The sequence below is a fragment of the Polypterus senegalus genome, chromosome 8, assembly GCF_016835505.1.
Source record: "Polypterus senegalus isolate Bchr_013 chromosome 8, ASM1683550v1, whole genome shotgun sequence".
Classification (NCBI taxonomy): Eukaryota; Metazoa; Chordata; class Cladistia; order Polypteriformes; family Polypteridae; genus Polypterus; species Polypterus senegalus.
This window is the reverse complement of record NC_053161.1, coordinates 116,608,370-116,752,548: the sequence shown is the minus strand read 5'-3', so window position 1 is coordinate 116,752,548 and position 144,179 is coordinate 116,608,370. Positions and strand designations below refer to the sequence as shown.

Here is a 144,179-nt window from a genome sequence, read left to right as displayed (position 1 = left end):
AGTAAAATATGGTGGTGGTTCCATCATGCTGTGGGGCTGTGTGGCCAGTGCAGGGACTGGGAATCTTGTCAAAGTTGAGGGACGCATGGATTCCACTCAGTATCAGCAGATTCTGGAGACCAATGTCCAGGAATCAGTGACAAAGCTGAAGCTGCGCTGGGGCTGGATCTTTCAACAAGACAACGACCCGAAACACTGCTCAAAATCCACTAAGGCATTCATGCAGAGGAACAAGTACAACGTTCTGGAATGGCCATCTCAGTCCCCAGACCTGAATATAATTGAAAATCTGTGGTGTGAGTTAAAGAGAGCTGTCCATGCTCGGAAGCCATCAAACCTGAATGAACTAGAGATGTTTTGTAAAGAGGAATGGTCCAAAATACCTTCAACCACAATCCAGACTCTCATTGGAACCTACAGGAAGCGTTTAGAGGCTGTAATTTCTGCAAAAGGCGGATCTACTAAATATTGATTTCATTTCTTTTTTGTGGTGCCCAAATTTATGCACCTGCCTGATTTTGTTTGAACAATTATTGCACACTTTCTTTAAATTCAATAAACTTCATTTCACTTCTCAAATATCACTGTGTGTGTCTCCTATATGATATATTTAAATGACATTTTTTATCGTAACAACCAACGATTTATACAGGAAAATAATGACTATTAACAAGGTTGCCCAAACTTTTGCATCCCACTCTATCTATCTATCTATCTATCTATCTATCTATCTATCTATCTATCTATCTATCTATCTATCTATCTATCTATCTATCTATCTATCATTTTGTCACTATAAAACCTCAGAATGTAACCTTGACCAATGCCACCCAGTACTAGAGGAAGAAAAGTCAAAAGTCCAGTTGTAATTTATTTATTTCCATTGCACACTAGATGCCCCCCTCCCACCATCACCACCACTACCCCACATTCACACACCCTGATTAAATCAAACTTTAAAACATCAGAGGATGGAATACCTGATGGCCTTTGTGATTGCTTTTTGTTTAATAGACTGTACTCTGTGACTTTTAATCTTTGCACTGTACATACTGTACTGACTGTCTTCTACTTGCTGCTTCTAGGATGTGTGATCATGTATAAAAGACTACTCTCTTTCTCACTGTCTTACATATTCCCTTTCAGGGTGAATACTGTCACTGAGTGCTAAGTGTGAATTGTACCTACAGAAGATCACAGAGGCGTTAAGAAAGATGTGATTGCATTTTATTCCAGATTTCTGCCCATGGATTTGCCAATGCAGGATGACACCTAAAGACTTTTTCCAAATATATGTTGCTTCTCTCACATTGGAAATCAAGCTAAATGGCATCTTTCAAAAATATTGCAGGATGAGTGTCTCAAATACAGGGAAAACTGAAAACTGAGTGAGACAAAGTAATGCTTTAAATAAATGGGCAGCATGTGAGTACACTGCTGCCTCCCAGATCAAATATCCTGCCTCTTCTTGCTTTGTGTGGAGAGTCTGAAGAGTCTCCTTGTGTTTCTGTTATTTTTCTTTGCTATAAGAACTTCACTTTTCCACCCACACCTCAAAGACATATATTTTGGGTAACTGGCGATCCTCAACTGTCCTTGTGTGGGCACCCTGGAAACTCGAACTGGATTAAGTGGGTTTTTATGCATTAAACAGTCAAAGGAAGATAAAACAAGACATATAACATTTACTAAACTCAATTAGAGCAGCGCATAGAACTAAAGCAGAACAAAACATTCTATGACACGTTGCAGCCGCACAGTGTAAAAACTGAAAAGGAGCGCTTGCTACCTCTAAAGACGAAGCAGTTGCCATTTAACAACAAAAATAAAAAAATTAAATCAATCTGCCATTTATTATTTTATATGAAAACAAAAAAAAACATATTCCACAAAAAGCTGTATTTCTGAAAACCAAACTTATCAACTAAGCTTTAATTCATGCCTTTATATAACCAAGTGATTTTCACTCTGTTATTCCCTATCACCCAGCTTACTTTGGACAATGGCCAAGTTCTAATTATCCTTTAATAGCCTAATTCTGTTTTTTACAGCTATTTCACTGTGCCTTTTAAAACCTTTTCCTTCTTCACAAAATGCCCTGCTGTTGCCTACCTCTTCAGCGCCAGTCCTCACGCTCAGCTTACTTTTGCTGTCCTCAGAGAAGATGTCGCCTTTCTCCCTGTAATTATTTTGTGTTATTTTTGTAGAAATTCACTTCAGCCTCTGAATGTAATCCGTTTTCAACTGTCTTGTATGTCCTGGGTCAAACAGTAGAAGAAAGAGGCCACTGGTTAATTATTAAACAAAACTATCATTTCCATAATGAGATTGGAAAATTTGGCAACACCTCCAGATTTTGTCAGAAGGGCACGACAAAGACCTCGGCATTTCACAAGCCGCCATGATACTGACAAATTGTTAGATTTAACTAATCAAACACTGTGTTGGCGCCATTCCATTTGGAGTTTATTAAACAAAACTGTGGTGCCTGACTGTCTTTAACACTGGCATTATCCAGACTTTTCAGTGCCTTTGGTTTATTTTCAGTGTGTTATCCCTCAGCATTCAAGCAATTTGCTAATCAGTCCTCATTCTATGTAGTCCCATTAAGATGCTGTGTAGAGCTAACAAGATTACAATACAGTATTCATTCACACATATTTTATAGTCAACATTCCACTACTCAGCAGTCTGTTGCTCTCCTTTCTTAAGGAGTGTCCACAGGGAAACCCAAAAATCTGATTCAACAATTGCCTGGTTCTGCCCCTATCCAGATGTTTGTTTATGTGCCAGCCTGTTGTTGGCTACAGCAGGACTCCTGTCCACCTGCCCATAGCATGCTGCTTTACTGTTGCATGGAACAAGATCCAAAGTCATGCTCATTGACACTAAGGCTCAACTTAAGAACACAACCTTCTTTTCAATCATTCTTAGTGATGTTGTCATCAGACCTTCTTCCTCTTCTGCACGGAAACTTGGAATCATTTTTGATTTCTTCCTTTCTTATCCCACCCACATAAATCATATTAAAAAACTGTATTACCTCCCCCTTTGTAATTTATCCTGTGTTCTGTCATTCCTCTCCTATTGTAATCCGGACATGTTTTCATTGCATCCCACAAAGACTACTTGAACTCCACACTGGCAATCTGTTATCACCGCTCCAGTTGGTTCAGAACTCTGCTGTGAGAATCCTTACGCAGACCCACAACAGCGAACACACAACAAAACAAAATCCTGTTCCACCTTCACTGGCTCCCTGTGTCTGGAAAAAATATAAAATTCTATTACTGACCTATAGTACTAGGGTGTTTTACCGTTTTAGCCATTATGAATGTACAGTAATCCCTCGCTATATCGCGCTTCGACTTTCGCGGCTTCACTCTATCGCGGATTTTAAATGTAAGCACATCTAAATATATATCACAGATTTTTCGCTGGTTCGCCGCTTTCTGCAGACAATGGGTCTTTTAATTTAGGTTACATGCTTCCTCAGTTTGATTGCCCAGTTGATTTCATACAAGGGATGCTATTGGCGGTTGGCTTAGAAGCTACCCAATCAGAGCATGTATTACATATTAACTAAAACTCCTCAATGCTATAAGATATGCTTCCCGCGTGGCGCTTGTTTGCTTCTCTCTATCTTTGTCACTCTCTCTGCCTGACGGAGGGAGTGTGAGCAGAGGGGCTGTTTGCAAAGAGGACACAGACACTCCTCTACAAAATGCCGCTTTATCGCGGTGCTTCTGTATACTTAAAAGCACATATTGATTTTTTGATTGTTTGCTTTTCTTTGCGAGCGCTGCTCCTTTGAAGATAAGATATGTTTGCATTCTTTTAATTGTGAGAAAGAACTGCCATCTCTGTCTTGTAATGGAGCACAGTTTAAACGTTTGACTAAAGGGTGTTATTTCATGTCTAGAGGGCTCTAATAATGTTAACAGGGTGGGAGAGTTTATAAGGGCTTAAAATATATAAAAATAACCACACAAACATATGGTTTCTACTTCGCGGATTTTCACCTTTCGAGGAGGGATTACTGTAGTGAGAAGTCAAGCAAAATGACACCTTCTTTTGGCTAAACTAAAAAGATTACAATATGCCAGCTTTCGAGGCAACTCTGGCAAGAAGAAGGTGTCATTTTGCTTGACTTCTCACTACTATTACTGACCTGTAAAGAATTAAAAGGGCCTTGCACTGGACTACATCAGTAACCTCCTTCATCACTACAGTGTATGCTCTTCTTGTCCACTAAGGTCTACCGATTTTGGCAAACTCATCATGCCCAAAACTAACCTGCACTCTATAGGTGACGGGGCCTTCAGTTTTACAGCACCCAGACTTTGGAATGACCTCCCAAAATTAATTAGATCAGCCGACTCCTCTTGTAAAACTCACTTGCTCAGGAAGGCAATTAACTTACCTTGACATTCTGGGCCTTGTTTCAGTTGATGCTCTCTGTCCAGGTGCTCAGAATGACTTGCTTGTATCACAAATTATTAAATTTGTTCAGGGTTTTCTTGTAGTGTTTTCTATTTTATTGTCTCTTATTCTAATTCACAGGTTTGTGTTTCCTGTGTTTATCTTAATTTAGTGTTTTATGTGGATATTATTTTGTATTTCCGTGTTGGTCATTTTGAATTTATGTGAAGCTCTTTGAGCATGAGAATGGTGCTATGCAAATAAAACATAATATGATTATTATTATTATTATGATGATGATATGCTCTCTGCAGTGTTACTTTCTCTCTATCAACTGTGACACAATTGTTACGGCTGCTTCCTCACAGTAATAGAAGACAAGTTCAAATTTTGCATTCCTATATTTTAGATATTTTATCACCAGACACCTTTCATCATAAACTCAGATCATTAAACACTGGCTTGCTCCATATTCTGATTTACAATTAGCAACAGAAATACTTCAGACTACTGCTACTGAACATTTTAAACAGTTAAACAGAAAATAAAACTTTTTAATCTGGCCTTTTCATAATTTGTAATACATCTATTATTGTGGATTATTAAAAAAAGCTTGCTTATTCATATATTCTAAGTTTTATCATTGTTGTAAAAGGTGTGTGTGGCTGTCTTTATAGAATACACCTGTTTACAGTTCTTTTGGTTCATATTTAAAACTAGCAAAATACCCGCGCTTCGCAGTGGAGAAGTAGTGTGTTAAAGAAGTAATGAAAAATTAAAGGAAACATTTTGAAAATACGTAACATGATTGTCAATGTACAGTAATTGTTTTGTCACTGTTATGAGTGTTGCTGTCATATATATATATATATATATATATATATATATCTATATATATATCTATATCTATATCTCTCTCTATATATATATATACACATACATACTGTACATACATACACACACACACACACATTATATCTATATCTATATATATATAGCAAAATACCCATGCTTCGCAGTGGCGAAGTACTGCCTTAAAATTTTTATTAAGAAGAAAATTAAACCTTTTTAAACTGAGGGAAAATATACCAATAATTATTTGTTAAGGATCTCTTTGTATACCACATTGTGAGTTCGGCCCTCCGGTTGTAATATGACCAAGCTGTGCACTGAGCTTACTTTTGAGCATGCAACGTACAGTTGGCCATGTGATCAGAAATCTTGTTTCAAATCTCACAGCTTGGATTGCTGCTGTCATAATCGGTTTGAGTTTCATGGTTTGGTTTCAATTACGACAGTATTTGCAGGACTTGTGTTAAAGTGACATTCGGCATCTGTCAAGCGTTGTAAGTATACAACCGGTTTCATCTATAACTTCACATCCAGCTTTTGAGAGTTTAAACATTCATAATCATCAAAGTGTCCACTACTGAAATCGTCACCTGTGAATCTAAGATGTTTAAGAGGCATTGGCGGTTGTCCAAAGGTGTAAAATATTTGGCCATTTCGGTACATTTGAAAGCGACAACTGAACAATTCAGCCGCAGCCATCAACTCACATGCAGATCCATAGGTGAAGGGCTTAAGTATTTCACTCTTCTAGTGCTCCTGTGTAGTATAATTATCTCCTGTACCGTCATCAGTCCACACCTTGAACCTGTCCTAGTCATTCAATATATAAGACACAATGTTTCTCCAGATATCAAGAGTGAGCCTGATATGGCCGTGCAATACGTAACAAAGAGAATGGAAAAGGTAGGTGCCATCTCCGGGCATGGAAACCACTCAGTAAGTGACAGATCTTTGATCGAAGGTGATCACCTCAATAGACATGTTAATGCGGGTACGGTTGGAATGATAAAGGAAATGGGTATCTGAACAATGTAAAGTAAGTCTAAAATACCTACACAATAACTATAATCGTAATAAATGAACAATAAAACAGCGGAGAAGCCGTGGATTAAATAAAAAGGCTGTAGTTATCAGCAGGGAGACGTGAATCCCATGGCGAAGCAAGGAAGGGAATGAAGAGACCGGAGCGACGGACGGCCTTATATAGGCAGGCAGCCAACAACGTGGGAGGCGTTGGGATGGGGACCCAACGCCGCCTCACACGGTGATTGAGCTGCAGGCTATGGACATATATATGTACGTAAGTAGGATTCAGTTAGCATTGGGAACCCGCGTACCAAATTTCTTGAAGATGGGCCCATAAGTAACAAAGACTGTTGAAAAGTTACAATATGGCGGCCGACAGTGGCATCATACCACCGAAATAAGTACCAAATTTCAGCCTTCTACCTACACGGGAATTTGGAGAATTAGTGACGTTGGAAAGTTCAGTATGGCGGCTGACAGTGGCGTCATACCACCGAAATAAGTACGTACATTGGTTTCGGTTAGCGCAGGGAAGCCGCCTACCAAATTTCGTGAAGATGGGGCCATGAATAAGAAAGTTCAACATGGCGGACGTTGTTGACCGTTATGACCGTTATGCTTAGAATTTCGAAATTAAACCTCCTTAACTTTTGTAAGTAAGCCGTAAGGAATGAGCCTTCCAAATTTCAGCCTTCTACCTACACGGGAAGTTGGAGAATTAGTGGTGAGTGAGTGAGTCAGTCAGTCAGTCAGTCAGTCAGTCAGTCAGTGACGGCTTTGCCTTTTATTAGTATAGATTTTCCAGTACTTATTATTATTTTTGCTTTTTCTTTATGGCATCCTTTTGTAACACTTTGTGTCACCTCCACCTGGCCTAAGTGCTCTGTAAATGCCTTTGATGATGCTAGAAGGTACTGTATGTAGAAGATCCTGCTAGGACGAAACTTGAAGAACTACTGTATATCCTCCACACCAAGTGCTTATGCATGCACACACAAAACTGGGATAAGGTAAGTAAGCAGGCCAAAAAAATGGTTTCCTATGGAATTCTCCTTCGGTAAAACTCAACAACAATAGTCAGTCATTGTCCAACCTGCTATATCCTAACACAGGGTCACAGGAGCCAATCCCAGCCAGTACAGGGCACAAGGCAGGGACAAACCCCAGGCAGGGTGCCAGCCCACTGCAGGACACACACACCAAGGACAATATAGTACCACCAATGCACCTAACCTGCATGTCTTGGGACTGTGGGAGGAAACCCATGCAGACATGGGGAGAACATGCAGACTCCATGCAGGGAGGACCCGGGAAGCGAACCCAGGTCTCCTTGGCAGCCACACTACCCTGTTCCCCTAGTTCATACATTTCCCCGGTTACCGCTCAGTAAAATTGGATCCTCAGGCACCACAAAACCTTTTGACATGAGTTAGTTTCTTCAAATTGATGTTGTACCTTAAGAAATTACAATCACCTGATTTATGCCATATATGCTATGATTTTGACCTTTGCTTCTGTAACTTGAGGTATTTTCTGCTTGCTATTTCCTACTCTTTTCTGAGTTGGTGTAAAAGATTATCAAAACATAGTGTAAAGAGAGTGGCTGGTAGTGGATATAATTATCTTACTGCTTTTCTAGTCTAACTTTCCCTAGAGAGATATCTATTGATTTTAATTTTACTTGTTTTGCTTTCATTGCAACACTTAATCCGTAAGGTCATTTGCTGTAGATATTCCATAATCTTCAAGGTTTCCTATATGTATTCATGATCTAAAGCAGGGGTCTCCAAACTAAGGCCCTCTCATCCAGCCCGTGGAGACTTTTTTATCTATAGAAAAAAATGATGAAAATTTACGTGTATCCTGCCAAGATCAGCCGCCGCTTACGTGGACGTTATGTTTTTACCGAATTAAAATAGAGGCGCGCAGTAGTGTGTTATGTTTTTCAACCAATCACTGCATTGCAAAACCTTATTCGCTGCTTACTTTTTCTACTTCTGTTCACAGTCAATGAGATGATATAATGCCATCTAGTGGCAGAGTTTTTAAATGGTATACTGCTTGTTCAAGACTTGATTATTTTGATCACAGTTTGCCAGTTGCGGTTGACTGCTGCAATGAGGAGGTGTTGGTGTCAGTTAGCGTCTAATTGCGAAACATGTTGCACTCTATTTTATTTAGTGATAATTTCCTTCACGTAATTACTTACCAGTGTGTATAAAGTATTGGAAATGTCGTTAGTTTAACAAGAATTTTCTGAATATTCTGAAGAGGAAACATTAAAAGCAACAATCTCTCTACCATAAGTGGATATATTTGCAGACTATATTCAGGTAAGTTTAACTTAAGAAATCATAAGAATTTTTAAAAATTGTTTTGAGTCATTTGCAGCTATAATTGCGACGAAATTAGTTCACATAATCAGGTTTTTTGAGCGATATTGTGTGCAAGATACTTTCAGTTTCACTATTTATTCATGTTTAAGTCAGTTTATTTTAGTGCCCAACGATGGCTGAGAAAAGGAAAAGAAAAATAGACGATGAGTGTCGGCAATTTCAAGAAGAATGGAGTTTGAAATACTTCTTCATCAAATCCGGTGAGAAAGCATTGTGTGTGATTTGCAACGAAACCGTTGCTGTGATGAAAGAATACAACTTGCGCCGTCTTCATCGAAGCAAACATCAGGAGAAATATGCACAGTTGGAGGATAAAGTTTGTACCAAAAAATTTTCTAAATTACAAAATCAACTCACATCTCAGAGGACATTGTTCAGTAAATCCTCCAATGAAAATGAATCCTTAACTAAGGCCAGTTATAAAGTTGCCATTGTCCTGGCTAAAAGTGGCAAACCGTTTACAGATGGTGAAGTAGCGAAGGAATGTTTGTTGGAGGTGGCTAAGGAACTTTGCCCAGAAAAGTTGAAACAATTTAAAAATGTAGCTTTGGGTGCAAATACCATTGCCCGCCGTGTTGCAGACATGGATGAGAACATTGTGACTCAAATAGCGAATAATGCAAGCAAGTTTCGCCATTTTTCAATTGCAATGGATGAATCACTGGACAGCTCTTCCGCCTCTCAACTGCTTGTGTTCATTAGAGATGTGGATGAAGACATGAACATAACACAAGAGCTGGCTTCCCTACATAGCATGTATGGCACTGTTACCGGAGAGGATATATTCAATGAATTGAAAAAAAACATTTGCTGATTATAACTTGGACTTGACTAACCTCAGTTACCTGACTGTTGATGGAGGAAAGAACATGAGTGGCATAAAGAAAGGCTTGGTTGGACAAGTGAAGCAGATGTGTAAGGAGAAAAATATTCCACAACCAATATTCCTGCACTGTATTATTCACCAGCAAGCTTTGTGTGCTAAATATGTGGACATTAGCAGTGTACTGAATCCTGTGGTGAAGATGGTGAATTTAATAAGATCACATGGGCTCAACCATAGACAGTTCAGAGACATGTTGAAAGATACTGACACAGAATCGCAGGATTTACCATATTACACAGCAGTAAGATGGCTAAGTTGTGAGAAAGTTATGAGCAGAGTATTTGAATTAAGAAAGGAAATAGGTGACTTCCTGGAAAGTAAAGGCAAGCCACAGCCATTACTTTCTGATGAAGAGTGGGTATGGAAATTGGCCTTTGCTGCAGACATAACTAGTCATTTAAATTTTCTGAACCTTAAAAACTACAAGGAGAGAAAAATCTAGTTTCTGATCTATACACCCACCTAAAGGCCTTCAGATCTAAACTTGCCTTGTTTATGGAACAAGTACAGGCCAACAACTTGACGCATTTTCAGCAGTGCAAGGTCTTCATGGCTGAAGCAACAGCTGAGTTCCCCACGTCATTTGCATACGAGATCAACAAAGACCTCCAGCTGCAGTTTCAGGAGAGGTTTTCTGACTTGGATTCAAAGGCAGAAGAAGTGAGACTGTTTCAAAACCCATTTGAGCGCAGATGTGGCCAGTTGCCCAGATGAACTGCAGCTGGAGTTCATTGAGTTGCAAGCAAATGACTTCCTTAGGGACAAGTTCAAAGAAGGACTGGTGGGTTTTTACCAGTTTTTGCCCAAGGAAGACTTTCCTAATGTCAAAACTTTTGCATCAAGGAACCTTTCAATCTTTGGAACAACATTCTTGTGTGAACAAACATTTTCAAAGATGAAATACGTGAAGAACAATTTGAGAACAAACTTGTCTGATGATAATCTCAGGTCACTGTTGATGTTAGGGACATCAAATCTAAAGCCAGAAATGTCTGCTATTTTGGCATCCAGGAAACAATTTCATCATTCCCACTAATACAGGTGTTCATGTGTAGTGTATCAATGTGTTATTAAATAATAACTGAATAAAATAATATTAAATAAATAAAAACATTTATGTTTTGATTCTTTTTTATTTGGACCTCGAGTGTGTAGTCGGCCCCCAAACTGCTGTTTGATAGTTAATGCGGCCCTCGGGCTGAAACGTTTGGAGAACCCTGATTTAAGGCATTCCAAACCTAGATTTAAAATTACAATTGGAATCTGTCTATCTTCTGCATATTCTATCAGCTCTCTTAGCACTATTAGTTTACTCACTATTTTCTTTCCTGGCATTGTACAAGATTGATCTTTTTTATTATTCTTTATTTTTTACTGTCCACCCTGGTCAACAGAACTTATCATCGGATTGTCATTTAGTGACTTAAAAAAACAATTCTATATTTAAGGACTCACTTAATAGTACATCTATCTTATGTAAGTGTGCATTTTTAATATTTATATACTACTAGCCATCCCCGCGGCTTTGGCCGGATATTAGTGAAACAGGACAGTAAGGAGGGCCCCACCCAGCTCTCTATTCCTGATGTCACTCTTACTCCTCCCCTTGGCCCGCAGCCTCTGTCTCGGATTAGCGCGAATATATTGCTCCTGCAAGTGAATGATGAAGTCGCAAAATCAATCGGAATGTTCAAGGAAATTATAGAATAAAAAGATCTAAATCTAAATCCGTTAAGTAGTTCTCTCGTTCACTAACTAAGCGGAGTTAAGGTTATTCCCTGAGGCAGACGCATGAGTGAGGAGGGCCCCGCCCCTCTCCCCACAGCCCGATGAGTCCCTCTCGGATTCGCACTAATAAATCGATACTGCAAGCGAACTATAATACTTAACGCAATGAGAAAGTCGCAAAATCAACGGAATGTTCAAGTAAATTATAGAAAAAAACCCATTAAGTAGTTCTCTCATGAAAAGCGGACAGACATACAAACGGATCTAAAAAACTATAACAAATTTCGCACTTGGACTATGAAATTTTTTAAACCTTTTCTTAGCGAGCACCTATGGGCCAAGGGTAACCTACATTCCAAATTTCAAGTCCCAAGTCCTCATGGTTCAGGTGATTTTGTGATGAGTGAGTCAGTGGTATTTGGCTTTTGTATATATAGATTTATACATTATTATTCTTATCTAATTTTAAGTTGTTTTTGTTTTCATGCAGTTACTTATTTGACATCTAATAAAATACTTTGAGCTACATCACATATATGAAAATGTGGTAATAAAATAAATGTTGTTTTCATACTCTCCAACTTCTCCCTAATTCTGCTTGCTGGTAACATATGCCATATGTTTTAATCGGTGCACAATAAGGTAATAGGTCTCCAGTTTTTCACTTCTTGTAAACAACCCTTTGTAGAAATTTGTCTTACTACCCCTCTCTTCCATGTATCTGGAATGTTGCCTTCTATGCTCACTTCTATATAAACATTCATAAAGTCTTTATTGTGCTTATATTCTATCTGAAATGTAAGTAGACCCCAACTAGAAGACCCTGGCTTCCTGAGGATGCGTCTTTTTGATTTTTTTAAATGTTTTTTCAACCCTTTCATTGAGCTACCTCTCTCCTTAATTCTTTTATTTTAATACCTTTTTATTTTCTCTTCACAATCTTCCAAAATGCCACTGTTCCTGTACTCTGTTTAGGGATTTGATTTTTTCTTTTCTTTTTTCCAGTAAATACTCAATTTATTTTGTAACCAAATTTAGCTCTTTTTCTTTTCTTTTTTTTTTGCTTTTTGCTCACATACCTGTTCTGCACTTTTCTTCCTTCAATAAATCCACTTTTAATAGATGGAGTTCCTTCCAATAGTGTCTTTGTCTTCTCTACTTGTCCTTTTATACTTCTAATATTTTTTCCAGCCTCTTCTCTATCTATTCCATTTCCCCATTATTTTGCCATTACTTTGTTCCTTTAAGGCTTTTGTTGTTTTTTCCCTGTATTGTATTTGGCATACTACCTTTGTGTCTATTTACAAAAAATGTCATACTCATTTCTACATCATTGTTATCTTTATTCATTGATAGCTTTTCATCTTTTACTTACATTTGAAAAGGACTTTGAATAGTTTTGTAAGGTGTGTGACGTAGCTTTGCATGGATTACAAATGCCCTCTTTCTAACAGTGTTTGGCTGTATGCCATATAATTTTATTCTCAAATTCTGAATTTTTCTGTTTTGTGTTTGGTGGCCTTGAAGGCTCACATTTTCTGCACACTTTAGGTGGTCTTACATAAATATTAGCCCCCTTCCCACTTTTTCTACTCAACTTGCCTCAGAATAAATCCAAGAGTTCCAAAAAGAATTTCAGAATTTTTGTTCATCAGTATTACTCCTTATAAAATGCTATACTTATTGCAAAGAAAGAAAGAAAGAAAGAAAGAAAGAAAGAGCCTGCAGGACCTCCAAAAACCTAAGCATCTATAAGAACGGAATAGAGCCAGGAGGCATTGCTTATGCCTGACAAGTGATAACGGAATCTCCCCAGCTGACAAAAAAAAGACAAATTCTCACTAACATTTAATAGTAATTACCGGTACCTTCCATCATCTTAAATCTTTGCTGTTCTTGTAGTCCAGCTTAAAAATTGACAGGTGAGTGGCATCTCATCCATACCTAGAACTGTAAGACTTCCTGTGCCCTTTCACTTGACGACTATATCCATCACTAAATGATTACAGACCAGTGTGGTATACCATCTTATTAAACACTAAATATAAAAACAAAGACTACATAGACAAAATTATAATAAATTAAGTAATACGCTGCATGCCAGTTTCTTAGAGACTTAAAGGTAATTATTGAACATACCCAACATGAAAAAACACTAAGACCAGGAGATGAAAAGTAATAATTGGGAGAGAGGACACTATATTTTCAGAGTACAGGTATAGATCAGAAAATTGGGAGTAAGTCAGATAAACTGATTGTCAAAATATGAAAAATCGGCAATCAAAATCAAAGACCAACATGATGCCAGAAAAGAGTAAACAGGTTAAAGGTAAAAAAAAAATAGCATCCGAGGTTGTTTGATAAAAATACACTCCTAAGCTAGGAATGTACGACTGCAATGACCCAATCTTAACTACAGGAGTGGTGGTGACATCACACATAGCAACATGATTCATGTGACCAGGCAATGAGCTGCGTCAAAATTCCCAAAATGGTGACACCCACGAAAAAACATAATGACATCATCATGCAATGATATCACATTGTCATCACCATAATAAATGTTAATGTTAAGCATGTGATAAAACTAAAGCAACACTTGGAAAATTTAGAGTAAACTTGACCAACATAAAAAAATGTAGATTCCAGACACTCCCCTCTAGGAGGCATTTCAGAATAACTGTGAGTACTTCTGTAAATTTTTCTGGTTCTTCTTTCAATTTGTGCTGTCTTGCATTTTAATAGTTAACGTCAATGGTGTTAAAGTGGTGCCTGTGTGACTCCTGACATCTCTTCTTTTGAAACTACCGCCCGTGTCCACACTGGATAGATAACAGCAGGCACAGAAATGTAAACATAACTATTACGTAATACTGGCATTTAATCCACAAATAATAACAACAGAAAATAATAAATAATAATACATTTTATTTATGTAGAGCCTTTCCCATGCTCAAGGCACTTCACAGAATTTAAGAAAGAAAGTATATAGCATTGTACAAATCAGATAAATAAATTAAGGAGATTAAGACAGTAAATTCAGAGAAAAAGCCTAACAGACAACATAATGGATGGTCTAGCACACACACAGGTTACATGAGCATCTTGACAGAGAGGTAAACTGAAAGAAGGGGAATGAAGTCAAGTAGAGCTAAAAGCCTTCCTGAACAGATGAGTTTTGAGTTGTTTTTTAAAAGAATTCATGGAGTCTGCTGATCTGATTAATTTTGGTAGGTCATTCCAGAGTCTGGGCGCTATACAGCTGAAGGCCCTGTCACCCATGGAGTGTAGATTAGTGTGGGGCACAACAAGATTGCCAGAATCAGAGGACCTTAGTGGGCGGACAGGCACATAGTGATGGAGAAGGTCACTGATGTAGTTTGGCACAAGGTCGTTTAAGGCTTTGTAGGTTATTAGTAGGATTTTATATTCGATTCTGTAAGACACAGGGAGCCAGTGAAGACGAAGCAGGATGGGTGTTCTGTGCTCGCTGCTGCTGGTCAGTGTAAGGACTCTTTCAACCGAGTTTTGAATAAGCTGGAGCTGTGATATAAGATTAGAAGGGGCACCTGCCAGGAGCGAGTTACAATAATTGATGCAGGATGTGATAAAAGCATGGACAAGTTTCTCAGCGTTAGAAAAGGAGAGGAAGGAGCGAACACGTGATATGTTATGAAGGTGAAAGTAAGAAAGTGTCTTAATGTGATTTATGTAGGTGGAATACGAAGCTTCTTTGCAGCAGAGGCAGGTCTGATGAGATCACTGCCAAGATTGACTGGGAAGGCGTTCATTTTATTAAGTTGCACTTTAGTCCTAATTTGCAGGAGTTCAATTTTGTTGCAATTTAATTTTAAAGAGTTCTGCTCCATCCAGGTTTTAATTTCACTGAGGCAGGCTGTGAGCCAAGAAAGCTCTGATGAAGTTGCATTTTTAACATTGAAGTAAAGTTGAGCATTGTCTGCATATAAATAATAACCCAGTTCGAAGCTACGAATAATATGGCCAAGGGGAAGCATATAAATACAGAAGAGGAGAGGGCTGAGGACAGAGCCCTGAGGAACTACTTGTGTGACTGGCGCTGAGCTGGATCTGCTGTTGCCAAGACTAACAAACACTTTCCTATCAGTCAGATAGGACTTGAACCTCTGGAGGGCAGTGCCAGAGATACCCAGCATGTTCTCCATTCTGGACAGTAGAATGTCATGTCTGACAGTGTCAAATGCTGCACTGAGGTCTAATAGAATTAATATGCTGGTTTTTCCAGAGTCTGCTGCCATAAGATAACACAGAAGAGCAGCTCGGTAGTCTGGTATGATGCTGATAGAGTGTGTCCTGATTCCGTCTGTGTTCCTACCTCTGATCATAAGTGGATGCATTTCTTGCAGGCTTGACATTGGGCTGTATTATTATTATTATTATTATTATTAATATTCAGGGAGTACAGCTGGCGAAGGTGGATGAGTTTAAATACTTGGGATCAGCAGTTATCAGCAAGAGTGAAAGGGAAGGTCTACAGGGCGGTAGTGAGACCAGCTATGTTATATGGGTTGGAGACGGTGGCACTGACCAGAAAGAAGGAGACAGAGCTGGAGGTGGCAGAGTTAAAGATGCTAAGATTTGCTCTGGGAGTGACGAGGATGGACAGGATTAGAAATGAGTACATTAGAGGGTCATCTCAAGTTGGACAGTTGGGAGACAAAGTCAGAGAGGCGAGATTGCATTGGTTTGGACATGTGCAGAGGAGAGATGCTGGGTATATTGGGAGAAGGATGTTAAGGCTAGAGCTGTCAGGGAAAGAGGAAGGCCTAATTGAAGATTTATGGATGTGGTGTGAGAGGACATGCAGGTGATGGGTGTGACAGAACAAGATACAGAGGACAAGAAGAGATTGAACAAGATGATCTGCTGTGGTGACCCCTAACAGGAGCAGCCGAAAGAAGAAGAATAAGACTCTGCAGGTTCCATTCCAATTTTTCTTAATAGCCATATGACATTCAAGTGATGATAAGGCATTTATTACACACCATAAAACAGTGCTACTGTAACATTTCAACCCTTAGACAGCAAATTGCTTCTTTTATGACATTGCTTTGACTGCACAATATGATTTTACGGCTTCTGTAATTGCTCACTGCATTTTTTCACATTTTACATGGCATTTTCCCTGAGCAATTGCTGCCTTTCATTTTGATTTAAGTCCTTTCTCATCAGAGCTCCATTATGTTTCTCATAATAAAGCCATCCTTCTGACTGGCAGAGCAGGTCTTGTAGTTAACACTAGAATTACCAGAGCCAACGAAACAACTCATAAATCAAGCCACCTTAAATCCCTTCGCACCTCTACGTCAGCCTATTTTGTCTTATAAATGTGTCGATAAGCCAAAGCAGCAAGCAGCCTACTATACCATCCACCCACCACCTCAGAACATGCACAAAGTTCTCCCAGTTCCTGCCTTGATTGATTATGTAGGATAATTCTAAGGGGAAATAATTTGATGTGTGTTTTGTGTCTACAACAATCATTGTAAGCACATCCTTAAAACAGAAATGTTTTTGTGTTTTAGTAATAAATGACAAAATCGTAGACATGAACTGTATAATGTGTGAGGGCTGATTGCCAAATATCAAATAAACACTTTCACAAAAGATGCAAGGACAATACACCAGCTTCTGTGGTGCAGCGGTTAGAACTGCCAACTTACAGTATAATCCAGAGGTTGTGAGTCTGAAACCAGCTCCCCGGCCAATTTGCCATTTTGAGTAGTGAGCAAAATCAACCAGAATGTTCAAGCAAATAATAGAAAATTACCTGATCTAAATCCATTCAGTAGTTCTCGCGTGAAAAGCAGACATTAGATTTTATATCTTATATAATACGCTACTGTGTCTGTTTGTTTGTCTGTCCAGGATTTTAAATCACCTGTAGCTCGCAAACTGTTTGACCGATTGACCTGAAATGTGGTACACATATACTACGTGACATCTACTATCCGCTTTCAGGGTGTTGATTGACCTCCAAGGTTATTCCTCTTTTTATTTTTATTTTATATTATTGTAGAATCAACTCTCGGCAGCGCGCAGCAGGGTGGCCGTGCGCCACATGCGTACAGGCACTGTTTTCATTGCTACCACCTTCGCCGTTACTTCCGTTACTTCCGTTACCTCTTCATATCTTAAATCATTTTTGAGGACTTAAGTGCTAGCTTGTGAAAAATTAAAGAAAACGTACTAAGTAATTGCAACACAAAAACTAACTTAATCAATTTTAACGCGAAAAGATGCCGACGAAAGAAGAGAAGCAGCGGCCCGCTAGGGTGGAGAAAAGAAGAGCTGCTCAGGATGCAGCAAACGCATCAACCTCTGAGCAAACTAATGCTAAATGTACAGAGAAAGAGTATGAAAACTATAAGTCAAGTGTATTCACTGCACGTTATCGTGCAAAATGCCGTTACTGGTATTATATATTAGTAAACCTTCAAAATAATGTGCAGTTAAAGTCTCAACAGCATTCTCAGCATTTCTGGAGTTTAGTACAGTCAGATAACTATAAGAATCTTCACCAAGCAGCTCTGAAAATATCTGCTTTGTTTAGGTCTACATACCTCTGCCTTTTCTGACATGAATGTCATGTAATTAAAGTTCAGAATAAGACTGACCGATGAACATTTAAATGACTCCATAAGAGTGAACCTACAAGTGGCTACACTTCACCATCCACCGCTGTTGTTGACTCCATGCAGTGCCAGTCATCTAACTAAAAAACACATCACACATGCAACTGGACATGTGAATACTCTTGTGAAGTGAAACAGTGACATGTAACAAAATGACAAATGAATAAGTAATATCTGTGTATTTGTAATTGCATTGTTTTGTTTTGACAGCATTCATGTTTTAATTCAATAGTGTGAAAATGCATACAGACATACAAAATGCACTTGCAAGTGCAACTAAATATTTTTTGTGATGTTTTAATGCAAAATGTGAGTTGTGCACACAAACATTTTGTAAATGTTTAGGCAATACAAGCTTATTCAGTTTGTTTGGGTTGAAATAAGCTTAAGAAAATGTGAGTAGCTCTCGGCCATTTTCATTTTGTAAAAGTAGCTCTCAGGGGAAAAAAGGTTGGAGACCCCTTCTCTAGGCTGATCCCAATTAGGACACCCGCAAGGTTGCATGGAAAGTGAAGTGTGGAAATGCAGCCTTGTCAGGGTCCTTGGGTGCTGCCAGTGGATCACAACACTGGTTTCCACATGCTCCTGACGTGCAGTGTAGTGACACCGCTAGCATTCTTCAGCCTGACTTGAAAAGGAGCCCACTGCCTCACATCAGGGAGTTAAAGTTGGGGCAAAATTTACCAGTAGGAGTGGAAGGAGAGGATGACGTTTATTTAGTGATACTGTGGTATTTGTGGTTGTGTGCACTGGAAAAGAGGTTGATGAAAATAAAAGTCTATTACAGTGGAACCTCGGTTTGCGAGCATAATTCATTCCAGAAACGTGCTCGCAGTCCAAAGCACTCGTATATCAAAGTGAATTTCCCCATAAGAAATAATGGAAACTCAGATGATTCGTTCCACAACCCAAAATTATTCATATAAAAATGATTAATACAAAATATAAAGTAAAAATACATGAAACAAATTAACCTGCACTTTACCTTTAAAAAGAATCATGGCTGGTGTGAGTGAGTTTCTAAACTCTTGTGGGATTCCACCCAACGGGACGACACGCGAAGAGTGTCCCAAAGCAATCGCAGTCTCCCAGCGCTGTAGCAGTTCGCCATATAAGCGTATCCAAAAAGATCGCGGACATGCTATAAGCGCCTCCCAGCGATGGGTGATACAAGGAACATTATAAAGATCCCGCTACAATAAATAACAGCACTATTGCCGTTTCAGGCTGAATAAAGCTGGTGTTGTTAAAGTACTGAGACTCAGCTTCAGATGCGCGCGAGCGAGCATGATAAGGAGAGAGAGAGAGAGACGCGTGCGCAAGCGAGCGTGATAAGGAGAGAGAGACTCGCACGCGAGAGAGAAGAACCATCAGCTCAGTCGTGATCACATGGTGCTCAGCAGACAAAGTGTATCGATACTACTCGTATTGCAAGACATCGCTCGTTTATCAAGTCAAAATTTATTAAAAGATTTAGTTTGTCTTGCAAAACACTCATAAACCAAGTTACTCGCAAACCGAGGTTCCACTGTACTTTAAACTTGTGTTGGGGGATAATGTGTCTGAGGTTTGGGGGGGGTCAATGGCACCCCCTTGTGGTTACACTAAAATTGTAAGAAATCATTTTTGCTCCTCCCACAGTCCAAACACATACAGGTTAGGTGCATTGGCGATTCTAAATTGACCCTAGTGTGTGCTTGGTGTGTGGGTGTGTGTGTGTGCCCTGCGGTGGGCTGGCACCCTGCCCGGGGTTTATTTCCTGCCTTGCGCTCTGTGTTGGCTGGGATTGGCTCCAGCAGACCCTCGTGACCCTGTAGTTAGGATATAGTGGGTTGGATAATGGATGAATGGAATATTTTTTGCATAATACAGATTGTAATGCCTCGGCATACTGTAAGCCTTCAAAATCAAAACAGCTGTAAATAACATGCAGAAACACAGAAAGAGTTGGGGCATCCACAAGCAAACCCTATATATTATGAAGTAAAAAAATAATAAAACATGAGTTAACGTGTCATGAGTATAACGTCTTTCCAGATGCAAGTCTCTGATTATACTAGAGAAAGATGGCGGTGGTGCCGGTTATAAAGGTGGTGAAGCAGAAGAGGCAGGAACAGGAGCCCCAAAACCAGAAGTGAGGTCACTTTCCCTCAATTTGTTGCTTTCCATATCTGCAGAGGGAAGGTGAGGTAAAGCGTTATAAGGTAGCACCCATTCTTGACTCGGGTTAGAAATACAAGTTGACAAGCCCTGAAGTTGTCTCCTTGGCACGTGTATGTGACATGGCACATATGCATTTCAAAGCTGTTGCTGTTCATTTTTCTGATTTTCCAAATCACCTCAGGCTCCATCTGACTTCGGGGTGAAAGGGGTTTGGGGAATCCTGGATCAATGCTAGATGATAAAAATGACTTGAAAAGTCCATACTGGCTGTGCCTAACTCTAAAGACTATTGAGGCTCCATTCATACATTAAGACGGCAGTTAAATGTAGCTTGGTTCTGTTTGTCAAGTGATCCTAACTTGTTATGACTGTGTACTGATAACTATCTTGAATCTGCAAAATCAATACAAACAAACAGATAGGACCACATAAATAAAAAAGAATATCAGCTACATGATGACTACAGATTATTTTTGTGCTGGGCATCTGGGAATTAGTTGGTGCACAATGGCAAGTCCTCAAAATGCTTTGAGTAGAATCTTCTCTGCTGAATGTGCCTGCAAGACTCTCTCAGGAACATATAAGTTTAAAGCGTTACATAGTCAAAAAAATGTGGACTATACTGGCAGGCTTTGTTTCTTCTTTTTGCATTTCACATTTTTGTAAAAACATCAAATCTGTTTCACATTAGTGAAAAATAAGGTATCTTTGAGTGGCAGTTGTGGTGATGCGAGTAAGGGGTCCGTGGCAGTGTGTGTTTGTTTTTAAAAAAACAGTGTGGTGCACAGGCAGTGAAGTGGTCAGAGGAAGCTCTGTGAAGGAAGTCGAGTGAGAGGTACTCTTGGGGTGGACCTGCTGAACAGGAGCCGTCATGGACTTTGAGAAGTCCTGCAAAAGCCAGCGGAGGCAGCAGGATTTGGGTATGTTTTCTTTTTTTTATTTAATGTGTTTATATTTTTCTTGAATTTCTGCAACTAAGCATTCACTACAATGTGCACTATGTGTATAATTGTATATGATTAAGAAAATTTGATTTGATTTGACATAGTATACAGTCAGTCATATATCCTAACACAGGGGTCTGCTGGAGCCAATCCCAGCCAACACTGGGCACAAGGCAGGAACAAATCCTGGGCAGGGAACTAGCCCACCACAGGGACAATTTTAGGATAGCCAATGCACTTAAACTGCATGTCTTTGGAAGGACACCAGAGCAACCGAAGGAAACCCATGCAGATACGGGGAGAACATGCAAACTCCATGCAGGGAGGACCCGGGAAGCGAACCTGGGTCTCCTTACTGCGATGCAGCAGCACTACCACTGCGCCACCCTACATAGTATACAGCAAAGTCCATAATGTAAAAAACAGTGCAGTGTGTTTTTCGTTTCCATTAATTATAGACGTTTCCACTATGGATTCCCAGAATATCCAGATTTCTGAAGAAATGACAACAAAAACTGAATACAAATATTCAGGTATAAGTGACTGCAAACTAGGAAAACAGAAGAAGAGCACATTTTATAATATAATTATATTCCCAAGTAGCCATGATTTAATGAAAAACATCGCCTCCTTCCTTTCTAGTAATAAAAGTTCAAAAGCACCCGTCATTAATCATTAACCACTTGTTGCCTCAGAGCTTTGTAGCATACTGAGAAGCTCCAAAAAGTCAACAGACATCAGGTTGAAATAAACAAAACCTTTGCTACTTGGTGCTGCTTCACTTTTGCTGGATCTCTGTCAAGCCTGGACTGTTGAATCAACACCTCAGAGTCATGTCAACATTTGTCATTGGGCAGTGAAGCAAATAAGCCGAGGCTTTACACAGTTTGTGTCTTAATGTACAGTAAACCACATTTTCAAGGAGCCCATGAGGAATGTTTTACATATTGAACACCTTAAATGGGAACCCATTGATAAATAAACAAAGCAAGATATAGAAGAAAAAAGTAACTTCAAAAAATGGATTTCATGTTGGTTAATGCCAGAAGACAAAGAGTACAGATCAACATGAGGTGAAGTCATCAGTAGAGCCCCCTCAGAAGTCTGCTTTTGGTTCGCTATAATTAATATTAATAACATGGATTATAGTTATTAAACTTTTGAAATTTGCAGATAAAAAAATTGAAGGAATAGCAGATGCTGAGGAGACAAAATAATAATATAATAAAAAAATAATAATAATAATAATACGACTTGGATGAGCTTCACAACTGGAAAACACTTGTAAAATGAAGTTAAATGTAGAAAAGTGCAAGACATGTAGGCAAAAAGAATCTACTCTACGTATATAAAATGGTAAGCCTAAAACTGCAACGATTTTGTGCAACGATTTTATGTGACTTTTTATGTCACGCTTGAAATCGGGTTTATTTTAAAACCTACATATATATGTTTAGTATCATTCTTTTCAGAATTTATCTAACTTTAATGTAATGTTGTTAAATTTTCAGATTCTTATTCCGTTTTAAAATTATAAACTAAAAAATATCAGGAACTCATGTTTCACGAGACGAGACTTTGTGCCAAGAGATTTAACCACACCCTGGGCCAGAAATGAAAGACACAGAGTAGGACAGCTGCTGTACAGGCTTTTAAATGTTCGAAGCTCCATCCGAGATGCAGATCACGTGGCACGTCAGCAGCAGCATCCTAGCAGCTGATCGAGCAAAGGGAAGGCAAAAAAACACTGTATTTGTTTCCCATTTTATCACCGTTTAACAGGGGGTTTCGGAGGAGCGACTGCATCTTCTTGGGGTGCGTTCAGCCCCCCTCTTCACAATGGGAGCGGCAGTGATGTGAAGTGGCTGGTGCGTAGCGCAGGTCGGTGGGTTGGTGAGCAGAGTGAGCAGGGGGGAACCCCCTAGTATTAATTATAAATGAAAGATGGGAGACACTGTCTTATTGGAAGCAACATCTGAAAAAGATTTGGGGGTTTATGGTTTTATTGCAAAAGAGCTGACTACACACATACACTCACACTATATGGTCACCACATCTGGTTTGACTGAAGAATTAAGGTGAAGGTTAAAGGTAAGGACTTTAAGACAGTGTAAGACCGGCAATGACATATGGAGCTGAGACATGAATAGTAAAGGAAAAGCAGGAGAAGACGTTAGATGTGTCAGAAATAAGAATGTTGAGATGAATGTGTGGACTTAGAAAAAAGGACAGAATAAGAAGGTACAACAAAAGTGGGAGAGAAATCTAAGAATGCACATGAAAGTAAGTTGAAGTGGTATGGACATGAATATGTGGAGAAAAAAGAGTGATGGGAATGAAAGTACAGAGGAAGAGAAACTGAGGGAAGCCAAAGAGGAGGTGGATGGATAAAGTAAAAGAAGATCTGCAGGAAAAGGATAGAAGAAAAGACTGGGGAAGAGATGCAGGACCGAGCTGTTTGGAGAAGATTGATCAAGCACATTGACCTCACATAGAAGTGGAAAAAGATCAAGAGGACGATGCAGAAGAAAATACTTTGACCACATCGTGAGTATTATTTGCAGTTCTGATCACCACACTACAAAGGTAAGTAGGTAGGTAGACAGACCTCACTATCCTAAAGGGAAATTTGTTTGCAGCAAGATAGTAAAAAAATATAAGACATTGGTTCACAGATAGAAGCAGATAAGCCAAGACACAACAACTAACAACCAGTGTTTTCATAAATACACACCCTCAAGATTAGCACAAAGATGAATAATTACTTTAATAGTACACAAAATAATCAACCTTAATAAAAGGATAAGTGCTTCTGTGTTCATCCGGTTACTATGTCTCTGTCGTTCTAAAAGATAGCATGTCACAAACATTTGAAAAATAAAATGCACTGCATTTTTCATTCCAACAGACAGCGCATCACAGACATTAACACTGCTTTTATGAATCCCATAACAAATATGCATTGCATAGTCTACTGTAAACATTACAATGAGGTTGATTGGTTAGATTTCAGCCCATATTAGGTGGCAGGCACGGCTAATAATTCAGAATTTAGCATTTGGCAGCATCCCTACAAGTAACAGAATTCAAAATGCTTTTAATTCTGGGAACAAAAGAGATCTTATACCTGTTACTGTTTAACCACAGAAACAGAAATCTGCGGCCTGATAGCAACAACTGAAATTTACAGAAAATAGGATGACAACCGTCTGACAAAATCAAGTTGCCTTTATTTCTAACTTGTCTGTAATATATTTCAGTGACAGAGATCTGAGGGGATCAATAATTTTAATGTTTACAAAGTGGTTATATTCTTAATGCTGCGGTTGCCAAACTGGCATTTAAAAGCAAACGCAACATGAGATTCAATAAAGGACATGTAAAACTGTGTCGTCATGGTTTTGTCAACTTTAAACAGCCGAGTTTCCTAGGACAAAGAAGTCATGTCTATAAGTTTGTTCTTTGTTTAGATCATAGTTTAGGCTGTCATCAGTGATTGTGCCCAGATATTTGTATGGCAGTTAATTAAAGTTGAGGCAGTGGAAGGAGGGGTGCACCTGAGATCTACAACCATATCTTTTATCTTAGAAATATTTAGCTGTAAAAAAGGAATGATCATAGCATAGTACAAACTCTTTGACAGTAGGTCCACGGCTGTCCTCTTTATCTTGTAAAAGACTCACAACATCAGAGTCGTCTTTGAACTTCAAGATATGTCTGTCCTTTTGTGAACTCCTGCAGTCTTTGTATTTAAGGGAAACAAAAGAGGTAATAAACATCAACCTTGGGGGGATTGAGAGATATACTTAGGACAGACCTGTAGTTTAATTATATTGGAAACACTTCTGCTATACAAATTATGGACATTAGAGGTCCACAAAACCCAATACAAACCTACTGGGAACAGGGCTCTCTTATCAGTTTTATAGGCTCCCAGGCCTAGTTGAGCTCTGGGACCTCACATACATATCAGAAACATTGTGAGCCCCTATGGTGTTGGGGGCCCCGGCCAGTGCCCATTGTGCCCATACATTAAGGCAGCCCTAAATTTGGAAAAAGATATAAAACATGAGATATAGATAGATAGATAGATAGATACTTTATTAATCCCAAGGGGAAATTCACATACTCCAGCAGCAGCATACTGATAAAAACAATATTAAATTAAAGAGTAATAAAAATGAAGGTATTTTATTATAAAATATTATATTTTATTATAATTATAATTTATAATTATATTTTATTATAAAAAATGTTAAATTATAAAGTGCAACCAAAATGAAAAGCCTGTGCAAATATGGAGTCATCCTTGGTCTACTTACTCACAAGTATTCCAGTAAGTAGTCCACACTAAAACACTTCTTCTCCACATCTTGTTCTTTCTTCCATTCACAACTGGCAATCTCTCAGCCTCTGATGTCCAAGCTAAATTGCTGAATAACCAGAGGGCACTTTTAATCCTCGGCCCAAGTTACTGGTAGGTGTACCATGAACGTTAATTGCAGGGTCTTGGATACCACGTAGAACTGAAATAGCATACTGTATACCTTAAAAGTCCCACTAGTGCACTTAAATGCCATAACAGCCCCAGAAGGGGAATAGTGAGTCCTAGGCTGTCCTCTCTATTGTCTGCATGCATTGTACACAAAACACACATTGTATTGCTCTGTACTGCCTTATGAGAGATTCCAACTGTCCTTTATTAATAAAGACCTTGAATGGCCCTCAATATGCCCTTTGGCACTCCCTAGAGGTTACTGCTCATATCACCATACGGGTTCTAGTCACACCATATAGGAACATTTTGCTGCATTCACCTGCTTAGCTAGATTAATTCAATTCTGTTCATTTTTGAATGGCACGCGTCACTTATGTGCAGGTGCACATCGCTGTGACAAGTTAGATGCAAACACAAATGTTGCAAATTACTGATCATATAAAGAGTGCACACAAAAGAAGATTTGTTTAGACAGACTAGGGCTTGAAACTGAACAACATAAATGGAACCCATGAATATTTGTTGTCACAAACTTGAACAAGAGCCATAGCAAGGTTTGGGGCAGCCATCCGTATATTGTGTATCCTGTCTCCAAAATTGAAAAAACAAGTGATAGCACTGGTGTGCACAGATCGGAGTCCAAAACAGAACTGAGGTAATGGGGAAAAGACGGAGGTTTTTAAAGGTCAGTATAGTAAGTGACGTCAAAGGGGCCAGGACCAGAAGGGTCTTCATCCATTGGTTCTGTCCCAGAAGTGATGTCAACAGGGCCAGGCAGAATTTCCCGTGAACGGTCTGCAGGAGTGCAAGAAAAAGAATCAGTGCATTCTGCCACATCCCGGTCTGATTCGGAGTTGCCCTCATCCAGCCCTTTAGCTGCCTCCCATGCGCACGTGTGTGAAACTGTCCACCATTTAATTGCATTAGGGAGCATGAAAGATAAAATCACTGTAACCCAAATGATAACATGCTGACAAGCTTGTGTTGATTATGCTTCAGATGTTCTATCATTCCTTCACTCATTCATTTTCACATTCACATCTGCACATATTATTATTATTATTGCTAATAGCCTTGCATACCTAAACGGCCACACACAGAGTCTTGCCTTCATGTCATGGCTCAGAGTTCAGTTTCTGAAATTTAAGGATGTAGGACTGTTTTCTTTTGACTAATTTGTTGTTATGATCATGCAAATGCTTCTTAAAGATAATCAAAAGGAAGTTTATACAAATCTGGTGGGAAATGACACTTCTGCCTGAACAATCTAACCACATATACAAAACAGCCTTGTTAAGGGTGCTTCTGGTTAAAACTGCATGTTTTGCAATAAGAGTAATGACTTCCTCTCTGTACCACTTAAGTGCTTAATACATTTTTGCCTTACACAGTAAGTTTCAAACAAAGTCATTATAAACAATGAACTATGGCAATCTGTTTTTATGACACATGAACAGAAGATTGGGCTTCTGTTATCAAGAAGTGTGCAATTAATCACATTTAGTTAGAGCCGAGCCTTGAAACTGAGAGGACCTTCTATGTAATTTAACTATATTGTCATTTTCACATGCGCTGTGCTTTTTTTAACATCCCAGCACTATACTGGTATCCCATATCACCACACATCTCCATTATCTCCTGTCTTTATTTCAGCCATATTACCTTTTAACCCATTTTCTTTTCATGCGTCTTTGCCTTCTTTGTTTCATTCCATCTTCTTGCACATTTTTCATCCCCATGGGAAAATTTTCTTTGATGGCTCATGATACTTAAAATGGAGATTCTCATTTATTTTTCATTTAAGAATAAAATTTGCCACAGATGTTTTTCCTAAAATTCCATAAGAGAAAAAGCTTTAGACAGAAAGGCGCAACTGAAGTAAAAAGACTCAAAATCAAGAATTTGGTTGGAAAAGCATATTCTATGTTGTGAGATCTCTTTCAAGACTTTGTAATTTTTTTTGTGCCCTCCCCCACCATAACCCATCGTCTATGGGGGAAAGGAGCGAAAGCTTTAGATTTGTCAAAAACTTTGGTTTCCGATTTTCCACAGATCTTGCCATTTTAGGGTCCCCTGATACCGAAAACATCATGTCTCAGTGAGAGGTGTGAGTCAGAGTTTCTTGAGAACGGTCTAGAGCTAAAACGACTCGACAGAAAAATATCAAACTCGAAATTTAAGCCTGTTATGAGATGATCGATGTGCTAATTAGTTTTTGAGCCAAATCGTGCAAGAGAAAGAGGCACTCTAGAGCAACTGTCAAATACAGTAATTCTGTAATTAATTATGGATTGTACTCGTCAATTGCTATCGTAATAACCTATTTAATGATTAGAAAGATTAGAATTAGAGCGGTAAATAATTGCTGAAATGTTATAGAATAGTTTGGGTAATTTGATTCCTAGGGCACAAAGCCTACTGATTTTTTTACTTATTAATAGACTGATGCCTTTATCCAAGGAGACGTACAACATTTGAGATATAATTGGTTACATTTATTTTTCCAATTAGAGTTGAGGCAGATGAAGTGACTTGTTTGTGGTCACGCACTGTCAACAGTGGGATTTGAACCCACAACCCCTCAGAATTTGCAGTCCAAAGTTTTAACCACCATGTCAGACTAAGTATGATCTAACTGGAGCACAGCACTATAAATTACAGCAATTAATAGTATTAGTCAGAAGCAAGGACTACAGTTTTTATTACCACAAACAACTGTCCATACATTTCACCTTATATTATGAAGCACACAATGCAAAAAATGTTAAAACGCTACTCTAGGGTGGTCCAGATCTAATTATACAATTTTCATTACGCTATAACTTATTAAGTTTATTACATAGTGTGGGATATGGCCGGCCTTTCATCCTGGCCAATACCATCAGGCCGCCAGGTGGAGCCCTGCATGCAACATAGAGGTGCCCCGAGTTCCAGCAGGGCATCATGGACAGTGGAGTTTTTCATCACAGTCCTGCTGGATACCATGGGGACCTCCAGGGGATGCTGCAGGAAGACACAGAGCTGTTTGTTTCACCTATAACCCAGAAGTTTGTCTTAGTCAAGGTGACAGAGGGAATGACGTACTTCCGGGATGAAGAAGAAGACTTTTTATCTGACCCAGAAGTGATAGGAGGTCACATGGACTGAAAGATTGAAACACTTCCGGGTCAGGGACTATAAAAGACTCTGAGAAACACCAGAGCGTGGAGCAGAGCTTGGTGGAAGGGTGGCAACGCGTCTGGGAGTGGTGGATTGGTATTGTGATTGATTATTGATTATTTAATGAGTAATGTGGAGTGGATGGTGCTTTATGCACTGTTTATTAATAATAAAGTCGATTCTTGGACTTTTATCTGGTGCCTGGCGTATAGTCTGAGGGTTCAAGAGGACATCACAATAGAAAATCAGCTGAAAAATCCCGGACCATCGAGAAGTATGCGAATTGACGACATGAAGAATCATCTTCGCGCTGAACCGGAATCTTCCCCGCATAAATCAAAGTCATCCAAACAATCTGGATCTGCATAATTAGGTCTGGACCATCCTGCAGTTCCAAGTCTGACTTTGCTGAGATCTCTGCTGAAACTCAAGAGGAGACCCCCTGTGAGACACCAGGAGGAAAAAAAATCAGGAGAAACATCTGACAAGCATGATTCAAAGGAAAATGTCTCCATTTTATTTATTTCTAATCTCATTGTTGTTTAGCAGAAACCAGAAAGATACTAAGGAGATCTCTCTTTTGATTTTACTTTCCTATGGGTCAGTTTGTTTCTTCAAAGACTGACCAATCCACCACTGTTTTTTCTTACCAAAAACATGTCTTCACTGGCAAATTGTGATACTTCTTTCGTTGTCTTCTGTTCACAATTGCATTTGCTGTGCTTCTTACTTTAGACAACTGCCCTTGTTTCTGCTTCCATCTCTGGCTTACAACTGCTCAGATCAGCCTTTGGAAATCTTTGGTGCGTAATTTGGAAGGAAAATAAATGGAAAGTAAACTTTCTGAATTTTGAATGATCTATAAGAAAAGGTATCTTCTGAAAGTACAACCATGTGAATGTGTAGTCTGTGGGTGCTTCTTGTCCGTGTGTGCCTTAAACTCATTGACACTTCGATTGGCTCTGGCCCTGATTTTGAATTTTGATTGTTAAAGGTGTTTGGTTTAAAAATATTTACTTGATTTTCCTGCCTTGTGCCCTGTGTTGGCTGGGATTGGCTCCAGCAGACCCCCGTGACCCTGTGTTCGGATTCAGCGGGTGGGAAAATGGATGGATGGATGGAATTTGGATTTCAGTTTTGTCCTGCTTCTTGGTCCTGTCAATCAGAATAAACTAATGATGTATTATTCAGTGAAAATAAATTGTTTAACAATGAAAACCAGTTGACAAAGTACATTGCAAAACTTACAAAGAGTAATGTAGAGCACGTAAAAAACTCTCCAGACCTTTTTTTTTTTAAAACACATAAATTGGCTCTTGCACCTTCTCTGTAGTGGACCATCAGAAGAGTTTCACTGAGAAATGTTAGTAAAAAACTAAGAAAATCTACATTGAAATTATTTTGAGTCAGAGAGATAAAGGTGCCTAAGCAAACTCAAGGCCAAGAGCAGTCAGAGATCAGAACCGACAGATTAACATAGCCAGTGAGCAAAGTGTGTAAGGGCAAGAGAGAAAGTCAAGTGGAAAGGCAAAACTCAGAAATCAAGCTAACAAAGGAAAAGATCCAAAATAAAAAATGTAACTGCAGGCAAAGTAAAATTTTGTTATATGAATATACAATTAGGATAGCATGTGTTGCCAACCTAAATTGCCACCATATACTTCAATGCCAATAACATCACAATAACTGGCATAATGACAGGTAAACAACAGAACTGTAAACTTCAAGAAAAGCCACAAAATGGTGTCATGAATCTCACAAAATGATAAAAATAGGTACATAATTTCATAATTAATTAACTACAAAAGCAACATACAGAACCTGTAAAATAAACAAAAACAGTAAGATTAATAAAACGTGTTGTATGAGAGAAATGTGTGCAAAAAGAATCATATCTTGAAAAACATCTGACAAAAATTACACTTATAGAATGGATTTGGAAGTTACAGTATGGTTTACTGATTTTCTTATTTATCCTCAGTAAGGAACATCAAATTAAAGAAAGACCATGACCCAGCCTCCAGATCCTCTCCTTCTGATATGTCTGTCTTTAAAGTCCACAGCAACAGAAAACAAATTCACTCAGAATAAGATGAAGGATTTTTGGAATGAAGTATGTAATTACTGGACTCAAGCAATCCAGGGCTCAGGTGCTAGAAGGGGATGTGGCCAAAGCTCATGCCCTGAACTGATTTTTTGATAGATTTTCCATCCCACTGCCACCTTCTTCAAATAACCAGTCTTCAAACACCATTCTTACTACATCAACAATGCCTACCAAATGAACTGGAACAGCCAGTGGCAAGTCCACCTCCAACAATCAGTGTGGACTATCCATAACTGAAGATCAAGTATTGGGACAACTGAGGAAGCTACACACAGGAAACGTTGTGAGACCAGAAGGAGTTAGTCCTCAAGTTCTTAAGGCCTCTGTGCTGTCCTCTGTCACCTGTTCAGTCTGTCCCTTAGACCTAAGAAAGTGGCACTGGTATGGAAAACATCCTGTCGTAGCTGTTCCAAAGAAGGCAGGCGCCTCTTCACCTAATGACTACAAACCACTGGTAATTATGTTTCACATCATGAAGCCCTTTGAGAGACTAGTCCTAGACTATATGAGTCCTCTTGCAGTAGACCACCGGGACCCACTGTAGTTTGTCTATTGGAGTGGAAGATGCAATTATCTATCTGCTACACAAGGCTTATTCCCACCTGGACAAAGCTGGCAGCACTGAGGATTATGATTTTTGATTTCTTCAATGCCTTCAATACCATCCAACCATCCCTAGGCGTAAACTCAGAGATATCCAGGTGAATGAGCCTATTGTGTCCTGGATATTGAATAATATGTTGGGCAGTTCATGAGAGTCAAGAAATGAGTTTCTGATGCGGATGTGAGTAACACTGGAGCACCACAAGGAACAATCCTGTCTCCTTTTCTCATCACTCTGTACAGCTCAGAATATAAATAACACCAGTTCATGTCACTTGAAGAAATTCTTAGGTGATTCTGCATTTTGGGTTGTATTGGTAAGGAGGATGGGGCAGAGTGTAGGAGTCAGGTGGATAACTTTGTTTCTTGGTGCAAAGACAAGTTTCTGCATATTAATATCAGCAAACCCAAAGGAACTGGCTATTGACTTTTAGTGCACCACAGAGCCTCTATGTCCAGTCACTATTCATGATAAGTACTTGTGGGTTCACATTAATGACAGGTTGAACTGGTCTTGGAACACAGAGGAACTATATAAGAAAGGGCAGAGCAGCATCCTTCACATCTTCTGCCAGTCTGTGATGGCCAGTGCGATTTTCTGCTATGTGGTGTACGGGCCTGGTAACTTCACTTTAAGAGAAGCCCACCAAATCAAAAAGCAAAATAAAGGGGCAAACTCAGTTATAAGATGCACTTCTATCTATCTATCTATCTATCTATCTATCTATCTATCTATCTATCTATCTATCTATCTATCTATCTATCTATCTATCTATCTATCTATACGACCAGGGTACTTATTTCTCAAGCATCTTAGAATTACTCTTCAGAATTGCATTAAAAGTCAAACTAGGATAAGAATTCATCCTACCTCAAAGTAGGACATAAGCAGTATTCACAAAGCACCCTACACCTACTCCCAGCCAGGAGTGTGAGTTCATGCTTGAGAATGAATGCCTCCACTACACCCCGAGTGACAAACTGGAACTGATGATGACACTTTCTAGTTTTCTGAAACTGACTCTAAGGCTGCACCACAAAGATTATAATAATAAATATAGCATTCAAAGTAGTAGCAATAAAAGAAGAAGAAGAATTGAAGGAAAACATAATAAGGTAGGATATTGCACTAAGCAGCATATAATTGCACCACTTTTGCAACAACATCAAGAATAATACTGTACCAAGCACCAAGATGGATAGACAGAGACACACACACCTAATGAGAATAAAGCCCAATAACGGAAATGTCAATTTAACAATGAATGTTCCAGAGATTGTTCCAGCCTTACATACTCTGCTTGCAGGGATAGGCTGCAGCTTCCCTACGACTTTACTCAGGATAAAGTGTATTTAAAAAATGGATGGAAGAATTGATGGGTGATCCAGAGCTGAATTTTCAGATGAATCACCTTCCTGCTATTATGGCCACAGAAAACACCTTGTAAAGTAACAGTTCCTGAAACTGGCCACAGGCATTCTTGTGCTGTTTCTGAAGTCATGTTGACTCTTTCAGTTTCCTGATCATCTTCCACTGTGCCATGCTGTGCTGTGTCTCTCTCTATGATCCTCTTATGTTCTGCAAGGCTCTGTTTATGCCGCCATAGTCTAATCCCCCCACCTTCTTGCACCTTCATGGGCTTGAAAGGTGTAAAGCAAATACTCCAGGTGTTTTGGGAATGTAAAGCTTAGTGTACCTGTGTGACATTTCGCTGTCAATCATCCATCTGGCCCAGCTGATCTTCTGGGTAATATGGTGGCTACTAAAGTAGAGTTTACACACTGGCCCACTTAAATATTGATAATGTGATATCACTTATGATTCATTTGCATACTCATCCGCTCTTGTGGTAATGATCTATGTGTGTGTGCCAGTTTGCTTGAGTGCAGCTTGCTTTAATATTTCCTTACATGGAGTGGTATTGCAAATGTATAAATCTGCGCGTTACCTCACAGATTCTAAGGGTGTTCACAGCTTGGCACAGAAATTAAATGGTTGGTTGTGACATGCCCAAATCATCAGCTCTTGCAAAGCTGCACTTCACACGTAACGCTACACTTTCGTTTCAGCTGACATCACATAGCTTCTCTGTATGGATAGAGTGATCACGTAATGTGCAGGGTTTGTTACAAATATTATTCCATGTAAGTTAAATCAATATCTTTTCTCAAGTTTACTCTTGTCTAGCATTTCCAAAATATTCAGGTTTTCCTGGGATGTGCATGCCGACCTCATCTTTTGGCAGTTCCTAGACAGTAAAGACAACTGACGATTGCTCCTAAACCATGGTAAAGTTAAAACTAGTTTCCTAAATTAGGAAAACTTATAAAAAGTTTTAACTTCTACTCTTAAGAGTAGAACCAAATGTGTGTCAGTCTGAGAATTTTGAGCTAGTCTGGAAAGATTTTCTGGTCTGAAACTTTTGATAAATACAGGTACAGATCAGCAGAGTTAAGATGGTTACGCTATTTAATGAAAAGAAGCCATTTCCACTGTTTTTTTTAATTAACATTTAGCCTTAATGGCTGAAAACAACAACTCCAGAGTGGAACAAAGTCCAGTCTCTCTCAAGAGGAATGGTTCCAGAGTCCAGACCGTACAAAGAGGTGAGCCCAACTATATCTAGCCGATACCTCTTAATCTCTTGCACCAGTTCAGGCTCCTTCCCCGCCAGAGAGGTAACATTCCATGTCCCAAGAGCCAGTTTCAGCAACCGAAGGTCAGAACGCCAGGGTTCCCGCCTTCCCCCACCACCCATATCACATTGCACCCGACCCCTATGGCCTCTCTTGAAGGTGGTGTGCCCACAAGAGATCGGAACCACGTTGTTCCTTTGGGCTGAGCCCGGCTAGGCCTTGTGGTCAAAGGTCTAGCCACCAGGTGCTCGCCAGCGAACCCCTCCCCCGGGCCTGGCTCCTGGGTGGGGCCCCGGGTACCCTTTCTCGGGCAAGGGAAATGCCGATCCTTGATTTAAATCCATGTGGGATCTCAGGATCGAGTTAGTCTGGATCTTCACCTCAGACCTTTTTGCCTTGGGAAGCCCTACCAGGAGCATATAGCTCCCGGCAACATAGCTCCAAGGATCACTAGATCGCACAAGTCCTTCTGCCATGGCAAGGCCTCGATTCAAGAAAATCTTTAATTGCCACCTCCGGCAGAACTTCAATCTCATTCCGAGGGAGACGAAGGACATTGAGTCTGAATGGGCCATGTTCTGAGCCTCCATTGTTGAAGCAGCAGAACGGAGCTGTGGCCACAAGGATGTCGGTGCCTCTCATGGGGGCAATCCACAAACCCGGTGGTGGACACCTAAGGTTCAAGAGTCCGTCAAGTTGAAGAAAGAGTCCTATCATATCTGATTGACCAGTGGAACTCCAGAGGCAGCTGAGGGGTACCAGCGGGCCAAATGTGTGGTGGCATCGGCTGTTGCAGAGGCAAAAACTTGGGCATGGGAGGACTTTGGGGAAGCCATGGAAAACGACTTTCGGTCGGCACCAAGAAGGTTCTGGCAAACCCTCAGGTGCCTGAGGAGGGGAAAGCGGTGCTCCACCAACACTGTGTACAGTGGAGGTGGGGCCCTGCTGACTTCAACTGCAGATGTTATTGACTGGTGGAAAGAATACTTCGAGGATCTTCTAAATCCCACCAGCATGTCTTCCTTAGAGGAAGCAGAGCTGGGAGACTCCCTTCCGTCTATATCAGGGGCCGAGGTCCGCAAGGTAGTTGAAAAGTTCCGAGGTGGTGGGGCTCCTGGGGTGGACAAGGTCCACCCTGGGTTCCTCAAGGTTCTGGATGTTGTGGGGTTGTCCTGGTTGACATGTCTCTGCAACATCGCATGGACATGGATTGGCAAACCGGGGTGCTGCTCCCCTTTTTAAGAAGGGTGACCGGAGGATGTTATCCAATTATAGGGGGATCACACTCCTCAGCCTCCCCTTTAATGTCTATTCAAGGGTGCTGGAGAAGAGAGTTCAGTCGATAGTCAAATCTCGGATTGAAGAGGAACAATGCCGATTCCGTCCCAGCTGTGGAACAATGGATCAGCTCTACACCCTGGCCAGGATCCTGGAGGGGGTATGGGAGTTTGCCCAACCAGTCCACATGTGCTTTGTGGATTTGGAGAAGGCATTCGACCATGTCCCTCGAAGCATCCTGAGGGATGTGCTCTAAGAGTACCTGGTACAAGGCTCGCTGTTAAGAGCCATTCAGTCCCTGTACAGGAGGAGCAGGAGCTTGGTCTGCATTGCCGGTAATAAGTCAAATTCGTTCCCTGTTGAGGTTGGACTCCACCAGGGCTACCCTTTGCCACCAATTCTGTTCATAAGTTTTATGGTCTGGTTCGGTGGCCTCAGAATCTCATCTCTGCTATTTGCGGATGACGTGGTTCTGTTGGCTTCATTGGACAGTGACCTCCAGCTCTCACTGGAGCGGTTCACAGCTGAGTGTGAAGTGGCGGGGATGAGAGTCAGCAACTCTAAATCCGAGGCCATGGTTCTCAGCTGGAAAAGGGTGGAATGCTCTCTCCGTGTTGGGAACACATTACTGCCTGAAAAGGAGGAGTTCAAGTATCTTGGGTCTTGCTCACGAGTGAGGGAAGAATGGAGCAGGAGGTTGACAGACAGATCGGTGCGGTGTCTGCAGTAATGCAGACTCTGCAACGGTCCATCGTGTTGAAGAGAGAGAGCTGAGCCAAAAGGCAAGGCTGTCAATATACCAGTCAATCTACGTTCCTACCCTCACCTATGGCCACGAGCTTTGGGTAGTGACTGAAAGAGCAAGATTGCAGATACAAGCAGCCGAAATGAGTTTTCTCTGCAGGGTGGCTGAACTTTCCCTTAGAGATAGGGTGAGGAGTTCAGTTATTCCGGGAGAGACTTGGAGTAGAGTCGCTGCTCCTCCACATCGAGAGGAGTCAGTTGAGGTGGTTCGGGCATCTGGTCAGGATGCCCCCTGGACGCCTCGGGGCCACGGGGCAGACTCAGGACACGCTGGAGGGATTATATCTCCCGGCTGGTCTGGGAATGCCTTGGGGTCCCCCTAGAGGAGCTGGAGGAGGTGACGTCCCTGCTTAGGCTGCTGCCCCCGCGACCCAACTTCGGATAAGTGGTGGACAATGGGTTCTTCACATTGGGCCCCAACTTCGGATAAGCGGTGGACAATAGGTTCTTCACATTGGGCCCCCAATGGTTTGGCATTTCTCTTTCTTTCCTCTTGTTACAACTTGTCATATCCATTGGAATAAAACTTGAGGATTGTGGACTGTAATCAGAAATAAGCCACTTTGCACCGTTCTTTACCTCATATGTTCACTTGTGACACCTTAGGTCTTATTTTACTGTTTGCAGGCATAGGGTTCGTAAGATTTTGTGCTTCTCTCCAGCAGTTATTGCAGAAAATAGTCTATTATATATATATTATATAAATATTTAAGAATATTTTAGCAGGTGAGCCATCTTTATTGAAACGTGAACAGATATATTTTTATTTAAAATTAAAATCACAAAAAAAACATTACCAGTTTTACCTCAACAAACCAAAGTGCATTTCTTCCTAGTAAATTATAAATAAATTATAAAGTGCCTGTCTCAGATAAAAATAATCTTAAAAGCAAAAATTAGGTAGGTTGGTAAAACTGCAGTGCTACCCAACATGTAAGGTGAGCTCCCTTCATTACAGTCGTAGATTCTACCATTGGATGGTGAAAAGGCTTCTGCCAGCATTTTATGCTGCGCTAACGCACTGCAGATACTCCTTATAACTCTTTCAAGTTATCTATAAAAATTGAGAATTTGTAAAAATGTTTTGCTATTTTATCATAGCTAATTACTTCAGACAGATCTTCAAATTTCACATCACAAAAGTAAAGTTTAGTTAATAGAAAAAAGAATACAAATCCTAATCTTACGCCACTTAAAACATCACCTTCCCTGCTGTATTGAAAGGAACGTGAGGTTGCTTTTGTTTAAAATTATTATTTAACATTTTTTTGTTTTCATTTTCCCTTGGCTTTTTATTTTATGTTAGAAAAGATGTATAGCACCGATTACAATGCAACAGGAGTAAAACAAAGGAGACTATAGTAAATATATTTGTAAACGGTCCCTTAAGATTTTTTTTTATCAAGAACATTCATAAATAATAAATAGGATATCCTTCTTCAGAATATTTTCTTTAGAAAAGCTAAGAACTGATGGCTCCTTATGCACTAGAATGGTCCTGCTTGTTCCCCACATTCACAACATTCATGGACCCTCTAACACATGAGATCCCTGTTCAAGGGTAAGTGCTTCTGCATCATTATGATGTATCCTGATAGCTGCCATTGTCATAGTAATAAGGGACCTGCTCCTCGTCCGTTTGGTCCACAGTGACCCCTTTCTTCTTCTTCCAGTTTTGCTTGCGGCTGCTTTGGTTGTGGGTTGTAGCCCCATAGGACATCTTTTTCTTTGGGCTGGCAAAACTTTCGTTATTAAGCTCAGTTTCCTCAGCCAGTTCATCTTGATCAATGATTCCAGCTTTGTCTTCACTGGTGTCTTCTGGGTCAGCCCAGTCTTGTTTCTCTCCTGAGGCGAATAAAGCATAGAAGACCACACCAGTGTAGTGCACAGCAGAAGCAATTACGAAGACATGCTGCCATTCTTCACGAGTCTGAAACACACAAACACGTAGAAAACCATCATCGTCATTGTGTTTTCAAAAAAACTGTTCGTAGCTGCAAACATATTAGAAAACTTCCAAGGAGTACGCCACCCAAAAAAAGATATTTTATTTAAATGTTACTTATCCCATCTGGTTTTGTAGTGATGGCTGAGAAAAAATTTTAATCTATTGTTTTCGTGGAGAAATTAATTATTAAATATCTCAACTCAGCAGCATCAAAAGGTGAGAAACCCTGGACAATACTAAACAAAGTGAAAAACGTCTATAGAAAAAAGAAAAACACACAGCATTGTGGGAATGGCTGTTTTCTTATTGACATTTAGCATTAAGGAAGCAACTGTTAATAATATTTTAGCAAAAGGAGGAGGCTGGGAGTATTTGCCGATCCAGCGTGCTGCTGCATCCACCACACTACAAACTACCCAGATTAGGACCTGAGGGCAGCCATGCAACGGGTGACACCTCAGCACCCACTGAAACAGTGTGAGGTTTTTTTATGGTGGCTGGAGTGCCAATCCTGCCAACCCCCAAGTTTTCCCTGTAAGTTGCAAGACCTACTTGCTGGGCAGGATGCAGATTAACGTCTGGCTCATTCTATTATTTGAAGTCAGGGCTGACTGTCTGATGTTTTCTTTATTTCAAAACTGTCTGTGCAGATACTGTGCAAATTTGTTCTTCATCAAGAAGATAGAAATGCCTTATAAACAGAAATAAATCTTTAGGAGGGGGAGGAAAATAACTCCTTCAAGGCTTGTTTCAGTTCATAAGGGCATCACATGGCTAATTATGCATGCAATTTAGCCATCTGGTGCTGCTTTTCCTGTGCACAGGGATCAGTGTTATATGTCCAGTGGCAGTACTCATAATATTCTCATTAGGGTCAGCTAATGTACCCCTCAAATGAAAACAGGGCATGTTTTTTTTTTTAAATGCATGAGGGTACAAATCTGGCTGGACAGTAAGTGTGTGTGAAAGTTCTGTGCATGGCTGCTACAGCTCTGTGATGTCACACTGACCTCAAAAAGCATCATGGGGCACTTGGAAAAAAATGATCCGCACAGGGAATTCCAAAGAAAATATTTGGCCAACAAGGTTACAGGATATTCACTGTGAAAAAGGCATTGGCAAATTTTACAGATCAACTCTAAGAAGAGAAACCTCAAGGAGAATGAAAGAAAGAGAGCGGGGGGAACTGGAGGACTGGCAAGAGGTAAGTAACAGTGTGTGGTAATTCTATAGCTAGCCAAGTTTCTTTTTCTTTTTTTCTTTTTTTGATTTTATTAAAATCAAGTATCATTATATACTTATTAAGTCAAGTTTTACCAAACTAGGTTAGAAACAAATAAACCCCCACCCATGGCTAGCCAAGTTTCTTCCTTTGAAGAGAAAGTGAACCCACAGGGGTAAGACCCATAAGCCATAAGCCTCTCAGAGAGAGCACACAGTCCTAATGTGGAGCACGAGATATTGTGTTGCCATTTAAAACGAAAGGCAGCAGAAAAGTCGCCTTTGGGATATGACCATGATGCAAGCACATCGCTACACTGAGCTCAGGCCTTGTCCAATATAGCCAAATCTGGCTGCTCAATTGTGGAAGTGATTCTGATGTTTGATTTATAAGCCACATCAAACCAGAGGTAAAATTAATCTTAAATACAGAGTTGGTGTGAAGACATTCATGGAAGAAAAAACAGTTTTGAAAGACAAAGAGGGAGAGATAAGGAAGGTGAGTGCTTTACAGAGTTTGAAGAGGTGGGTAAACAGATGACCCACCCCAACAGATAGACAGGGCAAAGGAGGCTGTCTACATAGGGAAGCTCAAGTTTTGTCATTTGCTTTGTTAGTTTGTGTTTCCTGTGTTTTTTAAGAAAATAAATAATTATTCCAAAAGCATAGAGTAAAGAGAAAAACATAAGGCTCAGTCGTAACTGTGAGAGCGCATTAATTTTGTAATATACCTTGTGCTTGGTCATAGCACCAACTATCAGAGGACAGACCATTCCTGATAAAGTTCCAACACCATTGGAGATGCCCATTAGTATACTGGCATATCGAGGAGCAATGTCCAAGTGATTTACATTAAATCCTGAAAAGATAAAAAATGAGATTTTCATAAATTACCTCTTCAGTTTACCTGTGAATCAAATTCTTTAAGGACATTTAATTGAGATTCATGCTCTCACTTGGTTATGTGTCATTCAGGACAAGCGAGAAGACCTGAGGAGGACCTTATAAAGCACCAGCTCTTCACTTTATCTGATTGACTGTATTATGACAAGCATAAAAGTAAATATAGTGCATCCAGAAAGTATTCACAGCACATCACTTTTTCCACATTTTGTTATGTTACAGCCTTATTCCAAAATGGATTAAATTCATTTTTTTCCTCACAATTCTACACACAACACCCCATAATGACAACTTGAAAAAAGTTTACTTGAGATATTTGCAAATTTATTAAAAATAAAAAAACTGAGAAAGCACATGTACATAAGTATTCATAGCCTTTGCCATTGAAGCTCAAAATTGAGCTCAGGTGCATCCTGCTTCCCCTGATCATCCTTGAGATGTTTCTGCAGCTTAATTGGAGTCCACCTGTGGTAAATTCAGTTGATTGGACATGATTTGGAAAGGCACACACCTGTCTATATAAGGTCCCACAGTTGACAGTTCATGTCAGAGCACAAACCAAGCATGAAGTCAAAGGAATTGTCTGTAGACCTCCAAGACAGGATTGTCTCGAGGCACAAATCTAGGGAAGGTTACAGAAAAATTTCTGCTGCTTTGAAGGTCCCAATGAGCACAGTGGTCTTCATCATCCGTAAGTGGAAGAAGTTCGAAACCACCAGGACTCTTCCTAGAGCTGGCCGGACATCTAAACTGAGCGATCGGGAGAGAAGGGCCTTAGTCAGGGAGGTGACCAAGAACCCGATGGTCACTCTGTCAGAGCTCCAGAAGTCCTCTGTGGAGAGAGGAGAACCTTCCAGAAGGACAACCATCTCTTCAGCAATACACCAATCAGGCCTGTATGGTAGAGTGGCCAGACGGAAGCCACTCCTTAGTAAAAGGCATATGGCAGCCCGCCTGGAGTTTGCCAAAAGGCACCTGAAGGACTCTCAGACCATGAGAAACAAAATTCTCTGGTCTGATGAGACAAAGATTGAACTCTTTGGTGTGAATGCCAGGCGTCACGTTTGGAGGAAACCAGGCACCGCTCATCACCAGGCTAATACCATCCCTACAGTGAAGCATGGTGGTGGCAGCATCATGCTGTGCGGATGTGTTTCAGCAGCAGGAACTGGGAGACTAATCAGGATAAGGGGAAAGATGACTACACCAATGTACAGAGGCATCCTGGATGAAAACCTGCTCCAGAGCGCTCTTGACCTCAGACTGGGGTGACGGTTCATCTTTCAGCAGGACAATGACGCTAAGCACACAGCCAAGATATCAAAGAAGTGGCTTCAGGACAACTCTGTGAATGTCCTTGAATGGCCCAGCCAGAGCCCAGATTGAACATCTCTGGAGAGATTTTAAAATGGCTGTGCACCGACGCTTCCAATCCAACCTGATGGAGCTTGAGAGGTGCTGCAAAGAGGAATGGGCGAAACTGGCCAAGGATAGGTGTGCCAAGCTTGTGGCATCATATTCAAAAAGACTTGAGGCTATAATTGCTGCCAAAGGTGCATCGACAAAGTATTGAGCAAAGACTGTGAATACTTATGTACATGTGATTTCTCAGTTTTTTTATTTTTAATAAATTTGCAAAAACCTCAAGTAAACCTTTTTCACATTGTCATTATGGGGTGTTGTGTGTAGAATTCTGAGGAAAAAAGTGAATTTAATCCATTTTGGAATAAGGCTGTAACATAACAAAATGTGGAAAAAATGAAGCGCTGTGAATATTTTCCGGATGCACTGTATGTACATACTGAATGTGCTATTGTCCAATACCCTCAAAGCAAATGCAAATCAAGTGTGCATTACACAGTTTAGATTCAAATCTGTCCATTTTCATTTATGGTTGATAGGCAATCCTATTTCAGCAACAATAGTCACAAATAAAAGAAGAGCCTTACCAAATTCAGAGTGTCATTTTGAGTAGGGATGCAGCAATCTGGATAGCTAATTCAGTTGCAAATTTCTTATTTTTTCACAAATATTTAGCAAAATTTAAATCTGTTTGCCAATTTCAGGGCACCTTGATGTCCATAGGTGTCACATGATTGACTGATGCCAATACAAATTAAACATTTGAAAGCTTTGAGAATTGCTTAATCAACAATTCAATTATTAACATTTTTTTTTTCCTAAAGTGCTATTGAGGTTCAAAGCTAATTTTCCTGAAATTTCATGCATCTAGCCATCTGTTTTTTGAACACACCTTCATCCAGCTTAGAGTACCCCTGATGTCGTCCCTTCATTTACCTTCAGTCTGATCAATAGCTTTTTTTTTTTTTTTACGTTTGTACCTCTAGTTGCTAGGGCCAGAATTTGCTAGTAGATATATGATGTGACAACTTTTATTGTCTTACAATATGGAAAGTAAATAAAATTAAACTGGAATTTTGGCATTGATCAACACAGATTGCATAACAATAAAGTGAAAAGAAACATGTAGTAAATCCTTTTAAATTAATTTATATGGTAAAAACAGGAAAGAAACTCTCATTTCGAAAGCATTTGTATATGTAAAATTAACTAATTCAGTGGTTCTCAAACTGTGGGGCGGGCTCCTCTAGGGGGGCACAAAGATGTGGACAAAAAGAAAACAGGAATCAAAAATATGAAAAATACATCTATTGAAACCAAAACAAATTAACATAAACTACATTCTGATACTAGAAAAAGAAATATAGAGTTAGATAAATGTCAATAAAAGTTAAGTAGGTATAATAAAATATGCATCTATGATATATCATTAATTAAAAAAGAACAAATTGGTATTAGTGGGCTCCTTTCAAAAAAACGTTAGGGATGCACGATTAAAACTATTATGAAAACTTGGGTCGCAAATACTTAAAGGTTGAGAAACACTGAACTAATTTGAGTACAAAAGGTCTTGAATAAAACTCTCTGATATACTGTAAGACTAGAAAGATACATCAAATTCTAACAGGCAGAGGCATGCTATGTATTTCCAGCAACATCTGTGAAATTCTAGCAGGCTGGATGAGTTAAAAAGACACTCTCACAATTAGTAAAAAGGACTGTAAATAACTATAAAAAAGAGTAAATCCAGGGAAGAAATGTGCCAATGGACTGAATATGGAATGCCTGTTGCTGAACTGAACAGAATACAGATTGTATTATCTTTCTCTATGGGCTTCTTTCAGCTTATGTTATTAACTTATTGACTTATTGACTTATTGAATTAAACCAATATATATTAAATGCACATTGTCTTAGCTTTAAAGTTTGCTTTAATCAGGGAATGAGGGCAACTTGACCACTATTTAAAAAATCTGAATTCTCAGGTATCAAATACCCCCTGCGAGATACAACTACCTTAAAGCTTCAAACAAAAACCAAGATGTCCTGTCCGGAAAAAAAAATCATTAGGACCTGCCACAACAACCTGGTAGGGATATCTGGCAGTGAACACTTTGGGCCAGGTGATGTACATAGCGCAGTGTAAAATTAATGAAAACCAAAGCTAGAATTCCAACAAATTTTCAATGACTTGACAAGCATAACTTAGGTTAACAGACAATATAAAGATTCCCAGAAACAACAAGTCTGAAGATAGATTAGAGTGGATACAATGTGTGTGTGTGTGCTTGCCGGGCTGATACTTGTTGATAGTGAATATCTTATATGTGGCAATCAGATACTTATAGATGTTATACAGTATAGGCCACTGCAGGGGTGCCTGGGAACTGTAGTGTCACAGAGCAGCTCCTGAATGCCAGACGTTGTCTTTGGTATATCCAGTAAGTATTTAAGGGATTAGGTTTAAAGGCCTTTCTAGTCATGGGCCAGGGGATGTGAAGGTACATGGCTGCAAAACAAGGGTCCACCCTGCAGAAGGAGATGTGGAAGTGTGGTCAATGGAAGATGGGCCAGGAGGTTATGCTGACTCTTTTGAGTCACCCCATTTGCTAAATAAGAGCTAATGATTGTTTAGCAAAGCCCAGTAGGGCTGTAGTTTTTATTTGATTATTTATTTATTTCATACATTGTATAATCCTTCTGTGATTCCTTTTATTTATCTTACTTGACATAATGCAATTCCTTATTTTTGTAATCTTTTTATGTGACGTTAATTCTGCATTGGGGAATTTCTCATGAGTGCCCCCTTGGAAACAATCCAAGCACGTTTGGGTTCATTTGAAGTTGAGCAAGAGGTTTTGATTTGATGTGATAGCCTGAGATGTTTGCACAGTAATGTATATTTTAATTTGCCTCCAGAATAGAACAATGGAAAGCATAATGATATACAAGCTGTCATTTAGGCACTAATACTGTATTTAAAGGGTTACATTGAATAGTGACTTTCAGAGTGCATCATTGTAATGCTATAACATTGTATTTGATGGCTGCAATAAAAAAAAATAACAGAAAAGTGCTGTTTACCTGAAATTGCAAATCCACTGAAGCCAACAGCAAGAATTAAGAAAGAAATAGCAACTGCTCTTGTATGAGAATAGCCAACCACAAGAAGCAAAGTAGCTTCCATTCCAAAACCTATTTGCACAAAAAAAGATACAACGAAAATGATAATTATTAATGGATAAATTTAATTTTATCACCCAGTGAACCAGGCTTTGGTGATGCTTGCAGTTAATTATATGCTATTTAAAAACCATACCTACATACAGTAACATCAGTGAGAAAAATAGTATGGCTTCACTGAAATGTTCTCAGGTCTCAGTATCCTTGCCTTGAAAGATATTGCATATGTGGAAGATGTTTGGGCTGAACAATTGTTTTCGGGTTTCATTTGCCAAGGCTTTCATGAGGCAACCATATTGCATTCATTAAAGTTTCTGTGCAGAAAACAGTAAGCTACTTGCTCTTCTACCAGAAGCATAATTTGGACAGCATTAGACTAAGCAACAATCCAGTGAAACAGAAGTGATTTTAGAGTTGGTCTGAAAAAAATGACAGGTTTAATTTCTAAACGAATAACTCCTCCCAAGAGTCCTTTGATATTCAGTCATGTTTTGTGACAGAGCAAAACCATTCTGTTTGTTTTGTATATTTCTAATGAAAGCACAATGGACAGGCCAGTCCAGGTGTGCATGTACATCAATTTCTTTAGATAGATAGATAGATAGATAGATATATAGATAGATAGATAGATAGATAGATAGAACTTTATCTGTCCCCAGGGCAAAATTAGCTTTTACAGAAGCTCAACAAATATAGAAATACTAGCCATGTGCGGCCAACTACGTTGCGCGTGTTTAAAGTTGTCTTTGAAGGGCTCCTTATTTAAACGCGGCTGCCAGTCGTGAACTGGGCCCTTCGTCGCACAGCATTATGATATTTTATATGGCAAACAAAATTACAAAAGAACCCTTGGACATTAATTCGATAGGAACGGCCTACTCGGAATCACTGTCCGAATAGTAATTATGTGGTGGTGTAGGAGCATTTCTGCTTCTGTCAGTTCACAGTCCGTCTCATTTTCACAATGCTGTCGTTTCCTCTCACGATGTCTTCTCAACCTTTCTCCAATCTCGCAGGTTGCTTTGTGGCAATCCAAAGAGTAAAGCAATATACACGGAGCAATGGTTATTAAAGGGGGACACATAGGTATCCAGTCTCTTTAAAGCATAAATAGGGATCACTTCACTGACATGTGAGCAAGGCACAGTACAACTGTGAGACGCGCAGCACTCGCCGGTTACAACGTAACAATTTCCGGAATGTGCTGTTACGTTGTCATTCATTTTACCCACTGTCTTTCTTTCATCCATATGTTACATAGGCATGTACCTTTTATCTTCGGCAATCTCATTCTCTAACCAGGCCTCAGGAGCTAACCAGCGTAACACTGTCCACCACCCCTTTCGTTATTCCGGCACATTGTTGACATCCGTGAGTAACAACAACACACTAAACTGGAAGGTGGTCTATGTATGTGTGGAATTCACGGACAAACAAAGATCAAGATCTAAATGAAGATCTCTTTAGTTGATTTAAAGCACAACAATTTGTTTAGTTTGAATGTCTGTGTTTTGAGGTGTGACTGGAGTACTACAGTCTTCAGTAGTATAAGCCTGGAGGAGATTCTTAATGCAATGCCTATGTTTTAGCTGTCTCTCTACTGCCATCTAGTGCTTCTGCTTCTAATTCATTCGCGGACAAACAAAGATCAAGATCCAAGTGAAGATTTTATATATAGAGATCATAATAAGCAACAACAGAAAACTCACTTAAAAAAGAATTACAATGGCTAATAATAAGAGAACAGTCACAGTTAAGCATTATAAAACATTACCAAGACAGGCTTTGGCCCTTACTACTTTCAGACTGGGTGAGATGATGTCGATGTAGGGAGTATTTTTCATATTGTATGCATTTTGACAATCTTTACATATTATATCCCTTGGTCATATTTGGCTAATTTATTCTAAACTAGTGTTTATTTCCAAGAAATATTCATCTACAACATAAGAAAAAGATGAATATTGTAGTGGCTGTCAGACTGAGCTCTTACAGACAGGGTGGTGGGGGGCACCTATCTATGAGCAATTGTGACCTTTCCGGTTTTACTTTGCCTTTCCCTCAGTTTTCTAGAAAACTATTTCCAAGGGTCAGACATCCTATGCTAAAGGCATTTTAAATAGTGACTAATAAAGTGGTCTGGTAAGAGAGTGACAAAAACCAGCATGAGGAGGAGACAAAAGGATGAATGAAACTTATGTGTTATGTGATGGAGTGGAGATCAAGGAGAGTTTGTTTAATGGAGATGCTAGGAGTCAGGAGTGGACAAGGATATTGTGCATGCTGAAAAGAGTGTCAGGAGTTAGGAATATCAAACTGAATGCTGCAGGTATGTAAAGGAGTGTCAGCATGTGAATGTGAGGCAGAATGAATTTGTGGATACTACTCTTGAATCGTACCAGCAGTGAAGACTGATAGGTGTGCTTTGGTTAAGAGATTGCCTGTGTCTAGTGAAATAATAAATATGCCTATTTGTCTAAGGGCTTGAGCTGGCATTCTGTGTTGTGTCTCTTAATCTCCTGTCTTAAATACTACATAAGTGATACAAGAATGTTATTTTCTCATTATGTGAAATATCATGCTGAATAATTCTCAACATTACCTCCACAGTTCATGATTTTTCGAACTGTTGTAGTGGATAGAATCTTTCGACTCCTTAAGTAATCTGCTAGCTGACCCCCAATAGGGACAATGATTGTCATCACCATATGGGGAACAGCAGAAAGAATTCCAACCTACAAAAAAGTAATGAAAACTGTTTTACTGTGATATTCTAAGCATTGTACAATTGTCAGAGATCAGTCTAAAAAACTAAAGCAACCTTTCATATGAAAATCTATTAATATTCTGAAAAATGATCATCCAGGTTTTGAAAGGCTGCAACTACTATTCATCCACCTGGCAGTTTTAACCAGAAAACAAAAGATTTTGACTCCAGTATTGCATCTTGAATAGATAGGCATAAGCATGGCTACCAGGAGGCAAATACCAGATGTGACAACATTAATTATTTAACGTGTTCAGCCATAATTGAATCAATGACAGATGAGATAAACAAAGAAAACAGATATTTAAATTGCTTATGTAAAGTAGAATCACAACTCAAGATAACTCCAAGTTATTCAAAACCCCACACACAATCACATTTTAATATATTATAATAGAGTAAAACAGTTACACATTTCTATAGTGGATTTTTCCTGTTGGAATCTTTGTCTGGAATCTTGTTTTGTTGTCCTTTATTGACATTTAACAACCTAATGAATGCAAATAAGAATTGTGTTGATGTTTATATTACTCATATAACTTCCATTTAGCTGAAGTTCCAAGGAAATGCATTTTATAGGCACTGTATATGAAAAGCCCACCAATCCATTCATGTTCCCCATTATAGAGTACTGTAAAAACCAAAAATTAAGCTATTTGCATATAGCGTTGTAAAACCTTTTCCTGACAGACAAATTGACATTGCTGCTTTGGTAAATATGTTGTGCCTCTCCGTATACATTATTGTGTCACATATTGTCACTTTAGGGCGGCACGGTGGCGCAGTGGTAGCGCTGCTGCCTCGCAGTTAGGAGACCCGGGTTCGCTTCCGGGTCCTCCCTGCGTGGAGTTTGCATGTTCTCCCGTGTCTGCGTGGGTTTCCTCCGGGCGCTCCGGTTTCCTCCCACAATCCAAAGACATGCAGGTTAGGTGGATTGGCGATTCTAAATTGGCCCTAGTGTGTGCTTGGTGTGTGGGTGTGTTTGTGTGTGTCCTGCGGTGGGTTGGCACCCTGCCCAGGATTGGTTCCTGCCTTGTGCCCTGTGTTGGCTGGGATTGGCTCCAGCAGACCCCCGTGACCCTGTATTCGGATTCAGCGGGTTAGAAAATGGATGGATGGATGGATATTGTCACTTTATACTTCAGATATTTTCTTATTTTCTTTTTAATTTTATTGCCTACATCTTTGAGTTTTGGTGGGCTGCAGTTCTTAAAAAGACAGTATGTGGTTGCAAAGAGAGTCCTAACCCAAAAATATGTCATTTCCAGTTACATACCTTACTAATTGCAAACCCAAAAACTTCTTCAAAATATGCTGGTTGACTTATCAACAGGAGATAGAACGTCCAACTTCTACAAAAGTTTGCCACAATAATTGCATATACAGGCATTGATGTAAAGAACCGCTTCCAAGGTGTCTTGAATTTCTGAAAAAAGAGTAATCTAAGGTCAAATAGCATTAATTGTAAATTAAACACTTTGGTCTATTGATCATATAAAGTCAAAGTCAAAGTCAATTTTGATAAAGGAATACCTCTGTAGCATTCAGTAAGTTGGCATTTTCACCTATACTGGTCTCAATGTACGTCCTTTCATCTTCTGTTATGGTTGGATGTACCGCTGGACTTTTATATGCATGCAGTAGCCAAAATATGTACCAAATCATGCCGAAACCCCCTATGGAAAGAAAAGCCACAATAAAAATAAAAGGGTACATTACAGAGCGTCCAAAGTGGGGCATGGAGGGCTTGTTGACCTGGAGCAGGTTTGATCTGGGAATAGATGCCTTGATAAAATAATTAGTTTCGGTTTTAATTGAAATTTAAGCAGTTGAAAAAAATGAAGTTACCAAAATATGAAAACAAATGTTATTTTCCAGATTGTACAAAATGTAATTTTCAGGGAACAAGTACTTGATTAACATCTTATACCTTTTCTGTAGCAATGGAATTGTAACAAGTCTTGAAAGCTGATGCAAACAATTCCTACCGGTGTTCCAAATTTTGTTGATTACTTACAAATCCTCTGTCTGCATAAAAGCAGTGATAAATAAAATTGTGTTTGTATACCCTTTTAAGCATTATTTGGGCAATACAGTATTGCTATTATTAAAGGCACTTAACAAAGGGGGCAGAGAGACCTTTATAAACCCTAAAAAATGGGTATTTCCTTCAAAGGAAATGCAAAGAAAGCCACAGATATTCTGACAGAAACAGGTCTGAAAGACCCAAAGCCGCAACAGAAACAGAAGACAAGTCCTTCCATTGCCAATTCAGGTTATTCAGTGGACTTGAACTGCTTAAATTGCAATAAAAACTGGAAAATGGGAATGTTCTAAAACTTTTGACTGGTAACATTAGCATCTTGAATGCCAGCCAAAAATATTTTATTATTTCCCTTCCTCAAGCTATGAATAAAGACAACACAAGAACGTGCATGAAGAAGTGCTTTCTCATTGGCATCATGAATGGTCATCTTCTTAATTTCCACAATTATTTTCAAATATGCGATTGACTGTTTCAACAACAGTATTCAGCTGTCTCAACTTTACTGATGCCTTTGAAAAGAGTGCAGTATATAACAGTAGGTGGCTTGAGGTGCCACATCTGGCCCATAGAGTACTTTAATTCAGCCTACATTCATTCCACACAAATGCAGAATCAGAACAGGGCTGCCCAAAAGCTGACCCGTGGTGGGCCATATTAAACCACTGGCCTGCTGCCAAACCCGTGTATGTGTTTGTTGGATCGATCCGTTGGCCAACAAACCTGAAAAAAAGCAGGGTAGGTAGCCTGCTAATAATTCAAAAAAGCAAATCGAGCTGTTAAAAACAAACAGGCATTGGGACGCCTCCTGGCGGTGACCACGGGCCCCTGCAGGGTGGGGCTTCCATGCCCTTAACCCGTGGCTCCCAGAGCAACCAGGAAGGCGGTCCCCACGTGATCCAGGGTGGGCGCAGACCCACATCCGGTCCCTCACGGCGTCCCAGATGGGTCGCCCCTGGCATCCCTGACACTGAATAACAGTGTAATCTGCCATAGCTGGGGTCGAGTGTTGCACAACATGAACTTAGTTAGATGTGTTAACATATAATACGAAAAGGATCTATTGTCATTATCATGTCTGTCCATCTGCCTGTCCACCAGAAACTACTCGACTACCAGTGGACCGATTTTGTTAAAATCTCGTCCATTTATTCTTCAAGGACATTTGTTGTAAAGTTTTATTTTTGTTGAGATGTCACGAATACAAGATTCTGTACATAGTTTTGTAATTTCAAAACCAAACACTGAAAAGCTTTCTGCTTAAAGCTGGCCCTGTTTGAATTAGATCTACAGGAAAGAAAGTTTTACACGTTCCAGCAGCAACATTGCAAGAAAACCAAAATGTGAGAAGATTCCCTGCTGCATGTGATAATTGCAAGATTTATTGAGAATTAAAAGGAACAGTTTGAGAGCTTCAGCTTTGTATGTGAACACCACCTGTTTCTATTGGCTCTTCTCCATTTCTGCAAAAGGCCAGTGGACTGTTGTCGCCAAACAATTATTTCCATCCTGGATGAAGCATCAATTCAACTGGAGATTTTAGAAATATCAAAATTAGTTTTACTTAAACAGCAACACAAGAATGTTAATTTGAGTAACTTCTGAATAAATGTGGATCTGTAATCCACATTCACAAGAGAGAGAGCAATTCTGTTCCTCAGAAAATATCCCTTCACCTATACTTGGGAATGCTCATTTTGTGCAATGGACATTATCAAAAGGCAGACGCAACTGGATCTGTGCCTTCACATCGCCACAACACAACATATCCCACCTTCAGGGCTCTGGTTTCAACCCACTGCTGTCACTTCTCTCAGTGGATAGGGAATAACACCAGATATCAAACCCAATTAACCACACTTAATAATAATAATAATAATAATAATAATAACAAACCTACAATTAAAGCTTTAATTATAAAACAATATGAGGTTATCCCACTGGTTCTTGGTTTTGCATTGTTGCTAGTATTTGTTCCTTGTGCAAAAGTGACTGGGGACTTCCTAGAATATACTATTATAGGCTACCCTGTCCAACTGGTAGACACAGAACACCAATGTTAGTTTCAGATAAAAATGTAGAAAAAACTACAGAGCTAGAAAATGAGAATTCAGTCAGGCCTGGACATTCGCCACCGAGTGCATTTCAGAATGACTGTGTTTTATGCCAGTAAACGATTCAGGGTTCATGTGGGCTGCTGCTAGGGTGTAGTGGTTGGACAATCTGTGTTTAAAGACTATAGAACTGACATGGATTTAGGGGAGTCCAAGAGTGTATTCCACATTTTTAAAATTATTGGGATATCTCTTAAATTTACATGCATTTCTTCAGGATTAGTGCCACATGGCATTGGAGTCGGTAGTTATTATAGATCTCTTAATTGCTACAAAATACAGCAGCACTTTCTATCCTCTAAGAAAAAGCAGACATGCTTAATAATAGCTTCTGTGAAGTTTCTCAAAGGGTATCTCGCTGAAGTTCAAGTAACAGGTGTCAAGATGTTTAAGTATGGTAGGTACAGGCCAGTGCCCAGTTTTGAGGAAGGCTCATCAGGTAGAAAGAGCATAAGAAGAGCAGAAGCAGGTGTTATACGCAGAGGAAGTCTGCACATGTTTATTTAAATGACATTAGATTAGACGAGATTAAATTCAATCAGATTAGATTAGATTAGATTAGATTAGATCAGATCAGATTAGATTAGATTATATTAGATATAAACTATATTAATCCAATGGGGAAAATAAGATGCATACAGCAGCAGAAAAATAAACAACAAGCATACAAATTCACAGGACAGACAAAAAAGAAAATCAATCAATTGATAAGTAAAAATAAAACTAACAAGTACACCGGTGGAAGCATTTGAATTGCCTGATAGCAGTGGGAAGAAAAGACCTCCAGAAGTGCTTCTTAGTACACCACAGTGCAGTGAGCCACAGGCTAGAAGTACTACAAGAGAGCGCCTTCTGGAGGGCATGGAAAGGATTTTTAGTGATGGCAGCCAATTTTGCCATTACCATCTTTTGCACTGCACTTCATTTGTGGGAGGTGGCTTTATTCTGTATACATATGCAAAATGCTGTGCCTATGCTGAGTCAATCAAGTGATCTGAATAAATGTTTTAAGACCTCCCAAAGTAAGCCTTGTGAATCCTCAAAATTAGTTTGATTACTATGTAGCAGACACCTTCTTCCAAGGTGACATAACTAGATAGATGTCTTTATTCCAGTCAAAGCACAAGCAGCTCAAGTGACTTGCTCATACTCACAGTGTTTGGTAGTGGGATTTGACCCCACAACTGCAGGGTTTAAAATCCACAGCTTTAACCACTATGCCACACTGGCTGCTTAATACCATAGTTGTGCTTTTTCACTTACCATAGACATAAAAAACAGAACTCCATCCAATGTATTGCACTAGTATTCCTGCTAATGGCATGGCTATCACAGCCCCTGCATAAGACCCTGCAATGAGATGAAAATTCATTTTAAAATATCAGATTAAAATTGTTAAACATAACCAGCAAAAGCATTCAGATGGAATTTTGAAAGTATGCATTATATGTGAAATAATAAATACAACCCCAATTCCAATGAAGTTGGGACATTGTGTAAAACGTAAATAAAAACAGAATACAATGATTTGCAAATCCTTTTCAACGTATATTCAATTGAATACACTACAAAGACAAGATATCTAATGATCAACCTGATAAACTTTATTGTTGTTTTGCAAATCTTCACTCATTTTGAATTTGATGCCTGCAACATGTTCTAAAAAAGCTGGGACGGGGTAGCAAAAGACTGGGAAAGTTGAGGAATGTTCCAAAAACACCCGTTTTGAACATTCCACAGGTTAACAGGTTAATTGGAAACAGGTGTTTGTCATGATTGGGTATAAAAGGAGCATCCCCAAAAGGCTCAGTCGTTCACAAGCAAGGATGGGGCGAGGATCACCACTTTGTGAACAACTGAGTGGGCAAATAGTCCAGCAGTTTAAGAACAACATTTCTCAATGTACAATTGCAAGGAATCTACTGTCAATAATATCATCAAAAGATTCAGAGAATCTGGAGAAATCTCCAGTAAGGAGAGGTAAGCGGCAAGGCCGAATACCAACACTGGATGCCCGTGACCTTCGATCCCTCAGGCGGCACTGCATTAAAAACCAACATCACTCTGTAAAGGATATTACCACGTGGGCTTAGGAATACTTCAGAAAACCATTGTCAGTTAATACAGTTCGTCACTACATCTACAAGTGCAAGCTAAAACTCTACCATGCAAAGCGAAAGCCATATATCAACAACACCCTGAAATGTCACCGGCTTTTCTGGGCCCGAGCTCATCTGAGATTGACTGACGCAAAGTGGAAAAGTGTGCTGTGGTCTGACGAGTCCACATTTCAAATTGTTTTTGGAAATCATGGACGGCGTGTCCTCCGGGCCAAAGAGGAAAAGGACCACCCGAATTGTTATCAGTGCAAAGTTCAAACACCGGCATCTGTGATGGTATGGGGGTGTGTATGGGAGTGTGTTAGTGGGATGGGTAAGTTGCACATCTGTGAAGGCATCATTAATGCTGAAAGGTACATATGGGTTTTGGAGCAACATATGCTGCCATCCAAGCGACGTCTTTTTCATGGACGTCCCTGCTTATTTCAGCAGGACAATGCAAAGCCACATTCTGCATGTGTTACAACAGCATGGCTTCGTAGTAAAAGAGTGCGGGTACTAGACTGGCCTGCCTGCAGTCCAGACCTGTATCCCATTGAAAATGTGCGGTGCATTATGAAGTGCAAAATACGACAACGGAGACCCCGGACTGTTGAGCAACTGAAGTTGTACATCAAGCAAGAATGGGAAAGAATTCCACCTACACACCTTCAACAATTATTGTCCTCAGTTCTCAAACGCTTATTGAGTGTTGTTGAAAGGAAAGGTGATATAACACAGTGGTAAACAGGCCCCTGTCCCAGCTTTTTTGGAACGTGTTGCAGGCATCAAATTCAAAATGAGTGACGATTTGCAAAACAACAATAAAGTTTATCAGTTTGAACATTCGATATCTTGTCTTTGTAGTGTATTCAATTGAATATAGGTTGAAAAGGATTTGCAAATCATTGTATTCTGTTTTTATTTATGTTTTACACAACGTCCCAACTTCATTGGAATTGGGGTTGTAACTTAATTATAAGAAGAATGTCTACTGCATTGTTGAATACTGTGACAGTTTTAAGCTATGAATATCTTAAGTAGTATGTATTGCTTGAAGCTGTAATTTCTGATTTTTGAGGGGATAGTATGCCAGATCAAATTTAAACAATCACAGCACACTATAAAATTTTGCAACATTTCTCTGGCTTTATTTGCATTTAATAAGGCTTTAGTTAACTACATGGTGTTCTGGAAAAGCCAGTTCAAAAAACAGAGTAATGAATGGGCTTCTGTGTAAGGATGTGGTCATCACTACAGACACTTCATGTAATAAGAGTCAACACAAACATCATGACAGTTAGAAAAAGTAAAAAAAAAAGAAATGTGTGAGTGTTATCGTGTATAAAAATCGAGCAGTTGAGGCTGTCATTCACATTTGGTTAATTGGCAGTGGTTGCCTTGCATATGTATGTAAAAGACATTATGAAAGCAGTGATATTTACTCCTTTACAATGATCTCACTAAATTAAGAAGATAAGACATCCTGTCAAAAGAAAAAAGGAAGGGCAGACATCCACAATTAAAAATTCAATGACTGTTGAATTTAGTATATTCTCCTGAAGCATTGGAGTCCCCAGATTTTCTGGTAGCTTTGGACACAGGAAAATATGTTGACAGAGTTAAACTGAGTGGTCTGTTCACTCTATTGTACAAATTTGAGTTTGCTTTCAAAATTTGTATGTGGATTAAATGGTACTGTTCTGTCCCAGGATGGAAACAGCAAGCAAAAAGGGCCATTTTTTTTTTCTGTAATCAGTGTCTGCACCGAAAGAAAAGAGAACCTGTACGTCAGAGCCAAAACAAAACTAAAAGTCGAAGTCAGAAACGGAGATCAAAAAATGTCTAATACCATGAAATTCAAAGAAAACAAGTCTTTTAGAAAATATCCGCAATCTCTAATACACTTTACACATTGTGGTAATGATGCCACATGTCAAGATTTCTGCAAAACATCATCCTAGTAACAAATTATCATGACCTTGTAATAAAACTACAAAATGACAGCAATGAAAAAAAAATGACGTTAAATAAAAAAATATTTTAAAACAAATGAAAACTACAAAATAAGTTAACAGTAATAATCTGCAAGGTATAGAGATATGAAGAAAAATACATGAAGAAAAAGATAAATATTTGAAAAAGTCAAAAAAATTGCAAAATAAACTGAAAATTCTAATATATCTGGTACAGAAGCTTCAGTCTGTATAAGAAAAGTACTTTCTGAACACAGATCCAGATAAGGATGACCCTTATCATCAATTATTTTAGTGATTCTTATAGAAATCCAAGATATTCATGTTTGGATGTAATCTGTATACAGTATATATATAAAATCCAACGTCTGTCTGTCTATCTGTCTGTCCGATTTTCATGAGAGAACTACTTAACAGATTTAGATTGGGTTCTTTTTCTATAATTTGCATGAACATTCCTGTTGATTTTGCGACTTCTCTTATCCCGCTAAGAATCATAGTTCACTTGCAGGAGCGATATATTCGCTCTAATTCTAGACAGACGCTGCGGGCCAAGAGGAGGACGAAGCGTGACATTAGGAGTAGGGAGTCTGGCAGGGCCCTCCTTACTGTCTCATTTCACTACTACATGGGCGGAGCCTCAGGGGAGATGGGTAGTCATAAATAAAAAGGATCATAAGGCAAGGGTTACAATAAAATGTCAGTACTGTCAAATTCTTACTTGTGTGTGCAAATCGACACGCAACACATTGCCACTCTTTAGTATCATGATCAGTCGGAAATCCACTAATTTTTTAATTGGCAACTCCTGCTTAATTTTCTTTTCTCTTTGTGAATCAAATGAATGAAAATCATGTGTCTTGTTCTCAGGTAATGATTCAGTTCAACTTGAAACAGTTAGGGAATGATTCATGCTTGGTTTATTCAATGAGCCACATGTGGTTTGCACTAAAGTAAAGCTGAAACAAGTAATCGAAAGAATTTAGAAAAATATTTTTACACTATTCATTTTTGTGTCACTAATGTGTTGAATGCTCAAAGGGATATAAATGTACTAATTTAATATTACGTTTATATTTTCTGTTTAAAACTATTTCAATTGCTACTTGTACAAATACATTCTAATATGAATATGTTGTTACTATATTGAATGAAGTGAACTAAATGAAAGAGCCTGATGGCATCATGCATGGACTTTAGAACTTCTGTTAAAATCTACTGAATCGATTCGTTTGTGCTCTCTAATCCATTCCAATGACTCACTGAAAAGTGTCATTCAAAAAGAATGAATCACCCATCATTAGTAATCTTTTAGAAGCTCCCAGAGTGTCACAACTGTATTAATGCCCTGTTTTTAATTTACTTAGTGATTTTGTTTATTCCCCTGGCCCACTACTATGGTAATTGCTTTTCAGTTTTGGCCTGAGCCGGTAAGGCCGAGGTTTCACACTAAGTTAGAACTCTGAGATTCTGGGGTTATTTTTAGTCATTGTAAGAGCCAATCTTAGAAAATTTATGTTAAAATGCATGTAACTATTTGCTTAATTTGAACAGAGTATCCATTTCATATCGTTACTAAAAAGGTTAATGGTATAATCTTTTACCACGGTAGGCTGGCATTTTGACATCTCAACTCCTGGCCCCTTACTCTTTAAATGTTCTTCCAAATCACTTTAGATCGAATACTTGTGACATGAGCTAGCTTTTTATTTCTCTGGTTTTGCCCCTTTGTTCCTCTGGAATCTCTTTTTAGAAAATCTTGAGTTTTGTTTTGATGTAACCATCAACTTAGAGGCATTGGTCTGATACAAAGGTTCTTGTCTTTTTCAAAGACATCAAATTTTGCATTGATAGAGTTCACCTTTCGTGAGACCTTTTGTATTGTGGTTCCCAGGCTTTTGACATTTTCTTCTTATCAAAATTGCTGTGTTATTTATGTTTTTTTTTTTTTATATTTTTATTTTTATTTTATTTATATTTTTTACTTTGGTATTTGAGAATTCTTTGTTGTCCACTTACTAATTTTTCTGTCTATTTCCAGCTTTTCCTACTTTGTATAAAGGGTATTATTTCTTTGGCTATTAGTGTCTCCTCTTTTAGTCTTGAACTTCTTTTGCTTAAATTAGGTATTTAATCATCAATTATTTGTGTCTCAGTTCTTTTTTAGTCCTTTGAGATTAATTCTTATCTTGTGTCTTTGTGTTATGACTTTGTGCCTAGAGCTACAAAACAGATACAAATCCTTTAAAAAGGCCTGAGCCCAAAACCAAATACAGGCCCGAGGCCTACACTTAGGGGAGAGGGAACTAAAAAAAATTCCCTAGTACAAGAAACAAAACCCTATTGACTTAACAGTATATGAACTCAAACCATAAGATCAAAACATAAGTCTAAATACAAAAAATCTCTAAGCACCACAATTCAAAAAGAATACAGAGTATGTAAAACTATTCAATCCCCTTGAAAGTCATCATAATTTCCTGCATGACAAAAGATTTGTACACATATTTATGCATTCAGTATTTTAAAATGAACTCTTATGCTGTTACAATACACTTCCAAAGTCAAAATAAACCATTTTCTGCAGATATTTAACTGAAGAAGAAAAACTGAAAAGTTAGTGTCTGTATAAGTATTTAGTGCTTTGTCAAGGAACCCTTTTACTGCCATAACAACAGCCTTAATTCTGTATGTGCCAGTTTTGCACGTTATTCAGGAGTGATTCTTCCCCATTCTTCTTGGCAGAACTCAGAGATCCTCCAGACTGGTCAGATCACGATTCTAGACAGTAGTTTTCAAATTCAGGGCTTTGACTGAGTTATTCCAAAACATTCACCTTTCTGTTTTTGAGCCATTTTAGTGTCGCTTTTGCTGTTTACTTAGTGTCATTGTCATGTGGAAAGATGAATTTTCTCCCGAGCCATAGGTTCATAGCAGACTGGAACAAGTTCTCCTGCAATATTGAATAGTATTGGTACCCATCCATTGTCCCTTGTGGAGGACTGCCGGCTTCGGGCTCCGGCTCTCACCCCCAGGCCGCCAGGAGGAGCTCTCCCGACAGCAGGATCGTGCCCCGAATTCTAGCAGGGCCTTATGGACTTTGTAGTTTTTATACACAGCCCTGCTGGATACCTTGGGGGCCACCGGGAGTCGCTGTTGGGGGGCTCGTGGGCTCTTGTGTGCCCTATAACCCGGGAGTATGTCACGGTCACGTGACAGGAAGGAACGACGTGCTCCCGGGTTGAAGAAAAGAACTGTTTACCCTGACCCGGAAATAATAAGGAACTGTGGACTAATTGGGCAGGAACACCTCCGGGTCAGGGGCTATAAAAGGACTACGGGTCAGTCCAGACACTGAGCTGAGCTGGGAGGTAGAGGGGCTAAGTGTCTGGGCGAGGAGGAGAGAGAATATTGTAGTGTACTGTTGTGATTTATGAGTAGTGTAGAGGGTGCTTTGTGCACATTATTGCCATTGAATAAAGAAGTCTTGGACTTTTATCCAGTGTCTGGAGTCGTACCTGAGGGTTGGAGAGGTGGAGAAGAGCCTGACTGTCACACCCTTCAAGTCTGACAAGATTCCCAGTCCCAGCACATGAAAAGCATCCCCATAGCATGATGCTGCCACCACCATATTTCTTCGTAGGTATGTTGTGCCATGAGGCATGGTAGTGTTAGTTTTACACCACACACACCCCTCTTTGAAGTTTGGCTGAAAAGTTCTATTTCAGTCTCATCTGACCATAAAACCTTCTCCCATATCTTAACTGGGTCTTTCTCATGCTTTGCAGCAAATGCCATATGTGCTTTTATGTGGACCTTTTTAAGGAAAAGCTTCTTTCTTGTTACCCTCCTATAGCAGCCTGTTTTATGAGGAGCTCTTGAAATTTTGGACCCATGCACCTTCACTCCCAGTTTCAGCCAAAGGGTATTGCTGACTTCTGAGAGTGACAATTAGACTTTTAGTAGCCTCTCTCACCAGTCGATATCTTGCTCTAATATTTAGTTTTGAGGGACAGCCTGTTCTAGTAAGAGTCTGAGGGCTGTGATGAACCTTCTACTTTTAGATGGTGGACGGCACATTCAGACTCTTCAATATTTTTTGTAGCCATTTCCTCCCTTTTAATGTATTTCAATGCCTGTTTGTCACTTCACCAGAATGCTCCTTTGTCTTCTTGTCCAACAAAGACTATGGCCCTTACGATGGGTACTTTTCAATATCCAGCGAGATATCAATGGCTCAGTAGTAGTACCTAGTTATGTTTAATTATGGTCAAGTGTATGTCACCTTTGTGTCATTTGTCATTAATTTGTCATTTGCATAAACCTGGAGCTTCCAAAGCACAGAGGATTAAATATTTATGCAAGCACTAACTTTTGGGTTTTTCTTCTTCAGTTAAATATCTACAGAAAATGATTTTGACTTTAGAAATGTATTGTTACAGAATAAGAATTCACATTAAAAATACTGAATGAATAAATATGTGTACAAATATTTTGCTGTGTTGAAATTATGATTTTCAAGGGGATTGAAAATGCTCACCACTGAACAATAATTACAAAAATAAAAATACTGAACTAATTAATTAAGGCTGCCTCTCCACAAACAGAGAGCATGTCCAAATCTAGAAATCCAAAATTGTTAAACCAGAAAAGAAAGTAGAACATTCCATAATTAATAATTAAATTAAAAAGGGAAAAGACTGGCAAAACTTAACGAGACTGCAGGAGTGTCGAAAAAAGCCTCCGAAAAGCTCCAAAGCTCAACATACAAGCAATGAAAAATGCAACAAACTAAATCAACATGATTGACAAAAGATTAGTTGCAAAATAATTATTCAAGAAGATAATACTAAACAACAAAATCAACACAATTAATAAAAGAAAACAAAAACTTATCTTGTAACAAAAATTGCAAAATATCTAAAAAGACAACAAAACAAACAAACAAAAGCAATGGAAACTAAAGCCTAGGTACAGAAAATGAAGTCCTGGACAGACCATAACAGGGTTTATCGTTGTTACCATATATTAAATTCCTTCTTCTGTCTCAAGTTAACTTTTCTCTGTTAGTCACACTAATTATAGCAGCTAATCACTTTTAAATTTTCATTTACATTTTAAGATTGTTTTAACAATAGCTCAATTTTCTGTGGAGGATGTTTGTGACCTTTAGGTACTTCATAACACTGAATTAAAATTAGGGGTCAAAGAGTCTTAATCGGCCCTGTTCACGACCTTAGTATTGGAGGCAGTGGCTAAGCTCTGACTGGTATCTATAATAGTGGCCACTTGAGAACTAATTTCTGGACACAAATAGTGAAGGAAAATGTTAAGAGTAACGGGTCTGTTCATGTAATGTTAGAAGGAGCATCTCCTGATCAGACCCAAGCATGCAGACATGCTTAGATGGCAATATCCATCCATCCATCCCGCTGAATCCAAACACAGGGTCACGGGGGTCTGCCGGAGCCAATCCCAGCCAACACAGGGCAGGAACCAATCCTGGACAGGGTGCCAACCCACCGCAGGATACACACAAACACACCCAGCCCAATTTAGAACCACCAATCTACCTAACCTGCATGTCTTTGGACTGTGGGAGGAAACCGGAGCACCCGGAGGAAACCCACGCAGACACGGGGAGAACATGCAAACTCCACGCAGGGAGGACCCGGGAAGCGAACCCGGGTCTCCTAACTGCGAGGCAGCAGCGCTACCACTGCGCCACCGTGCCGCCATTAGATGGCAATATGAGCAACAAAATCTTTTGTATGGGTAAAGTTTTGTTGAAGACAAAATTAATGACTTTTAAGTTTGTACACATTTTCTGATACGATATGATAGTTACAGTATGACATGGAAGGCTGTGACACTACCTCAAGGCTACCAGACTGGGGTAGCAACCCCCATTTTTCCAAAACAGCTCTGCACGTTTAATAGTATGTGAAAGGGTTGTGTTAATTTGGAGTTGAGAAAACATACAAGCAAATATCTTGTGATATCTTAAAGGAGGTCCTTCTAAATGATGGAGTCCTGGTACAAGGTAAAAGAGAATATAATGAAATCTTATTGTGTATTGCAAAGATTATACAGACAAGATGTAGTCCATAGCAGACTGCATTCCTTAGATGGCTCTTTAGCGACCTAAAAAAAGTCCTGGGTTCAAGTCCCAGCCCAAACACTGTCTGTGTAGAGGTTGCACATTCCCCCAGTGTCTGCACGGGTCTTTCTCCAGGTATGTCAATTTTCTTTCTGCATCCTTGTTACCTGGCAACTTTAAATTGTCCCAGTATGACTGGGCAAGAGTGCGCCCACTACTGTTGGAATACATATGAATGAACTGGAAACCCACCAGGCACGTTAAATGGTGAAAATCTCTTTATAGTTAAGTAAGTACAAAAAGAGAGGAAAAGCTGTGGATCGAGCAGAAAAAGCAAAGTAAGTATCAATGATCAAAGTTTTTCAAATAAAGAGGAAATCAAAGGATAAGAATATATTTTGAAGATTTATGTGTGACTAGCAATAAATATTAGAAGTATATCATATAGTAGGAAACACTCAGACTTCTTGTCTTCGAAGAAAGGAAGATCAAGGCCAGGTCATGATGGCAAGGGCACTGCCACCTCTTTCATGACCTAATGGTGTGTATGACACATTTTCAATGAAAAATTATCTGTTGGGTCTGTACAGTGTGTTTCACTGTCAGCAAATGTCACCCCTGTTCTTTACCTATCCGGCATGGCTGCACAGCTACTTGCCATGAGAAAGACCTAAAGACATTTATGAGGAGGAGGTAGCCCATACCTACAGTTCTTTGTTCATCTTACACATATCATGCCATAATTTCTTTACTAAGACCTCGCTCAAGGTTCAAGGACCTGTGGTTCATGAGTTTTTTCGTGACAGATGGACAACCCTTCATATTTTATACGAAGACTAGCTGTGTTACCTGTCAAAGATAGATTGAAATCTAAGTAATTAAGGCAAATCTCAGTGTTAATGCCTGCAGAGCACCTCACAATGTATTTGTGTCTGTTATATGTAATTTGGTATGGGATTTGCAAAAGAAGTGTTAATGTTTGTGATATGCCACCAATTGGAATGACAAATGTGATGTATTTTATTACTACAAACGTTTGTGATGTGCCATTTTTCAGAATGACAGAGACATAGCAACCAGATGGACACACAGACAGACATACAGACACTTAATTTTTTAGTAAGCTGAATAGGTAAGATCATAAAAGATAATATAGACATTAGACCATACCAATAATCTTAATATTGAAATAATAAAATAAATAATAAAAATATATTATATTATATTATATAGGGTGGTCCAGATCTAATTATGCAATTTTCATTACGCTATAACTTATTAAGTTTATTACATAGAAAATCACCCGAAAAATCCCAGACCATCGAGAAGTGTGCGAATTGACGACATGAAGAATCGTCTTTGCGCCAAACTGGAATCGTCCCCACATAAATCAAAGTCATCCAGATGATCTGGATCTGCATAATTAGATCTGGACCACCCTGTATTATATAATATTATATTATACAAGCTTTGGGTCCTAGAAACTATTGAAATCGTCAAAAAGAAAAATTGAAATGTAGAGATGTCAGGTAATTGAAAGGAACTACTCTGGGCGTCTCTCTCCTAGGTTTCGTTGTGCTGACGTGCTCGCTTCGCTTGTGCATTAGTGATGGGAGGAAAAGTAAAAGGGAGGCCGTTTTGCCAATGTGCTCGTCTCGCTTGTGTAAGGATTTCTCTCTTTTCTAGGCAGTTTTACTTTGGCAAAAGAGTCGCTTTCTTCTTCCGACTTGTTAACTTGGGGCCGTCTTGCCGGCTTTCTGAGCTTCATGCTTTAGTAGCCTCACAATTCCGGGCTGGACAGACAGACACACACACTTCCACGCGTAGACGTTTAGTTTTCTGTTTCCTCGATGGGCGGAGTCCTTACCCCAATGCCACCTATCAGTTCTGGGCCGGACAGACACGCACACTTATATTATATTATATTATATTATAAAAATAAAAGGTATATGATGAGATGACAATTACATATAAAATAAAAATGAGCTTAAATATATCTATGAAAAATTAACCAAACTTATAACAGCATCACAAAATATATAAATGTAAAAGTAAGTGATGAATGAATTAAACAAAACTAACATGGAAGGCAAGGTAAAGATTATACTCAAACATGAATTCGCAATAAAAATAACACAAGTCATATATACTCGACTTATAAAAACAAGTTAATCATTGTCAAAATTCTGCATAGAAAGTTCAGTGGCAAAAAAAAAAATTAAAAAAGTGAAGTGTGCAGATATTCTCCAAGTCTTAATTAGTACAGGACTTCAAAACAGGAACCCTGCAGTTAATTCCAGACGGTGGGAAATTAGGCTTTCATGTGGCAAGTTACTATTTATGTTAATCTTGGTCACTAATATTTCATACAATACATTTCAAATTAAAAATCTCTTCTTGAAAACCATTACTGTCCATTAGACCTTGACCCAATAAATTTAGTTAAATCTAAATCTTTAAAAATAAAGTACCACAACTCAGCAGATGCAGTATATGCTGATCGGTATTTTGTGTCAATTGTCAGACCATTAATGTAGAAATCAGAGCTGTGAAAGTGCTCCCCTCGGTAATATCACAAGACCAAACTGGATTTATTAGGGGCCGACAATTATCTTCAAATCTTCGACGCCTGTTTAATGTAATATACTCACCAACTAAATCAAACACCCCAGAAATATTATTATCATTGGATGCAGAAAAAGCTTTCGACATGATTGAATGGAAATACCTTTTTACTATTTTGGAGAAGTTTGGGTTTGGCCCGAACATTTGTGCATGGATTAAATTACTGTATACTAACCCAGAAGCTTCAGTTTGCATCAATAACATTTGCTCAGACTACTTTAAACTAGAACGTGGCACAAGACAAGGATGCCCTTTGTCACCACTGCTGTTTGCAATTGCCATTGAACCACTGGCAATACATTGTCGAAATACTGATCAGATAAAGGGGATTAGCAGAGAAGGACTGGAACAGAAAATCTCATTATATGCAGATGACATGGTACTGTATATATCGGACCCAGAAAATTCTCTGCCTGCAGTCTTAGCAGCACTCACAGAATTTCAAAAGCTCTCTGGTCTCAGAATTAATCTGAATAAAAGTGTACTCTTTCCGTGAATTCGCAAGCATATAATATTAGATTAGACACCCTTCCTTTTATCATTGCAGAACAGTTTAAATACCTCGGGGTAAACATCACAAGTAAACATAAAGCTCTTTATCAACAAAATTTCGTCGTCTGCATGGAAAAAATTAAACAAGACTTGCATAGATGGTCAACCCTTCATCTCACACTAGCTGGAAGAATTAACACTGTTAAGATGAATATTCTTCCTAAGCTCCTTTTTATTTCAAAACATACCAATATACATTAATAAATCGTTCTTTAAGCAATTAGATTCAACAATAACCTCATTTATTTGGAATTCTAAACATCCACGCATCAAAAGAGCGACCCTACAAAGACAAAAGGCAGAAGGTGGCATGGCTCTACCTAACTTCCAGTTTTATTACTGGGCGCAAATATACAGGCGATAAGAACCTGGACACAAATAGAAGAACATACACAGGCATGGACCGCAATAGAAGTAAAATCCTGCAGTACTTCTTTGTATTCCTGCTCTGCGCTCCAATAAACACACGCTATCGGCAATACACTAATAACCCAATTGTGCTCCACTCACTTAGAATCTGGAACCAATGTAGAAAGCATTTTAAGACGGAGAAGCTTCTTTCTGTGGCACCCTGCAAAAGAACCACCTCTTTCAACCCTCACAAACATATGCAGTTTTAATATCTGGAAAAATTTGGAATTAACTTGTTAGAGATCTTTATATAGACAACGCCTTTGCATCCTATGAACAATTACAGTCCAAATTTAACATTCCAGCTACAAATTTCTTTCACTATCTTCAAATCAGGAACTTTGTTAAACAGAACCTTCCAGATTTTCCTCATCTTGCACCCTCATCCACGCTGGAAAAAGTATTGCTCAATTTCAAGGAGTTAGACTCCATCTCTACAATATATAAAATCCTTTTACAATCCCTTCCTTTCAAAGATCCAAGAGGACACTGGGAAAATGACCTCTCAATTAATATATCAGAAAAGGAGTGGAAAGTAGCAATGCAGAGAATTCACTCAAGCTCCATATGCGCAAAGCATACAATTATACAACTCAAAATTATATATCGAGCACATCTGTCTCGACTAAAACTCTCCAAAATGTTTCCAGGGCATGATCCAACCTGCGAACGTTGCAACCAAGCCCCAGCCTCACTGGGTCACATGTTCTGGGCCTGCACCAAATTAACATTATTCTGGACAAAAATTTTAATTACCTCTCAGACAGTCTTGGACTCACAATCCCTCCTAACCCATTAACAGCTGTGTTTGGGGTTCTTCCAGAGGGTCTTAAGGTGGAGAAAGACAAACAAATTGTGATTGCATTCACTACACTGTTGGCACGCAGACTTATTCTGATAAACTGGAAGAACCCAAACTCTCCTCTTTTAAGTCAGTGGGAAACTGATGTGTTATATTATTTGAAATTGGAAAAAATCAAATACTCAGTTAGAGGATCTGTGCAGACTTTTTCAAAACATGGCAGGATCTAATCAGTAATATTTTGAAATGAGTTTATAAAGCACAGAGAATTTGTTGATTTAGGTATTTTTTACAAGCCTTAAATTTTACACCATTTGGCTTGCTCTCTCTCTCAAGGGTGGGGATCGATCTGTTCTTAGCATAATTCTTTTTTTTTTGTAAAAACTTGATTACTATGTATTGATTATAATAAAATTAATAAAAAAAAAAAAAAAAAAGAAATCAGAGCTGTACCTGAATACTATATGCTTAAGAATTCCTGAAGTACTTGAAAAAGTTGATAGTCCTGAAGCTTCAGGCTCACCTTTCTCACTACAGCCTGTTTGAAAAGTTTCATTCTGGTATTCACGTGAATCACTTGTACAGGAACAGCCACAAGAGGACTGCTGGGTTTCAGCACTGCTTTTGACACAACTGACCGCGTTAGTTTATGACTTGAAAATAATGTTGGACTCTTAGGCAGGGGTCTTGTGTAGCTAGTTAAGTCCATCAATCCATTAACCACCTCAGTTATACATTTCAGGGTCACAGGAAACTGGTGCCCGTCTTTGTTAATAATTATAGAATTTTGAGAAAAAGACTCCATCATTAATGTATTTGAAACTTCTGCAGAAATTTAGAATATACGTATTATAACAATGACACTTTTAAGAGTCTTTCGTTTTAATGTATGGCTTATTAGATAGCCACAGCCAAAACATCTTATTTGTGCATCTTCTCATTCAAAGAAAAGACAGATGTACGTGATTATATGATGTGCCTCATGAATGGCTACTCTTCAATTACATGTACTACTACATAAGCTAAAAGTATTCAGTAGAACTTTGATTTGTGGTTATTATTAAGCACTTGCTCTTTCTATGATAGTCTCTGAAAGGTGACACCATACTTTATGAAATTAGTAAGCAAAGTACAATTATATAACTGTTTAAAAACTAACCACAGAAAGAAGTGGTTACCAGCCTGCTGCGCTCCAGAGGAGGTGCCCATTTGCTCCACAATCCATGGCATGCTGGGTAGGTAACTCCCTGCAGGAAAAAGATGCAGATTGCCTCTATTAGACACATGGCATATGAAAAACAAGAGTACATGTACAAGGTATCACAGGCGTGCAGAGTATTATCATGAGCAGATGACTAGCTGTGTGCTTTTCAAGTTACCCCTGTAAACCACAAAAAAAGAAGATCAAATTTACTAGTTCTCTCTGAGCAATCTGCAATCCTAAAAAGGCAATGCCATGTATATTTTGCAACTGAATACTTGTTTGTCTTGTTAGGTGCTCATGATATTGCGTGATGTTAATATGTTTTGTAAAATTACATTGACGCAGAACCTGCTGATTAGTGGAGTAATGTGTACATTTCATTTCAAAAGCTGCACTAATTTCCATAATTCAGGTTAGTAATACTTGATATAACTTTCAAGAAATTATATAGTCTTTGTTTTTTCCACCTCTAATACAGTTAGTAACCTTTAATTGAATATAACAGTGGTATTAATGGTATTAGGCTACTGACTTTAACATCTTACTAAAGCTACTGTATATTACCTGATTAATTCACTAGAAACTGTAATTTGTGAAAAAAGTTGTGATCTTTATACAAAGTTAAAATACAAAAATGACTACAAAATAACATAAAGAAAATTATATTAATAAACCTCAAAAGAACACAGTAATTATTTACTGAGATCTGCTCACAATTAATTCATTATTAAAATGTAATTCTACTGTTTTTGTAATTCTTAAAGTTTTTCTAAAAGCCAGAGCAGCAGCATCACACCCAAGGTAGGAATCGACTTAGATCACCCTGAGAAAGTTCAGGTCCCTGAGGCCAATAGACAGCAGTACTAACTACTGTGCCACTCCACTATTTAAATCACTGCCTCACCTCTTCACTCTTTTGTGTAGAATTGTTTTGTTTTCATTTAATTTCCGCAGTGGACTCTCGCACTTTAAGCTGGTCTACAAAGCTGTAGGATTCGAGAACATCCCATTGTGACCTTAGGACTGTTCTGCACTCATCTTATGAACGTGTCCAAGTGTCTGTAATGAACTGGCTCCAAGTGCTGCTCTGGTTAGAAAAGGTAATGTCATGGCATGCCTAAATGTGTTTTTTGGTAAACTGTGGAATGAGTTACTGTTGGGGAAAAAGATTCCTGCTGTCTTTTTGATTTGTGTTTGTATTGAAGTTTTATGAGCTTCTTCAGATTTCATGTAAACTGAGCTGTTGTGGTGTTAAGGTAAAATAAAGAATCTCTGTAGGTTCAGTGGATTTCCTCTGTTTTCCACAGTTCACATTCTCTACACACCAGGAACCGACTTATGCATTTGTACGTTTTTTAAACTATGTTGTAATCTTATTTGCTATGTAAAGTGACTTGTGATGATGTATGCTGCAAATTCTCCATTAAAAATAGAAGTAAACGCATTAATTCAGTAAAGTTCAAGCCAGCTCATTAGGGAATCAAGACACTGATTTGTTTAACATAAGTCTATATTCATTTTTTAGAAGTTACGCAATGCAGAATGAAGAGTTAGTGTCAGTGTTCTGTGTAAGGTCTGCATTGGTGTGTATGCACAGGTCGCTCCTCCAGCAAACAAAGCAAAGCACAGCACACACAGAACTAAAGTGTGGATGGAGACAATGTAAGTTATGAGGGTATGTCCACTGAATGCATTAAAAGGGATATGAGATCTCTGAGTACTGTACCAAATCAATAAATGAACACTGAATCAAAGCTTGCTTCTTGTTTAGAAGAGTGGCTAAATTGGTAAATACACTATTATTTAAAATAATGGCTGACTGACAGGGTGAAGAGAAAGGTTTGGAAAATGTATTAATGAATGAATAACACTTTGATATGACTGTGAAGGAACAGGATGACAAAACGTCTCAGCTAGTAAACTAATGCAGTATCTGAGCACTCAATAAATTACAGGCTGACTGAGAGATACATTGACTGCTCTCCATAAATAAATAGCTTGAGAAAGGTAGATTTAGTTTTAAAGATGAAACCATATCTCAAAACAACTTGGTCAAGCTTTATTTTTGGACAATAGAGCGTAAGACAGGGCACTAGTCCTGAATATATATGTAAGTATTGATGATAGGGCACTAGTCCTGAATATATAATTATTGATGACAGGTCATGAGTCCATCACGGCAACCGCTTACACACACACCCAAATGGGGCCACTTTCAGAATGGCAAAAAAACTACCATGCATGGGATGTGGGAGTAAGAGCTCATGTTATAGCAGGTAAACTCTGCATGGGCAGTGTTCAGAAGTGAATACCCAGGATGGGTAGCATTAAGAACTGTGCCACCTTGAAGAATCAGAAACAGGCATCAATTTTCAAAAGACATTGCCAAAGATGCCCCAAACAGCAAAAGAAATCTCTGCAAAACAGGACTTGTTTAACTGCACAGAAATTACAGGTTTGGAAATGTATCCACACAAATGAGCGCTTGTCCATGCATTTCATTTGTTATAATGATAATCTTGCAGCACAAAATTTATGTGTTAAAAAGCTAAATTATCTATATATATAATTCACTAAGGGCACACAAGACAGTGAGTGCAAGACAGTGAGCACAAGCAAGACAGAGAGCCCTGCCCGCCAGCTCTAACTAAGCACACACAAGACAGAGAGCCACGCCCACCAAAGCCCGCCCACCAGCTCTAACTAAGGGCACGCAAAACAGAGAGCCACACCCGCCAACTCACAGAGCCCTGGCCACCAACTCTAAGACCATGGGATACGCACGACAGAGCCCCCGCCATCACTAATCCTACTTCCGCGTCCACCGTCGCTCTCGATTAAACAGCAATAATTAGCAAAGAAACAAAGATAACTGGCAGTAACAGTGCAAAATTCACAATTGGTATGCCAGTTTGAAAAGATAAGTTTTGAGGGTAGTTTTAAAATGTGTTATTGAATCGAGCCATTATTAGTGTATAAATGGATATAAATAATTGCATGTAAAATTATTCGGCAAAATCTGTTGTATGTAAACGATACTGTTTTAAACGTTATTGTTCTTTCATCAGAAAACCCGGTTTCCACATGTACCTGTATTAGTTTAAATGGCACTTTTACCACTCGCAATAGGGCGGATCCGCTGACTTATCGTGTCGACTGGGCAACACAGTGAATGTGGCGTCTATCTATATATGTCTATGTTTTCCGTAGCCTGCTACAGGAAGGTACTCTCTCGACCATTAGCTTTGGCATCGCTCCTTGCTATTTTCGTTATACTATGACGGTGGTTTCCTAAGCCTTTGTTATACTGAATTCCTTTCTCACCGTTTTCCGTTCCTATTCTTACACCTCTGTATGCTACGACGGGCTTCTTCTAGTATTACATATTTGAGGTGTTTCTTATACTGGAATATTTACTAAATCAGGAGTTAAAACATGATAGCTTTTGTAGATCTAACTGGACATGTTAATTTATTAAATTGATGTGGCACTATTCTAACCTTAAAAAAGCATTTTTACATAGACAGTGGGGTATCACTTAAAATGCCACCAATGTATAGCATCCACCTGGATGATATGACAGCAGCTATTCTTGCACCAGTACGCTCACCATACGTTAACTATTAGGTGTTGAAGGGATTGAGGGACATAGGCAATAAGGGGCAGGGGATGATTAAGGGTGCAGAATGACAAGGCCGTGATGGTCAATTTAACCAAGACATTGGGATACATCCTACTTTTTTTCAAAAGATATACCCAGGGATCTTTTATAACCACAGAGTTAGGCCCTCGATTTTACGAAGGAAGGTGCTAGCTTTTAGAGCAGAGTGTCCCTGTCACTGCACTGGAGCATTGGGATCAACACACAGACCACAGGGCAAAGATAAACAGCCCTGTGATGCCCCAGTGCCAAGGATTCCAGCAGAATGAAAGGTTTTATCTTTTCCTTGCAACCACTCATGCACCGCTTTCTTCATGTTGTCATTTGTCTTAAATCGACGAACACCCAGATGGCGGAAATCACACGGTGCCAAATCTGGCGAATAAGGAGGATGTGGCAATACCTCAAACTTCAGTTTCTCCAGACAAGCCTTGGTGTTCTTAGCAGTGTGTGGGCAAGGCAGGCAGTATCTTGCAGCAAAAGGACTCCTTGAGACAGCAGTCCCCGCCACTTGGATCGCATAGCAGGCTTCACATTGGTCTCCAGCAAGTCACAGTAACATGCAGTTGTGACTGTAATACCTCTCACCATTTAGTGTTCGACAATAACTCGGGTGCGAGAACAAGAAAAAAACTTTTATTTTGCTGCAATCCAGGCACTTCCAGTGGCACAAGTGCATTGAGAAGAGTGGAGACGACATTGAGAAATGACATGTTCAGTTTTGTTAAGGTTTGGTCCATTTTCTAATAAATAACATTTTCTAACTTTAGCTTGACTCGCCCTCATAATTTGATAAAATGTAACACTTACCTCTACAAGGCCTTGAAGTATTCTCACTAACATAACACAGCCATAGTGAACTCTTGCAGCAGACGGAATAAGCATATTAAGCATTGAGGTCAAAAAAATAGCAGCTCCAAATACCCTTTGAAAAAGAAAAGAAAGCAATAGAGATATTTTGGTTAGTAATAAGAACTGCAGGCTTACTTATGCACAAATGAACAATTAAAGAGTAAAAACAACCGCACAATAAAAAAAAGATCCCTTAGTGACCATTGGTGTCTCCTGTCTCCTGTATGAGCCAACTAAGGTAAGGCAGGTGCTATATACATAGTAATAAACAACAACGAGTATCCTAAAACAGAAGTAATATTTTAATCTGTCTAAAGAGATTCTACTTCAAGTTGACATGATTGCATCACATGATTTCTACAGACTTGTCAGCTGCATATTCATGCTACGAATATCCTGTTCTTCCACATTCCAAAGGTATTCGATTGGGTTCAGACCAAGTGACTGGGAAGGCCACTGAAGAACACTGAACTCATTGTCATATCCATGAAACCAGTTTGAGATGACTTTTTCTTTCAGATATGGGGCATTATCTTACTGGAAGTATTCATTAGAAGATGGGTAAATGGTGGCCATGAAGGGATGCACATGGTCAGCAACAAAACTCAGATAGGCTGTGGCATTCAAGGGATGACTAATTGGTGTTAATGGGCTCAAAGTGTGCCAAGTAAACATTCTCCACACCAGTACACTGCCACAATCTCCCTGGACTATTGAAACAAGGCAGATTGGGTGCATGGATTCATGCATGCATCTGTGTGCCTCACCAGAAATTGAGATTCATCGCACCGGGCAACGTTACTCCAGTCTTCAGCTGTCCAGTTCTGGTGAACCTGTAGCCCACTGCAGCCTCAGCTTTCTGTCTTGGTTGACAGAAGTAGAACCCGATGTGGTCTTCTGCTGTTGTAGCCCATCTTCCTTAAGGTTTGACATGCTGGGATTCTTTTCTGCTCACCACAGTTGTATAAATTGATTATCTGAGTTTCCACAGCCTTTCTGTTAACTCAAATCAGTCTGGCAGTTTTCCTCTAACCCCTCTGATCTGTCCACAGAACTTCCACTCCCTGAATATTTTTTGGTTTTTCATACCATTCTGAGTAAACTCTGGATACTGTTGTGTGTAAAAATCCCAGGAGATCAGCAGTTAAAGAAAAGAACAAAAAGATTAACGGCTTGGCACAACAGATCAGAGCTTAAGCCTCTAAAGCCCCAAGATGCCACTGCTTTTGTATATACTGTTTATAGCTACAATACTCGTTGCCAGTCACTTGAGCTGACAATGTTTAGTATTGTACTTGACATTATCATACCATCCCCACAGAAGATGGCAGCATGCTTCAAAACTCTGAATAAAAATGGAATGACTTTGTCATAGACTTGTCCTGCAGGGCATTAGAAATAAGAATAATTACTGCTTAGTTTAGTTTCTTTTTGGTTTTGAATTTGGGTTACTAGCTCCTTCTGATTTCCCTGCTATAACCCTTGTCAGTTTCCCAGTTTTTGATTGCCCTAAAAATAAACAAACACAACTGTGACTAAAGATGGAAAAGAGCCTTTTACTAGGAGATGTTTGTTCGAAAGAGGTCACATCTACAGTAGCATGCAAAAATTTAGGGACCCTTATGTAAAACATCTGCTTACTGAAAATAGTCAAGTGAGCAGAAGATGAACTGATCGCCAAAAGGCATAAAGTTGAAGATGACACATTTCTTTAATATTTTAAGCAAGATTACATTTTCATTTCCGTCATTCGCAGGTTCAGAATACCAAAAAAAAAAATTAAAAAGGCCTCAAGCAAAAGTTTGGGCACCCAGCATTGGCAAGTATCACAGCTTGTAAACACTTTTTCTAGCCAGCCAAGAGTCTTTCATTGCTTACTTGGGGTGTTTTCACCTGTTCGTCCTTGCAAAGGGCTTCTTATTCTGCAAGAGTGCTCTTTTACGATCTCTCCATAGATTTTCAGTGATGTTTGGGTTAGAGGACTGTGAGTGCCTCGGCAAAACCTTCAGCTTGTGCCTGTTGAGGTTTTCCATTGTAGATTTTGAGGTGTGTTTCAGATCATTATCTTGTTTTTAAGCTCCATTCTCTTTTTAACTTCAACTTTTTTACAGATTATGTGATGTATGCTTCCAGAATTTGCTGGTATTTATTTAAAACCATTCTTCCCTCTACCATTGACATTTTTCCTGTGCTATTGGCTGCAACCCAAGTCCAAAGCTTGATCGATCCATCCCCATGCTTAACAGTTGAAGAGGTGTTTTTGTCCTAGGATTCGGCACATTGTGTCCAAATTGTTATTTTTTGAATTCATCAGTCCACAGGACTTGTTTCCAAAATGCATCAGGCCTCTTTTGATGTTCATTTGCAAACTTCAGGCGCTACATTTTGTGGCTAGGATGCAGTAAAGGTTTCCTTCTGCTGATTCTACCATGAAGGTCATCTTTGTTCAGGTGTCGCTACACATTAGAACAGTGCACCATCACTCCAGAGTCTGTTAAATCTTCCTGAAGGTGTTTTGCAGTGGGTTTTTATTTGCCTTTCTAGTAATCCAACTAGCAGTTCTTAACTTAATCCTGATACTCTGTATGTTCAGTTCATCATAATAACTATTCATAGTGGCTCTAAAATCCGTACTGACCCCTACTCTCTCTTCTGTTTCTTTTTTCCAGTTTCTTTGTGGTGGTGGCCTGCACCACCTCCACCTACTTAAAGCTTCATGATGCTCAAACAATGATGGACTGAAAGCCAGAAGTCTACGTGACCATCATCATCAGGTCCTTCCATGAAAACCCTAAATCCAAAAAGGGTCTGTTTCATTTATGTTAGGTAGAATGCCCAGAGGGGACTAGGCGGTCTCTTGGTCTGGAATCTCTACAGATGTTATTTTTTTCTCCAGCTCTCTGGAGTTTTTTTTGTTTTTTCTGTCCACCCTGGCCATCAGACCTTACTCTTATTCTATGTTAATTAATGTTGACTTATTTTCTTTTCTTACTGTGTCTTTTATTTTTCTATTCTTCATTATGTAAAGCACTTTGAGTTACTTTTTGTATGAAAATGTGCTATATAAATAAATGTTATTGTTGTTCTTTCAGAAAGTTTTCTTGGTCATCTAGACCCCAACTTGACCTCCACTGTTTCTGTTAACTGCCATTTCTTAATAACTTTACAAACCTGAGGAAACAACGACCTGAAAATGCTTTACTATCTTCTTGCGGCCTTCTCCTGCTTTGTGAGCAAAAATTATTATTTCAGAGTGCTAGGCACCTGCTTAGAGGAGCCCATAGCTGCTGATTGTTGGGACAAGGTGTGAGGACTCAGAGAAGGTATATAGCTTTGCAATTTTTGCCATCATGTGGGGTTTTCCTAACAATGACTGCGAAAAATCCATAGCCCTAATGAGCTAATTGAGGTCTCAGTCCTTAGGAAAATATTATCTAAGACCTCAAATATCTTGGAGTGCCCAAACATTTGCATGGTGCTCCATTCCTTTTTTCACTGTTCAATTGTACAAAACAAAAACAATGCATTAATCTTGCATACAATGCTGAAAAGAACTGTGTCAGCTTTAACTTTATGCCTTTTGATAATCAGTTCACCGTCTGCTCACTTAACGATTCACACTAACAGATATTATAAGCAAGGGGGCCCAAACTTTTGCATGCCGCTGCACCATCCATCAGTCAGTTTTTTAAACAGAGTGGTGATGAGACCAGAGTCTATTAGCAAATTAAAAAGTCAGCCTCTTGCATTACACCCCTGAGGGTGCTGTATCTGCACACATTTTTACAGATGGGTAAGAATTTACAAATGCTAATTAAACTGTCCCCATGTTTTAGAGACGTGAAATTACGTTGGAGTACCTGAGTACATAATCTAGACATGAGGAGAACATGCCAACTACACACAGATAACCACTGAGGTCCTGTCACTGTCAGTGAGCAGAATAAAAGACTACCATTCACAAAGCAGTAATGATAACGGAACTTGTGGAAGTATCATTGATACATTGTCATGCTGATAGACATGTGGCTTCGTATGAGGTAAGATGGTGTGGGGAAATTCTGAAGCAGTAAGAAGTATTTATTTCATGTAGTCTTTTTAACAATTTTAAGCATCACAAAATGCTAGAAAGTAAGTCCCATTTCAATATAATCAAGTCATGGCCATTTCATGCATTTCCAGCAGTATTTTTAGATGCACTTTGTGTTCAACATTTAGTGCTTTATAGTGGCTAAGCATGGGCTGCACAGGTCTCTGCAACTGAAAGGCCATTTTCAGGTCCATCTGCACTGATCTCCCTGCCTTTTAGCACAAATATCACATTTTAAGTGTTTATTAGGAGATGTGCTTTTTTTACAATTTTAAAAATAAAAGGCATTTATGGCCAACATGATAACACATAAGAGAAATGGAGATGAACGTATTATGCACTATACTGTACGTTTTGAGGGATTTTATTAATAAAAACTATAGGTTGTTGGAATTCACTGCTCTTTGCATTTCTGAGCATAAAGGCAGTGTTTAAGTCAAACTGTATGAGTTTGGGAATACTGTATTCATGTTGGGTGGCATGGTGGCGCAGTGGGTAGCGCTGCTGCCTCACACGTAGGAGACACGGGTTCACTTCCCTGGTCCACCCTGCATGGAGTTTGCATGTTGTCTGCATGGGTTTCCTCCCACAGTCCAAAGACATGCAGGTTAGGTGCATTGGCGATCCTAAATTGTCCCTGGTGTGTGTGTGTGCCCTGCCCGGGATTTGTTTCCTGCCTTGTGCCCTGGGCTTGGCTCCAGCAAACCCCCGTGACCCTGTAGTTAGAATATAGCGGGTTGGATAATGGATGGATGAAATTATGTTTGTGTTTAAATGACCTGTCTATACCTTTACAGTTCTCTTTAACACATGTCACAAAATAAACAGAAAAAGTGTTCATCTTAATGATGAACTAAGAAACTTTATGAAAATCTATTTAAATAAATATGCAGCACTAGCTAAAGCCTATCAGTCTGTGTTTTATTTGCCGTAAATGAGGTTTACATGTTCAGTATAGCCAAATGAAGCATCAGTAACAGTAATAACAGTAATAACAGTAATAAGAAAGGAAAAATGAAGATTAAGATAACAGTACTGCATTTTTAGGCTTTCTTCAGATGTTTTGCTATGAGCACTTCCATCTAGTGGATATGTGAAGAAAGGAATTATACTGTTTATCCACAATATGAAAAAGATTTGTCTTGACTTTCAATTTCCAAGCACTTTGTTCCCTAACAGAACAAAAGTTGTAACCAACATATAAAGAAAAGGCAACGTTTGTCTAATTACTGAAGGATATAAGGATATGAAAAAAATGAATTCTCCAATTAGAAGTGAAACAGTAACAGTTTAGTTTAGGTACTGCAAAAATGCATCTATTGCTCATTTACCGTTACGTAACAAGACCTTAACAAAAAAACACTTCTTTGGGTCTTCATAACATTTACAAAGCATCAGCAAAGTGTTCATTCATCTCTGCAAACAAAACGTCACTTTGGAGGGGTCTGAGGAGGCTTAACTGAGACACATTTCTGCTGATATGATTACTTATTGAGACTCATTCCTGTGAGTCCTTCACTTTAACAAGTAGTGTCAGTAGGACGTCATCACATCAATATGCCACACTGCACAGAGATGGGTAACTTATCTACTGAGGTTTTTATAAGTGGTATGAAGACCCAAAGAAGCCTTTGTTAAAGTCTTGTTACATAAGAGCAAATGAGTAACAGATGCATTTTACTGTACCTAAACTAAAGTGTTACCAGTGAAGCCAAATGGATATGGAACAAATATATCTATCATCTGTGGTTGTATCTTTGCAATTTATCCATATGGAATTTTAGGTGTGACCGTTTGCTCCTTGCTCCCTCTTCTATAATGGAAGCATCTTGAAACCAACACTGTCAGTACCGTAACTGAGATGAGCATGGCACCTGAAGCAAGGGGATGGTGAAAGGTGCAAGTGCTTTTAATAAAAACCAAATTCAAGACAGTGTTCAAAGTGCAGTGCATCATCCACAATAAATTTATATATATAAAAGTCAATGTGTGTATGTTTGTTCCAGCATCACATCCAAACGGCTAGAGTGATTTTCATGAAACTTGGTACACATGTTCCTCATTCGTCGACTAAAAATACTGTATGGTGAAATCAGCCATAACCCAGCCCCTTCTGGGTAGGGTGGGGGGTGATCTTGCGTTCTTGTATGCATGTTATCATCCAGTTGACACTCGGAACGACCACCAGAGGGAGAACTAGTGGCGACTGCCAGCATTCTTTACACGCCACCGCTCCCCTGTTGCTTTTGAAATTAAATAGAGCTCTACGCGTGTAAGTGTGTGTGTCTGTCCGGCCCAGAAGTGAGACGTAGAGTCAGGGTGAGGGCTCCAGCACAAGCGAGGCCAGTACATGGGCAAAAGGAAACCTCCTAAGAAAGACAGTCGCTTAGCTGCTAATGCACAAACGATGCGAGCACTTCGGCAACATGAATCCTTCTAGCAGAGAGATACCCAAAGTAGTTCTGACAATTTAAATACTTTTTAGGATCCTGTACTTTTAATAGCATGGGCTTACACAGTAAGTATATACCAGGTGACTGCCAGCATTCTTTATTTTTGAGCAGCACCGCACCCCCATTGCTTTTCAAATTAAACAGAGTTGGCCAGTTCCGAGCATCAGCTGGACGATAACATACGTACAACACTGCAAGACAAGCACATTAGTGAGTCTTTATCTATCCATCCATCCATTATCCAACCCGCTATATCCAAACTACACGGTCACGTGGGTCTGCTGGAGTCAATCCCAGCCAACACAGGACGCAAGTCAGAAAACAAACCCTGGGCAGGGTGCCAGCCCACTGCAGAAAACCCACGCAGACACTGGGAGATCATGCAAACTCCATGCTGGGAGGACCTGGGAAGCAAACCCAGGTTTATTGTTTGATAATTTATTTTTAAAGTTGTGTTTTTTTTTTATGCTTTTCTCAAACAATTAAAAAAAACTTTATTTTCTCAGTCGAGCAAAACGTTAAAAGACGCAAACTTTATCACCGACCTCTGTCTACACATAGCTCTAGCAAGACAACAACAACAACAACAACATTTATTTATATAGCACATTTTCATACAAACAGTAGCTCAAAGTGCTTTACATATTAAAGAATAGAAAAATGAAAGACATAATTATAAAAAATAAATCAACATTAACATCGAATAAGAGTAAGGTTCAATGGCCAGGGGACAGAAAAAATAAAAAAAACTCCAGACGGCTTGAGAAAAAATAAAATCTGTAGGGATTCCAGACCATGAGACCGCCCAGTCCCCTCTGGGCAAAAGACGTCTGAGGTCGGTCCTCCTCCCATTATCCTTCACGCACCTGCAGTCGTACCTCAGATCCCTGGGTAGGACTCCACCATGCTTGCCTCACTCTACACAGTTATTGAGTGTGGTGAACCAGCCTGTGGAATGTACTCAATCTCTCCTTCACGAGGCCCAAGATGGTGCTGCCTCTCCTCACTAAATGGCCTGCTCGTCTCGATTCTTACTTTTAACCTTCGATGCCCTTTTTCATCTGACATGTACCTTCCTCTCTTCCCCTTGCCTCGTGCAGGCTCTTTTCAAAACTGTTAGACATTTGGGTGCAGGTGTAAGGAGCCACTACCTCCGCAGTAGCTTGGAGGCTACTGATTGATCAGCCTTACTCTGCATGTGAATTCAGTCTGGTCAGACAGTGCCTCCAGTAATCGCAGAGAAAAACGCATTTACACACCTTCACACCTGCTTAGAGCCTGCACCAACACCTGGCGCAATTGTTTATTTAAAAATCTGCACTGCGCCATGGACCACACATCACATTAGGAAACAGTGCTTTTCTTCTACCTATCATACAGCACATATATCATATCACATCATATCATATCATATCATATCAAATCTGTCTGTCTAGTTACCTGTTATTTAGCACCTTTCCTATTTATCTCTTGAATCTGTTTTATCCAGCACAGGGGTTGAAATCTATTCCAACAAAAATGTCCTCCAGACAGGAGAATGGACAGTGACAGAACCGATGTAATTGGTACATGTCTTGCATTAATAAATTGTGGAAGGATTCTCTTTTTTTATTTCTAAGCGTTTACATCTTTGTGCAATGGGATAAACTTTTAATTGTTATGGTCATGATGGCCACTCTTATCTATATATATAAAAGTCAATGTGTGTATGTATGTATGTATGTATGTATGTATGTATGTATGTTCCAGCATCACTTCCGAATGGCTGGAGCGATATTTATGAAACTTGGTACACATGTTTCTCATTGGTCGACTAACAATACTGTAGGGTCAAATCACACCCTGGGGGGTGATCGTGCAGTCTTGCATGCATGTTATCATCCAGTTGACACTCGGAACGTCCACCAGCACATTAGTGAGTCTTGATAGTTTGTTAATTTATTTTTATTTTTAAAGTTGTGGGTTTTTTTAATGATATTTTTCTCAAACAATTAAAAAAAAAAAACATTATTTTCCTACCAGTCAACCCTGGGTATTTCAGCTAGTTTGTAATAATAATTAATTGCCTACATAAGTGTTAGTTAATGCTACGTATCCCTTACTTTGGCATTCACGGTGTATTTATCTCATGTCAACTCATCTTCTCACACCAGTGAGGATTGTGGTGACAGCATGTCAAGCAGGTCAGATGAGATTTCCCTGTCCCCAGCTACACATTTATTCTCTTCCTGGACAATTTCCAGGCGTTCCCAAGCCAGCCAAGAAATATAATTTTTCCAGTGTGTTCTGGGTCTGCCATAGGTCCTCCACCCAATTTGCCATGCCTAGAGCAGCTCCTGATAGAGCTGCCTATTTAGTATCCTTACAACATGCCCAAAACACCTCAACTAGTTCCTTTCAATCTGGAACAACAATGACTCTACTACGTGGCTCTCCCAAATTGCTATCCCAAATTGTGTGAATATCATGGAGTGACAGTCCAGCAGCAATGTGAAGAAACCTCATTTTTTCCTCTTGTACTTGCAATCTCATTCTTTCATTTATGGCCCACAGCACATGACCATAAGTGAGGACAAGGATGTAGACTGACTAGTAAACTAAGGGTCTTGTCCTTAGACTTAGCTCCTTCTTCACCAGCACAGAACAGTACAGAGCTCACAGTACTGCTGCTACTACTCCAAACCACCTGTCAATCTCACATCTCCTTCTACCATCACTCATAAACATGATCCTTGAACTTCTCTGTTGGAGATAATTGACCTCAAACTTAGAGATGCTAGTCCTTATCCCTGACACTTCACACTTGGCAGCAAATCACTCAAGTGTGTGGTGAAAGACACAGTCAGATGGGGCAAAGCAAATAATATTATCTGCATAGAGCAACAGTGCTACGCTAGCTTTCCCAACAAGACACCCTAACATTCTCATCTGCACCTTGATATCTTTTCCATCAAAACCACAAACACAATTGGTGATAAGACATAGACTTGATGAAGTCCGATTCCATAAACAAACAGATTTGAATTAACACCATGTATTCAAGCACAGTTCTCACTGCATTCATATAGGAAATGAATAATACAAACAGTAGGAGCGGCCCTGTTACCTCATATTACTGCAGCATCTCTAACACAATCAAGTGACATAGTCATATGGTTTCTCCAAATCTAAAAAAACACAGGTAGTCTCTTTTATCATACTCCCATGCACCCATGTCTTAAATTCAAAAATTGAACAGAGTCTCTCAGCCAACACCCTGACATAGGCCTTATCTGTAAGGCTGAGAAATGTGGTCCCTCTGTAATTGAATTGGAAAATTGGTCAATTTCCTTATATATGAGGAACACCACACCACTCTGCCAGTTCAAGGGTACTTTAACCGCCTTCCATGCAACACAAAATAGATGCGTTAGTCAGGCTGTACCAACAATGTCCAGTGTTTTCAACATCTCCAGGCGATCTCAACCACCCCAGTAGCCCTACAACCATGTAGTCTTTGGACCACCATAGTGACTTCAGGAATAGTGACAGTATTCACCCCCAACCAGATGTGTCCATTGCTGCCTCCTGATAAGGACATGCCCACCAAGGTGAGCAGTTCCTTGAAGTGTTACTTCTACCACTCGAGAATTTCCCCAGATGAGGTCAGAACCTCTCCATCCCTGCTCAACAGTCTGAGCATTTGCCAGAAAATCCTTGAGGCTATCCAATAGTTTTTCTAAGTGACTTCTCCAAACTCATCTCATGCTTAAGCATTTGCCTCCACAAACAATTTTTGCCTCTGTTGATACCTCCGAATTAAATCAGTAGATCCTCTGAAGGCCACCTTCTTCAGTCTAACAGTTTCCCACACTTTTGGTGATCACCATTGAGCCCTAGGATTGCTGACATGGCATCCCCTGTCTGCCTTAAACCTCAGCTTTTAGCAGACGTTTCCACAGTTGGGGTCTTGAGCAGGGTCCATTCAGGCTTAATGTCTCTGTCCTCACTCTGTGCATAAGAAAAATTCTGTCTGAAGTAAGAGGTGAACTCAGCATGAAACAGAAACCTCGGCTAGATGTTTCCAGCACATTAATTTCTGTAACAAATATTATTAACCAGTATGACCACAGAAACTGCTGATGTTATATAACACAACAAAATATGAACTGACATGTATCTTAGTAATGAATAAATAAGAAATACTATTTGAAAATTATAGCATTTATATAAAATATAAATTAGTAATTCAAAAATTAATATGTAGTTAAGTCTTTGTTACATATTACATAGCAGTAGAGTGTTGTACCGTGTTAGCCATAGATTGATACAGGAGAAAGCAGGGTGAAATGACACCTTTTACTGGCCAATAAAAGGTGTCATTTCACCCTATTTTATTACATATTACATAGTATTAGTAGATTTATAGAGTGACAAGCCTGTCCTCAATAGATAAAGGCATCATTTGCTGTGTTTTTAAAGTGATTTTGTTGTTTTAACACATATTTAACACATATCTGATGGAGTATCTAACATGACATATTATCTTCACCAATCAAATTGACATGTGTTTAAGGAGGTGGCAGGGAACATCCACGCAAACATGGGGAGAAGATTAGATAAGATAAAGCTAAAGCAAGTTTCCTTTGTTGTCATTGCATAACACATGCAATGAGATTCTGGTACACTACCTGAAAAAAATGATGCTCAAAACCATACTATTAAAAACCACACATCTAATATCTAATATTTTCTATACAGCTCACACATTACACAATTGGCAGTATATGCACATTTTTTTTTAATATTGCACAAGTTAAGATAAATAAATAATAATAAAGGATATGATATTTTACAATTTTTGTCAATAAGGTGTGTGATTTCAGTACAGAATTGAGTGTAGTAATAATTCTGGGGTAGAAACTGTCCATCAGATTTGTGGTCTGCGCTCTAATGGGACCTACATATCTTACATGAGGGGAGAAGTTCGAATAGTTCATGTGCTGGGTGATACAAGTCCTTCATGATGCTGGATGTCTTCCACAGACCAAGAGCTGTAGGTGTCTTCCAAGGTGTGTTGGTAGTTTTCTCTGCTGTTTTTATGATTCGTTTAGAGCCTTTTTGTCAGCTCCTGAGCTGTTACCAACCACAAGTGAATCCCATGAGTAAGGACACTCTCAATGGAGCAAAAATAGAAAGACACCAGAAGCTTTTGTGACAGATCAAGCTTCATGAGGTTTCTGTCACTTGTGCTTTTTTAACCATTGAGTTTGTGTTTATTGTTCGTGTGAGATCTTCTGAGATGTAGTTACCCAAGATCCTACATCTAGAGACTCCCTCCACTCTGTCGCTGTTCATACACAGTGGCCAATAACCAGCCTGCTTCTTCCTGAAATCAAGAATCAGTTCTTTAGTTTTTTTGGTGTTAAGTATCAAGTTATTCTCTATGCACCAGTCTGCCAGTCTTCATACCTCCACCCTGTTATCAGACTCGTCTCCATCGGTGATCAGCCCCAATATTGTTTTATTGTCTACAGATACCAGACTGACAATGAGCAGGAAATGGACTCAAACACACAGGACATCGGACCCATGACAGAGCCCTGTATCTGCCCTCAATAATTCTGTATCAGCATATTTTACAAAACAGTTCTGGTAAAGGTGCTCTGTTGCTTTAACTGTTCTTTTAATTTAGTAGGTTTGAATTATTGGTGTGTAATGTGGATACTAGGACCTTCCCTTGGTCTAAGTTTACTTTCTTCACAGATATATTTTATAAACTTCAAGCAACTTGAACAATTGTCTTTCACTTAACTTGCATAATTTTGTCTTTGCTTTTTAGCCATATGTTTAAGAAATGTGACTCTCCATGAACGTTTTTTTTTTTCTTTCATCAGGTATAGTTTTGTGTGTCACCCGTTATAATTCTTAGCAAAAATACTTGCTGATGATCCCAAGACAGAAAGGAGATAAATGTCCACTTGTCTTTGGGACTTCTTTGTGAAAGTTTGATGTATTTGTAGTGCCAACCTAGACAGGAGGCCAGGTGTCCTTCAACCTGATGCAACCTCCTGAACTCCATTATTATCATTAATGAACAATGAAAAAAATGACTGAAAAAGGATTTGTTACCTTTTGCTGTGTTAAAATGTAAGGAAAGGCTGAGTGAAAAATGGAAACAACTGAAATTAAAAATGTATACTCAAAAACTAAAAGAAATACAATTTGGACCAAGTGATTTCATATTTAGACAAAGCTTCATATGAGTTAAACATTTGAAGGATGTGGAAGAGATATGATGGGGCATTTCCCAGTAAGTAGAAAAAACATTTAAGAATTGTAGAAAAACAAACTGTTAACCATAAAAAGCAACAACAACTTAACGTGCAGATCTTTGTGACGTGGGAGAAGATCTATACAGACAAAGGGAGAACACATAAAATAAATACAGATGAGAATCCATTGTCACACATGTGCACCTGAGGATCATCTACCAGGCTTGACTGAGGTAAGCTACACCAGGGGTCTCCAACTGAAGGGCTACAGTTGCTGAAGGTTTTCATTGTAACCCTTTTCTTAATAAGTCACCAGTCTTTTGCTGCTAATTAACTCCCTTGCCTTAATTTTAATTGACTTGCTATTTACGACTCAGACCCCTTAATTATTTATTTTTTCCTTAATTAGTAGCCAAACTATGATGGCCGAGAAGTGCAAAGAAGCTGCATGTTTATAACAGAACATACAACGTGTGCAAGTGGGAAGCAATGATTCAAAGACAAGACGTGCAGCAAACCTAAGAGAAGGGGTGTGTTTACAATTCAAAATGGATGCAAATTTTTAAAAACAGGGGACAGAAAAAGTTTTAATAAACACTGCTGAGTAGAATGTATTAGAAAATGTTTGCCAGAAATTAATATTCATGCCAGAAATGATGTGATGCATAAAATATTAAAAAGCGAACGGAGTCTTAAACAACCAAAGACAAGAACAACAACAAGAAGATGGCATCTGACGCAAGTAGCAATGTGGTATAGTCTAGTTTTATTGCAGCTGCCCGATCATTTGATTCAGATGTGACGTTGTATATTTTTAAAGTAACATGCTGTGGTCCCCGGCCGGGACGCCCAGGAGGACCGGAGGAGGGATTGTGCCTCCTCCAGACCGAGAGGGGGCGTCCGTCCTGGTTATGTTGGTGGCCTCGGGTAAAGGGCTTGGAAGCCCAGCGGAAGACGACAGGGGACACCCGGACGGCTTCCGGGTGCGCAGCCGGCACTTCCGCCACACTGGGGCGTGGCTACAGAGGAATGCCGGGAAGAAGCTGGAGCCAATCCGGGTTCCCATTTAAGGGGCCGCCTTCCTCCAGTCATCGGCAGAAGTTGGGTGGAAGAGGACGGAGCTGGAGGGAGGACTAGAGGCGGCCAGGAGAAAGGCAGTAAAACTGTGTGGCCTGGACATTGGGGGAATCGGTGCAGGAGGCACTGGGGTTTGTGAGTGCACGATAAACTTGTAAATATTTGTAAATAAACAGTGTGTTGGGTGAAACAACGATGTCCATCTGTGTGTGTCCGGGCCAGCGTCCACAATGCACATTTATATTAAGCGGATGAAAAGTGCACACTGTACTTATGAGTTTTGTTTAAGAACCTGAACACTTTAACTCTTGTGTCTTTTAAATGGGCTACCTTAAAAATAGTTTTCAAAATATAAAATGTATTACTATGCAGTAGGGAGTGTTTAATAATAAAAATCAGTGGGAATCACACCACTTATAGTTTTACTACTGGTCTACAACTACTGTGATTAAAACACTTTTGCAAAAAACTGAAATATTATAAGCATAACATTTTGTCTGACCAGCAAGTGCTCCTGGCTCTTTAGCCATTCTCGTTTTAGTCATTTTAGTATTATACTGACTTCATGAGCAGTGACCACAGTCTAAATATTTTTCATCAACATAATATAAACATGTATAACATGTAACATCAACTTATTATAAACTTAATATAAACACTTTAAAAATATGCAGCACCACATCGGCTAGCAGCAATAAAACTAGATGATGTAACAACTGTCAGGTGCAATCCTTCTCACCGGAAAAAATTCTTGCACCAATTAGCCAAAGTGCAGAATCAACAGGATCTGTAAAACACCTTAAATTCAAACATTACAAACTTGTGTGTTTGTCCCCTAATAACACTAATATTAAAGCGTTTGCTGTTTAGCAGGTATGCGTGATGTCATTTCTGTCATGAATTTTTTTTTTACAGTAAACATGTTCTAAAAAAATGTCATGCTGTCTTCTAAATGCTGCTCAACTAAACTATGTGTATTAAAATCTGCTCCGTTCCTTTTTTAAACGTTTGCACCCCTTAAGAATTTAAATCCACCCTTTCTCTTCTGTTTTGTTTACCACACCTCTGTCTTTGAATTGTTGCTGCCCTCTTCCACATGCCAAAGACAGCGTGTTTGTTCTGGTAAAAGCGAGCGGCCTCTTTGGGCACCAAACAAAAGCATAATGGGATGCAAAACGAGCAAACACATCATCAGCTAACCAGTGCCCATCAATTTCTGAAAATAAAGAAAGGTGAAGTTCTTAGTAATGTTGTTTTCCTCAAGTCCACCAAACAATTTGCCAGTGCTCTTAGAAAAAAGAAAATCAACAGTTCTGGAAATGTCTGCCGTGTCAGAACGACAGCAGGAACGGGTGATGGATTTAGATAATGGTTTTAATTAAGAACAAGCATCAGCTTCTTCTGTAATAAAAAAAACTGATTGGAGTGAAAATTGTTGGAGTTTGAGGCCCTGACTTAGTTGGGCATCTGTTGGCATAAGGACTGCACATTAAAAAACAAGTCAATTAAAAGGAAGGGAAAGGAAGTTAATTAGCAGCAAAACTAGTCACTAATTAAGAAAAGGATTAGAATAAAAAACCTGAAGCCAAAGTAGCATTCTAGAATTAGAGTTGGAGACCCCTGAGCTAGAGGTATCTTCTCTTTACCCCACTACTCCAACAAGACACCCAGTGGGGGCAATTATGACGCCATAGAAAGGAATGTCCCTGAAAGGTGTCATCTCATTCAAGACCTGGAGTTGACAATAAACAAGCTCCCATGCGAAATTCAGAACACAATGATCAAAGCAGATCAAAGAGACCCAGTGACAGCTGATTTCGTGGTCAGCCTCTATTTTTGTTTAACCATTGTGCACAGTTTTGTTTTTTGTTTCAAAATAAAGAAATGGGCTACTGGGTTGGTACCCCAACTATTCTTGTGAGGTTGCTCTGGTTCCCTACCACCAGTCACATGGAGTTTATATGTCAACTAGACATTAAGCCCGTTACAATAACGGGTGCTAGAACAGTAGTGCATAAACATTTGTATGAACAGTCTATATTAAATGGCAAGGGACCTTGTATGTGGCTGTAATATGCGTCACTGTATTGTGTGCCTTTAATTTTCTCTTTCAGTAATACTGGTTGGTATTTCTGTAAAATGCCTGTAATTTTGTCTGACAGTAATACAGTGGAACCTCGGTTCACGAACCGAAGTAATTTCCCCAATAGGACTGTATGTAAATACAATTAATCCGTTCCAGACCGTATGAACTGTATGTAATGTAAAAGGTGCTATATAGCGCCCGACCCGGCACAGACCACGCATAGGCGACGTGTACAAAACCACACAGGCTTTATTTTTTCTTCAGCTGTGTGACACGTCTTCCCCGTGCCACACAGCCCAAACACAGTCCCAAAGCACAAACTAACAATTCTCCACCACTACTCCCAGGCAAGCTTTGTCTCCTTCTTCCTCCCAACTCTGGCTCCCTGAGTGGTGGTAGCTGGGCCCTTTTATAGCCCACCCGGAAGCGTTCCAGGTGATTAACCACCTGGTTCCGATTGCACCTCCGGGTGGGGCTGAAATCTCGTCCAGCAGGGCTGTGGGAAGCAGGCAGCTCCCCCTAGCGGCCACGCCGGGCCCCAACCAAGCTGTGGAGGACTCCATCTCCCATGGAGCCCTGCGGGCAGTAGGGGAGTCACCGTGGGAGGTATTGGACTGCCCATGGCAGCTCCCCCGGAACATAAGTAGCAGGGGCGTCTATGCTGGGCATGGGACCCGGCTGTCCTTCACAGTAAATATATATTTTTTTAAGTTTTTAAGCACAAATATAGTTAATTATACCATAGAATGCACAGTGTAATAGTAAAAAACTAAATGTAAAAACATTGAATAACACTAAGAAAACCTTGAACAACAGAGAAAACTAACACTGCAAGAGTTCGCGCTATAGCCTTACGACCCGATCGCTGTAAACAAATTTTTTTAATGAGTTTTAAACACAGGGAAAAAAAGTGAACATTTGAAATATTCGTAATCTAATAAACAACCAAGAAAAGTGTGTGTTTCTCTCTTAAGCGCGGACCTCTGTGTGTGTATGTGTCTGTCTCTCTCTCTGCACAGGAAGAAACTGAACACGTGCTGTGTGGCCCCGCACATGCGCACTTCACCAGAAGATACACACACACGGACACCTGGACGCACACAGAGGTTTTATTAAAGAGGATTCTTGGCTGACACCTTTATCTAAGGTGACCTGCAACATTTACAATACAGTTGGTTACACTTCTTTTGGTGTTCCAGGTAGAGCACAGGCAGGTCAAATGACTTGCCGATGGTCACTGAGAGTCAGTAGCAGGATTTGAACCCACAACTGCAGGGTTTAAAGTCCAAAGTCTTAACCACTATGCCACACTGCCTGGAGCTGTATGGTAGCAGTGCTAAGTACCCTGCCACTAAGCTGCTGAGATGTCAGTAATTGAAGTGTTTAATCTCATTCTTGGTTTAGTTATAGGAAAAAGAATTACCACCTACTTATGGCAATGTAATTTATAAGGAGGGGGGGACTTTAGCATATAGAACTACTGTATATCAGTTACACAAATTAAATTAAAAAAAGATGAGGTTTAGTTTGAGTCTAATTAGCTAGAATGACATTGTTGGCCAGATAATATTAGTAATGTATTCAGACCATGGGTGGATGGATTAATGCAATACTTACCTATTAGCAGCCAATTTGTTAGAAATGAAGCCTCCTGGGATCTGCGTCACAATATAGCCCCAGAAAAAAGAGCCATGAATCAGACCCACTGTTTCTGGATCCCAGTTAAACTGTGCAGGCTGTAAAATATAAGAAATGTGAAAAAGATACATTAGAATGGGCACAACCATATGAAGCACTACTTTCGCAACTAAATAGTAGATCTTCGTTTGCCAGAAATGTGTCTTATCTCACCCTCAACCACACCTGCCACCAAGTCCCTTGTTTAATATTTACTCTGACAGCAATTTATATTTAACATCCTCACTTCCATGGGTCCTTCATCGCTGACTCGCCTCTCATTCTTCTTGCTAGTATCTCTTGCATCTGTTTCTCTTGCTTTGAGCATTCAAGCTTTCCCTTAACTTTATTTAATGGCTTTTCCATATTTTAAATTTTTTTTAACTGTATGCCTTTTTGGCCTTTATGTGCTTCTTTATAAAACAAGGTCTTTGGACTCACATACTCACAATCACTCAATAAGAAGGCACGAGTGGTAGAAAATGAAAAGCAGAAAATGAAGGATAGTTACACAACAAAAACTGCAAACTGCTACTTGAAGTTTATTTTGTAATCTACCATTTAATAGCACAATATGTGTTAATAAAAAATGACATTCAGTAGGATTTTTTTTTTTTTGATTTGTGAAAAATCTGTTAAAATTGTAATCAATATATGCATTTGTATTCAATACACCACCCTTTATAGTAAGCATTTACATTAAGGTACCTTAAAGCATTGCTTTTCAAATGAATAAAATAAAACATTAATAGTTGAAAAAGTAATTTAAAATACAGTAGCCTTGTAATTTTATCCATAAAGATGAAGATGCAAAGCCATAAATCGTGTTTCTTCTCTATAAAAAATTCTTTTAGATTATTCACACTGGATTAAAGGATTCCTATATTTGACATAGGCAGTACTATGAATTGTCACATATTATGCTGTTCGCCTAATTTCTGGGGATGTGTAGCGTTTACTTAAACCTGGAATTGTTATCATTCAATATCATTAGACAGTAATGACAACTGATGAACAGCCAACATCCAAAATGTGTCTCTAACCTGCTGTTTATTTTTTCAGAGTGGAATTCACTTCAGTTTTTTTCTTTCAAATGTATCTGTCCTGTAAATATTTCTTGTTCAAATGTGGTGACAGAGTCGTCTGTTTCTTCTCCGGTTCGGACACTGCTAGTCCAGAGCATTAGCCCTGACTCCAGTCAGCCGTGAGCACCGGCTTGTCTCTCACCATGTCATGTATAGTTTGAAAGTATCTCAGAAGAACTTGACAGGGTCTCCTGACCACATCTGTAATAAGGATTCACTTGCAGAGAATTTAAAGCGCAGATGTGAACACCTCCATCTTTAATAATAATAATTCATTACATTTATATAGCGCTTTTCTCAGTACTCAAAGCGCTATCCACACAGGGAGGAACCGGGAAGCAAACCCACAATCTTCCGCAGTCTCCTTACTGCAAAGCAGCAGCAGCACTACCACTGCGCCACCTGTGAGGAATGGGTATTTCTGTGATGGGACTTGTTTGCTATCTATTTTCTGTTTTGTTTTTACCTCACTTAAAATGTACAAATTCATTTATAGCAATTTCATTTTTAGTAAATATTTAATTATATGCATTATAACATGTCAAATCTGTTTGGAACAGTGTCTTTTTTAAGTATGTTGTGGACTAAGCCCTGGACACAGACAGGAAGACATGGCAAATTCACCACAACACGTTTCTTTTACAGTTCACACTATATACAAAAGTCAATACGTGCCACACAAACCCCAAGACTTCCCCAAAGTCCAGGCCTCTCACACTCTTTGCCTTTCTCTTCGGCCGCCTCCACTCTCTCTTCTCCTGCTTCGTCCTCTCCTCACCCGACTTCAGCCTTGAATGGAGGGAGGCGGCCCCTTTTTATCCACACCCGGATGTGCTCCAGGTGTCTCCTGGCAATCTCCCACCGACACACCCCAGTGTGGCGGAAGTGCTGGCTGTATCCCTGGAAGCACTCCGGGTGTCCCTGCTCTTCTTCCCCCCTAGCACCTCCGGGTGTGGCGGAAGTGCTGAGGTCCAGGGCTCCAAAGGCAAGGGGGCACCCCCTGGCAGTGACCACAGGCCCCTACAGGGTTGAGCTTCCAAGCTACCTACCCGTGGTCCCCAAAGAAACCAGGGCGGTCGCCCCCACATGGTCTGGGGAAGGCGCAAGCCCTCCACACTGTCCTCCTGGGCGTCCCGGCCGTGTCGCCTCCCCAGCCGTCTCTGACAATGTTAATGTGTAAAGTATCAAATTTAACTGATTTCTGGCTTATTTAAAAATTATTTATTACTGAAAGTCTGCAGTGGGCTGGCGCCCTGCCTGGGGTTTGTTTCCTGCCTTGTGCCCTGTGTTGGCTGGGATTGGCTCCAGCAGATCCCCATGACCCTGTTGTTAGGATATAGCGGGTTGGATAATGAATGGATGGCTTACTGAAAGTAGCACAGCAATTACAAGTTTGACATCCCCTGCTAGAACTTGTTCTTTTGATTTTATTTTATTTGTTTTTCCCCATGTTTTATAGTATGTTATTTGATGTAATTTGTTCCCTTTCGTATTTCTTACCTTATTTGTTGTAATCAATCCACTGCATTTATAATTTATTTAGTTGATGGTTTGCTAAATTGTTCCTCTTAAATGTTGAATTATATGTTGTGTTTGCTTGCCAGTGTTTTAGGGCCCCTGTTTATGCAGAAGGGGACTTCCCTGCTTTCGTGTTCATTCCTTTTGTTTTTGGTCCCTTTTTCTGAGCAGATCTAAGGCTTAGTGCTCAATAACAGGGATAAATCTGAAAATACTATTTCATTGTTTTCTATCCACACTAGTATTTCCACAGTTTTCTAAACGTTTTTCATCCATGCAGACCACTGAAAATGCATACATCTTAGCTATTGAGCATGTGTGGTTTATTGGACAAATACACGACTTGCAAACCCAAAGTCAAAAGGAATGAGGAAAAATCTAAGCAGAATGTCTGGGCTGCTTTTAAAGGATACAAGTGAGATTAAGGTTGCTAAAGCCTTGGAAATGCAGCAAAATACTTGAGGGTTTCAAAACACAGTACAGTACTTGTTGGCAAATGCAAAGAAGGTAGAAAATACCAATCCTCACACTAAGGGTGAAATCACTAAAGGGAATTAACAGGGCAGCCTGAAGTCCGTCCGTGACTGATATCATGACAATTACATGTCACTGCTTTTTAAAAACCCCTGTTCTCCCCATCCACATTGCTACCTGAGAGCCAAAATTACACACTTTGGACAATGCTTTCAAAACGATATGTTTTCAGTGTTCAAAAACACCACTTCATTGTGAGCGAAAGGACAACCAAACAGTCGCTTTTACATTTATTTGAGTTAGTGCAACCAAGGTCTAAAGCAGGGGTCCTTGGGTTCAGTTCTGGAGGGCCACAGTTGCTATAGATCTTTTGTTCCAACCAAATTTCTTAATTAAAAGCTAATCCTTGCTTGGTAACAAAACTTGTTATTTAATTTTGACACTTTGATTCTGCTATGCCACATCTTTCTTATAGTGGAGAGTATATCATTGATATGAATTCTCAGCCCTTCACTTTTTCTATCCATTTCTTTTCAAATATTTTACTAAAACAGATACGTCATGACAAATACACTCTGATGGAAAGGAGTTAGATGGTGGACTGCTGGTTCTTTTGTCATTTGCATTTCATTGTTAATCGATAGTTGGTTAAGAAAACAAGAAGCAATTTAAACCAATGAAAGTAGCTGTTTAAGACTAAAATAAGCAATTAAGGGTGGGGAAGCTTAACAAGAAGGACAATTCAAATGAATGAAAAAAAAGTTGCTCGAGCAACATGTGCTTCTACTGCAGTTGAGTTTTCATTAAGTAATTGGATTAGAACAAAAACCTGCAGCCACAGTTGGACCTGGTTTATGGGAAAAATTTATTTCTAAGTTTACTTTTAATAATTCATTGTTAAAATGTTTGCTTAAGTTTAAGGGCTCACCATTTTGGGTATTACCGATTTTGAATAAATCTTAATAAATCTTTTAGAGTTGTGTATTGTAGCTATTCATTATTATAATGCAGATAATATTCATAAATACAGTTATAACTGTAATTTCTTAGCTGCAACTTCTGCCGGGGACATTTTCATTGTAGTTAAATGTATTACCAATTTCCTAGATCTTCTTGTTTAAGAAGTGAAAGGTGGCACTGAGATGGACGTGACAGAGAGATTAGTTTTGACAGTATTTGTTATGTCAGAAAGAGGATTTTTGCAGCACAGAAACATCAAACTGTGAGTAAAATTAAGAGCTTACAATGTGCTAGTAGTGCCAGTAGCCTTGTATGCAGCTGAAAGCTGGACATTTCGCCAAGCAATTAAGAGAAGACAGAATATGTCGGACTGAAGATGCTTGAGACAGATTATAGGAACAAGATGGCCAAGAATAATTAGTAATGAGGATGTGAGAGAAAAGACTGGTCAAATGGAGCTGAGTGAATTAGGTGTACTGTGAATGATAAGATAGGCAGGACATGTATAGCGCATGGATGGCTCAATGGTAACAAGAAGAGTGGAAACATGAAGGAAGGAGAAGAGCAGGATGGCCAAGAAAATGGTGGAAACAAATGGTAATAGATGAAGCAAGAGACAGAAACCCAGAGAATGTGACGCAGGATAGACAGAAATGGAGGAAGCTTTATAACAGGTGGGGATGCAGCTTTGGAAGATGATGGAAACGAGGCTAATTAACAAACTAACTCTTGTTTAAGATACATTGAGCAATCAATAGGTCCCTACATACAGTAGATTACCTCTTGTAGCCACCCCTGATTAAAAAACATACTTGATTTGTAATGATACAATTTACTCAGATTGCAGTTGTAATCACTCAAGTAGCTGAATGCACAAGTGCTAATGTGGCTGGAGTTGAAACTACTGTAGTTAAAACAGCTGGAAAATCCATTGGTTTGTAATAATTTTTTTTCAACCTACTTAATCAGCTACTGAATTTTTACTGCATATAGTTATTGCATTTTTTAAACTCTTACTATATTTATTTATGTCTTATGCTGTTTATTTATTCATTTATTTATCTTTTACTAGTCTTATTTATTGTAGTTACTGTGTTTATACATCAGTGCAACTGTGGCACAAGAATTTCGCTCATGCTCATGCAGTGTGTGGGACAATAAAAATCTCTAATCTCTATTAAGGAATTCTTAAATAAAATACACAATTCTAGCTTTTAAAATTAGAAATTTAATTTTACCCTCATCACTTCTGTTCCGTTGATATAAACGGTGTTGTTATTGACCATCTCCACGATAGCCACGCCCAGGTTACACCGGATGCCAAATGAAATGCAGAAGCCCAGACCGCTCATTACGGCAATGAGGTATCGCTTGGGCAGTCCGCAACAGTAACAGTCACACAGCGGAGGAGTCCGGACTGGAGTCTCCACAGGTCTGCCATCTTCTGTCAGTTCAATGTGATCTTCCTCTACATTGGAGCCATCAATAGTCCTTAGGGGGGAAAAAAAATCATATTGTAATTAGTTACTCTGAATTAACAGGCTGAGTTCTACTCCTAACTTGCAAGTTTGGAAACTATTTTAAATGTTTTTTTGGGGGGTTTATTTCACAATTGGCAGCAAGGTGGCACAAATATTAATGCTGCTTCTCCACACCTCCTATATTTTGGGTTTCAGTACTAGATAACAGTTATTGTTGGTATGGAGTTTGCATATTTTCTCAATGTTCACATCCATTTTCTTTGAGCATTCTGGTTTCATATGTCACGCATGTGCATCTGTGGATCATCCTCTGGGCTCATTAGAGGTATATACTACCACCCCAAGTTGAGAGGAGATGCTGGAACTAACCATATCCTCTTCTGTTCCCTCCACAGTGCTGAGAAGATACCCAGTGAGGGTCAATCACATGGTAGCAACTCAATGCATTAAGGTAGGTAGACATTGTCAATACGACTTGCTGAAGTTCAAATCAAGCATCAGAATGGGGAAGAAAGGTGATTTAAGTGACTTTGAACATGGCATGGTTGTTGGTGCCAGATGAGCTAGCTGAAACTGTTGATCTACTGGGATTTTCATATATAACCATCTCTAGGGTTTACAGGGAATGGTCCAAAAAAGGAAAAACATCCATTGACTGGAAGTTCATTGGGCAAAAATTCCTTGTTGATACCAGAGGTCAGAGGAGAATGGCCAGACTGATTTGAGCTGGTAGAAAGGCAACAGTAACTCAAATAAGCACACGTTACACCCAATGTATGCAGAAGAGCATCTCTGAAAGCACAACGCATTGAACCATGAAGCAGATGGGCTACAGCAGCAGAAGACCACAGTGCGTGCCACTCCTGTCAGCTATAAACAGGCAACTGAGGCTACAGTTTGCAAGGGCTCACCAAAAGTGGATAATAGAAGATTGGAAAATTTCTGCTGCAATATTCAGTTGGTAGGGTCAGAATTTGGAGTCAACAACATGAAAGCAGGGATATATCCTGCCTTCTATCAACAACTCAGGCTAATGGTGGTGGTGGTGATGTAATGGCATGGTGGATATTTTCTTGGCACACTTTGGGCCCCTTAGTACAAACTGAGCATCAATTAAATGCCACAGCCTGAGTATTGTTGTTCACCAACAGTTCAAACTGGTTTCTTGAACATGACAATGAGTTCACTATGCACACAATCACCAGATCTCAATCCAACAGAGCACCTTTGGGAAGTGGTGGAACGGGAGATTCGCATTACGGATGTGTAGCCAACAAATCAGCAACTGTGCGATACTGTCTTGTCAATATGGGCCAGAATCCCTGAGGAATGTTTCCAGCACCTTGTTGAGTCAATGCAATGAAGAATTATGGCAGTTCTGAAGGCAAAAGATGGTCCATCCCAGTGCTATCAAGGTGTACCTAATAAAGTTGCCAGTGAGTGTATGTAAATAGTAATTAATGTTGAAATAGGAAATAATCTTTAATATCAGCTTACCAGATTGAATAAAAGTAAAGCAATATTGTCCTGTCAAATTTCCCCAGGGGACACATAAAGTTATACAGTATCTGTCTATTTACTTATCTATCTATGATAAGCTCCAGCTTGCCACAACCTAGATTTGGATGAGCAGAATTGGAAAAACAGACGATGTTCACATCACATCAGCTTCCTCCCACATTCCCAGAAACAGGTTTGTTATGTTGACTGGAGTTTCCAAATTGGTCCCCTGTGCATGCGTTTACCAGTCGTTCCCCATGATGAACTAGCACCCTGTCCAGGGCTTCATCCTGCGGCGTTAACAGTGCTGCACGAAACAACCCAGAACTGGAGGAAGTGTGTCTGAGGATGTTTAAAATTTAACTTGCAATTTATACAATGTAATCCCATCCAGATCAATTTCAATCTTCTGCATGTTATAATCAGGACAGTTACAAATTAGGAACACGCTAGTCTAAAAATTACTTAATCAATAAATGCTATTGGTAGGTATAGCCATAGCTTTACATTATACTATGAAATATATTTCTTATTTAGAGTTTATACTGAATTATAAGGTGTCATCTCATGTCCTCTTGATAAACTACTGTATGCATGAGTTACCAAAAAAAACATTTTCAGACCCGTATAATCCAGTTCAGAAGTGGGCAAAAGGTAGAAGAACAGCCCTGGCCAAGTAATCAGTCCATTACAGGGGCCAGTCAAGTACACAGCTACACTTGTATGGGTCTAATTTTATAACTGTTAACAAACCAAACATGCACATATCTTTGGGATGTGTTATGGAATGGGTGCACCCAGGCAGGCAGTGACCAGGTGTGGCATTCAAACTCAAGATCTGACAGAGGGCAACATTAACCACTATGCCACCCTCTTCCCTAACCTACTAGCAAAAATTCAAATTTGAATCCTATATTAAACGGGCAAAATAAACAGGCAATAGTAATGTGATTCAGCAAATACAGTTCCCTGAAGTATACTATAAAGTTCAATATTTACTTCCACAAACAATGTTCATTTTTAATATATATAATATATACTAGCAAAATACCTGTGCTTCGCAGTGGAGAAGTAGTGTGATAAAGAAGTAATGAAAAAGAAAAGGAAACATTTTAATAATAACGTAACATGATTGACAATGCAATTGTTTTGTCATTGTGATGAGTGTTGCTGGCATTATATATATATATAACAGAACAGGTAAGTAGTACTAACAGCAGCTAAAATGTATATGGATCATCTCTCGGTAGTAGATCCCTTTTGAAAGGCGCTACACGACAGCTGTGGTATAGAAATTACATTTTCTATGTGAACGTCAAAATTTCTGCCTCTGGTAATGTGCCTTACCGGCATTACCAGCATTTAAAGAAAATTGGTTTTGTGTCCTCTGCAGTGTTAAGGGAGAAAGGCTTTGGTTTGGGATAAAAGGAAAAAAGGTGTAAAGAAAGGAAAGTTGCCTTTTTCTTTTATATAGTGTAGAGAGACATCTTCGCTGACGATATGAGCACCTTTTGGGGACAGTCGCGGTGGGTCTTGTGTAGACTGGTGAGACGTCCCCTGCCATTAACCGGCTGGGATGGCACTGTCGGTCCTCCACTCCTGTGCGTGTCTTCATAATCCGAGTTGACGACCTCATAATCGTATACGTGCAAAAGATAGTGCGAAGCGCCTTAATATTAGTTTGCCGCGGTGTAGAAAAGGGATCCCGTGTTTGTACTTGTCTGGGCTATAGCTCAGGGGGAGGATGAAAAAAATTAAAAGTGCTCACTTTGACTTAAGGCAGAAGCGCAGTCAGCGTCTCAAAGGCCGGCACAGCTATGCACGCGTGCCGACTGCTCGACTTTTGCAGGGCAGGAGACGCCACTTTTTGCAGACACGTTCACGTGATCAAAAGTCTCCATGCTCTTTGGAGGTCATTCATAGATATATATATATATATATATATATATATATATATATATATATATATATATATATATACTGATCACCCACTGGCCTTGCTCACTGAGTGCAAGGGAAAAAAATAAAATGTAGTCTATAAGCTATTAAACAGTAAAACATTAAAGTTTTAAGAAGTAAAGATACAGTGAGCACCAGTGGAGTGGTTTCGAGTAAGCTACATTTTAAAGCCGGTATAACATAACAGGTATGTGGTACTAACAGCAGCTAAAATGTATATGGATCATCTCTCGGTAGTAGATCCCTTTTGAAAGGCGCTACACGACGGCTGTGGTATAGAAATTACATTTTCTATGTGAACGTCCAAATTTCCAATATATGAATGACCTCTAAAGAGCATGGAGACTTTTGATCACGTGAACGTGTCTGCAAAAAGTGGCGTCTCCTGCCCTGCAAAAGTTGAGCAGCTGGCGCGCATGCATAGCTGTGCCAGCCTTTGAGACGCTGACTGCGCTTCTGCCTTAAGTCAAAGTGAGCACTTTTAATTTTTTTTATCCTCCCCCTGAGCTATAGCCCAGACAAGTGCAAACACGGGATAATAATATATCATAGATACATATTTTATTATACCTAATTAACTTTTATCAACGTTTATCTAACTCTATATTTATTTTTCTAGTATCGGAATGTAGTTTAAGTTAATTTGTTTTGGTTTCAATAGATGAATTTTTCATATTTTTGATTCTTGTTTTCTTTTTTTCACATCTTCGCACCCCCCTTTTTGGTACTTCGCACCCCCCCTAGGGGGCCCGCCCCACAGTTTGAGAACCACTGGCCTAAATCATGTTTTTTCCATCTTAAAATTTTGAAAAACTAAGGTGTTTTCTAAATATGCAGGATACTAAGAAATTAATCTACAGTATACATTTATTTCTAGTAGGATTGACTACTGTAATGCCATATTTACTGGCTGCTCGAATTGTTCTTTATGAAGCTCTTCGTTAATTCAAAATGCTGCTGTAAAAATCATTACAAGAACTAGAAAGTACAACCACAAATCCCCAGTTCTTAAGTCTTCATATTGACTTCCAGTTAAATGCCACATGAACTTGTCTTTACTTATAAACTAGAGCGCACATTAAAATCACAAGATGCCAGCCTACTTAAGAGTTCAAGGAGTGATAAAATAACTGTCAGGTTGAGCTTTTAGCCTGCTTCAATAAGAGATGCTCCTTTGGTCTTAACTTTTAAGATTAACTTTTAAAAAGATTACAATACGCAAGCTTTCGAGGCAACTCAGGCCCCTTCTTCAGGCTCTATTTATGTTAATCGGTTTCAGACTAATTTTTTTTTCCTGGGAGTAAAAATAAATCTGCCACACTTTGTATATTCATTATGTACTTTAAAATTTGCTAAGTTTGTATTTACATTTTACCTGAGGACCTGGCATAGCACTTTGTGCATACCCGCATGTGAAGAGCAGTATTCAAAAATAAACTAAATTGAAAACTGAATTGAATGAATTTTAAAACCTACAATGAGAGTGTCCTACTTTGAGCAGAGGAGGCTTTCAATATTTCAAAAAGATATATAAGATGCTTTTGTGTATTTAAGGTTGTTTTCTGTGTGGCCCTGATGAAGGTGCAGTAATCCTGAAAGGCGGCAGCCTGAGACACATGGGGAAGAGACATTCAGACTGAAATCGCGCTGACATCTTGGCTGCACACCTGCCTGATACCTGGCAAATGGGCATTATTGTCAAAACGTGCACAGTAATCTGAGCCTTCTATTATTTAAAATCTGAAATAAATGTGTATAATGTAAAAACCTTTTGGTCAGATGTAAAATGTGTGGGAACCTAGGAACTCAATTTAAAGATTGGTTAACATTGTAAAATTGAGGCAAGTTAGTTGTTCCTTTATAATATAAAGATAATTCAGCTTTATTAAAAAACAATACTGCCTTTTCTGCTTTGTTTTCACAATACAGAGACACATAATTTCAAACCGCTGTTTCTGTCTATAGAGCTCTCTGTGTGAAATTTCTTTTAAGCCTCAGGATGACACAGATTATTGTTTTTGTGTCATAGACATCTTTCTTAACGCCTTCTACTTCAGATGACATCAAGATTTTAAGAGGCATGACTTGAGACTTTCTTTATGGTTTTTTTTTTTTTTTGCTTATTTGTCTTTCTTGTTATAGCTGCTACGTTGTACAGTGTGGCATACAGCTGGGACCTTTACCTGGCCGGGATGCTTCTACGCCGGAAGGACTGGAGGAGGGAGCGTGTTCAGAGCATTACCTCCCCCGGGCTTGCAGCGGTGCCTTGGACTCCCGCAGTGCTCTGTAGGAGCAGGAGTTTCGTGCAGCCCTGTTGGGTTCCATTGGTGCTGCCAGGGTGTGCTGCCGCTGCTGCTGAGCCCTTGATTGCAGCTCTTCCACCATACCCAGAAGTGCTGGCGGAAGTAGACCACCTGGAGTACTTCCAGGTGCCTTATAAAAGGAGCCAGCAGCCAATACTCCGGGAGCTAGAGTCGGGTGGAAGAGGACAAAGCTTGCCAGGAGGAGTGGAGGTGGACAGAGAAGAGAAGAAGTGTGTGTTTTGTCTGTGCTTGTGACTGTGTTGTACACGTGAGAAGTGGGGGAAGGCATTTCCCATGGGGAGACAAAGAAAAAGATAAAAAAGTGTGCCCAGAACTTGTGTCCCACATCTGTCTGTGTTGGGTTTGGGTGGTGGTGCACCCCCTAGTGGTACACAACAGTTACGAGAAGTAAGTGGAACTGATTTTGAAGGGAGATGGTTAACATTCATTGTTGTTATAACGCAGAAAAAGATAGAGATAATGTATGTATTGCATTTTTGATTTGTAAGTTGGCATTGTATGTTGGAAATACAAACTGTAAAGTGAATGGTGTTGTTAGAGCTCAGATAATAAACCTTCAGGCGTTTAACACAACATCCTTTGATTCAGTCATACATAAACATCATATATAAGTCATACATAAACAGCACTTAGTCTCTGTGCAGCATTTAAATACTCCTCTGTGTCACCTTTCAGTTAGGCTTTTGCATATGCTTTTAATAGATAAATAGAGGTTTATTTGTCCCCAGGGAAAATATGAAGGCTCTGCTTCCCATAACTCTGGACTAGACAAAAACTGAGTTTAATACATCAATATACAGAGTTGTGGGGAGTTTCAACAAATCCGTTGACATCACACACAAGATAGATACCAGTCCAGGTTGGAAGATCAGACCATCGTAGCACACAACCACATACCCATTATTTCAAAGGACCATTTTCTAACCACAGAATAATCTAATGTGGAATAAAGGGGAACGGGCTGTCATTATGCCACCTATTAGCAAAAAAATATACTATATTAACATTTCTCCTTTTACATTGTGTGCCTACTTCTTAGTATGCAAAATATATAATACAATAGAATGAGCAGTTAAGCAATAACTTTTAACCTTTTATTGGCTAACTGAACAGATTACAATATGCAAGCTTTCGAGGGAGCTCAGGTCCATTCTTCAGGCGAGATGTAATCAGGTGTCATTTTGCTTGACTTCTCATTTCATTCATATTGGCTACCATGGTACACCACCCTACTACTACTTCTTGATACAAAAGAAGTAACTCATCCCATTCAAAGCAGTACAGAATAAAAGATGAGATGAGCTGTTAAAGTAGGATAGTAGAGGTACTGATAAGAAGGTGGCCTGCAGTGGTGCAGTTATATTTCATCCGAGACTGGACTCCCAGATTTTATGTCTTTATCTATCAACAAAACCCACTCCGTTCAATCGCAGGAGGTCAGAGCCTATCCTAACAGCATCAGGTGTCAGTCATGTACCACCTTGCACAGGGCACATGTTGATCTCAGGAACACTCATTCATAATTAATTGGCTTATTATTGTCACATGTATTGAATTTTTAATTTTCGTTTCTTGACTTCTTGGTTATGACTTTTTCAGTTGTCGTTTTGACCATAATACATCTCCCAATTCCAGTTTTCAATTTTACTGCTGCCTCCCTTTATATAGTGAACTGATTTACTCTAAGAAAACACACTACCATTTCAAACATTTAGGTGCCCTTGATCGACACAGAGAGAAAAAGACAGAACCATAGAGCAGCCATAATAATCCATCAGAAGATGACTATAACTAAGAGGAACCAACAGGCGTCAACATCAACAAGACTATAAATGCGGTATGTAAACAGATTGATACAATATTTATAATTTCAATTGTGATGGACAGCCGGGACGCCTTTGTAATGAAGGACTGGTGGAAGGAGCTTGCATGTGGCAATACCTCCCCCCGGGACGACAGAGGGACTGTAGTGCTATGGGGTTGGAGCATGGAACCTCAACACTCTCAGGTCCTGTGGCTACCAACAGAGGGTACATGGAGAGCATGCAGAGTTGCCACCAAACCTAGAAGTGCGGCCGGAGGGAGACTGTGGAACACCTGAAGCACTTTCGAGTGTTTTATAAAAGGGGCCGCCTCACTCCATTCGGAGAGATAGAGTCGGGAGGAAGTGGACGAAGCTTGAGGGAGGAGTGAAGGTGAAAAAGAACAGAGATGAGAAGAAAGTACTGTGTGCTGTGTTGGTGCTTATTGTACTGTACTTGCTGCAGGGGAGTAAGGAAGAAGCGTTTCCCATGTGGATAAAAATGTATCTTGTGCTTGAGCTTGTGTCTGTGTCTGGTGTGTTCAGGTGTTTGGGGCAGCTGGAGCGCCCTGGTGGCCACACGATGCATTCTTATAAAGCAAAGTTTTGCTTTCAAGCCCAGTGTATTATATTGTATTATACATGTAGACTACAGTAGTTAAATAAATGCAACATTATTTACAAAAAAACGCAATATTGACTAAAAAAATACTGCATGTTACATTCTGAGATGCTGCATATACCATACCTACATTTCCGGTCATAAGTTTTAGAACACTTTTATAGCTTTATTGAAATGTGAGCAGTGAACAACCTGAAATGGTATAATGGTAACTGGTAAAAAAAAGAATTTTTAGAGCTAACCAAACAGGCCTTTTTCAGAAAACAATTAAAGGGTTAACTACTTACAGCTTTTCTGCAGCTACAGATGTTAATTAAACCTTGCAATCTGATGTGAACAATTCCCACAGGTGTCCCAACTTTTGTTGATTATTTACAAACCCTTTGTCTGTATAGAAGCAGTGTTAGAACAAACCGTATTACTACACTCTCTGAAGCACTATTTGGACAAAATTGTACTGTGTATTGTTATTATAATGGCAAAAAACATAATAAACAAAGACAGACAGATCTTTTTAACCTGTAAAACTGTAGATGTTGTGATCTGGAGTCTTAAATATGATGAAATCAGGTTTAGGCCTCCAAATATAACCATAAGCAGGCCAAAAACCTAACTGGGGAGAACGGAAGAGACTCACTTAGGATCAGCTTGCCCTAGAATTCAGGCTTCAACTTGGCTAGGCCTAAAGTGGGGAAAACTTCAAAATACAGCAAAAGCCTTACAAGAGCAGGGGATGACCATAATTCCTGTCATAAATATCCATCCATCCATTACCCAACCCACTATATCCTAACTACAGGGTCACGGGGGTCTGCTTGAGCCAATCCCAGCCAACACAGAGCGCAAGGCAGGAAACAAACCCTGGGCAGGGCGCCAGCCCATCGCAGTGTTATAAATACAAAAGGGTAAAAAAGGAATCTTTATAAACATAAAATTTATTTATGAAAAAGAGAAAATAAAGCAAAAATGCTTAACAGAGCAAAAAACAGCAAAAGGATTTGCCTAAAATGGCAATCCACAGCAAGTCCCAGCACATGATCCAGTAACTATAATCCCAAAACAGAAGCCAGTAAATTGAACAAGAAACAGCAATATTCACCAAAACCCAAAAGACTCCTAACAATCACAAGGAATCACTGGTCAAATCTCAGGCTCTGGCCTCCAGATAAATGCAGAGGGAGGACCCAGCAGCGGCGATGTCAGGGTGGCTTTGCCTCCTGGGGCTCCACCCCCAAAACCCATGGAATGAGGGTACATTTTTAAAACAGTACATAATTATGAAAAACTTAACAGGAAAACAATTCAGAAATACTAGTAAAACACGTAAATATTATGAAACGTGGAGAGGACTTTTGTAAACAGAATACAAAAAATACCTCAAAATGTACTAGAAGAAGGATAACTGTCAAAACCCAGCTAGTCACAAAAAAGAGCAAGTGTACAATCTTTATAAATAAAAATACTTAAACGTTAGAACAATCAAGATGAGATCAGGCCATTCAGCCTGTTCTGGTTTTAAACATCCATCAAGTCCTACTGTATATCACTTGGTAGCTTATTCCACGTGTCTATGATTCTCTCTGTAAATAAAAACTCCCTAATGTTTGTACGCAATTGAGTCTTAACAGGCTTCTAACTGTGTCTCCATGTTCTTGATGAAATCATTTTAAAATAACAGTCTCGATCCACTGTACTAATTCCTTTCATAATTTTAAACACTTCAATCATGTCACCTCTTAATCTTCTTTTGCTTAAACTGAAAAGGCTCAGCTCTTTTAATCTTTCCTCATAATTCATCCCCTGTTGCCGTCGAAGGAGCCTAGTTGCTCTTCTCTGGACCTTTTCTAGCACTGCTATGACCGTTTTGTAGCCTGGAGACCCAAACGGCACACAATACAGCAGATGAAGCCTCACCAGTGCATTATAAAGCTTCAGCATAACCTCTTTGGACTTGTACTCCACACATCGTGCTATACAATCTAACATTCTGTTTGCCTTCTTAATGCCTTCTGAAAACTGCCTGGAAATTGATAGCATCAAGTCCACTACAGCTGCTAAATCCTTCTCATAAGGTGTACTTTGGATTTTCAGAACTCTAATTCTATATTCAAAACTAATATTTTTAATTCTTACATGTAATACTTTACATTTACTTCCATTAAACGTCATCTGTCACAAACCCTCATAGGAAGCCCTTTCATAGGCAAATGACAAAAGACCCTACAAATTACAACAAAGGTCTGACAATGACAACTTGGTCATAAAGTCGATGATATTAAGTGTCATCACAGGACACCAAGAAGAAAAAGCGAATGGGAAATACTTTGTATTAATCTAATCAGAATGATTGCTATAATTATTTAAAAGGTTTAGGAAGCATATCACTACCTAAGACGTAAAGAAATAAAGTTTGGTGACGTTTCAAATACTGTAACAGTTTGTTTCAGCTCATGATGAGACTGACCTGGAAAATTCACTGTTCTGTAACACAAGAGGTGACGGTGCTCCTCATTTATTATTTGTGTGCACCTGTTCCAGTTCCTATTCACTTCTGCTCTGCCTTTGTGTAGAACTGCCTTTAATCTCAGGTGCCCTTATCTGCACCTGAGACCTGGACTTTGAAAGAAAGACTTTGGAAATACAGTGTTCGATAAGTGTGGTTTTAATTATACTGTATGCTTTTATGAACACAAGGTGCAATTGTGTGGCTTGCCGAAAGCAACCGTAGACCTGAAATGCAACATGATGAAAGAAGTGCTCCATAAAAATATAATAAATAATTAAATAAACGGATGCTCAGGTGGGCGGCATGGTGGTGCCGTTGCCTCAGAGTTATCTGTTCCAGTGTCAACTCAGGTGTTTGCATACTTTTTCCCGTGTTATTTCTTTATGTGTTCACTCTTCCCTCCTTTATCCCAAAATGTGTATGTTGGGATTAGTGGCCACTTTGAATTGGCTGGAATGAGTGAGTGTGTGTTTCAGTGTGCCAAACATGCAAGCCTGGTTCTTCCGATGTACATTGAGGAGTGATTTGAATGTAATAGAGCCAGGAAGTCCAGGATGCAAAGGAAGATCACAGGGCTCACCTTGGTCTCCACCTCAGACTCTGTCTCTTCTGCTGCCAATGAGATAAAATCTGCCTTGTCCTCAATATGTTTTCTAGATGGCTGAGGAAAATGGTTCAATTGTTTTTCCCAACATCTGTTTTGTTTTTTTTTTTGTTTGCTTTCTGTTTTCCAACTGCTTATACCAATTAAAGGGTTTACACTGGTATTTTAACACTTTTGATTGTCTTCTGTGTTCTGCATTTACAAGTTACATTGCAGCCATATGCACGGGTCAGGTCAGGTTGGTGAGCAAAACACTTGTACACCCTCTGGAACTCACCATCTATGTGCCACAGCCAGGTGTTATGTGGGTGTGCCCTTGACCTGGTCCAGTCACTAGGGTCGTCAACAATGAGGATCCTGTGAGCCGAAACACCCTTGGGCAATCACGCCACATGGCCATAGTGTCGTAACTGACTCTCCCTAATTGTCTTATTTGAGACTCCATGAGTAACCACTCGTTCAGCACAAAGTCAAACCAATGGTACCCAAGGATTCTCTGAGGAGAGACAGTACTGAAGGAGTTCAGTTTTTGCCTCAGGTCACTGGATAGCGTCCATGTCTCACAACCATATAGCAAAACAGGAAGCACCAGGACTCTAAAGACTTGGAACTTCGTCCTTTTGCAGAGATATTGGGAGCATCACACACCCCTTTCTAGCGACCTCATGACCCACAATGCTCTTCCAATTTGCAGACAGACACGCTGCTGAGGGCTGTACCCAAGAGGTTATTAAAGGCCTGGATCTAAGGTTTTTATCAAGTCACTCACAAGCCCAGACACGCAGACCCCTCACTCAGTCTCTTGAGAGCCCCAATCAGAGCTTCCATTGACTCTGTGAAGGTCACATCATCATCAGCAAAGTCAAGATCAGTGAATCTCTCTTCACCAACAGATCCCCCACAGCTGTTGGACCCCATGACCCTGCCCAACACTTAGTCCATGCAAGCATTGAACAGAGTAGGAGCAAGAACACACTCCTGACAAACCCCAGAATCAATTGGGAAGAATGCAGAGGTTCCCCCTCCACTCTGCACAGCACTCACAGTACCAATGTACAGGCCAGCTATGATATAAAGCAACTCCAGGGGAATACTATGAAGTCTCAGGATGTCCCACAGGGCAGCTCGATAGCTCAGTAGATGAGCAAATGATCATGGATCCTACTGAGGATGACCCTAGCATGGACCTCACTCGGCACCAAGAGCAGTGTTATCCCACGTAGTTGCCACAATCCAGGCGATCACCTTTCCCTTCCCAGATAAGAACAAGTAGTCCCATTTTCCAGTCAGTTGAGATGATGCCTGTCTCTCAAATGGAAGCAAAAATTGCTTACAATGCCAGGAGGACAGCCTTACCATCAGCCTGGAGAACTTCATCCCAGATACCACAGATCCCTGCAGCCTTCTCTACCCTCAGCTAGTTCACCACCTGTGCAATCTCAGTGAGATTGGGTGATTCACAGCTAATTGGAAGATCTGCCTCAAGAACTGTGGACCCAGAGATGTCCAGCATTCTAGCTGGAGGATCAGTTTTAAACTGCTGCTCAAAGTAGCCAGCCCAGAGAGTCGCAACTGCAATGTCATCTGTAAGGACCGTTCCATCACCCACTCTGACTGCGACTCTCCGAGGAACAGATTCAGATATGCATAATGCTTTGATTCCTCTGTATGCAGGTCACTAGATCAAAGATGGTGTGTCACTTGATCACAGATTACTCTAACAAACGTCTCCTTATCTGCCTTCACAGCGCTCACAGCCATCCTTCACAGTTCCCGGTACAGATCAGAGTTGCCATCAAGCTGTGCACTGTGACTCCTCTCGATTATATCCAGTTATCTGTTGAATGGAAGTTTTTATAAATAAGATCTATTTCTGAAATGAAAATGTGTGTAAATCCTAGTTATTGTCTGCTAAGAAGTGGACACAAGGACAGTAAAAGACAAGTTAGAAGTTAAAACATGAGAGATAAACGTACTAAAGTCAAAACTGGTAAATCAGTCCTATGCTTCATCAGACTCAGAAAGGTCACCAGCCACTGGTGCACTATTAAATACCTTTTATGCATAGATTTTTGTATATGTTGCAGTTTCATGACATGTATATTCCGTTTATGTCATGTTTCAGCCAGGGTGTGTTCTCTGGCTTATGTTTATTTTTCCTATTTCTTTGAGAGACTGGTCCTGGACTATATGAGTCCTCTTGTGGTAGACAGAGTATAGGAGTCAGGTGGAGAAGTTTGTTTCTTGGTACAGAAAGAACTGTCTGAAATTTAACATCAGCAAAACCAAGGAAGTGGTTATTGACTTTTGCTGCACCAATAAGCACTATTCAAGGATTGGATGCAGAGGTGGTCCACTTCTACAAGTATCTGGGGGTCCGTGTTAATGACAGGTTGGACTGGTTTTGGATCACAGAGGAACTATATAAGAAGGAACAAAGCAGGCTTTTTTTTTTCCTTAGGAAAATGTGTTCCAGTAATGTGGGAAGTGACATCCATCACATCTTCTATAACTTTGTGATGGCCAGTGTACTTTTCTATGCTTTTGTGTGCTCTGCTGGTAACATCAAGAGAGGCCCACCGAATCAACAAAGTAATTAAAATGGTAAGTTCAGTTATAGGACCCTCTGTGGACCCCAGCAGGTAGTAGCAAAGAAGAGAATTAAAACAAAACTGAGTGACTTTATGAACAGTGATACATATCCTCTCTCTGACACACTAACACTGAGGACTTTCAGCCAATGAATTATTCAGCAAAAGTAGGTCAAGAAACGTCACTGGGGCTTCTTTCTAGCAACAGTAATATATCTGCATAATGTATCAATGTGACAGGAACTGCAAAGTCAGTAATGTTCTTTCTTTTTAATTTTCTTGCTTTTTAGTCATTCTGGTGTGTGTTCAGACCATAGTGAGTGTGCATATGTATTTATTTATGCCTCTTATTTATTTAAAGAGCTCCTGTAAAAATCATAATATTTCCCTGGGTAAATTAAAGTTCTATCTATCTATTTACTGCCACCACCATGCTTCATGATGGGGATGATGTGTTTTTTGTTAATGTGCAGTATTTGGCATGCGATGGTGCAGGTCAGCACCACACTACTGGTTCCCTCCAGGAGCCTCTTGAGCCCAACACTGCCACTAGTCATGACCAGATGAGCCAGGCAAATGAGGACACCACACAAAGAAAGGGGAAGATGTAAAAGTGCTCCAGTGCTTGTATTACAATAAATCAAACAAAGGGTGTTCAAAAAATGCAGTGCTTCATCCATAATAAATAAATAATCCATCAAAACAGTAATGCTCAGTGATTTTAAAAAATCAGAGTTAAAACAAGCTTAAATTCCAACAGCCATTATGTCTTTAAAATTTGCAGCACCTAGACGAGCCCAGCATAACTCCTTCTTCATCTCCCAAGCTCACCCATTGCTTACTCAGATGGGAAGACCTTTAATAGTTTTTAAATTTTTATTGGACATTTATTTATTTTTAATTGATTGTTTTTTAGTGTCATTTTACATTTTTTATTCTTTTTATGTCTTGTTTGCACAGAGAGGGGTTTGGGATTTTGGTTTTATGAAAGGGTTTTATTTTAGTGCTTTCATTATATGTTGCTGTCTTTTAGTGCAGTGACAGGGCCAATGCCGCCGACCTATCCCACTAGTTGCATTGGGCTGGTAGAGGCCTAGAGCCTTCCCATGCAACTAGCAGCTTTAAGGGTGAGGTGTGTTGTAAATTGAGGTCTGCAGATGGTGGGCGTATTTTAAATAAATAAATAATTACAGCTCTCCCATCTTTGGGTGGAGGCGTGATAGCATGGCGAGATCGGTTTCTGATGCCACATCCCTGGTTTAAAAGGGTAGCATGAGTACTCATTAGAGCAGATTCAAGGAAGGGAGACAATAGACTGGCCAGTGAGACAGAAAGACATGGAGGAGGTTGAAAGAAGAGAGAGAGAAGAAAGAGCGACAGGAAAAGGAGAGTCCGCGCAGCAGAACAGAGGCAGGTGGTCTGCACTGGAGCATCAGGGCGCAAAGCCAGAGGGTTGGAAAATGGGTGCTCCTACTTAGTAATCACTGGGGAAGTAGGAGTGGCCCAAAGGTAATGTCAATTGCAAGGGCTAAGTGTGGTACACCAGGGTTGCCTGAGGAATGGCAATGGGGACCCGATCCCCGACTTAAAAACTCACTGCACTTGTTGACAGGCGTCTCCTTGTACTGCAAGGTCCGGACAGGATAAGTGGAAGAGATGCCAGTTTTTAGAGGGAAGCATTGGGACTCATGAGTTTTTAAAGACTGTCTCTATTCAGATTTTAACCTCAGCTTTTAGAGGAATATTTATTTATTGGAATTTAACCTGCACATCTTTCAGTGTTATTTTTTATAGATTATTTATTTATTGAACTTTGAACTAAATTTTTTGGACACTTTTGTTTTGACTGCTGTAAATAAAAGCATTGGAGCACTTTTATACAACTACCCGTTGCTTCGTGGTGTGTCCTCGATGGTGTCAGGTTCAAGAAGCTTCCAAAATAAGAGTGGGAGCATGGGGACAACCTGCACCATCACACTTCTTTGTTATTTGTAAAGTATTATTTTTCTGATGTTTATTGTAGTTATGTATTTTTTGTTAGTATTATTCTGTTTATTTATTTACTATCTACATTATGTATGTGTTCCTTGTGTTTGTGCATGTACAGAAATGTACAGATACAGTACTTCGTATTATACTCATTAATTGGGGCTCACCCTGTCAGGTCATGTATATACAGTATGTACATGTGAAGGGCAGACATTATATTTCTGGATGAAGAATAATACATGATGGGTGCTCAGGACAAACCAGGGCTTAGTTACACAATCAGAATTAATGACATTGAAAAACACTTTGCAGGGGCTGAGTGCTTTTATACATTATCCACAAGTTTATTTCCAGCCTGAGAATTCCTATTGAAATGAAATCAGTTTCTAACCCAGACAGTGGCTCTTTTCATCTTTCATCTTTTCACTTCACTTTTTACATAATACTATATGCTAACCTAGACTTGAAAGTCTGTGCACCTTCAATACACTTTGAAGAACTCAGTTAGAAGCAGGTCCTTGTGAAGGAAAGCACTTCTGCTACATTACTTGCAGTCACAGTTTTCCACAACAAAAACAAAACACTTCAGAGATGGTGACAGTGATATTGCTCTTTTCCTGAAGCTTTAAATGGGAAACATTTTTATATAAGTGATAGACTGCCTGTTTCACAAAATACATCAATGGCTTGAAAGAGTCCATACACAGTTAGTGACTAAGGAAGTGTATCGCTACCTAAATCAATGTCAGAAAGCAGGCAGTCTGATTCACTTCCAATGGTTTTGCCAAGATAATTTTTTTTTTGCTTCAAAGGAAAAAAAGATTCTAGTGCCTTCGAATAGAATCAATTAATATAAGGTTTTGAAAGCTCATCTGTTTTAGACATGTTTATGAAACCCTTGGTGCCATAGAGCGGTGACATTCTCTATGTTTCTCCCTACCATCCAACAGCTTGCAGCACCACTGATTCATCCTTCTATGTTTGTATGTCTGACATACAGTAAGCAGGACGTTTAACAATTTAATGTCTTTAAAACATCTGTTCCAGATTGAATTTCAGTGCCCATTTTAAAATCATATAGTGACCAACAACCTTTAATATTTTGCTGACTGTGCCTATCAAAACAAAAGTGGTCTGTGTAAATGACTACAGATTCCTCTCATTATGAATTGTTTTTAGTTACTGATACTGGAACACATTAAACAAATCATTCCAGATAGTCATGATCACCTCCAGTTTACACGTCATCACATGCTGTCAACAGAGAATGCCATATCCCTTACGCTCCATACCATCCTAGCACATCTGGATAATAAAAAAAACTTGCATACCAGGTTATAGACTACAATTTAGCATTTAGCTCTTGTTGTACCATCAAAGTCAACCACCAAACTTCTCAATGTTAAACCATATAAACTGGATTTTCTAACTTGCAAACCTCAGCATTAGAACATTAAAGTATTAGAACAATCTAGATGAGAACAGGCTAACAAAGCTCACCAGTCCTATACATTTAATTCTTCTAAAATAACATCAAGTTTAGTTTTAAAAGTCCCTCAAGTCCTAGTGTATACTATGCTACTTGGTAGTTTATTACAAGAGTCTATGGTTCTCTGTGTAAAGAAAAATGTTCCTAATGTTTGTGTGAAATTTACCCTTAACAAGTTTTCAACTGTGTCCCCGTGTTCTTGATGAACTCATTTTAAAATAAGTTTCGATCCACTGTACTAATTCCCTTCATAATTTTAAACACTTCAATCATGTCATCTCTTAATCTTCTTTTACTTAAGCTGAAAAGGCCCAGTTCTTTCAATCTTTCTTCATAATTCATCCCCTGTAGTCCTGGAATCAGCCTAGTTGCACTTTTTCTAGAGCTGCTATGTTCTTTTTGTAGTATGGAGACCAAAACTGCACACAGTACTCCAGATGAGGCCTCACCAGTGCGTTATAAAGGTTGAGCATAACCTCCTTGGACTTGTACTCCACACATTGTGCTATATAACCTAACACTCTGTTAGCCTTCTGAATGGCTTCTGAACACTGTTGGGAAGTTGATAGCTTAGAGTCCACTACGACTCCTAAATCCTTCTCATAAGGTGTACTTTTGATTTTCAGACTTGCATATTCAAATCTAACTTTTTTACTTCCTACTTACTGTATGTGTAATAATTTACATTTACTTTCATTAAATTTAATCTGCGACAAATCTGCCCAAGCCTGTATGCAGTCCAAGTCCCTCTGTAATGACTCAATGGATTTGAGATTAGCTACCAACCCACCTATCTTGATATGATCTGCTAACTTAAACATCTTGTTACTTATATTCCTATCCAAATCATTTACATATGTTAAAAATAGCAGAGGTTCTAGCACTGACCCCTGTGGAACACCACTCTTAACATCGGCTAATTCTGATAAGGTTCCTCGTGCCATCACTCACCTCTTCCTGTGTCTGAGCCAATTATACAACCATCTACAAATATCACCCTAAACTCCCACTTCTTTTAGTTTGATGCTCAACCTCTCATGTGTCACATTATCAAATGTTTTCTGACAGTCAAGATAAATAATATCATATGCTCTACTTTGGTCATATCCTATTGCTTGCTCAAAGAATTCCAGCATGTTGGTAAAACATGACCTTCCTCATCTGAACCCATGCTGGCTGTTCAATAAAACTCCTGTTCCTGCCATATGTTGCTCAGTCTTTTCCTTAATAATTCCTTCCATTAATTTTCCTGCGATGCACATTACATTTACTGGCCTACAGCTGCTTGAATCTGCCCAATGACACTTTTTATATGATTGGATAATATTTGCCATTTTCCTGTCCTTTGAATTCCCCCAGTGCACCGTTACTTCCTAAACATTTGTGTTAAAGGTTTATTTATGTACTTGCTAACCTCCTTAACAATTCAAGATAAATATTATCTAGTCCTGGTGATTTGTTCCACAAGCACATGAAAACAGTTTGATACTTCCAATTCTGGGGTTGATGCCCCTGGACAGTGTTCACCCTTTGCCTTGTGCCTTGTGACTGTGACCCACGTATCTCTACCGTTCTGGGGGTCTTAGGGGTGCACACTATCTCTGTAAAGGACACCAGAGTCAGGTCCACCAATTCTCTACTACAAAAGTAAGCCAGCCAACTCCTCCTCCAGTTCATTGAATCTGAGCTTGAGGTGCTGGATCAGATGGCATCCCCTGCAGATGTAGCCCTCATAGAAGACTGGCTTCACTAACACAGACTTTGGATTAATAAAACCGCTCAACTTTTTTTAATTAAAATTAAATGATTGAACTTAAATCGTAAAAATTTAAAACTATATCCTCTCTTGGACCAACCACTTCTCTTCCAATGGCCAAGAGAGTCATCCCATCAGCCTTCATCTGAATAACCTGATGTTGCAGCATTTCTGTTACTATAGAGCAGCTCACAATCTGGTAAAATAACTATCAATGTTGACTAATAGTTGGTGTTGCCTGGTATTCCAAGACATTGCCACATTAGAACTAGTTCTTAACTAGTACAAAAGTCTTTTATCTTGTGATGTAGGATAGTTTCACTGATAAAAAATGATTATAATATGTCTCTTCTATTCATGCTGAACAGGTATGTCTTAAAATATGAGAACAATGAGCACTTGCCAGGGGCCCATGGTGTTTCTGATGCCTATGTATGTTTCCATTTTACTATCAAAACAGAGGCCCTAGTGCACTACTTTCCCGGAGGGCCTATGATCCTGTTAAGATGGCCCTGATGTTGAAAAAACATTAGATTCGGGTAAACAGTGAGTGTAGATCGTGAGATTTTAAAAGGATAGTTGGGGAATAGATGTGACTGTGTTGTGACTGTGTTGTATAATTTTTAACTGCATTACACCATACATTGCATAGATAGATGAAGAGTATGTGCCAGTTTCTAGATAATGAGCAGTGAGAGTCTCACTGGTACTCTGCCTTCAAGTCTCTCACCAAATTCTTTTGTCCTTTTCTCGAAGGCTTGCGAGAAGACCAGTGAGAAGCTGGAACCTTCCACTGTGAAATGAAACCACATCTCAAAAAGCCTCCTCTTTAAGAAACCTGGTCATCTAAAGTTTTGGTGAAAGTAATTAATAATATTTGAGGAGTTTGGTCTCGTCCGATGCGAGAGATGGACGTCTGAAGTGCAGCTCCTCTAGCAGTGGTGTTATTTTTCATATTATTTGCTTATTATCCTGAGATATCCTGTATTTATTCAACCCGAGAGGGACTGCTACAGTATATGTAAGCACATATAAACATGGCCAACAAGAAGGGGGGTTCGAAAGAATCGAAAACTAAAGCTACACCCAAGCTGCGATCAACAAGCCCCAGTTTTAGATATGGCCTTTCAGAGACAGAACTGGATCAGATGGGCGAAAGCACAGACTCCTCGGGACCACGGTCTGCTACATCGTCACCGGCTGAGAGCGAAAAGGGGAGCGAAGGTGCGATCATGAGTTCAGATCTGGATAGCTCGCCGATTGGAGAAGATTACCTGAAACTGGAAAGGGCCGTGAAGTCCGCGGCTTCAATTATGCAATTATGTGAGCCTGGAGCAGCGGGGACACTGGCTACAGCAAAGTCTGCTGCTTCATCTACGGTACAAGAAAGCACAATTGAACTATCTGAACTGAAGGTGTTGCTCGCTGAGCTCACGCAAGATATAAAGAAAAGCGAGAAGGCTAATGAGAAAGCAACGGCAAAGGCACTTGAGAGACTGAAACAGGAATTGAAACAGGAGATAAAACAGGCCAATGAATGTCTGCGACAGGAAATCCAACAGGCAAATGAAAGGCTGCGTCAAGAAGTACAACTTGAACTTCGACAGGTGCTGGGTAAATTTGAAGAGCGCATTCAGGAAAACTCGGTTAAACTGAGCACGCTTACTGATCAATTGGAGGATTTCAAGGAGACATTCACGAATCGGATTGAAATGGCCAAACATTTAGCTGCCAGTGCCAAGGAAAGAGCAGTAAATGTCAGTTCCGAATGCAAAAAACTCGGAGAAAAACTTGGAGACAGACTGGCTGCTTTAGAAGATGGGAGTAGAAGGTATAATGTCAGAATTGAAGGTCTGCCAGAGAATCGAGAAAGTTCAAACCCTGTGAAATTCACAGCTGAACTTTTTTCTAAAATAATCGGGGGCGACTTTAAAGCAGAATCTGAGATAGCAGCGCTTACAGCGCGGATCAAACACCGTCAGACCCCGACCAAGATCTTTTATAGTTCGTTTTGAACGATTATCATTTAAACTAGAGGTGATGGCACTCCTCAGAAACAAGGAAGATATTATATATGAAAATAACCACATTCCTATTTTCCCTGACTTCTCTCCAGCAACAGCTGCTAAACACGCAGCCTTCTATAATATTAAACAGCAGCTACGGCAAGCCAGTGTCAAATACAGCCTCCTGGATCCGGCAAAACTGAAAGTGGAATGGCAGGGTCATTTCTATGTTTTCGCTAGCAAGGAAGAAGCAGAAAAGGAATTAAGAAAGCTGATCCTGGGATAATTCTGATACATAATAGTGAGTCATGGCAGATAATGATAAAGCAAAGATTAATAATCTTTTGTCTGATCTATTCGTTTTAAAATACAGGTTTTTATCAGCATATATTCTTATATATTCTCATTATTACTTAGTATTACTAGGGCACTATTGGTTTATGTTTTATTGTGCTTAATTATTCTTTTCCTCCTTTTTTTTTCTTTTCGCTTTTTCTTTTCTAATTATTTCATCTCTACCCTAAACGAGACTGTTCAATATCATACCCTTGGTTTACTGTTATTGCTATTACTGCATTAAGACTTGTTATGCTTCTTCTGGACACATTTTTAACACCATCCCCCAGGTTTATTATCTGGGTGTATCATCTTAATGCACTAAAATTGCTGAAGACTATATATATATTTTAAGTGCAAAACTCCTTTTTTTTTTTTTGAGATATCTCTATCTTTTAACCCTAAAGCACCACTGCATTGGAGCTTGTTTTGGGAGCTTGTTTTGCTTTGGACGTACTCTGTCTCTGGGTATGTCAGAGGACTGGGACTGTGTGAAGTGGGTTTTAGCCTCACTTGGGGAGGCAAAAAGGGAGGGTGGGTGGTTTAGAAAGAGGGCAGGCCTGATCTATACCTAATCTATCCTCTCAATCTTTATAATTATAATAAGACTATAAAATGACATCAAAAACTCAGAATCAGTGTCTCCATGATGGGACAGTTAACTTCGTAAGCTGGAATGTTAAAGGCCTGAATCACGAATTAAAGAGAAAGAAAGTACTCTCTCACCTAACAGGTCTAAATGCTAAAATAGTATTTTTACAGGAAACCCACTTAATAAGCAAGGATCAGTTCCAGCTGCAAAAAGACTGGACTGGCCAAATGTTCCATTCTAGTTTTACAAAGAAAACTAGAGGGTGGGAATTCTCATACATAGAACAGTACCATTTGTAGCATCAGATGTAGTATTGGATCCTGAAGGGAGATATGTAATGGTCATGGGAGACTTATCTAACTGTAAAATGATTTTGATAAATGTTTATGCACCTAATGTTGATGATAAGGAATTTATACAAAATTTATTTGCATCCATTCCCAATCTGAACACTCATAAAGTTATAATGGCTGGGGACTTTAATTGTGTTCTAAATCCACTTTTAGATAGGACTTCCTCCACAGGGGAACGGCATCTAACACTGCAAAATAATTACAAAGTTTATAACTGATCACAACTTATCAGACCCCTGGAGGTTTTTTAAACCCAAATTCAAGAACATATTCTTTCTACTCACCAGTACATCATTGTACTCAAGGATTGATTACTTCTTTATAGACAATAACTTCTTGCCTAAGATTAAATCTTGCAAATATGATGCTATTGTTATTTCTGACCATGCACCTATGATCTTGGAGCTAAAATTACTAAGCCCCATGCACTCACCCTGCAGATGGCACCTCAACCCGCTTCTATTAGCTGACGAGAATTGTACTGAATTTATATCCAAACAAATCAAATTCTTTCTAGAGACAAATACATCCCCGAGATCTCTGCAGGAATACTCTGGGAAACTCTTAAGGCCTTCTTAAGAGGACAGATTATCTCATATCTTTCCCACAGAAATAAATCCGAGGCCAAGAAAGTAGCAGAGATAAAAAGCGAAATTACTAAAATAGATGAAGAACATGCCAGACTACCAAGCGAGACTCTACATAGGAGGAGGCAGGCTCTACATTCAGAATTAAACCTCTTGACAACTAAAGAAACTGAACAACTAATTTACAAATCCAGACATCATTACTATGAACATGGGGAGAAAGCTAATAAGCTTTTAGCTCAACAAATTCACAAGCAAGAAGTGCGCAACGCAATCTCGGTAATCACTACTACAAACAGAGATAAAATCGTCCTTTCAGAGACTACAATAAATCCCTATATACCACTGAGTTAAAAGAAGGCAATACATAATCTAATGCATTTCTGGATACATTACAGATACCACAAATAGACGCTTTTAGTGTGGAGGAACTTGATAAACCTCTGGCATTATCAGAATTACTAGATGCTATAAAGTCAGAAAGTCAGTGCAGAATTTTACAAGAAATTCTCTGCTCAGCTAGCTCCCCTCCTATTAGCAACATTTACAGAAGCCAGAGATAACCAATCTCTTCCACAAACTTTTTGCCAAGCACTAATCACTGTCTTTCCAAAACAAAATAAGGACTTATTACAATGTGCATCATACAGACCAATTTCACTTCTGAATAACGACGTTAAAATACTCTCTAAAATCATAGCTAGAAGGATGGAGAAAGTGCTCCCTCGTAATATCACAAGACCAAACTGGATTTATTAGGGGCCGCACTTATCTTCAAATCTTCGACGCCTGTTTAATGTAATATACTCACCAACTAAATCAAACACCCCAGAAATATTATTATCATAGGATGCAGAAAAAGCATTCGACATGATTGAATGGAAATACCTTTTTACTACATTGGAGAAATTTGGGTTTGGCCCAAACATTTGTGCATGGATTAAATTACTGTATACTAACCCAGAAGCTTCAGTTTGCATCAACAACATTTGCTCAGACTACTTTAAACTAGAACGTGGCACTAGACAAGGATGCCCCTTGTCACCGCTGCTGTTTGCATTGCCATTGAACCACTGGCAATACATTGTCGAAATACTGATCAGATAAAGGGGATTAGCAGAGAAGGACTGGAACAGAAAATCTCATTATATGCAGATGACATGGTACTGTATATATCAGACCCAGAAAATTCTGTGCCTGCAGTCTTAGCAGCACTCACAGAATTTCAAAAGATCTCTGGTCTCAGAATTAATCTGAATAAAAGTGTACTCTTTCCAGTGAATTCTCAAGCATATAATATTAGATTAGATACCCTACCTTTTATCATTGCAGAACAGTTTAAATACCTCGGGGTAAACATCACAAGTAAACATAAAGCTCTTTATCAACAAAATTTCGCCGTCTGCATGGAAAAAATTAAACAAGACTTGCATAGATGGTCAACCCTTCATCTCACACTAGCTGGAAGAATTAACACTGTTAAGATGAATATTCTTCCTAAGCTCCTTTTTATTTCAAAACATCCCAATATACATTAATAAATCATTCTTTAAGCAATTAGATTCAACAATAACCTCATTTATTTGGAATTCAAAACATCCACGCATCAAAAGAGCGACCCTACAAAGACAAAAGGCAGAAGGTGGCATGGCTCTACCTAACTTCCAGTTTTATTACTGGGCAGCAAATATACAGGTGATAAGAACCTGGACACAAATAGAAGAACATACACAGGCTTGGACCGCAATAGAAGTAAAATCCTGCAGTACTTCTTTGTATTCCTTGCTCTGTGCTCCAATAAACACACGTTATCGGCAATACACTAATAACCCAATTGTGCTCCACTCACTTAGAATCTGGAACCAATGTAGAAAGCATTTTAAGACGGAGAAGCTTCTATCTGTGGCATCCCTGCAAGAGAACCACCTCTTTCAACCTTCACAAACATATGCAGTTTTAATATCTGGAAAAATTTGGAATTAACTTGCTTAGAGATCTTTATATAGACAACGTCTTTGCATCCTATGAACAATTACATTCCAAATTTAACATTCCAGCTACACATTTCTTTCACTATCTTCAAATCAGGAACTTTGTTAAACAGAACCTTCCAGATTTTCCTCATCTTGCACCCTCATCCATGCTGGAAAAATATTGCTCAATCTCAAGGACTTAGACTCCATCTCTACAATATATAAAATCATTTTACAATCCCTCCTTTCAAAGATCCAAGAGGACACTGGGAAAAGATCTCTCAATTAATATATCAGAAAAGGAGTGTAAAGTAGCAATGCAGAGAATTCACTCGAGCTCCATATGCAAAAGCATACAATTATACAACTCAAAATTATATATCGAGCACATCTGTCTCGACTAAAACTCTCCAAAATGTTTCCAGGGCATGATCCAACCTGCGAACGTTGCAACCAAGTCCCAGCCTCACTAGGTCACATGTTCTGGGCCTGCACCAAATTAACATTATTCTGGACAAAATTTTTAATTACCTCTCAGATAGCCTTGGACTCACAATCCCTCCTAACCCATTAACAGCTGTGTTTGGTGTTCTTCCAGAGGGTTTAAAGTGGAGAAGGACAAACAAATTGTGATTGCATTCACTACACTGTTGGCACGCAGACTCATTCTGATAAACTGGAAGAACCCAAACTCTCCTCTTTTAAGTCAGTGGGAAACCGACATGTTATATTATTTGAAATTGGAAAAAATCAAATACTCAGTTAGAGGATCTGTACAGACTTTTTCAAAACATGGCAGGATCTAATCAGTAATATTTTAAAATAAGTTCATAAAGCACAGAGAATTTATTAATTTAGGTATGTTTACAAGCCTTAAATTTAACGTCGTTTGGCTTGCTCTCTCTCTCAGGGTGGGGATCGATCTGTTCTTAATTAATTTTTCTCTTTGTAAAATCTTGATTGCTTTGTATGGATTGTAATAAAATTAATAAAAAAAAATAAATAATAATAATATTTGAGAAACAATGAAAAGCAAATTATAAAAAATACAGGGCATTCAAAAATGAATTTATGGAAATTTTAGTAAATTAATGTATGCCTGAAAAGCACAAAAAATGAAGTCCAGTGTCTAGACACAAATCTTAATTGCACAAAAAAAATAAAGACTGCAGTGTTTAACTTGTTGACATTTGCAGCACATTGACATCTTGTGTAGCTCCGCACTTCCCAATGACATTCCTGTCTCAGATGATTTGCACATTCAGGAAAGAACATTCATCCATCCATTTTCTAAACCTAGTAATCCATTGCAGTGAAAGAAATCTTTGTCTACAAACATGGAATCAGGTTTTGTCAATATTGCATTCAATCCCAATGTATCGTCAATCAGACTAATCATACTACATTTGAAAACCCAGAGACTGCACACAGTGTTAATTTAACACTACTTCACTACTCACAAAGCCATTTAATGGAAGGTAATGATTTATATAGTACTGCAAAAAGTTTAATTTATTTGATGCAGGTTAGATGCACAGAATACAGACAGAAGCACAAAGTGCTCTTAGCACTTTATTATTGCAGCTGCACATTCACCTTATAGTCCCCCAAAAAACGGCTAATCACAATTCAGAAAGCACCACTTCTGAGGTAAATCCAGCTGCAACCTTAACACACAACGAACATTCAAGTATTAAGTTTGTAAATGTATAATCACTGCATAAATTATTTGAATTCACAGTTTATCTGTAAAATATGGTTTCAAATTTTATTTCTTTGGCCAGCAAGGCACTGCAAACATTTGTGTCATTCCTATTTTATCTCATTTTGTTCAACCTTTAAGCAGAAAACTGGAGTGTAAATGTAAATTTTTTTCTCCTTTTTTACTTAGCAGATATATTTTAAATACTTTGTTGCCTTTTACTTGCTTCTATGGTGTGCTTTTTATCTCTGTTGAGGAATATTTTCATGGTTTAAACAGGTGGCAAGTAGTAAAATATCGATTTTCCATTTGCCAACACAATGAGACCTATATAGATTGCACCACACAAAAACCTCCCACTGTAGTACCGAGAGCGCACACCGATCCTCATGTACATTCGCAACTGTCACTTATTTAGAGATCAGGTGTAGGGGTTTTCTAGGACAGTCACTTTAGAGATCATTGGAGATCCTTGGGATCAGAAGTCCAAGTCATAAGATGTTTGTTGCAGATATTTTAAGGCAGACAAAAACAGCGTCCAGGTGGCTATGGCTTAAGAAGAGTAAATGTTGATGCAAACCGGCTGGTGGAAGAGAAGAATGGCAGAGCTGAGCTGAAGTCATGGTTCGAGGTGGGTAGTATCAGGGTGCTAGTTCCACTGTCAAGCCTTGCAAAGGTGTCATGGACTAGTTGAGAAGACACAGATGAAGAGCTGTGACCACCAAAAAACCATATGAAGTTTCATAGGCCAATAATCTGCAAGGCTCAGCTTGAGACAGAATGGCAAAGAAAGAAAGGAAATGAGATATGCCAACTATCTTATGCAAAGTGGAGGAGTTAGATCCTGCTAGGTGAGGTAGCAATGTTTGATCATGTTTAAGAGAACATTACATTTCTTTGTTTATGTGATGCCATAGGATGTGTCATATGTCCTCAAACAATTATGGTATAGTATACACCGTAGACATAGAAACAACCACAATGCACATTATCCCTACGTGAATATATGACTCAGGCGCCGCCGCGAGTGGCGCCCGCGAGTGGAAGCCTTTCCAGCAGCACTGTGTATGACTTTATCTTTCTGCCTTTTTCTCTATTTTTTCTCTGTTTCACTGATCACTCCTACCACTTTCTTTTATGTGGACTCGTTCCCTGGACACTTTTTACTACTTTTTACTACTTGGATATGGATTTTTACATGCCGAGGCCCGTGCCGGTGAGGTTCCCTATTTACCTGATGAGGTAAGAAGGTGGTATCGTGGCAGCAGAGCCAGTGCTAAGCTAAAAGCTAAGCAGCTAGCGAGTGGCAATACAAGCCTTCAGTGCCTTCTGTGATCCTGGGAAATGTGAACTCACTATCAAATAAGATCGACGAACTAGCTGCGCTGGTGAAAAATGTCAGGACCTACAGAGAATACAGTTTGTTGTGTTTTTGTGAAACATGGCTAACAACTAACATCCCAGATGCTAACGTGGAGCTACCCAGGTTTAACACAGTTAGAGCAGACAGAGACGCAAATACCTGCGGTAAGCGGAAAGGAAGAGGACTCGCGCTCTATGTAAATACAACTCTGGACATGTAAACGTTAAAATCTCCACTTGCTGTAGTGACAAGTCTGCATCCCTATTACTTGTCCAGAGAGTTTGGACACGTCGTTGTTATTGTTTACATCCCTCCTCGGGTGAACGTGGAGACAGCGGGTGACATCATCCATTCCGCTGTTGTTAAACTACAAACGCAGCACCCCAAGGCAGTTGTGCTAATCGCTGGAGAATTTAACCATGTGACGCTGGACAAAACATTACCTGCCTTCTCCCAGTATGTGGATTGTAACACCCTGGGAAATAGGACTATTGACCTACTGTATGCAAACGTTAAAGACGCATACAGCTCCACCCCGCTGCCTGCGCTTGGGAAAGCAGATCATAACCTGGTTCTGCTTCAGCCTCAATACAAACCAAGAGTGAGGGAGCTACCTACAACCACACACTCATTCAGGAAGTGGTCCCCTGAGGCAGAGCAGGCTCTGAGAGACTACTTTGGAACTACGGACTGGGATATCCTGCAGGGATCATATACTGAGAACATTGAGGAGGTTGTTGACTGCTCTACTGACTACATCAACTTCTGCATGGACATTGTAGTTCCAGTAAGAACAGTATGCTGCCATGCTAAAAACAAGCCATGGATTACAAGTGACATTAAGGGCCTTTTGAACCAGAAGAAAAGGGCTTTTAAAGGCGGTGATCAGCATGAGTTCAAGCGGGTGCAGAAGGAACTCTGAGTCCAGCTCAGGGCGGCAAAGGAGCAGTACAGGAGAAAGCTGGAGCAGAAGTTGCAGAATAACAAAATGAAGAAAGTGTGGGATGGGATGAAGATCATCACTGGCTGCAGCTTGAAGTGGAGTGCCACCATCGAGAGAGACGTGGAGAAAGCAAACCAGATGAACAACTTCTTTAACAGGTTTGACCACCCTAACCCACTCTCACCTCGGAGTACTGCACCCTCCACCCATCCTTCTGAAGACACCAGCATAGGAGAGACATCCCCACTCACAATTACAGCAGCCCAGGTGAGCAGATAGCTGAGGAGACTTCGTGCCAGCAAGGCTGACTGCTGAAGGCTTGTGCATTGGGGCTGGGGTGTCTTCTACAGCGCATCTACAACCTGAGCCTGGAACAGGGGAGAGTCCCGAGACTTTGGAAAACATCTTGCATCACCCCAGTCCAAAGGTATAATATCCTAGTGAGCTGAATGACTTCCGGCCTGTTGCTCTGACATCACATGTGATGAAGACCATGGAGGGGATGCTGCTTCACCAACTGAGGCCACATGTCCACCACGCCCTTGGCCCTCTGCAGTTTGCATAACAGGAGAAGGTGAGAGTGGAGGATGCCATCATCTATATGTTACACCGATCCCTCTCCCACTTGGTCAGAGGCAGTGGTGCTGTAAGAATTGTTTCTGGACTTCTCTAGCACCTTCAGCACCATCCAACCTCTGCTCCTTAGGGACAAGCTGACAGAGATGGGAGTAGATTCATACCTGGTGACATGGATCATGGACTATCTTACAGACAGACCTCAGTATGTGCGTCTCAGGAACTGCAGGTCTGACAGTGTGGTCAGCAACACAGGAGCGACGTAGGGGACTGTACTTTCTCTGGTCCTGTTCAGCCTATATACATGGGACTTCCAATACAACTTGGAGTCCTGCCACATGCAAAAGTTCGCTGAAGACACTACAGTACTATTGTGGGCTGCATCAGGAGTGGGCAGGAGGAGGAGTATAGGAAACTAATCCAGGACTTTGTTAAATGGTGCGACTCAAACCACCTACAACTGAACACCAGCAAAACCAAGGAGGTGGTGGTGGATTTTAGGAGGACCAGGCCCCTCATGGACCCCATGATCATCAGAGGTGACTGTGTGCAGGGGGTGCAGACCTATAAATACCTGGGAGTGCAGCTTAATGATAAATTGGACTGGACTGCCAATACTGATGCTCTGTGCAAGAGAGGACAGAGCCGACTATACTTCCTTAGAAGGCTGGCGTCTTTCAACATCTGCAATAAGATGCTGCAGATGTTCTATCAGATGGTTGTGACGAGCGTCCTCTTCTATGCTGTGGTGTGCTGGGGAGGCAGCATAAAGAAGAGGGATACCTCACGCCTGGACAAACTGGTGAGGAAGGCAGGCTCTATTGTAGGCCATGGAGCAGGACAGTTTGATATCCATGGCAGAGAGACAGGCGCTGAGCAGGCTCCTGTCAATCATGGAGAATCCACTGCATCCATTGAACAGGATCATCTTCAGGCAGAGGAGTAGCTTCAGTGACAGACTTTTGTCACTGTCCTGAGGAGATCGTTCCTCACCCACACTATGCGACTCTTCTATTCCACCCGGGGGGGTAAATGTTAACATTATACAAAATTATTGTATAATGTATTGTCTATCTATCTATCTATCTATCTATCTATCTATCTATCTATCTATCTATCTATCTATCTATCTATCTATCTATCTATCTAAAATGTCTTAAATGTCAATTCTAGCAGTAGTTAATTAGCTTCTTGAACAGGTAAGATCTAATTTTTTTAAATTTAATTTTTTCATTTACCGTTTTTTTGTTGTTTTTTTTTTTTGGCTCTGGTCCCTTTTCTCTATGATTATTGCATCACATTACCATTTCCTGGTTATCTTCCTTACTCAAAATAATATTTTGACAACAGCATGTAATAATAGATGCAAGAAGCTGTGCACCACCATCTTATATAGGCAGGACATAATGACAAAACGTGTCTTTATCTTCATCGCTACTAAGTAGTAAAGCTTATAATGATAGAAAATAAACTTGAATGGATTCTTACAACAAAGTTTCTAGCTTTCACATAGTAAATTAAATGTACTGTATTACTAAATGTGTTTGAGGCATGAGTAACTATGAATGTGGGTGGAGAAAGCTCCATGGGTTCAACAAGATGTGATCTTTAATGAAATGTGAAATGAAATAATCAATGCAGTTTAAAATATTGTAGATGTAATTGGGGATGATATTATCAAAAACAGGATTTAATACATTGGTAAAATCTTCTGAAGAGTTTATGAGAGCTCATTTTGAGAATTAAGGAGGGAACATTTCATTATTGTATTGAATGTATGTTAGCCAGAATTAATTTAGCTTCACTCATTCTTCCCATCACTATAATATAGCACATTTTGAAATCAAAGAATAACAAAGTAGCTGCAAAAGGGATTGCTTTAAAAATCAAAAAATGTCCACTTCTCTGATCTTCTTACCACTACTAAAATAAAAATCCTGGGGCTCACAGCATCTTTTATGATGTCTGCCACTGGCTACTCTGCCAGATCAGTCTGGACTGCCATGTTCCAGTAACAGGTCATCTTAAGCAATCAATCAGGCTTCTGTCTTGCTGCTGATGGCTGCTAGATTTGTAATTCCAATGAAATTCTTAAATGGCAGACTATGAGAACAACAAATGTTAAGGTGGTTTCATGTCTAAGACAGTTAGTCACTTCTTTTGCTTTTTAGCTGCTGTCTCACCTCATTGTATATCAATTGTAGTATGACCCTTTCAGGCAAACCTACAGTAATTAGTGCCACATTACATTACACGTACGGTATGCGTTATATATATTGCTTAGCTATATTTTACAACTAGTACATGATGCACTTTCTTTATTAAAATATGGGAATCATTTTCTAAATGATTAAAATAGCAGTAAAATGCATTGCTTTCCTAAAACATGCAAAATACTGTATTAATCTGAATGATAAAGGGAAATAAATGATGCTTTAAACACATAGGAAGTAAATATCTTTGTTTTACAAATTAAACCATTTATTTCTGTAAAAAGCAGACTTTAAAATGCAGATTTCAAATAACGTCATTTACACAAAATACTATTAGGTGTAATAAGGTTGCAACGTGCAGGACTTTCAAAGAAAATTGATTTTAAAGGCATGAGTGCTATTTGCTGTCTAATATGTTTTCCCAACTATGTAAAAGCAAAGGGGAATGTGTAACCTGAAAAAAAGATTGACAGATGCATGTGTCCTTTCTAATGATTGGCTGGTAGTAAAAAAGTTAATGAAAGAATTATAAAAATGATTGTTGCCACCCCTTTAGAAGCACACAGCTTGCATTTTTTCTTTTGTTTTTGTGCTTGATGTGGAAGGCAGGACAAAGATTTTGTCAGAGGTCAGAGGCCAAGGATGGATAGCATTTTGTTGTATGGTGGAATCCAGATGGCATTTTGAGGAAGGTCAGAGAATGAAAGTTTTGTTGGAGGATGGATTCCGTTTCGGCAGAGGTAGGATGGCATTTTGTCAGAGAGAGGAGGATGTCCTAAAATGGACACTATGCAGAGTGAGGTTTTATGATTAAGTGTATTTTGAGTCTCTCTTTGAAATTTTTTTCAGATTGTATTTTTGAAAAGACTGTGTTTTGTATATTTTGAGTTTTACAACATTGTGTGTCTTGTAACTACTTTATTACTGTTTTACTGTAATGCATACATTTTTAAACCTAATTAAAAAATAAATAAAATACAAAGTTTGAATATTTCATGATTTCTCCAAAGATATTGTCAGCCAGCATTATAATCAGAATATTATTATAATCAGCATTATTGCCTGGGAGACTACTTCAGGACCTGTCGACTTGTAATTCCACCCTGAGCAGATCCCTAAATCTAAATATTGAGGACACATGACATCACTTCCGGTCCTGGAGCTCCTGAGCCCGCCCCTTCAGCTTCATCACCTTCATAACCAGCACCACCACCATTTTTCTTTAGTCTGATCATATACTTGCGGCAGTGAAGACGTTAGTCGCCCTTCATGTCAATCATATTTGCTGTTTTGATCAACAATATACGGGGTTGCCTGAGGGTGCCCCAAACATTTATATTTATTTATCCATCCATCCATTATCCAACCCACTATATCCTAACTACAGGGTCATGGGGGTCTGCCTGAGTCAATCCCAGCCAACACAGGAAACAAACCAGCCCACTGCAGGGCGCACACACACACACCCCACAATACACTAGGGACAATTTAGAATCGCCAATGCACCTAACCTGCATGTCTTTGGACTGTGGGAGGAAACCGGAGTACCCGGAAGAAACCCACGCAGACAACAACAACATTTATTTCTATAGCACATTTTCATACAAATTATGCAGCTCAAAGTGCTTTACATAATGAAGAAAGAGAAAAAAGACACTAATTAATATAGAAAAAAAAGTAAGGTCTGATGGCCAGGGAGGACAGAAAAAACAAAAAAAACTCCAGAAGGCCTTGAGAAAAAAATAAAATCTGCAGGGGTTCCAAGGCCACGAGAACACCCAGCCCCCTCTAGGCATTCTACCTAACATAAATGACCTCAGTCAGTCCTCATGGTATTCAGGGTTCTCATGGAAGAACTTGATGATGACGGTCATGTGGACTTCTGGCCTTTAATCCGTCAATGTAGGGACATCACAGTGAAGAGAGAACATGGGAGAACATGCAAACTACATGCAGGGAGGGCCCAGGAAGCGAAACCGAACTACCACTGTGCCACCCTGTTTATTTATTTATATGTTAAATTTATACAGTGAATTTAGAAAGTATTCAGACCTCATCACTTTCCACACACTTTGTTGAGTTGTAGATTTAATTTTAAGTGGATAAATTTGCCAGTGTTGCCCATAAATAGAAACTCAGTAACTCATAACGACAAAATTACAACAAAAAGGTACATAGGTTTGTATGCAGTATATATATGTTTATGTGTGTATGTATATATATTCTAGATGGAGATAATTAAGATGTAAAAGAATAAAAACTAGAAATACTAACTACAGAAGGAATCAAAAAAACATTTTCATATGGTTATCTTAAAGTATTACATCATTTAATATTTTGAGTAAGCATTATTTGAATTTTTTTCATTAATTAGTAATGAGAAGTTAGAAAATGTCCTCCCAGCATGGAGTTTGCATTTTCTCCCCGTGTCTGTGTGGGTTTCCTCCAACAGTCCAAAGACATGCAGGTTAGGTGCATTGGCAATCCTAAATTTTCCCTAGTGTGTGCTTGGTGTGTGGGTGTGTGTGTGCCCTGCGGTGGGCTGGCACCCTGCCTGGGGTTTGTTCCTGCCTTGCACCCTGTGCTGGCCGGGATTGGCTCCAGCAGACTCCCGTGACCCTGTATTCGGATTCAGAGGGTTAGAAAATGGATGGATGGATGGAAAATGTCTGACTGACTGAAGTTAGAAAATAAGGAAAATGCAGATCTAAAATAATATATAAATAACACTCTATACTTGTATATGGCAATGAACTTAATCAGATTTGTACTGTATATTGTGAAAACCTTCTTCAAAATTAATTATATGAAACTTTTGAAACTTTTGTAATTTTGAGGGCTGAAATGACAGATTAATTAATGATCAGCTGCATGGCTTCTGGCAATAGTGCTTGAAGCATCCCTGTTTTTATTGTATTCCTATAATAGTTACCTTGACCAGGTGATGGATGAAGGAGAAACTAAATATGCCAATGATAATGAAAGGAAGAAAAGGAATTTCATAAACAAATGGAAACCATTCATTCAAGCAAACGTGTGTGATTTTCTGATTTTCTAATTGTCATAATCTGTAGTAATCTTGGAGCATTTTTTTTACTCTGTGCTTTTGAGTTGATTTTATATGTTGCTTGTGTTCTCTTATGCCTTTTTTATTGATTGATTGTTGCATCAACTGACTGGTCTGATGCCATGTTATTTCAGAGAAAAGGGTTGCAGTAATTTCTTACTGAAACAGTACTTATAATCTTACTTATAAAATAAAAGGAATGAGAAACAAAGTACAGTTTTGCTTAAGAAATACTATTTCATGATTCAGCTCTCCTGACTATATTTCTGGTATTGTCCATTATAAAAGTTTGCCTGGTTGAGCTACCTTACTTTATGGTTTCAATAAAGAGGTAATAAAAGGTAAGAGGTAATAAAACTATTAGCTTTATACTCTCAGTTAAGAAGTCTCACTCTACAGTCCCATCGCTTAGCCATACATCATTTTAAAATTCACTAGATTCTCAGTTTCTACTGCATTTATTCCGACGTTATGATGGTGGTGATCATTTCTAAGAACACAGCACTAGGTTGGTTGGTGTGGGCTGAGTTTATTTAAATGCTATTGATCCTTAAGTTACATTGCCAGATGAGATCACGTCATGAATGAAACGTGGCTCCCGTGAAAGAGTCTTAAGGCATTTCAGCCTTTGTTCATCATACCTATGTCTGAAGAAAATCCTAAAAAGCTTTTTACAGAAAAAAGTTACCAAAATCCAAGTCTCCTGATCAAAGTAAAAAAAGAAGTTGCAACTGCTGGCCTTGTGTTCGACATAAATAAGATCAAACATTTAGCTGTTAATTTCACAAAGAAAAACAAGCAGGTATTGTTAAAAATGTTCTGCTGCAGGGCTCAGATATTTAACATGGCTGAAACAAGAAAATGATTCAAAGGAAACAACATTTTAATAAATGACAGTAAACCCCTTTGTATATGAAGTGAAATAAATTCACCAATGGTGTCAGCCTGTTTATGTGAATGACTCTCTTTTTTATTTTTGTAATTGAATTATTAGAAAAAAGTCCATCCTTTTATTTTAAATAGAGCAGATCTCTAAATCTTAATCACTACGTTTTTCCATATTTGTTTGCACTCGATGTAATTTGTCACCTCTATCTGTGTGAAACTTGAACTTAAGCACCGTGATGTCATTACCTGACTATGGATCATCACAGGTGCTTTACACATATAAACCAATCAGACGTGATTAAAGAGGACTTTGAGTGTAACGCCCAGGGATTATGGCATCTGAAAAGTGGGGATTTCCATTTTTTTAATTATTTTTTTTTTTGAAGATGGGGGGTCAGCTTTTTTATTTTCTTTACTTTTGTAATAATATCAGAAAATTACTGCGAAAGTGTTCAAGTTAAGAAGAGGACAAAGGAACAATGATATGGTGAGTAAACAGCATTCTTTTAAAATGTTGTTAGCTATGTCTTGGAAAATGAATGAAGTCTTGTTTACCCTTTTTAAGTCAAATCTAGAAAACTGAATTATGTTTAGCCGACTCTACTCCCTTGTGGTATTCAATCAGAACTTACAATAATTGTTAACAGATAAACAAGGTATAATACATTATTACATCAGTGATATCCTTAGTTCAAATATCATTAAAGACCATTCACAATGCATACTGTATGAAAAATTCTTCAACTAAACTGTTCAAAGTATTTTTTCTTAACGCTCCAGATTGTTTTTTAGCAATTGCTGGTAAATCCACCTTTACTATAAAAAAAGAGCTTGTTTCTGTTTCCTTTTGTTTGATTAATCATATTTTTGTATTTCTATAAAAAATGAAACACTGCATCTTAAGTAAATTAAGATTAAACGAGGTTTTAATAAATGATGTGGTGTAATTTAAATTGCTGCATTCAAAATTAAGTAAGCAAGTATATATTTGCTCATAATATTATATTCCATTGAAAATTCAACCAACGTTCCAATAATTAATTTCATTCATTAATAGAGCTAAAGTTAGAGTCAAATGAAATACCTGAGAAGCCTTGGTTTCATACAGAAAGAGAACTGTAATGGCTTGCTATTCATTTTTTATGTAAAAGAAAATTTATATGAACATTTCAGAGGAAAATAAGAAATTGTGGATAACAGATGGATCAGCTGTCCTCTTACAGACTGTAATGTCTTTGCTTTTTTATTTTTTATTTAAATGAGGATTATCCTTTTTTTTCTATATAAATCATACATGAAGAAAAAGATTAACAAATGTTTGCTTTGTACTTTAGGTATTTCTGGATCAAGAGGAGCAAACACACAAATGTCTTCTAAAAAATGAATATTTTTAAAATGAATTCCTACCGAGTATAACATGACATAGCTGTTAGCAAACTGAGACCATGTTCATATGATTATATCATTATTTCTATCTTGGATTTTGTAAAGAGCCATCACTTGAAGTGATTATTAAAATGCCAACATGCGTGCTTTAAGGGATTTTTAACCATGACTTTAAATATGAATTTTTGATCTTTCTCTTTTACAAAAGGTGTCAATTTAAATAACGATTTACTGATTTAAAAAACATGTTTTGTAAAAACTCATTGTTTAATCTACATGATTTTATCTTATAGAAATCAATTAAGTGAAAATCTTAATGGCTATTTTTTTATGTTTTAAGGAATGACAGTGTTTTGTTTTCTCTAAGCTTTAAACTTCATACATTATGTTTAAAACTCTTCACTCTCCCTCTGCTATTGCTTTATTTCTACTATAGCATGTAAACATAAATGCATTAAAATTGGAACATAAATTATGTACATAGTTCCTTTCATAATGAAATCATGTTAATCAAAGTATCAGCTTCTTCCCTTTAAATAATATTTCAGTGTCATTGCTGTCATTTTTGTTGCAATATTCTATTGTTATTACTGTGAGCCCTCATATAAAACATCTTTTACATATTTTAAAAAGAGTTTAGAACTTAAAAATATGTAACAAGATGGTTGTTAGCACAGTCAAAAAATAAGAACATTTTAAATTCTTAAATACAGCACTTCAATTAAAAGCATTCAACAGGTTCTGCTGTTTGATCATCATTTTCCTCCTTATAGTCGATTTTTACTTTCCACATTAGATTGTATTTCATTGAAATACTTTACTTACTTGAAAAGCAGTCATTTAAAGTATCTATCTATCTATCTATCTATCTATCTATCTATCTATCTATCTATCTATCTATCTATTTATAGTGAATCTAAATCTAAAGCATTCACAATATTTCACCCTTTCAGTATTTTATGTGCTGTTTAATCCAATGATGTCATATGAATATCTACTGGATAAAAGACTCCAAAGCGCAGACACCACACATGACAGATAATAAAAACTGATAAAAAGTCATCCTCCCCATCACACCCTTTCAAACATGCACCCCACTTTTGTAAAAACAACTTAAAAGTAAAAAATAATAGCATCTTATCTCATTCACGATGAGTTAAGGTACATCATAATTTTTGATTTCATGAGAATGAAATATTTCTACATTCAAAGCCCTGGCCCACAGGAGCAGCCTGCATGTTCTTGGCACTGAGTACAACTTGTAAGACGCCATTATCCTTCTCCTCCTGTACCTTGTCATTGTCTCCACTTACTTTTGGAGATGTCCCAGGGAGTCCCCCACGGTATTCTTAACCCCTTCTTTTCCAGGCTTGAACACCTTCTCCTTCAGACCACTGAATCCTCCAAACGACATGCTGAATTTGTGTCAGTCTTGTCACGGTCTCTCTTGCTTGTTCCTGGTCCCTACACCTTGCTCATTTTTTTTCAAGTTTCTCCTGCCGTTGATGTGCCACCTTTTGTCTGCAAGCTCTTGCTCCTTGTTCTTTTGTGCTCAGTGAGGCTATGACCAGTTGCTATGGTAAGTTCAAGAGGATGCAATACTCTGAAGAATTTTAAGGTTTAAGTCAGTAGAAATAATCCAAAGCTCATTATTCCATCCTCTGCCTAAGTTCCTGCATCAAGCCGTGCTTTTTATTCATGTAATGAACACAGTTTTCAGCAGTAACTGTTCATATTATGAGAAAGAAAGCACTGAACAAACATTATTGCTGCTCCACTGTGAAATGGTGAAGTCCCAGCTGCTACAGAGATGCCATAGCCGTCTATAGAAGACTAATTTTACCAAAACTCTCATATGGATGTGGCAGCAGAACCAGGAGCCAGAGAAGGACTCCAAATTGTGAAGTTTATCACCTGCTTCAGATCCTGCCCCCCTTGGCAGGGAAATCTAATACATGGCCAGAGGCTGAAAACAGTGTCTATTAAAAATTGATAAAGTCACTCTCTTGTTTGGAGACATCGGGACACTGCTTCAGGCCTGAACATTAGTATACATTAATACAGCTAGCACTAGGATACTACTTTTAAGGATTTGCTTTTATTTGCCCTATGTATTCTTTTATGTTGGATTCATCAGCTATTGATGTCAAAAGTCTATCTATCTGTTTTCTGAGCCCACATTTTTCTATTTTAGGGTCATGAGGAGTATTGGGTAGGCAAGAAACCATCCCTTGAAGGTTAAAGTGTAACACACATTTTGCGTTAATTAAAAGGCAATGTAAAATTGAAGACTGGGATGAAGGAAAAAATTAGTAATAGACACAATCCACACAGACAAGAAGGAGAATGTGAAAACTCTACATAGCTTAGTGATGGAGTCAGTTTTGCATCTGGGTCTATGGCGCTGTAAGAAAACAATACTGCCTACTCACCATTTCAGTGGAAAGCACTCTGTACAATGTGCCAATTTATATCTGCATATATGTGTGTAAGACTAAAAGAAAAATGTGTATGGTTTCCCAATGAATAATATTTCATTTGCTTTTATTTTGCCTTCATAAATGGAAATTAACATTCAATGAACTATTACCAATTGAGCTATGGTACTAGGCTGTTGTACTGTGTGAATGTAGTGAGAAGTCAAGCAAAATGACAGTTAGTCAATAAAAGGTGACATTTTGCTTGACTTCTCACTATAATGGAGCTATGGAAAGTTACTAAAACAACTGAATAATACATTACGAGTATGATCATTTTTCTTAGCCTGTTAACATCTATATAATCCATCACAGGATGACAGAAGAGGCAATTCTGAACTTTAAGTAATTTAAGTATTTTATTATACAGTAAGTAGACTGAGCTTTGTTCAGGGCTAATGAATAAGATAAGATATTGTTGCATTAAGTTAAGGAGATAAGACTCCTAAAATTGTTTCCCACGTTTTCCTCAACTTTTTGAACATATTTCACACACAAGAGCTTAGTGCGCAGCCATCGTCATCATAACCAAAGCTTAGCAGTTTCTTTGTTCTTGGCTGACATCTAGTGGTGTTTATCAATACAGCACTTCAACAGAGTCTCCAATTTTCCTTTAAAATTAGATATTTTTCCCAAATTGGATTAAGATATTTTGAACATGTTATGCTATGTCAAAACTAAATATTCAAATTTAGATTGCATTAACACGATGTTAAATACTGTAGACTGAGTTACTGTTTGCTATACTACACGTCTTTAGAGCTTTTTGGGTAAAGTTCTACAGGTTTCTAAAGTCTAATTATACTGTAGATGACAAAATCCAAGTGTTATTTATTTAAGGCAGAGTTTTGAACAGGTCTCAATTGTTTCCAGACTTTTTATATTTATGCCACTAAAATTACCTTTAGACCTTTTGTATAGACTTTTGACCAAATGATGATTTTTACCCCGGCTTTTCTTAATTAGTCTTTCTTATGCTTTACAAAAGTATCTGTCTTTATTTTGTTTTTCTTATGAATTTTCCAAATCCACAATTCATTTTTATCAGACATTGAAATATACAAAAATGTTTTTAAGACTTTTAAGCAAATGAATCTATAATCAAATCTTTATAAATAACATAACTTATGAAAAAGAAGATGGTTTAAGATTTTTGAAACAGGGAATCAGAAGAATAAAATTAATATGCTGAATGGCAGTTGATTGAAGAAAATTATTTGTAAACTTGCATTTTAATTAAGAACATACTAAAGGACTGTGGTGAGCTGACACCGTGCCTGGGGTTTGTTTCCTGCCTTGTGCCCTGTGTTGGCAGGGATTGGCTCCAGCAGACCCCCGTGACTCTGTAGTTAGGATATAGCGGGTTGGATAATGGATGGATGGATGGATGGATGGATATACTGAAGGAAAGACCCATTTTGAGTGCAGCCCAGAGTTATAATTAATTGAAAAATAATAACAAATATAAAAATGTTAAAAGTTAATATATTAAATTAGAAACACTGAAACATTACAAATGTTTACAAATTTTAAAATGCCCAAGTAATACAAAAGAGCTGATTTTCTTCAGATTATTCCAAGTAGCTGCTGCCAGCAACTGAAAGCAGCCTTTCCAAGTTCAGTAAAAACTGGTAGGACCTGAGGTATACAGAAAGTTTGATAAGGTCCACTGCTCAAGGTCAAGCACAGGAGTAATTCACTCATAAGGGCCTTCACAGATAGTAGGATTACTTAACTATATTGTACAGTGTTCAGTGATGGGTACTGTAACTGTCACCAGTAATAAATCTAATGGCAGAGTGATAAACTGAATCCAGAGGATCAAGATTAGCAACCGAAGCATGCTTATATAATACATCACCAAAATCTAAAACTGAGGGGGAAATTATCTCAGCAATTCTTATCCTTCTATGCATGGGAAAGCAAGTTATATTTTTATACAGGAAACCAATATCTTTGCCTTAATTTGCATACCAACTTGCATGCATAGGATTTAAAGGCTAATTTCTCATGAAGTCAAATATCAAGGTACTTATATTCTGTAACTCTTTCAATGTCAGATCCATTCAAGTTAGAAATATTAACAACATCATAATAATTTAATTTAAAGATACATGATAGGATGTGCTGGGACACAGTATCAGTGATGCTTCCTGAGGCCATTGGGTGTTTCGAGTCTTGCAACATCAGACACCCTTGCTAGCCCACAATTTAGACCTCCAGATTTGCAGTCACTTGAAGGCCCTCTCTGCAGCATCTCAGTTGGGCTTTATGGCTCTCCTTTTTGGAGCTCCTGTGATGCCAAGCAGGGTGTAGACCTTGCATAATGAGTGGCCAGAAAAGCCTCTACACCCCACCTCAATGGGCTCATGAGTATTCCAGCCACTCCACCAGCACTGGTCCACCAACTCATGGTACAGGGAATGCTTTTGTTCGCTAGCCTCTTCAGTGCGGTCCTCTCAAGAGACTGTCAGCTCCTCTATGAGCATCTGCTTTGATGAGGCAGATGTTAACACCATGTCTGGTGTTAGCTTCCACTCCAATGCAGGGATGAGCAGGCCGGCTGCTGCTGAAAGCTGTGGCTGAGGCAGTGGCACAGCTAGGGGCGAGCGGAGGGGGGCGGCACATTTTTGGAGGTAGCATTATTGGCCAAAAGGTTCAGTAGAATTTGTGTGTAAGCAGCAGGGTTCGGAAAAATATCACTCATGAATGAACAAAAGTAAAATTCTCAGATTTTTATCCATAAATGCTTCAAAAATAATTTTCAGACTGTCCTTCTGTGACGGCATCAGAAATTTATGAGGCAATAACAAAAATAAACATAAACATAAACAAATATTATCAATGATAATAATTTCCAGGAAGATAAACAATCCATCCATCCATTATCCAACCCGCTATATCCTAACTACAGGGTCACGGGGATCTGCTGGCGCCAATCGCAGCCAACACAGGGCACAAGGCAGGAAACAAACACCGGGCAGGGCGCCAGTCCACTACAGGGCACGCACACACACACACACTAAGGACAATTTAGAATCGGCAGTGCACCTAACCTGCATTGTCTTTGGACTGTGGGAGGAAACCGGAGCACCCGGAGGAAACCCATGCAGACACGGGGAGAACATGCAAACTACACGCAGGGAGGACCCAGGAAGCGAACCTGAGTTCCCTAACTATGAGGCAGCAGCGCTACCCACTACGCCACCGTACCGCCCAAGATAAACAACTAATTCACAATTTATAATTTCGTTTCATTATCAATCCGAATGCGTTCTTGCTCTGCACTGAAAACATCTCCACCTATCACTTGTACACTTATACTGGTTCTGGTTTTCGCAGCATAATTATATTAAACTAATAATTAGAAAATGGCTTATCAGTGTGTCTATACTATATTCTTGTCTAGTTGAATATGTGAAAAATTATTGCTGTTTCTCTATATATGAATAAATCTATGCAAAATTTATATTAATTTTCCTCTATACATCATTTTAATTTTCTATTTAAATAGGTTTACATATTCAAATACTGTATGTTGAAGGGCGGCAAATTGAGGCACCATCCCGCCCCGAGCAGCACGGACTTCCCAGTTCAGAGAGGACATACTTAAGACTCACTTTTTCCCCAAGTGTGTACATTTACTTGCTGAGTAGGACTTCATACATGGCTTGATCCATAAACTTGATGTGCCATGGTTCAGCCTGCCAGATATCACCCCAAGATATTTTTTTAATATAATAACTAGAAAATTGTGCTTGCGAAAATTAAAAGCGTTATTGAAATGATGATGAGGGTGAGAAGAACATCATACGTTATAGTAAGAAAGTCAAGTCAAGTCAAGTTGGGGAGCATGCACTGGTACAGTGCGTTGCCGCACCCACTACATGATGAAACAACTTGGGATCCTGGTTGGCAACCTTCCAGGCAAACACACGGTTCATTCCTACCATTCGGAAATGACCCTCCATGTGCCACAGCCAGGTGTTACATGGGCGACCCGTTGGCCTGGTCCAGCCACTCTGGTCCTCAACAATGAGGATCTTACGAGCCGGATCTCCCTCAAGGAAATGAGCCACATGGCCGTAGTGCCATAACTGACGCTCCCACACAATGCAGGTAATGTGCCTCATTTGGGACTCCATGAGCAACCGCTTATTTGACACAAAGTCAAACCAACGGTACCCAAGGATTTTCTGGAGAGACAGAGTACCAAAGGAGTCCAGTCTTCACCTCACTTCACTGGATAGCATCCATGTCTCACAACCATATAGCAAGACAGGAAGCACCAGGACTCTAAAGACTTGGACCTTTGTCCTTTTGCATAGATATCGGGTGCGCCACACACCTCAAGACCTCCCATGCTCTCCCAATCTGTCTACTGACTTCACAGGAAGAGTCACCAGAGACATGAGTGTCACTGCCAAGGTAAGTAAACCTCTCAACAAGATTGACACTCTCTCCGCAAACAGACACACTGCTGATGGCTGTGCCCAAGAGGTCATTAAAGGCCTGGATCTTGGTTTTAATCCAGGACACTCGCAAGACCAGACACTCAGACTCCTCACTCAGTCTCTCGAGTGCCCCGATCAGAGCCTCCATTGACTCCACGAAGATCACAGCATAGTCAACAAAGTCAACTGCCAATCCTAATGTGATGTGGGAGACCTTCCGTGACAAGACACTGAAGGTTGCTGAGGGTTGTGTTGGTGTTACTGGTGTTTCCAGAAGGAGGTGTTTCATCTCGCAGGGCACCCTGGATATCATCGAAAGGAGTTGCAGTGCACAGCTCAATGGCAACTCTGGTCTGTATCGGGAAATGAGAAGGACAGCTGCGAGGCCTCTGAGGGCAAATAAAGATGCATTTGTTAGAGAAATCTGTGAGCAAGTGACACACCATCTGTGGTCTAGCGACCCATGTCCTGCTTACAGAGGAATCATAGCATTACGCACATCTGAATCTGTTCCTCTTAGAGTCGCATTTAGGGCAGCTGATGGAACGGTCCTTACGGATGACACTGCAGTTGTGACCCACTGGGTTGGCTACTTTGAGCAGCTGTTCAAAGCTGATCCTCCGGCTCGGACATTGGATATCTCTAGGTCCACGGTTCTTGAGGCAGATCCTCCAATTAGCTGTGAACCACCCATTCTCACTGAGATTGCACAGGTGGTGAACCAGTTAAGGGGGGGAAGGGCTGCAGGGATCTGTGGTATCTGGGATGAAGTTCTCCAGGCTGGTGGTAAGGTTGTCCTCCTGGCATTGCAATCAATCTTTGCTTCCATTTGGGAGACTGGCATCATCCCAACTGACTGGAAAACTGGATTTAACTTCCTTATCTGGAAAGGGAAGGGTGATCACCTGGATTGCAGCAACTACAGGGGGATAACACTGCTCTCGGTGCAGGGTGTAGGGTCCTTGCTAGGGTCGTCCTCAATAGGATCTGTGATCACTTGCTCACTATCCAGCGACTGGAACAGTCTGGTTTTACACCTAAGAAGTCTACCATCGACTGCATCCTGGCACTGAGGGTTCTCATAGAGCACAAACGCAAATATCAGCAGAGTTTCTTTGCAGCCTTTGTCGATATTCGCAAAGCGTTTGACTCAGTTGATCGAGCTGCCCTGTGGGATCCCCTCGAGGTTGCTGGATATCATGGCTGGCCTGTACACCAGCACTGTGAGTGCTGTTCAGAGTGGAGGCAGGACTGCTGCATTTTTCCCAGTTGATTCTGGCGTTCGTCAGGGGTGTGTTTTTGCTCTTACTCGGTTCAATGCTTGTATGGACTGGGCGTTGGGCAGGGTCGTGGGGTCCAGCGGCTGTGGGGCATCTGTTGGTGAAGATTCACGGATCTTCATAGTAAGAAAGGTGATTATATTAATAAGTAGTGACATGTGGAAGAATTCAATATTAGAATAGTCACATGATTAGTATGGGATGTTATTATTGTCACAACAGCATGAATATTTACAATACAAAGTGTAACATGAACAGGTTAACAGAACATATTGGATAAGAAGGAAAATGCAGGGCACATGTAAGTCAGTATGTGTGAAGTGTGGCCTTCAGGTAATGTAGTATACCAATATCTATAATATTTGTTGGAAAACGCAATTTGTTGCTTAAATGTTGTCAGCGAACATATTCCCCTGTGTGTAACCCTGGTTTCGATGTAAGTCTGGAAAATGTAGTGTACAACTCGCCATGGGTAAAAACAAATAAACTTCGACGTTATTAAACATTTGTCGTTGTGACTTGGTAATAGTCATACAATATGCTAATCGAACAGGGAATTTTGCCTAAGCAGTAATGTAAAGGTAATATCTTGTTCTGAGTTGTCAGTGCTATGGAATCCCTGTAGTTCTTCCGTCATAATGTTTCTTGTTGTCTGGCAGTTTGCCGCTGCTCTTCAGAAAGGTTGCCTGTGTTATTCGTTTTTCATTCCCTGTCTAGGTCCAAGACTTGTTGCCGCTGATCTTAGGATAATGTTGCTCTGTGGTTTGTCATACGTTGTCTTTGTTGTTCTAAGGCATCTTGCCTGTGCTGGTTGGTCTTGCATGATGTGGATGTTCCTGCTTCTGTGTGTTTGTGTGAGTATGTAGACCGGCAAGACCATTTCTGTTGGTCACAGCTAGGCTGTATGTACCTTTTCATTTTATTGGGAGGCTTACATTGATGTAAGGGAAAGAGGAGTTGTAAAATGGTAGTATCTTAAAGCAGTTTTGGTCAGTAACAAAGTATGCACCGAATAAACAGTCAAATGCCACAGTCGATAATTGGTCACATTGAAGAATTGAAGACTTGAAGATAAGCCTAAGACCAAAACTCTGCCAGGAACACAGATTCCTCACTATTGTTGTGGAGGGATATAGTAGTTGTGGCAACCATTGTTTATATTGAGCACGGATATCATAAGGATATCATTTTTTATGTAAACAACCTGACATTTCTGTTATAAGCATTAAAAATTAATTTAGGATTATCAAATGCAACTTGCAGGTTTTCAACAGCAGACAATGGAAAGTCAGTGAAAGAGCACAAAATAGTATCATCCATCCACATAATCATAAACTATGCAGTCTGTTACCAATGAAACAATGTCATCAATATCTATTGTGAACTGGACCAAGCTCAGCTGCTTGGTGGGACATCTTTTGTATTGACAGATATTCAGAATTAATATTCTATATGGTAACATATTGCTGCCTTTCTGAAAAATAAGTAGTAAACCATTCACTTACTTTATTATCAAAAACCATATTTTGTGTTCTTTTTAAAAGTAAGCCATTATCAACAGTATCAAATGTTCTTGACTGATAAAAGAAATGAACAGAACATTTCCTTTTGTCAACAACAGTAACGAGGTCATTTAAAACTAAGGAAGTTGCAGTAACAGTTCAGGGCTTTTCTCAGGACAGAGAACATTTAAAGAAGTTGTTTAATCCGACAATTCACTGAAAATTTCAGGATTTTTCATAGACCTGACAATTTGGAAATCCATCCATCCATTTTCTAACCCGCTGAATCCGAATACAGGGTCATGGGGGTCTGCTGGAGCCAATCCCAGCCAACACAGGGCACGAACCAATCCTGGGCAGGGTGCCAACCCACCGCAAGACACACACAAACACTAGGGCCAATTTAGAATCACCAATTCACCTAACCTGCATGTCTTTGGATTGTGGGAGGAAACCGAAGCAGACAACATGCAAACTCCACGCAGGGAGGACCCGGGAAGCGAACCCTGGTCTCCTAACTGCGAGGCAGAAGCGCTACCACTGCGCCACCATGCTGCCCCAATTTGGAAATTGGCCAATAATACCTGAAATGAGATGTTTCACCTGCTTTATGGAGTGGAGGTACACAAACAGACATCCAAGCACTTTAAACTATAGCAGATGAAACTGAAGGATTAAGAATCTAACAATTGGAGCAGAAAGCTATTAAGGAAAAACATCTGCTTCCACCTTACAGTGGATTTTCTAATATGAATGCGACAGTTACTTTGGAAAGGTAATATATGCCATTAGGAGAATTGAGGAGAATTGTTGCACGAATATGTCATCAAGACAATCAAGCAGGCTGAAGCAGAGCTATGTCACAGGGAGTGGGTAGGAGCAGTCACAGCAGGACTAGTAGAGTTTGGTAGCTACCCAAGGTTACTCTGGCAAGACTCAGTGGAAAGAAACACAGAACATAGTTCTGGAGGAGGTCTGAGCATGGTATGGAAGAGTCACACACCAGCAGGATAGTAACAATGTGACAGCAGAGGGCATGGCCCCGATGGTCCAGAATATTTTCAGTACCCCAATCTCAACTAGTCATAGTTCAACAATTAATTAATTAATATTGCTGGGCTCCATTTAAGTTTTTTACATTGTCTGTTTATCAATTCTGTTTCTGAGACACAGTGAAGAGCACTATACAAAAATAACCTGAATTGAATTGAAGTTACTTGACTGTGTGTTCAGCCAGATGATTAATGCCAGGCCGTGAATTCTGGTTGGAAGGAGAGTGATCTTAAACCAGAAAATGAAGCAGGTGTTAAAAAGCCTGAAAGATAAAGAAAACCAATTGCCAAAGCCTAATACTGTATGAAAAACCCAAAAATAAACATGTGATAAGTCCTAGCTACCTAGATTTGTGCAATAAGTATGAGCCAATCCAGAAACTTGAACACTACTAAAAATGTATTGCCATCTTAAAAAGAAAATGGCCCATGACATCACATCCGTAATGACTTCAACATAACAACGGCAACTAAAACCAATATGGCAGTGGCTATAAAGATCCATCTTATAACCCACTCATCTAGTTTAAGGTCATAGGGATCCAACCCTGAATGGGGCAGCAGTCTGTTGCAAGGAACAGTCATGCACATATTTAATCTAAACTGCATATCTGAAGCATGTGGGAGGAAAAGCCAGACAGACACAAGCAGAGCATGCAGATGTTACCAGACAGTGCTTGAAACATAGGATTTGAACCCATGACTTTGGAGATGTAAGGTAACAGTGATTGAAACACTCATTTAAAAAACTTGTATAGTTAAAATAAAACAACATTCAATTGAAGCATAAACCATCCATCCATCCATCCATTATCCAACCCACTATATCCTAACTACAGGGTCACGGGGGTCTGCTGGAGCCAATTCCAGCCAGAACAGGACGTAAGGCAGGAAACAAATCCCAGGCAGGGCGTCAGCCCACTGCAGGGCGTGCACACACACACACACACACACACACACCAAGCACATACTAGGGACGATTTAGAATCGCCAATGCACCTAACCTACATGTCTTTGGATTGTGGGAGGAAACCGGAGTACCCGGAGGAAACCCACGCAGACATGGGGAGAACATGCAAACTCTGTATAAACCATCATTATATTAAATCAAAAGCAACATGTAGTATAACTG

At 39.3% G+C, this 144,179-nt stretch overlaps 2 protein-coding genes and 1 long non-coding RNA gene across 3 annotated transcripts in view; 1 reads left to right on the top strand and 2 right to left on the bottom strand.

Moving 5' to 3' along the window:
• LOC120534248 overlaps positions 1–1,720 on the top strand; it is a 128,754-nt gene extending 127,034 nt beyond the window's left edge. Inside the window, exon 3 of the long non-coding RNA XR_005634711.1 lies at positions 1,147–1,720. This is a non-coding gene — a long non-coding RNA (uncharacterized LOC120534248). The remainder of the gene's footprint in view (positions 1–1,146) is intronic.
• nr1h4 (nuclear receptor subfamily 1, group H, member 4) overlaps positions 1–2,376 on the bottom strand; it is a 110,007-nt gene extending 107,631 nt beyond the window's left edge. The window contains exon 1 of the mRNA XM_039761681.1: positions 2,113–2,376. The gene's annotated coding sequence lies outside the window, so the exon portion shown is untranslated. The remainder of the gene's footprint in view (positions 1–2,112) is intronic.
• Positions 2,377–36,918: 34,542 nt separating this feature from the next.
• slc17a8 (solute carrier family 17 member 8) lies at positions 36,919–134,144 on the bottom strand. The gene is made up of 12 exons (XM_039760540.1): positions 133,596–134,144; positions 94,914–95,166; positions 89,579–89,697; positions 71,960–72,074; positions 67,444–67,531; positions 52,983–53,069; positions 49,095–49,237; positions 48,838–48,987; positions 47,397–47,529; positions 44,696–44,806; positions 40,078–40,205; positions 36,919–38,107 (listed from the first exon to the last, which is right to left on the bottom strand). The coding sequence occupies exons 1-12, from the start codon at positions 133,694–133,696 to the stop codon at positions 37,757–37,759; spliced, it is 1,779 nt and encodes a 592-aa protein (XP_039616474.1). The 5' UTR covers positions 133,697–134,144; the 3' UTR covers positions 36,919–37,756.
• Between the last annotated feature and the right edge of the window lie 10,035 nt (positions 134,145–144,179).

Bases quoted from the DNA above. Each gene is read 5' to 3' on its own strand.
- slc17a8 (XM_039760540.1), bottom strand. From the start codon at position 133,696: ATGTCGTTTGGAGGATTCAGTGGTCTGAAGGAGAAGGTGTTCAAGCCT. The intron at 72,075-89,578 runs GTAAGTATTGCA...TCTTTTTCAAAG, and splicing joins AACAAATTGGCTGCTAATAG to GGTATTTGGAGCTGCTATTT. The intron at 67,532-71,959 runs GTAAGTGTTACA...TTTTTCCTGCAG, and splicing joins TACTTCAAGGCCTTGTAGAG to GGAGTTACCTACCCAGCATG.